The sequence below is a fragment of the Ctenocephalides felis genome, unplaced genomic scaffold (assembly GCF_003426905.1).
Source record: "Ctenocephalides felis isolate EL2017-DRISC unplaced genomic scaffold, ASM342690v1 CF-g0.4_SCAFFOLD_03571, whole genome shotgun sequence".
Taxonomy (NCBI): Eukaryota; Metazoa; Arthropoda; class Insecta; order Siphonaptera; family Pulicidae; genus Ctenocephalides; species Ctenocephalides felis.
The window spans coordinates 28710817-28854995 of NW_020539725.1; the positions used below are offsets into that span (position 1 = coordinate 28710817).

The window sequence follows — 144179 nt, forward strand, 5'->3', positions numbered from 1 at the left end:
TAAACAATACTACAATGGGTGTAAAATTACTACAATGTTTGTAAACAATACTACAATGGGTGTAAAATTACCACAATGTTTGTGAAAATACTACAATGGGTGTGAAATTAATACAATGTTTGTAAACAATACTACAATGGGTGTAAAATTACTACAAGCCTGGCACGCGTGCCGTAGGTTGCCGATGTCTGATCTACATCATTATACGGCATTTTGAAGATGACACAGCAGAATTGCATGGCCGCAAAATTTGTTCAAGAGGACTTAGAGTTGAGAATAAAATTACATCACTTATCTAATAATTGTGAAACAGGGCATTTTCTATTTAATTATAAATATATTTTCAAATTTTAAAGAACACGATTAGTTTTATAAAATGTCACAGTTTTTAAGAAACTTGTTAAATAAATGCCTTAAAAATGTATAAATCTTCATATACAGTCAACCCTCGGTTAACGCGGCAAGTCCATACCGTGCAGTATGGGGACCGTGCTATAAAAAACTTGTATTTAACATACAATTCAGGCTAATTCGTAGTGCGTTCTATGGAAACTTAAATAGTGCAGTATGGAAAACGCGCTATGAGAGACTGAGTTAGTACAAATCGCACCATTTTTATCGTGCTGTGTGGAGACCAAGAAATACAACTTGAAGTAGGAGTAATACGGACAAAATGACATGTATGACATTGACACCTTATTCAAAAATTAGCGCGACGCAGTAGTCAGCTTGAACGTATTCTTAGACAGTTATTATATAACCAGGCATGTCAAATATAAAAGTCGATAACAAAACTTTCATTAATACCGTTTTGATATCAAGTTCCTAGAATCACTCATAGGTTGCGCAAGGAACTTATGGTCTGTTGAACAAAAACCGTGTAATAGGAAGTCCGTGTAGTCGGAGGGATGTTAGATTTTTAAGTCCGCGTAGTATGGGAAAATTGCACTCAGAGTGCCGTGTTAACCGAGGGTTGATTGTATTCATATAACGTACTACTTTATAAAATGAACTCCAAATGACAATGGCTTGAATACAGTAATCAGCCAAATATTTAAATTTATTTCTTAAATTTCTATAGTATAAAATATTGACAATATAATAATAATGCGAAATTATTCGCGAGGCGCAATTCAATGAAAATAAAGATCTTTACCAAATACTAATCAATGCAATTTCTCAATCACTATCTATCTAAGAAATTTTGAAGTTACTTTTTTTATTAATTACAAAGAAATGGCTCGGGCGATCATCGGACAAACTAATCAATGCTAGTCTCTATCGAGACACGTAGAAGGTTTTCTAAATTTTTGAAATTGGTCCAGCCATTTTTGAGAAAAACTCACACACACTCATACATGATTTTTCCAAATTTGTTTCCAGTAGATTCAGAACGGCTTGAAACATCAAGAAAACATAATTAGCAAATCGGATATTTTGGCGAAGACAAACTTTTTTGGGTAGGCAGGTCTAGCGGTTATGGACTCTCAATAAAAATAAATTAAAAAAATGTTATTTGGCGGTCAAAAATGTTCATTGGACATATGTACATCAAATTATCATATATTTTATAGAGATTTTAATATTGTGAACACATTTCGTGTAATTTTTTTTGGGTTCCGTACCAAGATTTTTCATTTTGAAGTTTATTTATATGGTTCAAACAAATATGTCCTCGACATTTTTGACAGTATGTAATAACCGATTTATAAAATTTTTATGAGAACGGATCATCCGATTAGATTAATTAAAAATACATTTTCCTTGTATAATTATAAAAAAATTTCAAAATTTTGAAAAAAATTCTAAATAATCAAAAAATGTCTAAATTATCAAAAAAATCAAGTTTATAAAAAATGTACTCTTGTAAACGTACACATAAGTTGTTCATAAAAAACGCTCGTCCCCAATTTAAAAAGCGCTTTTAAATTTACAGTACGTATTTATAATAAATAATCTATTTGAAAATCTTCAAAACAAATATTGATTATTTTCATTCCTCGAATGTTTAATTACGGTACGGGAAGTTCCAGCAACTTGCCTTAAGGCGCGATGCTATGCGCCCCACTAGTTTAATAAATTTGTTGCATAAATCCTATGAAAAATGTATACATTATAACAAATGAACTGTAGGAACCGCCGATGCCCATGGGTGCATATCCACTACAGAATATATAATAACTTTCTAAAACTGCACCCCAAATGTCAAACGCCTAAAAAAAATAATCAGGTGAATGTCTAAATCAATTTCCTAAACTTTCATAGTATACAATATAATTACCATTATATCATAGTTTGTTAAAACAACTTTTAGGCGTAATTCAATTCAAATGGCGCCTTTAGACGCCATTAGAAATGGTGTCCTTAGACGCCTTTAGAACTGACGCGCCATGAGGATACCGCATGTGCAAAATTCATTGCACAATATCTGCACATTAAACAGCAGCATTTAGACTTCAATTTGGAATTTGGGATAATACATATGAAACCTACGTTATACATCAAGAGGTCGAATATATTAATTTTGTAGGGAATATATCTTATTTTGTATGGAGATTGAAAACATATCGCATTGCCGACCAAATGCCTTTGCATAATTATTCAGAATTATTGTAATAGTATCAAATGCCAAACAAATGTGCTTTGATCACTTACCTTTGCACGTGGTGGTATACATTCATTTGATATGAGCAATAATTGATACAAATGCATTTTCGTTGCTCAAAATCCTCAGATCCGAAATGAATATGCGGTACGTGCAGGTACGATTGCTTGGCGGGAGCATCCATCATTGTGTCCACAGATTTCACCTGTTATAGAATCACTTATAATATATAGTTACATATATAATAATTAAACGACACTATAGTCACTGTTTATAATATCACTTATTGTTAATCACAAAAACACTTAACTATTTGTTCGTGGACATGAACTATTGCTCTCAAACACGTGTAATATATACGCGTCCCGACCCGAACACAATCAAATAATACGCACACTAAAGCACTTGTTGCACGTTTGGCAAACGATGCACGACTGAGTACTTTAACAATTATTTTGCATAGTGTTAATAGTTCTTGCAGATGGCGTACCGTCCTGCAGATGGCGTAAAGTCTAACAATATTCGGCGCCAAATATGAATGATAAAACTTAGTAATACTCGTTGTCAGAACTGCAAAAAGCGGAAACAGGTATATGAATAAACAAATCAACAAAGTTTGGAGTTAAATGGTTTATTGTAGGCATTATATAAAATTATTATTACAGTAGAAATTTGATTAACCGAACTAATTGTTGTCAATATGCATTTGAATATTCAAGTGTATGAAAAATTTGTGTGTTTATTAAAAATAACAAATACATAGATATCAACAAAAATCAAACAAAAATATAACACTTACTTATGTATGTACATACAAATTTCATTATATTAAGCATAAAATATAATATTTAGAGACATATGTGCAGTTGGGCTCGCTTGTAGGTAAGTGGCTAGAACGACTTGACCTGGATCAGGGGTCCCGGGTTCGATGCCCACTTCGAGCAGCCTGTTGTCAGGCAGCAGTGACAACGATTTTCACTTGGAAATATAGATAGCAATATGTTTACAAGTGAAAACAGCCCTAATACGGCATTGCTGCATCAATTAAATGCATCACTATTACAATAATTGTAATAATGAAATTCAGTACACAGAGATGCGACAACTGTTTGGGTTGCCATCTATAATAAAACAAACGTAGTTTGTAAGATATCATCACAACAGCTCATAGAACCCATAAGTTCTGATCGCTGTTCAAATATTGAAAAAAAATATATGTGTATAATGTATGTAATAATATATATATATATATATATATATATGTGCTGTTATTTTGTTTACAAAATGCACTTGGTAATCATGAAATTAGTAGGTAACTAGCTGTAAGTGGAATTCTGTCTTAAGGCAATTGAGGCATCGTGCCTTAAGGCAAATTGCTGGAACTTCCCGTACCAAAAATTATTATTTTTAAAAAAAAAAAAATTTTTTAATTTTTTTTTTAATTTTTTTTTTAATTTTTTTTTTTTTTGAAAAAAAATGTTTTCTTTATTTTGACATATTTTGAAAGATCTAAACTTTTTTTCAAAGCAATCGTACTGCATAAAGACGAAATATCAAACCGCGTAAGCGCAGCGTCGACGTCTAACGCGTAAACATTGGTTACGGAACCCATAGGAATGTAAACCAAAATTATACTTATTGTTTAAAATCTCTATAAAATATCTGATAATTTGATGTGCATATGTCTAATGATCATTTTTGACCGGCAAATGGCTTATTTTTTTACTTTTTTCATTAGATCTCCGAAACCGCTAGACCTGTCTTTATGAAAATTTGATCGGTTTTTCACCTTGTCAATACAAGTAAAATGTTTTTTGAATTATTAAAATCGGACGCTCCGTTCTCTTAAAAACTGAGTTACGTTTTCGTTTCCGCCACTTTTTGCTCCGTATCTTCGGAACGGCTAGACCTGCCTCCGCCAAAAACTAATCAGCACGTCTCCTTATCAATACGAATCGAATGCTTTTCGAATTATTCAAATCGGTTGATCGGTGTTCCCGAAATCGTCGACGAAAATTCGTATCCGCACATACATACACACACATACATACACACACACACACACACACACACACACACACATACATCCATTTTTTCTAAGGTATGCCAAAATATTCAGAAACCTTTGAAACGTCGAGAAATGCAAAAATTTTCATTTTCGATTTTTTTGCGATTACTATACAGGGTCCGGCACTCGAAGTGTAACCAATTTCAAACAGCTCGCGTAGCTGATGCACGTGTACCAACTGTCAGTAAGTTAGCTAAATGATAGTTTAGTCTATTGTTTATAAGCGTACGAAAGAATTTAGTCGACAGTGAACGCGAAAAAAAGAAATCAGTAATGGATTTGAAACATAACAGTGTGATTGCATTATATTTAGCTGGAAAATCACAACCAGCGATTGTTCGAGGGCTCAAACACCTTAAAGTGAATAAAGTTTTTGCTTATCGCACTATAACTCGTTACAATGAAACTGGTAGCATCGCAAAACGTCATGGAGGTGGTCACCAAAAGACTGCAACGTCACATGAGATGGTCAAAAAAGTAAGAAAGCGACTCGAGCGAAATCCCCGACGAAGTGCCAATTAAATGGCAGAAGAACTTAACACATCTGACCGTAGCATCCGCCGCATACTGAAAAATGATCTCAAGGTCAAGCCTTATAAGATCCAAAAGGCACATTATCTTACGTCGAAGCAGCAGCAAGTGAGACTTCAGAGAGCTAAGGAGTTGCTTCGCCTGGCCGAGAGTGGTAAATTTCCGAACATTGTGTTTTCCGACGAGAAAATTTTCATAATTAAGCAATTCGCACACTCTCAAAACGATAGGGTTTACTTGACTGAACGTTCAGACAAGAATTTGAGCCATCGACTGGCCACCAGGAGGCAACACCAGCCACAGATAATGGTTTGGGCCCCTGTAACCGCAGATGGGCGATCTCCAATCGTTTTCATCGAGCCGGGCGTCAAGGTAAATCTGCGATATCATCGGGAAAGTATTCTGAAGGTTGCTTTGAAGCCATAAGCAGATCAACATTTCGGTAGCAGACCATGGACGTTTCAACAGGACTCGGCACCGTATCATAAAGCTCGAGTGAACCAAGAATGGCTGAAAAACACCGTTCCGAACTTCAAAACGTCCGCACAATGGCTCTCAAATTCACCACACGCGAATCCTATGGATTATTCTCTTTGGGCCATTTCGGAGAGCAAGGTCCGAACTAAGGGGTGCATCAGTCTCGAGGCGCTAAAAAAAGCCGTTGTCCGCCAGTGGGCCAAAATACCTGCAAATCACGTTCGGCCAAATGCGATTTGTTTTTGGACCGTCTAAAGGCCATAGTCAAAGCAAAAGGTGGTCATGTCTAGCAAAAGTGAATTGTTTTTAAATTTTGTATTATTTTTACACATTTTGTACTTTGAATCGAGTAAAATTGATTTTCCAAACTGAATTTATGGCTCTTTCAATTGGTTACACTTCGAGTGCCGGACCCTGTAACTTGCCCTACGGGAAGTTAACAAGTTTAATTTGGTTTAATTTGGTTTACATAAATACGATTTGTAGGTATGTACATACATATAAATTGGTCGCGGTTGGTAGTTCGGATAATAGCAATTTCATATAACACTTACTTATGTATGTACATACAAATTTCATTATATTAAGCATAAAATATAATATTTAGAGACATATGTGCAGTTGGGCTCGCTTGTAGGTAAGTGGCTAGAACGACTTGACCTGGATCAGGGGTCCCGGGTTCGATGCCCACTTCGAGCAGCCTGTTGTCAGGCAGCAGTGACAACGATTTTCACTTGGAAATATAGATAGCAATATGTTTACAAGTGAAAACAGCCCTAATACGGCATTGCTGCATCAATTAAATGCATCACTATTACAATAATTGTAATAATGAAATTCAGTACACAGAGATGCGACAACTGTTTGGGTTGCCATCTATAATAAAACAAACGTAGTTTGTAAGATATCATCACAACAGCTCATAGAACCCATAAGTTCTGATCGCTGTTCAAATATTGAAAAAAAATATATGTGTATAATGTATGTAATAATATATATATATATATATATATATATATATATATATATATATATATATATGTGCTGTTATTTTGTTTACAAAATGCACTTGGTAATCATGAAATTAGTAGGTAACTAGCTGTAAGTGGAATTCTGTCTTAAGGCAATTGAGGCATCGTGCCTTAAGGCAAATTGCTGGAACTTCCCGTACCAAAAATTATTATTTTTTTAAAAAAAAAAAAAATTTTTTTTTTAATTTTTTTTTTAATTTTTTTTTTTTTTGAAAAAAAATGTTTTCTTTATTTTGACATATTTTGAAAGATCTAAACTTTTTTTCAAAGCAATCGTACTGCATAAAGACGAAATATCAAACCGCGTAAGCGCAGCGTCGACGTCTAACGCGTAAACATTGGTACGGAACCCATAGGAATGTAAACCAAAATTATACTTATTGTTAAAATCTCTATAAAATATCTGATAATTTGATGTGCATATGTCTAATGATCATTTTTGACCGGCAAATGGCTTATTTTTTTACTTTTTTCATTAGATCTCCGAAACCGCTAGACCTGTCTTTATGAAAATTTGATCGGTTTTTCACCTTGTCAATACAAGTAAAATGTTTTTTGAATTATTAAAATCGGACGCTCCGTTCTCTTAAAAACTGAGTTACCGTTTTCGCCACTTTTTGCTTCGTATCTTCGGAACGGCTAGACCTGCCTCCGCCAAAAACTAATCAGCACGTCTCCTTATCAATACGAATCGAATGTTTTTCGAATTATTCAAATCGGTTGATCGGTGTTCCCGAAATCGTCGACGAAAATTCGTATCCGCACATACATACACACACATACATACACACACACACACACACACACACACACACACACATACATCCATTTTTTCTAAGGTATGCCAAAATATTCAGAAACCTTTGAAACGTCGAGAAATGCAAAAATTTTCATTTTCGATTTTTTTGCGATTACTATAACTTGCCCTACGGGAAGTTAACAAGTTTAATTTGGTTTAATTTGGTTTACATAAATACGATTTGTAGGTATGTACATACATATAAATTGGTCGCGGTTGGTAGTTCGGATAATAACAATTTCATATAACTGAGGTTCGGATAAACGAGTTTCTACTGTAATTTTATAAAGTGAGCCACAAACTGTCAAATAAGGTGAAAGTTTAGAATAATCTATAACTACTTGAGCTAATATGTTCATAGGACGTATACGTATTTTTAACATAAATGTGATGTTAGCGAAATTTTTCTTTAGGTTATAGATGATCTCAAATAAAAGGAAAAGAACAAGTAGCTTTTTAGGACATTTTTGCACTGAGGGCCAGATAAACGAGTTTGTACTGTAATTTTATAAAGTGAGCCACAAACTGTCAAATAAGGTAAAAGTTTGAAATAATTCCATAACTACTTCAGCTAATAGGTTCATAGGTGTATTTTTAACATAAAGGGTGATGTTAGCAAAAATTTTCTTTAGGTTACGGATCTCAAATAGAAGAAAAAGAACAAGTAGCATTTAAGGATATTTTTGCAAAAACAATTAAGTTTTAAATACTAATCAGGTATATTTAATATATATCACAACTACTAGTTCACAATCCTTCTAAAAGTTATTCAATGTCCTATATAACAACATACAGATTTTAAATCAAATAGAAATAAAAAATTTAACGTTAAACCAAATTGATAGAATGGTTTGAAAAGTTATTTTATTCGTATGTTCAATGATAAACAGTTATTACCAATGAGCATTTCAAAATCTTTTATCCTTAATACTGAGTTTAAAAAAAATGCAGTATGTAAGTATAAAGTTAAAGAATATCAGCTTTTTTATGACCTCTAGTTATATAATTCAGTGTTGCCTGATTTAATTTACTTACACTCTGTCAGTTATAACTATGCAATATCTTTCTGTTTTACTTAAAATCATACTAATTCACCCGATATAATATAGATTTTAGGTTTTTTATAATATTATAGTAATTGAATGGATTGATTGAATTAATTCAAATTTGATTAATCTACGAAACCGTCCATGGACATATCGTAGTGTTTCATTTGCTGTAAACTGCAAATGATCCTTATAAAAACATGTTAGATTTTAGTGTGGTATGTTTTATAGAGTAGGAAAATAACTAAAAATATAAATCTAGCTTCTTCAGGTGCAGATGTATCCTTCACACTTTAAGAGCCCAAGCTGTTAAGTTTCTGCAAAGCACGATTGATCAAAATATCAAAATTATTTTGCAACGAAAATATTTCTATCAATTATTATTAGTTATATAACTTGATCAAATGTAAATAATATTTATCACACTTAGTGGCAAAATCTCTGTTAAAAGAGATATGTTATGGTAATAGTATGTTATGGGCCTATATACGTATGGGTTGGTAGAAACAAATTTCTAAAAAGTTATGTATTCGCTGTGCGATCAGGTGCTTTTTTCATGAAACCTAACTTCCACAACTCACAAACGTCAGATAACAATTTTAACATTCACTAATCCACTTTTTGATATCTCTTTGATAACACATATGTGAAGTTAGGTTTTATATGTAAAACGCCTGATCGCACAACTAATACATAGCTTTTTGATAGTTTGTTATTACCAACTCTATAACATACCCGTTACTATAACATATCTAATTTATCGAAGAATTGGCTCTTAGCAATATTTTAACAAATTTCTGTTTGGTTTTGATAATTAAAAACTAATTATGTGTCAATAGAATTTTCCCAGAACGGCGCTCTCACTCTTTAAAAATAATTATTCACTAAACTTTCAATCGGTTATGTGACAAGTTCGAAGGCATCTGATATAGAAAACAATCACTGCAACTATATAATGCAAAGTTTTAGCTCCTGCCCGGCCTTATGTTATTATTTCTAACAAAACACATAAAAATAAACGCAAAAATGAAATGAAGTTCGAAAAGTACATATGTGCTTAATTATGCTCATCTGATCCCATCTGATATATCTACCACACAGGCATCCCACACATAATAACCGGTTTAATTATTTTTTCTATTTTGCGTATCCCACTGGGACTCCGTAGGTCGACGGTATTCGCAAGACCCCATTCCCGCTAATCAAACGTAATCCTAGCATTATTCCGTTCAGTCTAAATGAACAATACGTGTCACCGTTTGTAAGTTAGTTATTTTAGCGAAAGATTTAATTACGCTGCGGGGCGCTTATATATGAACTTGATGGGCCAGGATCACACATACTAACAGGAAAAAGCGCCAAAACTGAACGTTTTTTTGGTTAACTATTATAGTAAATATTTGTTATTACCTGTTTCTAATTTTCTGTAGGCAGTGACAACATCAGCATATGTTGTTGTTCAAATTTGCAAATTAAAACTGTGATTTTGGTTGCTATTGATTTTCGGCCTCGGACAGCTTCATCCCAAGCAGAAGTCATATCTGAAATATTAAAAATAAAAATATATTATCACTGTTCTGTTCTTGAATTTTTATACTTAGTGACAACTTTAGCATAAGTTGCCGTATGTTCAAATTTGCGGATTAAAACTGCGATGCTGGTTCCTATTGATTTCTGCAGCCTAATGCCAAGCTGTAAGTGCTATCTGAAGTAAGTTCACGATTAAAAAGAACCCTTTTCTCGTATTGCTGTACAAAATTAAAAATATAACATCACTATTAGAGAAATTATAATAATAAAGTATATCAAATATAAATAATAGGCTAATCATTAAGTTGTCTTTAAATAGCCGCGTAGTTAACAATAACACCAGTTGATAAAATTCTAAGTTCTGATTGCTTTCAAAAACTACTTCATTTATAAATTTCTTGGTTTTAATTGTCATGTTTCAACTTATTCAAAAAAAATTTTAAATAATTCTTTTGTAATATTTGTTTCCTAAATGATAATTTTCTATAATAATTTGTTTAGAACTGTTAAACTGACTACAATCACATAGAATATTTGTAGATCCTGATTGAGTTCTGAATGTTATATACTCACAATCATGCTATTATTTTTTGTAACCTTTGTTTCTTGGAGATTCCAGCTATACGACCCGGTACGTTGGCGCCCGGGTCTCCCACTGATGCTGTATCTTCAAAATACAGGTACTGAATGTCAAAGTAATTCAAAAATTGCGATATTTGCAACAATCATAGACTAACAATGCATTGTAAAGATGAGAATTTATAAACAAAGCAATTGAAGCAAAATTACAGTTAAATGTTATTATATATAAATATTATTTAAATATTATATAATTATCAATAACTAGTGGTTATTGGAACGTAGTTTAAGGCAAGTTGCTGAAACTTTTTGATAATATCGAATTTATTAAACAGGCTCGACTTTTTTGTAAGCAGGTAATTTTTGTCCGCCTATAGGATCACACAACAAATGCAGCATTTTACTATATATATATATATATATATATATATATATATATATATATATATATATATTTGAACATATTCAAGAGAAGTCTGCTTTTTGATGAATGTGTGGTTTAAATCCGCAATCAATCACAATTAATTTGCGGACGCCAACGCAAGGCGGCGCAGTTGGCACCTCGGCAATCATTTGTTTATACGAAGGGACGCTAATGGATAATAAATATATGAATATAAAAGTACAGCAAAAAAGGTATGTATATATATATATATATATATATATATATATATATATATATTATAACATATAATATAATATACCATTATTGTTATGTAAAAAAGACTGAATGAAAAAAATAGTTATATATTTTTATAACTTAGTTCGAATACTATACCATTTTATCAATTTAATTTGCATTACCTTGTTATGCAACTAATATAATATATAAAATAATATTTATAACCAATATTAATTGAAGTTATAATACGAAGCTTAGTTATAATAAACAATAATAGGATAAATTATATTTTATCATTATTGTAAGGTTTTAATAAGCAATAATATTCATATCCACATATCCATTTACTAGTAGTTAACCTGTTCTTGGTATACACACCTATATATATATATATATATATATATATATATATATATATATATTTGTGTGTATAAAAGATCATATATGATGCTTATTACATATCAGTTCACGCTAGAGCAATTCATGTAATTGGCAATAACTTCAAATATAGGATACGTGAAAGGTGCATGCTTATTTGTCAACGACGTGTGTTTAGGTTTGTGAAGATATAAATTGATATCGATATAACACAATCTATCATATTTATATACCTGTGGCAAAAATAGAAATTATAATTAATTTATCACACCCCTTGCATAAGTATTTAAATTAATCTTTATAGAATTAATTTGCCTATCGAAGTATATATAAGTTATCAAGTTATTAGTGAGCTATTCTCATTTGTACTTTAGAAAACACAGTTATTCTTGAAACATTAAAATTTTCATCGTGAGCTACATTTTATATAAATCGAATTAATTCTGTAAAAAAATATAACTTTTTGTGTTATAGCAAATATTATTGTAAATGATGTACGTCGTTTCTACATTAAAAACTTGATTTCTTGGTTAGAGTAACGATGTATGTATGTTAATTTCAACGCCATTTTCAGGTTAGGTTAAAAGTAAGAATTTGAAATGTATGTACTAATTTGAAAGTATTTGAGAATGTTAAATGTTTGTATATGCGTAATTTTTTCTTAATAATGATTTACAAGTCTTTTAATTATATGAATTTAAATATACCAAATAAAGAATTATATCGTATGAAAAATTGAAAAATTATTGCACAAATCAGATATTGTAATTTCAATGTTTCCTCAAACTATAACTTTATCTAATAAATTAAGAATTCAGAAAAAAGAAATCTAGTATTCGTGAATATTATTATATTTTGCATATACTTTATATGAGACAACATTTTATTTCATTTCAAAAAACTCGGTCAAATATGAAATAGACTGACTGAATGTGATAACATTTAATACGAACTTCTCAGGATATGCCAATGTTTTACAACTATGAACTATGTGCTGCAACTTTTAATCCATCTTGTCATTTACCGCCATAATACTAAAGTTGATAATTCTATTCTCAGGAGACGAATAAATAATTACATCAAACTTTGCGCTTGGCCTAATTTTATATATGAAAGTATCCACCAACTTAACCATTAGAAATACAGAGGAAACCCATTAGGAATAAAAAGTGCAACTGTAAAGAATTTGCATAGTTACACATAGTAAATTTAAAATTTATAAATAGTAAATGATTAAAGTTAGAAGTCTAAACTTAAGTAATGTGCAGTGTTTTATTTGATTTTGCGGTAATTTAAAGAGAATTCTCGATGGATTTGGTGTGAAATTTGATTCATATGTTGTCAAAATTCAATTACAATTATACTGCAATGCCACACTATAACCTTGTTCCAATAATAATAATATCAACCTACCCCATAAAGTTGGAAATCTTCCATGATATATAATGAAACACCGAACGCCATATTTGTGCAGTTCTCCAAGAATAGTATAATATTTATAACAAGCTTTAGATGAAATAAGGTGATAAAAATAATCATGTATAGATTCTGAGAACAAAAGCTTGCATTTTCCCTCATTTTCTATAATGAAGATCTTGTTATGAGAGCACATGTGTTATTGACAGAAAAGCGCACAACGTTGGCGTATGAGTGACAGTTATTATTTTATATCGGAACTTTACTGAAGACATAGATAAGACATCATTTTCAATACAAAATCACTTTTTGAGTATTCGCTTTTGTTGAACAAAACATTGTGGTAATATTTTACGAAAAAACATATTACAATATATGGATCTAGCAATAGCAGAATCCAAATAATGACTAGTTGTAAATGGCATTTTGCCTGAAGGTAAGTTGCATGAACTTCCCGAAACGTGTGAATAATCAACTTATTCAATAAGTATTTAGATAAAGGTTTCGACTGTTATATAAATTAACGTAAAATCGTTCACACTAGATGACGATTTTGCAAAGAATTGAGTCACTGATATTGGCGTTCCTGTTAAAATAATTTATGATCGAGATGAATTGATGATTTGCGAATGATGAATAATGAATGATTTTTCCATCAAACACGTTCGAAAAATATTTTTGATTTTGTTTTTATTTAATAACATACATGTGTTCAAAATTAAACTAAAAATATATAATACACTGCAAATCGTATAATTTGTTATTTTAATAACGCCTAACTTATTCAGTTTTACAAGAACAAACTTTTAATATATATTTACCTACTTGGCAGTATCTGATGCAAAAATAAGAACATTTGTATAAGAAATACTTAAGAGATGAGATCTGAATTAGTCAGATAATAGAAAAAATATAGGTTTTTATAATTATCTACATAAGATATAACAATAATATTTATTTACTTTTATACAAATGAACTTATTTTTATTTAATGTCTTGTATTAAAAGTTCTCTTGACGCAACTGTTTATTTCGCAATATATTAATAGATTATTTTTGCTAAAATATATTTTGAAATATAAATAATATTATTCTAAATATTTTCAAATATTTTGATATTTAAAATAAAGATGATTTGTATGAGTATTTCGATTTTGTCTATTAATACTATTTAATTTAGATTCACTATTATTTAATCATCTAGTTAAAGATGGATTTTTAAAGTCGTCTCACGATATCAATTATTCAAACAAGATCACACTCCATTAGAATGATAAATATAAAACTATGATCTCTTATAACATAACAGCTTATTAATAATATATAAGGCTACAGATTATGAGTACGTATTCTACATTAAATTCTTTAATCTTCGAAAATCGTTCAAAATAAGTGAATTTAATATGAGCTTCACGAATTTTAAGTAACTTTCAAAATAAAATGAGTATATTCGCGGTAAACATAAAACTACTTTGAATAATTTACGCACGCCGTGCTATCTATTCTAATATGAAGTAAAATTAGTTACTTGTAAATCCATCCTTTTATGGTAAAGGTGGTAAGTACATTGGACCCTGTGTTGCCGATCCTTTGAATGGATTTTCATGTTCCTGCGGCCTCAAGAAATTATCACTTGTTGCTTGTGGTTGAGGTGCTTCGAATTTTGGTAATTCGAAGTTCAATTGCGGTTTTGATGACACTTCAAATGGTGACTGTGGCCTTGATGTAACTCGAGAAGACTCGAATGGCGTTGGCGATTGTTGGAAAGTTGCCTGAGTTGGCTGATAAGGTTTTTGTGTTCCCTGAGTTGGCTGATATGGTCTTTGTGTTTCAAGGAACCTATCCTGAGTTGGCTGATAAGGCCTTGGTGTTTCTTGATATGTTGCTTGGGTTGGTTGGTAAGGTTTAGGAGTTTCTTGGTATGTAGCCTGAGTTGGTTGGTATGGTTTGGGAGTTTCTTGGTATGTAGCCTGAGTTGGTTTATATGGCTTTTGTGTATCTTGGAATGTTCCATGGGTGGGCTGGTATGGTTTATGTGTTTCTTGGAAGGTAGTCTGTGTCGGTTGATATGGTTTCTGTGTATCTTGGAATGTTGGTTGATAAGGTCTCTGCGTCTCCTGGAATGTGGCTTGAGTTGGCTGGTATTGCTTTTGGGGCTGGAATGTTTGTTGTGTTGGTTGATAAGGTTTCTGGGTTTGTTCGAAGGCGGGTTGAGTTGATTGGGATTGAGGTTTCTGTGGCTTTGGTGTGGGGTATCGCTTCTTTTCTTGTGGATTTTTTAAAGTTTTCCTCAACCAGGCAGAGTCGATCTTACTGAATGATGTTACTTGCTCGCTGGCTTGGCAACCTAAAATTATATTAACATTTAATCAACATGCATTCAAAACATAAATCATGTAGTTATAGTAGTTAAAAAAAGATGCTACATTTAAAATTTTAATCAACTATAAACGTCAGCTTCATAATATCATGTAAATGTAAAGCGGTTTAGGCGTTCAGTAATGAATAAATCAAGTAAGTTTGCTAAAATAGATCAGTTGTTTTGAATTATGACTCTTAATTAGTTTTTTTGTGATAAAAAACTTGCATATAATCCCAACCGATAGCTTCCGCATATTTGTTTTGACCAATGACAATCGAAAAGGTTTTCAAATAAAAAGAAGTTAATGCGTTTCAAATAATGAATTTAAATTATTCATTTTGGATAAAACAAAATTATTTTCATGTTTAATGTAACATATTGAATTGAATAACAATTTTTGATGTATATCTATATTTATGAGCAAATTCAAATTGATAAAAAATTATTTGTATTATGTGTTGTAAGTAATGTGAGATCATTTAACATAACATATATAAATCCAATAAAATACTAATAATATCAATACACTTTAGCTTTGTAATATTTAGTTTTAACACACATTAGAAAAGTTTAAAAAACCGCGATTTTTGTTATGATGATTTTGTGTTTCTCTGATCTCAATATAATGTAGTTTGACTAAAAATGTACAAGATAGTAATGATCATAGAACTTGGCAGATATTAAATTTTCACGTTAAATAATTCATAAAAACTAAAAAAGACGAATTTACTGAGAAACTCGAACCGTTTATACAACAAGCTACCGGATTGAATTCAATCACAAATTTTTAAAAACGTATTAGAAACGACTTAGAATTAGAAATTTCATGCGTGTGCAGAGAAACATCAGTTATTTTATTTTTTTATTTGTGCATTTTTGCATGGTAATTTGTTTATCTTGTGGCAATTGTTGTAAATAGATAAGAGAACCAACTTTTACAAATTCTGTAAAAATATTTACTGTAATCTCTTCCACCAAACGAAGTGACTGAGATATATTAAGGGGGTATTCTAGTGTAGAAATTAAAAAAAAAATCGATTTTTTTTATTTCATATTTTCAAGGTTTAACTATCTAAGAATATGGGTACGAGAAGGTTTTTGAAAATTTGAATTAATTTCGGAGATATAGGCATTTTACTGACTCGGTCTCCATACTGGTTCACGCTAAACTTTAAATGCGTTTTTATCAGAACAGACTTTTCAGTACTTTTGACACGATTTCTCGAGTTTTAATCGACCGATTTACTTGAAATGTTCAGAGCGTCTTGTTTATGGACCTATCTATAGCCCAAACTAGGATTATCCCTAAATTCCAATTTTTACTATTTTTAAAAAATTCGAGAAACTCAAAAAAAACAACAAAAAAAAAACTTTTTTTTTTCAAACAGTCGCAAATTTGTAAAAAAATTTTTTTGACTCATCGCTAGTTTGGGCGGTTGCGTCATCATTGTAGATTAATATTATATTTATTTTTTGCATTTCCGATCGCTAGGAGGGCTGAAATCATGTCAAGACTGAGGTGCCAATTTTTTGAGACCACCCACTTCATCAGCTGCCAGTTTTTACAATTTTCAACTTTTTCATTTTTTAATTTTTATTTTGTATTTTAATAATATTAATGAACAAGTGGCAAAAAATGGATAGTGAAAACATTCATTGCTTTCTTTTACGACACTTTAAAAATGACCTAAAATTCATCGCTCTACATTAGAATACCCCCTTAAGTATATATCAACGTAGGTATAATTTGATAAATGAAATAAGGTAGTTACTAAATAAATAAATAATTTCCTAAATTTCCTAATAACTACTTGAATGAATGTTAGGAAATTGACTGCTCTATTATGTAGATTAATCATATTCATTATACAAAATTGTAAGAAAAACGTAATACTACTATGTTTGTTAGATGTATACAAATTTTGAAAAAAGTTTTGAAGAAATATCAAAAATATTTAAAACAATACTTATATTACTTTATCTAAAATGTGAATATTTCGTTAAAACGAAAAATTAGTATGTCTATTAAATATTATAAAATTAATATTATTACTCACCGCTATCCCATGAGTAAACGGCTTGCAGATAGTATTTTCCGTCGTCTTTCTCGCAGGCCAAAGCGCTTCCGTAGTCGACTTCGCAGATGTTCTCCTCCCTGTCGGTGGGCCGAGCGCAGAAACCGGATTCGCGGTCGAAGCTCGCGCCAAAGTAGTACGATTTCCTATTTTCGCATTGATTGCTCGGCAACAGATCGATGTCCAGTTTGTGAATGATGCTGTCCTTCAGGTGAACTGCTCGATTGACACATTTGAAAGGTAAAATATCGGTTAGATAAGAAATCGATTCAATAACGGTCAGTGTAATATCAACAGTGCTCTTAACAATATGTGTTATCAGTGACTGCTAATTTTACGAGTGTGGACTATATATTTTTAATTGGTCTTTAACACCGCTAAATATTGCATTAGTAATATCTAACCACTACTAACAAAACTATTTATAAGTATGTACAATATTTTGTAAAATTTGCAAATGTTCTGAGTGTACTGATAGAAGTGTATAAATAAAAAAATTTACAAAAAAGTTATCTGCAATGAGACGGCGACTTATATTCTCTCATGTACTTTTTACCTCGGAACACAAATCTAAAGTCAAAATTGGGGGTCAAACTACAAAAACTGGAGAAAATTAAAAATACGACAATATTTCCGATCTAGTAATTCTTCTGCATGATAATGAAAATCATATAATTTCTATCGTTTTCCTGGCTCTTTTTACCCTAAATGGCTATGGAGTGTCACTTAAATGATCTATTAAATTTTTGATCAACAGTTTGCAAATACATTTTTAAATATTAAATTCAAATATGTTTGAAGATTACTCAGGAAAGCAAATAATAACTGCATTGTACAAAAAAACTCAAGAAATCATTTAAATGAAACTCAATAGTAATTTTAAGTAAAAATTGTCAGGAAATACAAACTATAAGATTTTAATTATCATGCAGAAGAATTACTAGATCAGAAATTTTGATGTTTTATTTATTTTTCTCATTTTTTTTTTGTAGTTTGATCCCCAATTTTGATTTTAGAGTCATGTTCAACGGTAAAAGCTATATTGGGAAACATATGTCGCTCAATAGACATTTTTTTTATTGGCCTGTGTTATTGTTTAGATTATTTTTATGAAAAAACTGAATTATTTAATTGAAAAATGATTACATATTTTTTTCGGCAAATTATTATATTATATAGTTTATTTTATAATATTGATATAATAATTAAATTCTTTTTACACTTCTATCAGTATTTCAGCAATAATTACAATAATCAAATATATAATTAATTGACATATTTTTTGCCGCATTTAATTTGATGAATACTACTTTGAAATCGATGGTTTTTTGATATTTGTAAAAAGGTCAAAAGAAATATTTATTCATTGTACAATAAATAATTAATTATAATACACATATTTAATTATGTAATACAATAATTATAGAATTCCATCGCATCTAATTACTGATAGTATTTTCATCAATTTGGAAAATTAATATTATTAGTATGGAATGTATTATAATGCAGAAAATATGCACTGCGTAATGAAGCTGTACACTATAAATAGGGAAACCACATGTATAACAAATATTTTGTATATAATAAATATTCTGTATGCTATTGAATTAATTTTAAACAAAATTTTAATAAAGAATATACGCCATTGTGTTTGATTTTTAATCTATATAAATTATGAAATTAGTTCATTATGCTAAATTTGAGATTTTTTCAATTTAGCTCTCAATTCAAGCAACAAAAAAATATAGCAAAATTATTCAATTCAAAAGCATTATTTGCTGTTTCAAAGATAAGTATTTTCTATCTACGTCCCTTTCTAATTATAATCTTTAACCAACTAAAACACTAACGCTACAAACAGTGTTAACTAAGTTTATAATAAATTAAATTTTATGCAAAAAACTATCTACTCCTTCAATTTTGCCTCCAGTTCCATAACTCTTACAAACCCACAATTTCTACGATCGTTATTAGTGAATTTTATGCCATTGTGTTACTTTTTGGTGAGCTCTATTTTTTTCTAATTGCAAGTTAAAAATCCGGTCAAAAGCAAATTAGTAAACTTAAAGTTTGAAATTTATTTACCTCAGAAGAAGAAATATTTCAAAATAAATATTTTGATGAAAGTCACTCTTTTCCAGTAAAACTACATTTCCACGTTCGAATAGTTTCTGTAGGTTGTTGAGAACAAACACACCGGTTGGATTGTTTTGTTTTGTATCACAGACTGTTAAAAAATATGTAAGCAATGTGCTCTGTGGAAAAACCTCGGAAAATCTATCGGGAAAAGCATTAGCTCTCCGCTAGAAGTCGAAAAACACATTCTGAGATGGCAGCACGATTTAAATGAAATCCAAAACAAATGCGATTCGCCCATTTGAAAGTGAATTCCAATTTTTTAAATGTGGGTGGTAAAGTATTGAGGCCACATTGAAGAGTGAATATAAAAAACGAGTTTCAATCTGTGATAAACTTGACATTTATTTCACGCTATTTTTTTCATATGATTCATTTATTTATACATAATAAAACCATCGGATCGCAGTGTGGGGATAATTTGTTATACATATTTTACATAGAAAAACAACATATTTAAATTAGCGTAATGCCGTAGGCTACGTACGGTGTGTATAAATATGTAACATCATAAAAAACTGGATTCCTATAGTTAATTATAGATGCATCTGAAGCACACATTAGAGATGAATCTCTTAATGGAATTTAGCAATTAATTACATGAATTTATTATAGATTTTTTTGCCAAGGTCACAAAAATATCTTGACCATGTTGTTATATTATTAAAAATTTCTAATTATTCATAAACATTTCCTACTAATTATCAAAAACTAATTCTAGTATTAAAGCTCTTTATAAATTTTCTTAGGCATAAAAATTCATGTTAAACTCTGTACGAGCTTATACAAGAATATTAATTGATGAATTTAGATCACAATAATTATTATACAATTTTGTTAGGTACAAATTATTTTGGCACACTAATTATAATTTTATTAAAATATTATCTTAGCTCGATATAAACTTTTTTCGAATTATTATTTTAAAGCTCATATCGAAATTATTAATTTTAAAGCTTTCAAATAGTAAATTTATTAGTCGAACATTGTACTGTTTTGTTCAAAATTGGAATGGCAAGATCAAACAGTCTCTTTGGGTTCTGAATTTACTCAACATTACTTTTAATAAATAGAAATTAAAGTATTAAACCAGATTCTGGATAATTCAAAAAACATTTTATGCATATAAGCAAGTCTATATGACAAACTTATCAAAAAATATTGTATAAAATATAATTTAAATTATCTAAATGTGATATCAATTCAAAAATGTTGAAGCAAATTTATTTGCTAACGATTAACTAATCATATTATAAAGAATAAAGTGTAATTTTTTTTTTTAATTTCAATTATCATCAGGCCTGATATCACATCAAAAGAATCTGGTTTCATCTATTCGTTACACCAAAATCGTTCGATTTTCTCGGATTAACAACATTAAATATTTTTTTATCTCAAATAAAAAATATTTAAGTTTAGAAGTCCTACTATAAAATAATTTGTCTCTTTAACACAATTATTATCAAATTAATTAACCTCTACTACCAACAGTCATTACCTTGTAGAGTTTCTTTACCCCATCCAGTAGCCACGCACTTTTTGCTTTCTTGAACGATTTGTTCGGGTTCTTGGTCAGTTTCTGGCACGCAAATGGAACCAATGTGGGTGTCGAATCTAATTGATTTGAAAAAAAAAACATATAAAAGTCATTAAATATAGCATGTTTTAAAATTCAAAACATCGATAATAATATCATGATTGACACATTAATGTAATATCGTTAATAATGATGTCGAATTATAAAATAATTGCTCCCAAAAAAATTATACGTGGGTTAAAGTTGAATGATCGATAGGAACTGATGGCCATAACGGAGATAAGTATTATTTATCGTTAGTTCTATATTAAATTATACATATAGTTTTAAAATTGTAACTGTCATTAAAAAAACGTTAATAACTTCCTTATCATTTCTCATGTTGAAATTATATAATTATCAATAAAATATTGTGAATTTTATACCGAATGGAAAAACAACTACTAAGTTGTTTTTTCCAACATGTCCTTTTAGTATACAATGTCCCTTTTCGGCCGACTATTGTAAATTCATCAAATTTATTGAATGTCCTTTACTGGACAGTTGTGAATAAAAGAGATAAAAAAAATCTCATGTATATATATTCTAATAAAATATTCGAGTTTTGCCAAAATTAAATAAAAATATATAAGGAAAGTGATACGCTTATTTATCAAAACTTTCAACTGTAGATATAAGTATTATTCAATTGAAAATTTATTTATAATTTTTAGTTAAAACTTTGCTGTATTATTGACGGAAACTAAATTATGAAACAGCTTAATTAAAAGTATTTTAATTAGATATAATTAAAAAAAAATTGCGTATACATGATAAGAAATCTGTAATCGTAATTAAAAATTGTAAATTTGAAAGTGTTTTTTCTAATCACATTTTTATGGCTGTATGATTAGTGTATGCATTAATAATGTTGATGTATTGCTATTTATTAATAATATATCAATAAACAGTTATTATTGTATAAAAAAACCTAAATGACCACAAAATTACGATTCCGAAAAAAATATTACTTTTTAGGATGTGCAGGAACTCAAATTGTATTAGTTTGTTTTGTTTATGAGTGTTATAGCTCAGACAAAAAAATCTATTTTAACACGTTTATCTCTGCAATAATATCAAGAAAGTTTTCGCATAGGCCATGGTAATTTTGTTAGATAATTTCGTTGAAAATGGCTCAATATTAAAATTTTAAAATCAATTTTATGATTTTACATACCTCAATTTTTCCTCAAGATGCAAAATAGCGACATCGTACAACAAATCAGTTGGTTGGTAGGCAGGATGGAAAGAAATTGATTTTACTTTCACAATTTGGAATGTTTTTGGTTCATCATCAACTCCCAATTTCCATTCACCTCCCTTGATCAGGACATCGTTGGGGTTCAATCTGGAGAATTATATTGATACATTTCTAATAGACTTGGCTTCTGAATGAACAATTTACGAAGTTTTACTCATAACACATTGAAATATTAATTAATATTTCAATTGCAAATTTTGAAAAAGTCGCTTTCGCTTTTAGGTCAAGAGCTTGCAAATAATATTTTCAAGATGTGCTACTCATCTTGAGAAGCAAACACTTGTTTATTCAATTATTCTCAAAAGCAAAATGTGTAAAATAGTAATGCATAGTAAAACATAGTAGAATCTACTACAGCCTTTTTAAATATGAATTTTTATTTGTAAATTATTTTGTTAGTTCAATTAAAATATCAATCTCATCACATATCAGGGAATTTATTATATATTTACAAAATATTGAAGGTTCTATTTATCCAACACGAGTGAATGATTTTAACTTAATTTTAGTTATTTTTATTACAAGAATTTATTATTTTATTATTATAAATCCAAATAAGTAAAAAAAGCAACTCTTTATTTATCTAATTTAAATAATCTTTTATAAAAATCGTGAAGTAGTTTTATAAAAACATTTGCTAGAATCGATAAATAGTTCATCATGATCAGTTAACGGTTTTTTATTATTCATTTCAATAATAGTGTAAATTAGTAATTTATATGAACAATATATTTTTCTCGTTGAAAATTAAACAGATTTAAACACTACTAATTAATTTGAGACTATATGCAAAATGCAAATAAGGAAAATGATAACTATGAAGACCTATGATAATTTATTTAATTTAATTTAATAAAAGTAGTGTAAATCAAAATTATGTATTTTCAATTCCAAATGTATTGGATATGAACATCACCAATTGCATTCATATGATATAAAAAGCAGACCTAAGAATAATTATGCGTCTGATCAGTAATGCACAAAATATATCGATACTAGTTTTTGTTTTGTTTTTCTTAGTCCTTTCAAAAATCTTAATGCCAGAAAAGCGAATTTTTTCGTTTTCACCTGTACAAATTCTATAAATCGAATGCCAGAAAAATTCTTATTAACAAATCCAATTATATCCCATATATACTATTTTTGTTTTGTTTTTCTTAGTCCTTTCAAAAATCTGAATGCAAAAATAGCGATTTTTTTCATTTTCACTTGAACAAATTCTTTAAATTCAATGCCAACAAATTCTCATTAATAAATCCAATTATATCCCATCGAAAGTATCATCGGCAAGTGAAATTATTCAATACCACAGAAACAACTTCAGCAAATCTTTTACAATTGAATTAAATAAAGCCATAACTTGAAACTAAAAAAACCTGCATGTATTATTAAACAAACAAATACTCATTATGATTGCAAATTTAAATATTTCATACCCATTGACACAATGAGCGGCAGTTACAACAGCATCTTGCTCAACGATAGCACCTCCGCAAAGAAGAGATTTGTTCGTCTGTAAGAGGACCATCGCCTGCCAAGGGAACTCACCGAAAGAACCATCTATTGGGCCCGGACCGATTGGAGAGGCGTTCTGGAAACAAATTACAAAATCGTAATTACTAACAATTCAGATTTGTTTCATTCTATTTATGCAATAGTATGATCGAAATATCTTGAATGGTAATAATAAAATATATTTTAATGAAGATTTGTTAACATTCTTGTTTATCCAATTTTGTTAATCTAGCCTGATTCCTCTAGTTGCTAAAAAATATGCTCAGATTAGATATTTTATTTACTCGCAAACTATATTTTCTATATCTTGATACACAAAAACAATTTTAAGTAATTTTATTTTATATATAATTTATTTGTATTCATTTAAAAATAACTTTATACCGCCTAGCACAATAAAATATATTTACTTTCTTCTATCAAAACCTAATTTACTATGTATTTCTTTGTATTTCTATGTTATTATTGTTGTTATTGTTGTGTTTCAAATTATATAGCAAATAGATATATTTGCAGCACTTTAACACAACACAAATAAAAAATCTATAATCAAAACTAAGCTAAGCTAACCTTTTTAATCTCACCTCATACTTGATAAAAAATATACCAAGTTTAAGAAATATTTTGCCTTATAAATATTTAGGAAAATATGATGAAATAATAATGTTTAGTATAAGCGAGAAGTATTTGTTTTCAGTATATTGCATGAACTAATAAGCTGGTTTATATAAAAAATTAACATCTGTTCAATGGTAATTAATGCATTTTCAGTCATTGTAAGTACGATTACTTATAAATATAAAACAATATTTTATTCACTGTAGAAAACTAGAGTATCAAGTAATATTCAAAAAATATTATTTCATATCTCTGCGCATCTTAAGAACTAAACACTTGTTTATTCAATTATTCTCAAAAGCAAAATGTGTAAAATAGTAATGCATAGTAAAACAAAGTAGAATCTATTACAGACTCTTCAATTTATGCTAAAAAAGTTGAATTGAAGATGTATTTTTATTTGTAAATTATTTTGTTAGTTCAATTGAAATATCAATCTCATCACATTATAGGGAAAATTATAAAATAAAATAAAAGTTATAAATATATTTACGAAAAATTGAAAGTGTAATTTACCCAAGACGAGTGAGTGATTTTAACTTATTTTTAGTTATTTTATTACAAACAGTTATTATTTTATTATTATAAATCCAAATAAGTAAAATAAGAAATTTAAATCTAATTGTTTAATTTAAATAAACTTAATGTAAATCATGAAGTAGTTTTATAAAAACATTTGCTAGAATCAATAAATAGTTCATCATGATCACAATATAAAAAGTTCGATTTATGGTTTTTTACTATTCAATTTAATTATATTTTCATGTTGAAAATTAATTACCAATTAATTTAAAATTATATGAAAAATGCAAATATAAAAAGATGACTGGTATGAAGACGTTTGGTTATTTATTCAATTTAATTTAATATATGTAGTATTGTAGTTCAAAATTATGTATTTTTAATTCCTAATTTAATGGAAAATTACCAGTTGAATTCAGATGATATGAAAAAAAGGCGTAAGAATAATTATGCGTATATCAAATAAATCATTAAACCTACACAAAACCGATCAAAGCGATTTTTAACCAATATTTGACGTCGAAAAATACAGCCTAATCTTTTTTGAATTGTCTAGGTTGGCAATAATTTATTTTTCTAATGTTTTTTTCTAATTAGTAGATTTTCAATTTAACAATACAGAATTTGATCCTATATCAGATAATTGTATATAAATAATTGTGTTTGATGAAGAGAAAGATAAAAATTAAATAATTATTACCGTGTTTCTGAAACCGCAGTTCCTGCTGCCGGTAGCCGAATATTCTGGTACGTCATAACTGCTCTTTGGTGGTTCATTTTGTCCAGAGTTTCCTACAAGTATTTAATCGTAAAATGAGTATAATTAGATAAATGATTAATACACTTCAATTTAATAAAATTCTTTGATCTCAAAAAGTACTTATTTTAAAATCACTTTATAAAACATTGAAAACAATTTTATTACTCAAAATAAAAACTAGTTGGTTTGGTATTTAGCCTTGAGGCAAATTACATGAACTTCCCGATATGTGTAAATAATCGACTTGATCAAAAAAATGTGTAAATAATATACTTCATCAATCCTACTTTAAAAAAAAAACGATAATAATTTTAGCAAAGTTTGACGAATTTTTAAAATTAAACTACTTGTTGTAATAATATAAGGCCGTAATATTACAGTAAGTTCTATAGGACCATGATGTATATCGCCAAAAAAAGTTCCATGAAAATCGGCTTACATTTTTTTTAACAGTTCATTACAAGAAAACGGCTCGGTAGATTTTCACCTAAAATTAATCAGCATCATTCCCAAATGATATCTTTCGAACAGTTTTTGATTTATCAAAATCGGTTCGGTAGGATGAGCTTAAATGTGGACGAAAATTTAACACTTTTTTCCAACATTTAATTACAAGAAAACGGCTCGGTAGATTTTCACCTAAAATTAATCAGTATCATTCCCAACTAATATCTTTCGAACAGTTTTTGATTTTTCAAAATCGGTTCGGTAGGATGAGCTTAAATGTGGACGAAAATTTAACACTTTTTTTCAACATTTAATTACAAGAAAACGGCTCGGTAGATTTTCACCTAAAATTAATCAGCATCATTCCCAAATGATATCTTTCGAACAGTTTTTGATTTTTCAAAATCGGTTCGGTAGGATGAGCTTAAATGTGGACGAAAATTTAACACTTTTTTTCAACAGTTAATTACAAGAAAACGGCTCGGTAGATTTTCACCTAAAACTAATCAGTATCATTCCCAACTAATATCTTTCGAACAGTTTTTGATTTTTCAAAATCGGTTCGGTAGGATGAGCTTAAATGTGGACGAAAAGTTCAACACTTTTTTTCAAATTACAAAGAAACGGCTTGGCAGATCGTTTCACAAAACTGACAAACGATAGTTCTCACCGAAATACATCAAATGGCTTTTAAATTTCTAAAATCGGTTCAGGCGTTTTTGAGAAAACGTCGATCAAAAGTCTAATTTTGACAAATGCCAAAAAGACCATACTGATTTTTGCAAACTTTGACGAATTTTTAAAGCTGAACCAGTTGTCGTAGGGCCGTAATATTTTAGTATGACCTAGAAAGCTATGGTATCTATCGTCAAAAAAATAATCATAAAAATCGTCAAAATTTTTTTTTTAAAAACTTTATTACAAGAAAACGGTCCGGCCGATCTTTACCAAAAACTAATCAGCACGATTCCCAACCAATATCTATCGAACGGTTTTTGAATTTTCAGAATCGATTCAGAATTGCGGGCTAAAACGTGGACGAAAAATTTTTCACTTTTCTGCAATTTACAAAGAAACGGCCCGGCCGATCGCCGCACAAAACTCAGAGACGATAGTCCTCATCGAGATACATCAAATGGTTTTTAAATTTTTGAAATCGGTCCAACCGTTTTGGAGAAAACGTCGATTTACGGCAAAAAATCTGTTCACACACACACACACACACACACACATACACACACACACACACACACACACACATACTTTTTCCAAATTTGGTCTCATTCGATTCAGAATGGCTCGAAACGTCGAGAAAACATAAAATTAGCGATTCGGATTTTTTGATGAAAACATAAACTTCTCCTACGGGAAGTTAATAATTTAAACATATACTTCTTATCACATTTGAATGAGTTTAAAAATTGACCTAGTTAATGTGAGATCTAAATTTTGTTTATTTTTCTTTATTATTAAGAGTATTTTTACCTGTGTATGAAACGTCTGGTTGGAAATGTGGTAATTGTGGCCTTGGCGTAGTTGGGAATTTAGATTCAAAAACATTTTGTTGGAAGTTTGTCTTTTGCGTAGACTGGTATTGGTTGAAATCTTGCCTTTGACTAGTTTGGAACTGGTTAAAGTCTTGTCTTTGGGTAGTCTGGAATTCTTGTTTGTATGTTGATTGATATTGGCCGGTGGTTGATTGTTGGAATTGCGTATACTGTGGTCTGGCAGTAGTCGGGAATTGTGGTCTAGGTGATGACTGATATGTATCTTGAGGGAATGACGGGGTCTGTGGTGTTTTAGATGATTGGTGGAATTGAGGACGTGATGTCGTCTGGAAAGTATTTTGTTGGAATTGTGGTGTTTGTGGTCTTTGAGATGGTTGGTTAAAATGAGGTCTAGGTGTGGTTTGGAATGTGTTCTGTTGGAATTGTGGTACCTGAGTAGATTGTTGGAAGTGAGTTTGTTGAGTGCTGTGGTAAGTGTTCTGTTGGAATTGTGGCACATGCGGTTTCAATGTTGTCTGGAAAGTGTTCTGTTGAAATTGTGGTACTGATGTAGTTGGGAAAGTATTTTGATGGAATTGTGGTACTTGGGGCCTAGGTGATGACTGGAAGTTATTTTGTTGGAACTGAGTTTGTTGAACATTTGTTTGATGATAGTTTGAGCTCAAAGAACCAGAACCGGTTTGATGAATTTGGCCCTGGGGCTTGAAAGATGGCTGTTGGAACTGTGGTTGCTGGGGTCTGGGTGATGATTGATAAGTGTTCTGTTGGAATTGCGTTGTGTGTTGGAACTGAGTATTTTGTTGTTGCTGTTGATGTTGATAGACAGTGCTCTGAGGTCTCTGACTAGATGGTTGAGGACTAAGTGGATGTTGATGTGGTTGTTGTGGTTGTTGTGGTTGCTGAGGCTGATGAGGCTGTTGAGGTTGCTGAGGTTGCAGTGGTCGCTGAGGCTGTTGGGGCTGCAGTGGTCGCTGAGGTTGTTGGGGTTGCTGTGGTTGCAGTGGTCGATGAGGTTGTTCAGTTCGTTGAGATTGCTGAACTTGAGAACTGCTGCCAGACAATGACTGACCCTGCTAAAGAAAAAAAATATAAATTTAAAACTTGGCTATGAATTAATAAATAATGCAAATAGAATTAGTCAAATGACTATGTTGAAATAAACCTAGTTATAAGCTATCACAAAGACAACTATAAATGAGGATCATCATAGAACAACAAGTTCCATTGATGGCCAAAAGCGATTAAGTTTACAAAATAATTTTAATATAATTATGAATTCAACATGACAGTTTTATTAAGTCATAAATCATTTTTAGTGTCGCCTAGGCTATTAAAAAATCAGGCCAAGGTTAAAGGGTTAGGGAATTCATTAACTATCATATAATGTAAACAAGTATCGCATAAAAAATGCATAATTTTCCCATAAATATGTCAAAAATTATGCAAATTTTTGTAATTATGTATAATCATCACTTGATACAATGACAGTTCCTGAAAAAATTACTTGGTATTGAAAATATATGAAATTGTTGAATAATAAATATGGTAATGAAGTTGATCATTTAACGTAATTTGTATATATAAATACATACAAATATACAAAGATAAAAAAAATATTCAAATTTTAATTGACAAATTTTGGTAAAAATTCTGAAAAAAATCTTTAATTTATGTACAGACAAATTATGATCTTGTTTTCAAGGAACTTGTTCAGTGATCATTATACACAATAATATAGTTATTTGCGACCATGACAAAATGGTATTACTCATGATCCTATGTATAAATATATGAATCCGAATATATGCAAACTTCAGGCAAAACACGTCATATTTTTATAAAAAGTAGTAGCTGCAATGTTTGACAATCTCTGTCTCTTACATATGAAATTGTATGTGATGCGATCCTTCATGATTAAGTTTGTATGATATGACACAAAAGTATGACCACATATACATTCATATATATAAAAGATTGTTCATATATATATTTACTTTATTATTTAAATATAACAGTTCATATTCATATGTGTAGATACTTATAGAGAGCTTAATTGTATGGGTTAAAAACATATCAATATGAGGTAAACATATTAATATGTTAATTATCAATTAACTAATATTAACTTTATCTTGTCATATAGGAAATAAAAAAATATATCACTTAGAGAATAAATGACTTATACATAAGCAGATCATGGTTTCTAAATCTACAGACTTATTTTAACAAATATCTATACAATAAAAGACAACAATATCGCAATTTTAACAATCTCAACACAAAATCGAAAATGCATTTCGAAAAATGTACTTTCGAGATATGTTGCCCATTTCACTAATTGTTTCAAAATTTACTAGAATCATAAAACCAGTATCATTTTTGAATAAAAAATTTATGGTTTATGATTTTAGAGTCAATGAAATAGATGATAAAATAGTCGATATTGTGATAAGTAATACATAACCAAAATAAAGCACCAAAAGCCATTTATTCTAAATAGAAAAAAGAAGCTGACTCCTGATCATAATAATAATAGTTACCGATAATATATACATATATTAAAGAATACTCTTAATTGTTATTAAATATATATACGGCGTTTATAATGAAAATATATTAAAAATCTAATAAATATTAAATATAATAAACTGAATTGACGAGAAATAAAATATCTATATATTGGGTTCACATTATTACAAAAATTTAAAGCCTTTGAAATAATTATTTGCCAATGAAATGAACTTTAAATGCTTTTTATATATAATTCATAGTAAGAAACTGATAATTTCATATCAACCTAATGATCAGATAATTAAGCTTAAAACAAGAGTCAACTTCTCCTTATATAGAAACTACTAAACAACAACAACAGAGAGGTATAAAAATTACTACATCTACCTTATCTTAACTTAATCTTTATCGACTATACCTGTTGATTATTGTTGACTTGAGGTTGTTGCCTGTGCTTGCTTTGGTATCTTTCACCTTTGTATTGTCCATTGTCAAATCCTCCAAGATCTGGGTTGTATTGACCAAGTTGACTTGCTGGCCATGGGTCAACGTAGTCGGGGTCACGGCAACATTTTCCAATTTGAGGAGATTCCTTTGTGGATTCTGGGAGAAGACAATCCTGAAAGATAAAATATAATGTTATCGAATTTCATGCATAAATCAAATATAAAGCTCTGGTTAGAAAGTTACAGTTTCTGAAGTTGCAAAGGTTTAGGTTAAAAATCAATCTTGGGAGTTTGGGATCAGTTTAGGCAAAATAACAAATATTTTCACTAATTTTTCAGTGAGTTTTTTTTATTTTAGTAATACTAAATATTTATTAATAATAAAATAATACATTTTATGCTTACCGTTAGTGGTACTCTATATTCATTTTGCCTGGGAGTAAGAGTGACAGTAGATTTTGAAATTACACCTTCGAATGTGCAGAAATCGATGTTGACGCATTTCAAAGCTGCTGCACAACCGTGTTGAGGAAGAGGAACTGGCGCCACTTCTGGTGAAAAATAATATGAAAAACTTTTTGAAAATGTTAATTAAATGTTAGTTTAGATCACTTATATAAATTTCCTTTTAGTTATAAAACTATTTGTGATAGGTTACACAATTTTGTAAAAAAGTAAGTAACAATATATGATTTCTTGATTTATATTTTGCGATACAGAACTATTGGTTCAGAATTTACATCTCTATTCATCAGTTATGAATAAAAATAAATAATTTGACAAATAGTGACTGATATGTTTTTTTCTTTTTTATGAGCTATTTTTCCTATTTCTACTCCAATTTTTCAATTTTTGATAAGTGGAAATTCTTATTTACCATTTTGTTGTTGTGGCCTGATTACAGTTGGTGAGTTGTTGGTTCCGCCTGCTTGTTTGTCTTCTTCTGGTACTGGACGCTTGGGTGGTAGGATGGAGCCAGCGGAGATTTTGGAGCCTAAAATATTTAAGAATCATTAATAAATATTTCTATCAAGTATATATACAATATTGTGATAAAAATTTTAAGTCATTTCTAAAATATATAATAGAAAGAGATGAAAAAATTTAATATTTATGTCAGTACCCAGAAATATTTGTACAAGATTTTATTATTACTTTACAATCATATGAATTTTTCAGTATTAATTGAAATTGACATCCTGAAAAGTGCTGCTCATCAAGATGAATAACAAAGAGTTTATAATTTTTTTTTCAAATTATTGTATTAAGATTTTATAAACAGATTTGTATTATTTAACATATTATGCATACAATTAAAGGAAAAATACTTTTGAAAATTTGTGAATAGTTTTTATTTATTTGATTAAAAAACTGTTTTACTTATTAGTCACATTTATTACGATTTTCTATCAAAGTTAATAAATTTTTGAATATATATGATTAAAAATTTTATGCAGTTCCTCATAATATTATCATTATTTTCTGTTGTTTTATATTATATATATATATATATATAAATGGGTATTAAAAATCAAATTTACTTAATGCTTTACTGAATATGATTTTCCGTGCAATTTTCTTCAATATTTCAGTAGATTAGGTAGTTACCTGAGAAATGTCTTTCATCATCGACAGGTGGGATGTAGGCATCAGCTTTGAATGGTTTCTTCGTAGCCTCGTCAACGCTGGAAGCGGCTGGCAAATAACCTTGTGTGGGTTTGGTATATTGATAGCCATCAGCATCATCTGCAACCACAAGGTACAATTAACTACTCACATAAATGTAATACATCTTATTAAATCAAGTATGAACTAAGAAATAATTTTTATTTTAAATCTATCTCTGGTCTATCAAAAATCTATGGATAAATCCACTCCTTTGTTTTCTCTTATTGCATTTCATTGGCGTAATATAAATTTTTGGTACTAATTTTGGTGTAATGGAATATAAAATAATTTGTAGCACATATTTCAATTGCATTGTTACAAAACTGTCTTAAAAATTATTTAAAACCATGTTCTTTTTTTATCAAATTATTAAAATGTACTACGTTTGAGGCTACCTCAAGTCAATTTTGAATATTATGTTGGATGTGAAATGTATTTCTTTAATTAATTTATAATATCTTTAATATCGATGATGTCCAAAAATGTTTTGTTCATAAGTACATTGATAATTCTATATAAATGATATGGGGGATCTGAAATTGATCTTGGGTAGTAACAACCTTACAATCTTTAACTATTATTAAAATGCATATAATAATTTTATTTCTTGAATAAAAACTATTATTATCAGCTGTCACTACTGCGAAATTTTTGTATTACAATGTACATAGAGTTGAAATTAAGTTTTAATATACCGCCACGAATTGATAAAATACCACGATGTTTTTTAAAAGCTGACAATAATTATATGATCATTTACCTTGAGAGGTGTAAGAAGGTGCTTGACGAGGAGGCTTGGCTCCGAATTTATTTTTGGAAGAACCTTGTTCAAACTTAGCATGTGATTCAACGTTTTGGGTTCCAGCAGCAGTATATTGATCTTCAGCTCCAAATCTGATGTCTGTATTTGGAAAAAATATAAATTATACAAATAAAGAATAATATATGGCAAAGATCATTATCAGCAAAATAAATTAATTGCGAGGCGTTGAAATGGTTTTGGCACCACTTTGATATAACATAGAAAACAAAAAAGGTAAATAACCAGAAGGGTATCCAGAGAAATATTATCAAGTTGAGCACTGAAATTAGATGTCGAATATAATAACGTAATATGGTTTAAACAATATCAAAATATAATCGAACTAATGCAAATGTCAGAGTATAAGTATTAAGAAAATTATATTTACAATACTGAAGAGTTAAAGGCGCTTCTACAGTCGCTAAAATTTGAATTTTTATTCCAAAAATATTAATTATCGTAACTTATTCCTCAATTTAATATTTAAATTTTATTATAACTTGAAACTTATATTTAACAAAATCCCTCCAATTAACAAAAATGTGAAGTTAGAAATGGACGGCTCATAATTAACATTAATTATGAACCAGATTTACTACATCATTGAAGGAAAAGCTGTCCTTAAAGCTTTTTAAAATCCTCTTTTATTCAAATATAATTTTGCTACATGCAAAAGATGAATTTTTGAATGAATATGAAGTCATAGTATAATCAAATTTGCGGCACGAGCTAGGCTTAATAAACTAGAAACTGATTCAATAAACTTGTACGTGAAAGTATCTTCGGGTAAATTTCCTGATCTTATTTTAATTTTGTTATGAATGTATATTTTGCTGATACAAGCTTGTGATATGTTGTGAAATAGATATTGATGCATAATTGTAGAGAATAATGTGTATGTAAACGCTATATTTAGGTAAGCAATGTTGAAATAGATATGACTATAAATTTTCTTACAAGTTAAAGAAACGAGACATGTTGAGAAGCTACCTAAAGATTGTCAGAATAAATTTTCCATCAACTAACTATAGAGAGAATACAAATAAAAAACTTAAAATTTACAGGAAAATATGTACGAAAAACATATATTTTTATAGACTAATTTTTTTTAATTGGAACTTAATGAAGAATTAATCTTAACAAATATTTTTCCATTTTTTTGTAATAAATTAATCATACTGCTGTTACAACTATTAGAAATTAAAATAAATTACTAAAATTCATTTGATATGAAGATAGAAATATTACCTATGGCAGGATATTGAGTAGTGAAAGCAGAGTTTAGTGGCACTGAAAAGTAAATTGCATGATATAAAAATGTTAACCACAACCAACTTATAATATTGTTAATGTAGTTAAATCAATATTCAATAAATTACCGTCATAGTTTTCTGGGATCATACAACACACTTCATGGCCTAAGCAGTATCTAAACTGAAATAGAAAAAAAAATTTAAATACAATAAATAATTAATAAATATTTGTGTCCAATATTACACTATAATGCTCAAAAGAAATATTTTCAAGCTAAAATAGATATAACTAATTATTATTAATATTATGTTGCTGATTCAAATCTGCAAATGTATATAAAATGTGGAAATACCAAATAAACATGGTCACACTTCTTTGCAAATATTTCAATTCTCGATTTCATTCATAAAATTGCAAATTTTTAAAAATTCAATTAACACATTTTCGTCCGCCAAATATTCTCTAACCTAGAAAACTACACGAAACTAGAAATTTCTAAAAATGTCACAAGTTATCACATATAGATAGTAATAATGAATACACGACAAAAATTCTCGAAGGTCAAACAATCAATCAAACAGCAAGTTTGATATTTACTCTAACATAAATTTGTCAAGACGATGATAAATGATGCGATGCTAAATGGTCAATAGGCTTTTAATAAAAAATACATATAATTATTTAAACATACATATGCAGATCGTTTACAAACACATTGAAGATGCAGTCAGAATTGAGTAAAATTTTAATTTAATTACAGGTGTTCGAATAAATTGTGCTGAGTTTTTCAATCAAGTCGCCCACTTAATTATATAGATTTTGATTTATTGCGAATACATGAAATGCACGACCTTTCTTTTTTAAATAATCATTACTTAAAAAAACGGCAAAACAGATATTGTAATTTCACATGTATTTAATATATATATATATATATATATATATATACCTACTTTTTGAAAAGTTTCAAGTAACATTCGATGAATTAAAGTAAATTTAATAAAAAGTATATATATAGCAGGGCGAGGCACAAAGGTCCAATTTGACTTTGGGCAAATATAATATAAACTATATTGTGAAAACCATAATAATTATATCACAACAAATAACACATCAAACGAACAATTATCTGACTACGTTCAGTAAACTGCCTTCTACTTCATCATTGTAGAAATGTGTTTTTTTGATGTCCTTCAAAAATTTGTTATCTAGACCTTTTTACCCTATAGGCGTGGTAACTTGAAACGGGCAGGTGGCAAAAAGGTTTAAAGCCTTATTATAATTTTAAAGGTATTTTACAAAATAATTACATTTTTAACTAATGCTAAAAAACTACCAACGGAAGAAAATACTTTTATTATGGATTTTCAAAAATTACCATTCACCTCCCCCATTTCAAAAATTACCGTTTTCAACTCAATGTATCTTTTCAATCATCTTTTTTCCTCAACTTTTAAATATTGCTGTTAAACAATGCTTAATTTTACTGATTTTTCACACATCTGTGGTGGACCTTTTTAATCCCGGACCTTCATATATTACTACCTATTTTTCGATAAATTCTGGGAAATTATAACTGGGAAAATGTTATTCGACAAAATGTCCATTTGATCGATACCAAATTAAGTTCTGAATTTAAATAACATAAATAAAAAATAATATAACCTAGAAAATGTTTTATAAATACCAATGAGTATGTAATTATACAAATGAGATCTTTCAGAGCACCGTGTTTGAGAAAAATATGCCAAAAAGTGCGTTTTCATATTAACATTTCAAAAAAGTTGATATTTTGAGTCTCTAGTAACACTTGCGGCCCGTTTACTAACGTTTTTGTATATAAATAAAACTAAAAACAAAACTACTTACTACAATTTAATCATAATTAAATAATATTCATGTAAAACATCCTATTAAACGTAATTGAACATCATCTGTCAAAAACCTTTGGCATTTCACGTATTAGCCACCGTCCATTGTTTTATTTAAATTACGCAAAGTTTCTAGGTTGTCATTGTTTTATTTAAATTACGTAAAGTTTCTAGGCGATTTTATAATAATATCTCACCTTTCCGACCATCTCTGGATTGAAACGAATTTTTCAAGACTAAGACTGGCCAAATCGGTTTAGCCGTTTTCGAGTTTTACCGAATCATTTGATCGAGCGCTCCATTTTTATATATAAGATATAGCAAACAAGAAAATAATGAAGTCCTACCAAAAGACAGTTATTCTGATAAAAAACGTAATATTCAATAAAAAAAAATGGATTTTAAATCATATTCAAGATATTGAACTCATTGTACCTCTTCCTGGATTAGCAAAACTTAAAGTTGCGGCCCTGTTTTTGACTTTAAAAAATATGGATACCCTAATATTAGGCCACTAAACTTATGATAAAAATTCAACATAATAATAGGACTAAAGCAAATTGAACATATTCGCTATTGAACACATATAACATACGTATTTCTCCCGTACAATGGGTCGTACGTATAGTTTCAAGTGATTTTACAATCAATCGTCGCATTCAATTTAATTCATTGATAATTCTCGTTAATGTCGCACGTGTATGTCGCAGCATTTATTACCTATTGACGGCAAATTGATCGATGCGAACTGTCGCAGGTAATTTGATTTGGCATTTCGCGGGACGAATCAAGTTTCATTTCGGTAGGTCATTAATTTAAAAATCGCGCTCTTAAAGGTCGACGGAATACGGGTCCGTTGAGAAACCCGAATTCTGCCAAAAATAGTTGTAACCAGCGAATAAGTAAACAACAATATGTGAGAATATGTGCACACGGCAAATAAACCACTAAGGCCAAGTTTAATTTAAAATTCATATTAAGTATTGTAAGTGAGGTGCAGTTGAACAACATTACGTAATATGGTGTAAGAGATATATTTAAATGAATTTGTATAATAATAGGATTCAGAGTTATTTTCGGTTTATCCCAAATGCATAATTAATTCAATGATATAATTAACGTGTGATGATAACTTATTTGAAAATTAAAATAACTAGCTAACAATACTAATGTCTCGCTATACAAGTGATGATGGATTATCAAGAAATTGGCAGAACAGCCATAAAGATGAATGCAGTATGGCTTCAGCATTATGTAAAAAACATCTTAAATTTTTTCAATAAAAATAGCATGTTTGAATTTTTTCATACTTTTAGCATTTTATCTATCTTTATGAAAATTATTCGATTACTAAAATGACTATTTCAAAATAAGGTGTTTGTGGTGCAGGAATTGGGAGGGTAAAAAAATTAGAGCTGAATGTACTTTTTAATTACAAATTATAAAAAAATTAAAATAATAAAAATTTTGTTAAAAACTGAAAAAAATTCTTAAGGATGGCCAACCCCTACCAATTAAAAATAGATGTTGACCGAATCTGTCATACTGTCAATCAGAACTGTAATATTCTGAAGGAATTTAGCATGTAAAAAGTTATGAATAATTGTTAAGCTTTTTCGAAAAATAACTACAAGTTGACATGAAAGCGTTTCTAATAATTTCTCGTTTTTTTCTTCACATAATTTTGATTAAAGTTATCGTGATTTTTTCATTTAATATTATATAAGAGTATAAGTAATCTTTTAAAAAAATTGTAATAAGGCATAAGTTGTAATATAATACATGAGAATTTTTTTAAAAATAAAAACATGTTAACAATTTTAAATTAGTTTAAATAAAATATTTAACAAAATATCTATTTGAAATGTATTAGAGAAATATGTAACTTTTCTATTAATTTTTTATATTTATCAAAGAATATCATTATTTTCCAAAATTAAAATGCTCAATATGATTCTAGTTGTTTCTTTGACTCATGCTTGATATTTCCCGTACAACTTTGCCAAATTCCTTGAAAAATTTATGAATTAATGGGTTCAAAGTCTTCTAAATCAGCAATTGTTGCTCAAAATATTTGCATCACTGTATTTTGCAACAATCGTAGTTCTGCAAATTGTTCCAAGGTGCCAATAACAATTTGTCAAATGGCGCTAATTTTTACTAATTTATGATCAATTTAAATACCGATTCAATCGAGAAATGTGCCAAAAATTGCATAATAACAGATTATTTCAAACATTCATGATAATGATCAGAGATTCCACAGATTCGCAATTTATTATTATGTTATAATAAATATGAATTTATTGAAGTTATGAAACGGTAAATGTCTAAAAAAATAGACTAGAATATGACATTAACAAATTCGCGTTCATAAATTATAAAAATACGCCTACAAACTATTTATTATATGGAATACAATAGACAGATAATATAGTTGTAAATAATAAAACAGTCAGATGTATCAATAACAGTGATTTAAAATATTCATATTTTGAATTGGTCGCATTGCAAAATGTTATGAGTAAATTGATATATGTTTTCATTATCTTAGCAACTTTTCAAAAAGCATCATTTTCTACATTCTATTAAAAACTGTATATAGACAATCGTTCGACATTTTGTTATTTAACTGAAATCTTTTATTTTCTATACTGATGTCATCTATTTAACTACTTAAAAACATAATAAAAAATCTTGGATAATGAATATTTTATTAGAAGATTTAGTTTTATTATTCTGATTTTATACAATGATTATTTTCGATTATATTAACAAGGTGACAATCAAATAATGACCTAGAGAAAAAAGAAACATAGAGAAAATAGTAGACATTTGCAACAATTTGAGGACACTATCTAATAAGAGTGACCTGAATTAAGCTCAATTACTAAATATTCAATTTACTCAAGTTGATACACGATAATCATCTGAACAACACCTATAATTGTATTTAATGCTTAATAAATTTGAATGTATAATGAAAATGTAGCCTTTAATTTATTTTATTGGTTTTCAAGTTATAAGTGTAGTAACTTCAAAAGGTTCATTTATTTTACTCAAAAAAATAATGATAATATTTCCTAAAGAACCATAAAAAATCATTCCATTTGTATTTTCTGAATCAATAAAATTCCACGCCTCGTAACACAAATAGATACCCTTGACAACTGCCAAATCACAAATTTTGCAAGACAGTGAAATTAGCAAGAAAATTAATACGCTGTCATTTAAAACGCATTTATTATATTCCAATAATTTATTCGGTGTTGATGTTTAACATTTTCTTTCATAACACTTTTATACGCAAATTTCTTCACGTGAGTAGATGGGCATGTGGTCGTTAAACAAAAAAGCCTTGTTAATGCGAATTCATTAAATATTTCATGTACATGTTTGATATATTGCCAAATAATTTGACAGAATCCGTAAATATTAATATAAACAAAAAATTGCCAAAACAAACGTAGCTATTAATCATGGTTAATAATATGCTTGTATGTTGGCGTGCAAACATGATTTATGAGAAGACATGTTCGACACATATAATTGATATTTAATTTATATATTCATGTGGACACAGTCTTGGGCAAGAGAAAAGGCTCAATTATGAATACCTACACAATGAATGACAAATAATATTTAAAATTGCCTATTAGTATTACTATAAAAATATATCACTCAATTGATTTGCAAATGACGATAAAAAAATTCTGTTAATTAATGTTGATAGTTTTTTACCTGATATTTATGGAAGTATAATATAATTTAAATAGTACAAAAAACACATTGCAGAAGCTTATTGTTTGAGAGAAGCATAAAATGTGCTACAATCGTTCGTTTTTATATAAGAGCATAAAATTGAGCCACATAAAATGTCTTATTAAATGATAAGGTCAGGATAATGAAAAGATAGCAAAAGATCTTTATAATTTTCTTATATACCGCATATATATATATATATATATATATATATATATATATTTCAATTTCAGCTAAGGATTTTAGATAATCATTCATTATGAGATTCAATACTGTACACTTCTTAAAAAATCACGATCATAAATCTAAATTATAAATTTACCTGACATGTACTAACTAGAATTTTCAAGAAATGATGTTAAACTTTAATTTTTAAGTATAATCTCTTTTTAGAAAACTGGCTATAAAATTTGAATAAAAACGCAGTTCTGTTTCTGATAAAAGAAAATGAGCTGCATTAGAAACATCAGCGAGTGAAATGTCCCAATGAGCATCGTTTTCTAATGCCACTGTCTTTAAATTTTGAAACAGAATATATATATATATATACAGTAGAACTCCAATTATCCGAACTCCGACTATCCGAACTCCAATTATCCGAACTCCGACCATCCGAATCGCCGATTATCCGAATCACTTTCAGAAAAAAATTGTCCAAAAAAAGTCTAAGTGCGCTATTATTCTTCCACTAGCAAAGCCAGTGTAGGCACATTGTTTGTTTTGATTTGACGGAGATGTTTACAAAACAATGATTTTTATTTCTAAACTTGTACATTTTTAACTCGTTTAAGTACATTTTATTTATATTTAAATCATGTGAAAATGTCATGTTTCTTTCATTTAATTCAATAAAAAAATAGTGCAATATCAAAACGTTTTTTGATATGCAATATCGAAACTTTTTTTCTCTCCAATGGCAATTTTTTAAAAAAACTCCGATTATCCGAATATTTGATTATCCGAATGGGTCCCGGTCCCCATTAATTCGGATAATTGGAGTTCTACTGTATATATATATATATATATATATATATATATATATACTAGCAAACCCGACAAAATCCGTTTCGCCACCAGATGGTTTCGTGAGAAAGATGAAGATTTTTTTTTTGTTTTATGTTTAAAAAGGAAAAATTTGATTTTATTACACAACAGTAATAAATTTATTTCGATTACAAAAATGAAGTGTTTTTTAGTTGAAATTCTCTAAGTAAATGAAAGTGAATCCGCAAATTATCCTTTTCATTGAAGTGCTCTTTGGTAAACCACATTTTTTGTTTTTTGGTCTGACGTTAACACAAACAAAGCGGATGGTTTTCCAACTCGTGAACAGGCAACGTATAACTGCCCATGTGAAAAATAATGATTTTCTAAATCCATTTGAAATTTATCCCGCAAACACTAAGCGATTGGCCTTGCGACTTGTTATTGCGAACGCAAGGCAAATTAGAAATTCGTTTGAAGTCAAACGGAAGACCAGTCGGAATCATTGGTATGTCACCAAATCGCCAGCAATTTTTGATTGAATGGTGAAATTCAGTGCGTGTACAACATTATTCTTTGCGGCAAGAATTGCTCGTTGACTTAACCAAGCATAATTCTGAATCGCCAGCAATTTTTGATTGAATGGTGAAATTCAGTGCGTGTACAACATTATTCTTTGCGGCAAGAATTGCTCGTTGACTTAACCAAGCATAATTCTGATAATTTTCACTAATGTCATTACTCGAATTTTTAATTACGGTGCATGAAGTTCCAGCAATTTGCATTAAGGCACGATTGTCGAAATCGGTTCGTGCGTTTTGGGGTTATATCGTCAGGAAGAAAAACCCGACATATATATATATTTATATATATATATATATATATATATATATATATCAATTATTTGAATAAGTTTGAGTTGTCCAATAAGTTATATTTTCAATAGTTCAGGTGTGATATCAATAAAAGATAAATTGTAAAAAATTATCAATAAAATCACATATAATATGCTATATTCATTTATATACGATAATTGTATATTCTGCCGACCTAAATAAGTATTTCTTTTTTTTAAACAGTATTTAAATTACACTTTAATTATCTGGAGGGCACCATGTCCAATTGTGCTCTACATACGAAAACGGGCGCGGCGGGAGTTCAGAGTTGAACAGGTTTTGGTAATATTCAATTTTTATTTATTTTATTTTTCAAACGAAAAGTTCAAACCACTTCGTTCAGATAACCTAAATATCGGAACTCGTACGAAAGCGCAAGTGAACTTGCGAGAATATGAGAATAAAAATACCAACGCGACGTGTGTTGTATAAGACGCTTATGAGCAATTTGTTTATGAATTATTTTACGATAATGTCAAATACACTTTGGATTTAATTTAATGCGTAATTTACATAACGAAATACTAAAACACTAAAGTTATAAAGTCTCTAATGATTCATATTGCCTGTAGACAAAATGCAACTTTGTAAAAGCTTAGGTGAGGTAATATATATATATATATATATATATATATATATATATATTGCAAACAATCCAAAAATATCAAAATATAATTTTCCTAAGTATAAAGAACATTGTATATTTTTTTGTCTTGGGTATTCTTTTAATTTTTTTAATACTACTTCAGATGAAATGGGCAATTCATATAAATACTGTTTGATTTCATAATGAATAAATTATAATGATATCCCAAATATAAGTTTTGCCATTATTTCCCACAAATTTTCCAAGCTTTTCATAAAAAAGATCAATCAGTATTTGACAAGGAAAATACATAGTTAAAAACGTGTACCGGCTCGCGAATAGAATTTTTATATATTCATAATTCAATTGTACCACAAGTAGGATATAAACAAAAAAGTGATTAATTGTATCTGTAACATTTGAATGACAGTGTTCTTTGTGTCAAAACAATTCAAACCATATATTTATTATTTTCAGAAAATATGTTCGATTTAATAAATGAAACTAGCTTTCTTGAATATTTTATCTCTCAAGAATCAATTCGAAGATAGAACTGGGTTCGGATAGTCACCTTCGTGTAAAAGAGCCTTCCAATATAAATAGAATGTACCTACTACAAATTTATAAAATCTATGAAACAATACCTTTTAAATAAAAAAGTTCAAAGTATTTATCAAATGTATAACTACAGTATATTATTTAATCAGATTACTGCTATTATTACTACGTGAAAGGCTCACTTACAGCTTGAGCTAATGTAAACGTAATGTCAACAATTAAACTAATTAAATGTAGAGTTACATTTACTGTTAGCATAGTTATTAAATCATTCGTGCCAATAAATAATATAGTAATTAGCAAAGAAATAAAGATACGCCAAAGATTACTTACAAGAATAAATGTTTCGCACATTATTACTATTTTTAGTAATACGATAATAATAATAATAAAAGTAGAAGTAGCAAAGATTAAAATAATAGATTTGTAAAAATAAGTCATTTATACATATATAGTAAATCGACAAAAATAATATTGAAACATTTACCAAAACTTTACAAAATATTTCAGTTTTTCCTATAAAAAAATATGTAATAATTCTTTACGATATGTTGCTAGCACCTATAGTATTTTTCACGAGAAAAAACTGTAAACTTTTCTTAGTCAGAATAAAAAATGTCTCAACCTTATAACATGTTATAGTTGGGAGTACTTTTTCCACAATATTTGGGTAATTCAAACGCTATATATTTTAATTCCAAAAATTTTGTTTATACTCTTTCTTGAAATAATTTGATTGTGAAAGCACTATTTTCATCGTATTTTCAAAATTCGACTCGTATTTTTATTGCTTAGACTCCATTAGTTTTTTTTATTTTTGTTAAAGACATATTGAGACGATATGCAACTACAAAGAAACAAGCACCAAACTTGTCCAATTTATGGTCAAAGATGAATATTTGGCATTGTTATATTAGACATATGTGTAACTATCAGATTTTATCTAAAATTTTAATGTAAAACAACACATATTATCAAAACAAAATATCAAAATTGTTAAAAGAATAAGATTTACTTATAACTGAAGTGAATCGAATTAGTTATAATATGGTATCTACCGTCAAAAAAATTATAAAATTCGTCTAAAAAAATACACTTTATTACAAGAAAACGGCCCGGCCGATTTTTACTAAAAACTAATCAGCTCGATTTCCAACCAATATCTTTTGAACGGTTTTTGAATTTTCTCATCGAGATACATCGAATGGCTTTTCAATTTTTGAAACCGGTCCAGCCGTTTTTGAGAAAACGTCGATTTACGACAAAAAATCTGTTTACGCACACACACACACACATGCTTTTTACAAATTTGGTCTCATTCGATTCAGAATGACTTGAAACGTCGAGAAAACATAAAATTTGCGAATCGGATTTCTTGATGAAAACATAAACTTCTCCTTCGGGAAGTTAATAAATAAAGATTTATAAAAACCATTAATATATCTCAATGAATTTCGAATTGAAACATTGGTATAAGGTGAATCTTGAAGTCTTCAATGTGAATCAAATGGCTTTACAATTCTTGAAATCGGTCCAGCCGTTTCTGAGAAAACGTCGATTTACGGCAAAAAATCTGTTCACGCACACACACACATACTTTTTCCAAATTTGGTCTCATTCGATTCAGAATGAATTGAAACGTCGAGAAAACATAAAATTAGCGAATCGGATTTCTTGATGAAAACAAACTTCTCCTTCGGGAAGTTAATAATTTTGATAATTGAAAGTTCTCAAATCTTCTTATATATCGACTTTTTTTTACAACTACTGTTCCGAAATAAGTATCATTTTCATGTGAATTTCATATTTGAATCTAAATACTAAACTTACTAAGGTTACGTTAGTTTCTATAACAACAAGTTACAGATTTTTCCATTTTCAAACAAATCTTAGCAAGACAAAGTCCTTTATCAACAAAAATGAATTGATAGTTGTTAGCAATAAGAATAAATTTCTTAAACGCTTACCTCTTTTCTGTTTGGAATTCCAGCGCTAGGATCAACGAGACCTTTTGAGTTGCAAACGGGGAAGGGCACACACATAGTATTCGGTGGTCCACATTGGCTGGCTTGGTCGTATGTGACTGTAACCGCAGCCCCATTAACAATTGGAGCGGATTCGCGTTCAACAGCGCAACACACTTGAGAAGGTGAATCACAGAACGGAACCTAAAATAGATAATTTATAATTAATTAAAATATATAAGCTATGATTGATAACTGGATAAAATGAATTTTGAAACTATTGAACGTTTTTGCAGTGATGGTGTTTTTTGCTGAAGTGACATAGCTATACTAGTCCAGTCATTATAGTAAGTTCACCTCGGAACTTGAGATACCCAGCTGCAAGCTTGTAAATACACTCTAAAAATTGTCTCAAAACCTACATATGGTAGGGTGTACGTACCATATGTAGGTTTTGAGACAACTTTTAGGGTGTCAATATACAAGTATTTACAGACTTACAGCTGGGTATATCGAATTCCGAGGTATTCTTACTGTAATGACTGGACTAATTTATGCTAACTAAATGACTAATCTACGACCAATGTCACTCCAATTTGTCCAATTTGTTATAAAAATTATTTTAAGATTTTCCAATCATTACAAATAAAAATGGTTATGAATTAAAAATTACATTTTACTAAAAATTAAAAGTAAATTTCTCAATTTAAGTCAGAGTTATAAATATTGAACTAAACCGTACACATAGGTCACTAAGTAGATGTCGCCTATGGGCAAAAGGGTTAAATAAATATGTATTATCTAATGTAAATGAAGAAATTAAAATGTCAGTTCATTTTGGGAAAAAGTGATAATGTCAATATATGTTCTAATATAACATCTAATAATCTAAATATTAATTTTCCTGAATACATTGCCATAGTGACATTAATCCATTTGCTAATATGTCACTGTGCATCGCTTTTACAAATGACCTCAAAAATATATTCTATTCAAACTAATTTACAAATAATCACAAAAACATTCTGTTTAAGAAATATTTTTATAATAACTTATTATTAGTAGATTTGGATTCGCTCATTTATTGAATATTTAAGTAATATACACATGTTTGAATATTATTTTAAGATTCTTTCCGATGTGTGTATATAATCAATTAAATTCAAATATATGTAGCTATTTAGTTAGAAATTTCAACGTATTTTTTTTATAAACTTATTATTGCAATATCCAATCAATATCTTCCAAACGAACTTATAATATTGGCAATTGTATTAATTTAAGCTCACAATTATTCGTGCATAGAATTATAGAGGCGCATTATTGAATTTTTGTTCCGATATGAGTATTATGGTGTATTAGATCATATACTTTATCTATTTGTTTGCAGTATTTTGCTAATTTTAAAAGACTCAATAAATCGTTTTACAAAACTAATCAACTCCTAGTCGAGTTTTATCGAATAGCTTTGTTAAATTCAAAATCGGTTCAGCCGTTCTTAGAAAAGCTTCAGAAATCAACTCACATACACATATACATATGAACACGGGGTTTTCTAATATTGCCTAGGCACATATACTTTTACCAATTTTAGTCTCAAAATGATTCAATATGACTTAAAACTTCGAGAAAACAAGAATTTAGTGGATTTTTCTTGACCAAACAAGGTTTTCCTTCGTAAAGTTAGAGAAAACATAAAATTAATATAATTTTCTGGCAAAAATAAACAATTTCTCTGGGAAGCTATTAAAACAAATGATTGCCAGTTGGAAGGTCTATTTAAAAATCATTTGTTATTTACATTGGAATGCTTTTTATAGCCAAAACTATAATTGTGTTTTATGTAAAAACATTTTACGAGTATCTAAACTTTTAAATGACTTTTTTGTCCAACAAGAACTTCTACAATTAATATGCAATTTAAAAATTAAATCTACTTTGGCAAGCCATCAGTTGTTAATACTAAATATATTAAAATGAAGTATAATTTGAATATGAGTGAGTATGTAAAAGCATACATGCACTCGATATATATATATATATATATATATGTATATATATATATATACGAGGTCTGTTCAAAAAGTTCCCGGAATTTTCGTTTTTTCAAAAAAATATTTATTTATTCGTCTACATTAATGTGGTCCCCTTCAAAGTAGTCCCCCCCAGATATAATACACTTATGCCAGCGTTTTTTCCAATTTTCGAAGCACCCTTGATATTCACTTTTTGATATGTCCTTGAGCACTCTCAGCGATTTTCTTCAATCGAGGAAAACCGCCGTCCTTTCATGGGTCTCTTCAACTTTGGGAATAGGAACAAGTCACACGGAGCCATATCTGGTGAATTTTTGCACTTTGCAACACTTTATTTCATTTTTTACGCAAAATTTAATACAAATTCTTTGACTTTTCAATTCTTCCATTGTAAAAATCGCCGAGCTCAGAAAAACACGTCGAACCTTAGCGACTACCACAGACAAAGTAAACAGTGAATATAGCTGAAAATTTCACTTTAGGGGCATGTATACCAACACAATAAAAAAAAAATTTTGACAATCAGACACTCCAGACCCGCGAAATTTAATTATTAGTAATTCCGGGTACTTTTTGAACACACCTCGTATATATATATATATATATATATATATATATATATATATATGCTATAACATGTATATCTTATGTGAGTATAATATCATAACAAAATCAAAATTTACGCCAAGACAATAATTTTTTGGTTTCAAGCATTATATTAATCAACCAAATATCAATCTTCAGGTGATAATAAAATTTATATCAAAAACTGATCTCTTCGACTCCGTATCGATATATAATTATAATTTTATACTCAACAGGTTGTTCTTGAGTTTATATATATAGCTTGACACAGGAAATAAGGTTGAAGGACTCCGGTTTCGTGTGTGCTACTGAAGATGACCTTTTTTCTCATCAAACGTAATCGTTATAAATCTTCACTAATCTCGCACGGACGCCTAACGACATCCGTTACGGTGCGAAAAATTTATGGACTTGTTCTTTTGTTAATGCTGATTCTAATGACTTTAATTTGCTTGAAATCAATACTACTTTGCGTGTTCTATTCGTTTCGAGGTAGTTTTCTTAAATTTAAACCGAATGTTCGATGTCACAGGAAATAATTATACTAAATGTTATTGAGTGTTGATGAGGTCATAAATTATAGGTTGAAGATGATTAGGTATTGGGCAACTATAGACCTATATCATTATTATGCCAATGTTTAATTTTATTCTGCATTACTCAATAATACTTAGTTATTAAGTGTAATAAAATTTTAGTTTAGTGTAATAAAATTGTAATTAAAGTTTAGTTTTAGTTTATTTCTACTCAGTTTGCTAATAATTTTATAATTGCAAATAAAACATTTTAAACAAAACAAAATGATAAACAATAATTATTTCTAAGCTAATTTTAAGTTAAGCGACAATCAGCTGATTTAATTTAAGCTATATGTGGCTAAAATTTATTGTTTTTAAATGTTATTATCCTTCTTTAATGATTATATGTTCTATTATTGTAGCTATGACTAGATGACACTAATCTATTATATGATTATTGGTATGAATGAAAGTATGGATCTAGAACAGATTACTATGGATAGATGATAATGATAAAGGTAGCTAATGTACAATGCTATATATGGAGACCATACGTGCATAGAAAAAATTAATGTAAATATAGTTATTAATCGAATAAAAAGATCAGTGTGTTTCGATAAAAACGTCAAGACTTAATAATTGAATATATTTTAAATGCACGTGTAGGAGCATGATTTTCGTTGGTAATTGCCACAAAATAAATCAAGATCGTTTGAAAAATGTTTATTTAATTAAAGTTTAAAATTATTAAAGTTTTTTTAATTATTATTGTATGATTATTGCGATAAAATGAAGTATAATATGGATACAATAATATTCTTTAAAATTGCGTTATAATATGATTTTTGACATTACTATAGCATTTAGCCACTAACTTTTATCGTAGTTTACTTTGACTAAAATCTATTAAATGATTTTTGTTACTTATTGATTTTTATAGATTTAGAACTATAGTCGTAGTCATGAAAAATAGTCCAAATTTGGCATATAAATCTTTGACCCATTTAGTTTGCAATATTTGAAAAAAAAAACATATTCTCAAATCTTAATATATTTAGAATATATTAATGCAGCATATGCCGGAATAAAAGTAAATAGTTGTAAATGTCATTTGACCAAAGCTATAATTCACATTGATTGTGACGATGTTAATTTGTTAATATATTATTTTTTGATGCTTCAAGTATAATTAAATCGTTAGCATAATATACGGTTAGAGAATATCTCAGAAAAAAATGCGACGCTGCAAAAGATGTAAAGTATAACTATTTTTAACTAAAATCCTCAATACAAATAATAAAATATGTTTGATTCCATTATCTGACTAAAAGCTTCCATAATTGTTTAAGCACATGACCACGAATCAATAATCACATGTATTCGACAAAGATGAATCTGACATCACTTGCGAAAGAACCTTGAAATATTCATATTTCATTTCCTATAAATATTTTATTTATGCAAATTTTAGCTTAATTATTTGTTAATGATATATTTATGTCTGTCAAAATTACTAAATATGTGTTTTAATACTTTAATTCATAATTTTAACTAGCATATTAATCATTTAACTACTTGCTGCTAGTGAAATTACAACTTGAAGTTTGTATTTGTATAATATATAGATAACAATTTATGGATATCAATAATATCCAATATATAATTCCATCAATTATTTACAACATTGTAAATTCATATCGAAATAAACAACCTAATAAATTTCACCACAACCTTAAAATTAGCATAATCTATCTTCGAATACAAAGAATCAATATTGTGCAATTAAAAAGACGAAATAAATAATTTGACATTGTGTAACACGGAAAACTTATCGTAAATTGCCGCTCATCGCACCGCTATCAAATAATTCTCAAAACCATAACCTACGTAAGTATGAATAATTCAATCGCCGAATATGATTTTTATATAACGCCAGTAAATAACTTCCAATCAAGTAGAGTTTATATGGAGGCGATGGGTTATATAATAAAAATGCCGCGAGATCGACCCGAATGTGCGGTAAATCCGAGAGCTGGAATAAGCTTTATGAAATCGAGATAATATTCGCAGTAGAAGTACAAGAATGAGGTAAAAAACATTTCTAGGGCCACAAACATTAACAATGACTCAAATGTTTCAAGTTTCATAGAATTAGTTAAAATATGAATTTAACATTTTCAAAATTGATCAACTTTGAATAACATGAATGATTTGAATGCTTTAAAAAAATTACTGAAATCTTGCAAAGCTCTACTAAAAGTTTGCGCATTTATCAGGATCACAAAACGATACCATACTTTTGTTACTTTGATTATTAAAAAGAATGAGTAAACAACTAACTCAAAGTTTACTAACATAATTCATTCACAATAAGTTCTTTTTTTTATTTGCATAAGGTAAAAGAGCGAGACAGAATGGTTCGTTTAAAATGACTATTATATTAAAGTGACTAATAGTAATTATAACATTACTAGTTATTAAAAATGTATACAAATCTAAAAATTAAATTATTTAAATTGACAAATTAAAATAAATTAAATGTTAGGACTAGCAGTCTCTATTAACACACACTAATCTTATTCATTTATTATCTGTTTTATTATCTATACAAAATAATAATATAAAGATCGAAACTATCATTTATAGTATAAAATATATAAATTATATACCAACATTGAAACAATAGAAGAGCGCCATCTATTCACAACTAACATAAATTTAAAATAATTTTTTAAAATCTATAAAGCTTTCTAATAATTAGTATATATTAAGTTTAATTCTCTCTCCTCCAGTATATTAAGAAAGACAAATGACAGATTGAAAAATTTAATAACAGTTCATAATATTTGTATTTAAAAGATATATTTCTAAATTTTTAAAATTGGCATTTTTCTATATTTAACTATGTTCGTATTTCATACATCTATCATCTTTTACCTGACATCAATAAAATTATTCTTCTACCTAGTATAGACACTTACAGCTAGTTATAAAAAAAAATTCATTCTGTGCCCATCACTTGGACCATTTACATCATGTAACAAAATAAATACTATTATATACCAAACTTGCTCACATTTTCAATTAACTTATTTTATATCAGGTCTGATATAGCTATTTTAATTATAAATTATATCTGGTCCTTCGAAGTAATAGATTGTTCGTGTTTAGAGTTATTAATTACTTTTAATAAATAATGCGCCGAGCGTCTACAAACTATAATATTTAATTGCAATATTTTTAGTGAAATATATAAACTTTAGTTTCAAATATAGTTAATGAAATTTATGAATTTATTTTCAAAATTTTCGACCAGCACCTCGTTTAAGACAGATGAGTTTTATATGTCACTGTGCTAAGGAACGCATCATTAATCCGTTGATGATGTTACGTGAGCGCGAAATTTTTCGGACCCGCCGGTAAAAAGAATACAAAGGTGCGTCACAGGTTTAAAAATATGTTAATATTAATTTAATATTTAATAATATGTTAAAATAAATAATTTTATCAGTTTATATAATTCTTATAAAAATTCGACGATGCCCTTTATTTTAAATCCGATTGATTAGGTTTCGTTTATTTACTTTAATAGCAATACATATTAAAAGTCGTCGTCCAGTTTATAGGCTTTTATTATCTGTCTATAAAATGAGAATAATGAAAGTTACAGTATTTATAACAATCTATTTGAAAACATTTAATATTCTTCGAATATTTCAGTAAGGTACGGGAAGATCTAGCAATTTGCCTCAAGGCCCGATGCCATACACTACTAGTTTTTTACTTGATACTGAATTACCTTTTATTTATTAATAACTATAGCAAAAATTTAATCGATTAATGTCACATATTAATAAATCATAAGCTATCTTTTGTTCGTTGTAATATCAAACGTGAAATAATATCAATTTTTCATTTCTTATGAAATGCTGTAAGTGTATTTATTATAATAATTTTTAATATATATATATATATATATATATATAATTTTATTATTGAGTGCAAATTTCATAAATCTTCTATACTCATTTAAAAAAAATTATTGTGATTTATATGCTAATAATTAATCATATGTAATCACAGTCATATAACTTCGATAAATTTTCTTAGTCGTGAGTTTATAGTAAATTGTTTATTTACTTAATCATTCACATGTGCATAATAATCATCTTATTACTTCTTGTCTATTCATTGTCATAATTCTCATAGTTATGGTCATTATGCATAGAGTAGGCATATTAATGTGCATAAAATACAACATGGAAATATATGAAATATGTATATGTCTAATTATCGATAACGTGAATTTCAAAACATTATTAATTATAGAAATAGTTTGAGCAATGTTGTTAAGCTTTCTCGATCATTTTATTCGCAACGTGATTTTACGTAAATATAATACCTATAAGTTGCTTTAATTTTTTTTTAATATTACTGATATTTTCATCCCAATTAGGCATTGCTCTAATATAATTGCAGAGCACTAAATTTAGCTGATGATTCATATTATACTTTATATTTAATTTATTTTTTACATAGATAGCACATTTTTCTATAGACAGAAGAAAAATAAATCGGTATTGTATTTGTTCACAATCTTAATAGTAATTATTTCCTGTAATTCAATGAAAAATTTGCTAATGACTAATTAACTTATATTATGCAATATATTATCAGCTATATGAAAAATATAAATAGTAAGCAATCACTATTCCTATTAATTATCTCTTCCTATTATTAAAAATATAAATAGTAAGCATTCACTATTGCTTATTAATTATCATAATGCATAAATGTCATTTAATGTAATAATGGTCTGGTTATTGATAACATATAATAATTATACCATTAGGTTATGTTGAAATGATATAAAATCGAATAAAAAAATTTGTAATTATGTAAAATATAAAACACAGTATGTTCTAGAAATCATTCTCTATATTTTGCTAAAAAATGTTGAACTAGTGTAGTAAGAAATTAACTCTAGTTGACTTCCCGAAGGAGAAGTTTATGTTTTCATCAAAAATTCCGACTCGCTAATTCACTTATATTTTCTCGACGTTTCAAGCCATTCTGAATCGAATGAGACCAAATTTAGAAAAAATATGTGTGTGTGTGTGTGTGTGAACAGATTTTTTATGAATAAAATCCTATACCCAAGATTTAAAAAATTACTCATTAGCAACGGACTTTTATTCATATTTAAAAAATATTTTATAGGTGTTTTCTGATACAAAATATATGCTTTAAAACTTAAAACAATACCGTTGTTTTCTGGAATTAAATGTAAAGTGTATTAAGTTTAAGATAAGTTTGTTCTCTTTTTGTGCACATAATTTAGAGTTGTTCCATATTATAAAAAATATATAGAGTAATATATTAAAGATTTCTTTTGCGGATTGATACATTTCTAGAGTTACTTTAAAATAAAATAGTAAAATGATACATTCGAATTAAGAGTAATATATCTGAACATTGCATATTAAAATGCTTGAAAATGTTTGTCCGATTAGTAAATTATCATTAAGTTTTTTAATAAACAAGTGAAAATATGTAAATATGATTAAAGTAACAATTTACGACCACTGATATTCGCGAAGGATAAACAGCAATAATTTTAATGTTCATTTTATTTTAAATTTTAATATTATTCACTCAAATCATAAAGTTCATCCTTTACGAGTTCTATAACATTTACCTATGCCAGTTTTGTTCTAAAAGAAACAACCATAAATCCGCGGATGGGCAATAATAATGGTTATTCAAGTTTTTATCAATGATTAGAAGAAGACGATCGTCAGTAGCCCGCGGCAAGGACTCCGAGAAGAACTGGCGTTAACCAAAACGCACGCGTATTCAATATTCGACGTGCGGCAAAAAATATTCAAATTTTTTGTAAGTTACGAGAACTGAGAACTGAGAATTCTTTGGCACTTGCGTCACACGTGTTCTATTCGGTGACATAAATCACAATGATATTAATGTAGGAAATAACGAATATAATTGCACTTGAGAAGATTGATAAATTGCAAAATCAGTTATAAGTTTTTCGATTACTAAACGTGAAGCAATCATGAATACAAAATATCATTTGGTCTAATAATAATGCAAAAAAAAATTATAATACCTATAGGAGTTAAACTAAATGCATATTTTTATTTGGGCATAAGATGTTCCACTTATAACTAAATTAATAATAAAAGTTATTATTAAGATGTTCTAATTTCAATACAAGTCAAATTAATGTATCAAAGCGTTGTTGTCAAATTGTTTGAATTATTGCTTGCATTTGCTGAGATAACAAATCTCAAAATTTATTAAAATTTCATTTTAATAAATTAGTAATACGGTTTTATAAAGCTATAAAAATTATGTCATTGAATATCTTAATCACAATATTTGTTAATGTTACTTTATTACAAAATATATATAGGGATATACTGAAAGAGATAATACTACTGATCAGAGACATATAAAATAAAGCCAGTTTGACAATAGAACATTATTAGTAATTGTAATAATAATTAATAGAACATTTAAAACTCTAAAAATTACCAGATTATATTTATATTTATTGTAAATTAATTGTTACGGCATACACTAATTTAATGAATATTTCATAGAAATAATGCATATTGGTAGACGTAACTTTCATAAATAAATAATGATAATTAAGGAGTACTATTTTCATATTTCAATTAATGAAATGAATATAATAAAAAAAATCGATGGAAGTTCGAGATATTTATAGCTTTTCTTTTATATAATTATATTAATACCGATATTTAACTAAAAAAGAGCGATATTTTCAGTATTAAAACGTAAGCTCTAGCTGATACATTTTGCACTTGAATGTAAGTTTTTCGGAATCACTTCAACTGAAAATTTCAAAATCGCAAATATCTCCTTTAGTTCGTTCTATTTTATTAACAAGTGTCAAAAATAATATATAATTAAATAATTATTAAATATTACCGGTTTTAAAAGCGCAAAAACCAAAATACCGGTATCGAAATTTTTTATCGGTATTGCATTCCCCATGTCAAATAAAAGGCCAAATCGCAAAATATAATTTGTATTACTATGCTTGAAAGTTATATTAATTCCATATCAACCCCATATTATAAATATGTATTGTTACTAATTATCTTACAAATACAAAAGTTTTTGGCTAAACTGAGTTAAAATTTTCTTAGCTGTAAAATATTTTTCTTCGTCTCTGATACTGCTCTTTTTTTTCAGAAAAGCTTTTAAACTTTTTAAAAATTTCTGCGAATCAATGGATATACAGGACCTCAACTTTTGAAGATGCTCTAATAAACGAAGACTTAATATCAAGTTTCAGAAAATCAAGACACAAAACTATTTTAGCATTCCTTCATTTGTATTTTATATATTGGTTGTTTTGTTATTTTTGAAAATTGTGAATTGTATATCTAATACATCTAATTCATAAAAAATATAGGTCTTTTAAACAAACTTATATCTATTGATATATCATTAATTTAAAAACATTGCATACAAATGAAAAAATGATACAAATAAATTACCAAAACAATACCTATAATACTTGAATTTAATAACAGTTTCAATTTACCTATTATCATATGTTATTTAGTGAAAAATTGTAATTGAATAAGGAAAAAATTCGATGATATTTAAATCATGAACACGAGATATTGTACTATCATTGCGTTCAACACATTTTTGTTGTTGTCAATACTGTTAAGTTTAAACAAATATGAAAATCATTCATACATTTAAAATGGGAATAATGTTTTTGCAATATCTATTTTTGTTGATGATTATATTACTTATATATATATATATATATATATATATATATATATATATATATATATGTATAATCGATGTGGATGTATTTAATCCATTGTATTATTGAAGAGTTTAAGGCTGAGTTTTACGATTTGTGTGGGTATAACCCACTTATGACCGTGTCATGATTAAGGTTCACACCATATAAATAAATCTATTGCACTTTATATTACCTAGATAAAAAAACGTTATAGTTTAAATAAACTTTTGCAAGGTAATCCACCGTAGTATTTTGCAACTTTACAATCGCTCACAGTTCGAAGATCAATAGAGAATCAATCGGAATGTTTTTTATTAAAATTACTTTCGCTACTGTTAATGGCTTTAATTGTCTATTTAAAGATCACAGTTAATTAAATCTTTAATATATTCACAAAACAAACTTTGAGTTTTTGCACAGCATCTGTTTAATCTCGTAATAAATTAGAATGCAAATAGCACAATCAAATAATTCTTCTAGTTTTTTACGATGTGTTATGGGAATTTTTGTAAAAAAAAAGTTCTCGCAATGCTGTTATACCTGTAACAACGTATTTATTATATCTAACACACAATCAGTATAAAATTAACATTCTTCTTATTATATATTATCGCGTCCTTCAACTTCATAGATTTTTATCGACTCCAAATAAAATATTATGTCACGATAACCATAATTTGTGTTTGTTAGTTTTTTATGTATCGTTATTTTGTTCGGAGCTTTTTGTTTCTAAGAGGACCGGTATCATCATATCCGTAAACATATGTCTTAATATGAGAATAGTGATAATGCATTAGGTGTATATTTAAAAATACATGCTGATGTATTTAAATTGAAGTAGTCGAATGTGTAATATTTATCATATAGTTTTGTTATTTCACACCTTAATGATAGAGTATTTTTTAAATTGTTTCTTTTCTTCAACTATATGTTTAATATAAATTGTGTAAGCAATTAGTCAATATCATTTGGATAAAATATATTCAAACTCGCATAAAATGCAATAGCAAAAAATAAAATAATTATAAAAAAATTAAACAAACATTACTCCGAAACTATAATTAGTAATAATTTAATTAATTCAGTAAATACACAAAACGATTCCAATAAATATTTTAAATTTAGATTTAGAAAGTATTTAATTTAAAATTCTTTTTATATAAACTAGTTGGTGGGTATTGTTAATTTTTCCAGTACATTGTATTTAAATTGTTTTGAACTTGAAAATTAAGTAAAATTATGCATTTAAAAAGCCACATATTAAAACAATTAGGAAACTATTTACGTTTGATAAAAATAATCACAATATAGAAAACAATTCCAGGTTTCTAAAGCAGATTTCAAAATAAAATTTAATTGCTCACTATCTTATTTTTACAAAATTATATATTATTACTAGAACCAACTTCAATATAAACAAAATAATTTCAAAAGTTTACCAATTTCTTATGATATTACTATCAATATAAAGTTTCGGTATTTAAATCGGTTTTTTCGGTTTTTAATTATTTGTTTCAGCATTTTATTTAAAATTTCGTTTAAAATTAGCAGTACCGCAATGCCACAGACTCATATAATAAACATAGTTAATATTAATAGTTTATTGAGCTACCAACGACATTAATACTTCAATAACAATGTATCCATAAGTATTGTTGTAATCCAAAAAAATAATACACATTAGCTTACTATGTGGTTAATTGCCAACAGACTTTGAGATTATATTGAGGTTGACTGAAAAAAACAATACTCCCTATAAATAAATATGACATTTCTTATAAATATTATGTAGTTTATTTAATTATTACTTTGAATAACTTTTTGGACAAAGTTTGTGGTAAAATAAAATTCAATTCCAACTCATACATCAAATTTAACATTTATCGTCTATTATTATTTATTTATTTAAGTTAAATTTAAATTAAATTAAGTACTTTTTGGGTCATCTATGGTATTATAGCCACTTTTGTTCTAGTAACGTTTGATCAACAACAATCTAGGCAAAAAATATGAGTGTTTGTATTTTAGTCTACAGTGTTAATTTGTAATTTTAATAGTTCATAGGATGTATGTGCACTATACATCCCATTTTGTAGGTATTTCTAGTTGTTCTGATGAGTAACGAGAAAAGCTCGTGCAAAAGCCTCGAGCAGCGTAATACGAAACATAGCTTATTATCTAATATTTATATGTATTTAAAACTTCCCAAACCGGATCTATTCTGAAATGAAATATTTCAATCGTAGGCGTTGTATTTATAAGGTCATGTTCATAATAGTTTCGCACTGAACGATGTTCTATACTAAATTTATGACAATTGTATGAAGACGTATCTACTAAGTTATGCAATTTTATACACGCCATGGTGGATATATATATATATATATATATATATATATATATATATATATATATATACACACATATACGAGTATATATATATATATATATATATATATATATAATGATATAAGATATATATCTTAATGGGCGGCAGAACCTGAAGTTCGCACGCATATTGAACTTCTAAATACTAATTGTAAGCCGTTCGAAGAACTATGTAGATGTGTTTGAACCAGGTTGACTGAACATCTAATGCCTTAATTAGAAAATTATTGGATCAACTTGGAAACAAAGAAACAAAACTCCTAACGATTCATTTTAGGCCTACTATTAACTTATTTGTTTTTCTTTTTCAACAACATTAATGAGAACAGCAGCAACACTAAATGTGCTCTTATGCAAATATAGATGATCAAGTAAGATTAAAAAGTCTTGTCTATTAAATATCATGAGAGTAATGAACAAAATAACTAAAGCTAATCTAATAAATAACGCACTTTTATCCAAAATAACCGAAAAATTTTATCTGGTTACTAGAATCTTCAAGATGAAATGCTATTAAATGGAATATTATAGATTATAAAAATCAATTATGCTTATACTACTCAAAAGTGAAAAGCATTTTCAAAAAATATATAGTTATGTAGATATTATAATATAGTATACAAACTATGAACATGTAACCAACTTGTGGTTAAATGAAAAATTTACAATTGTTTATATATCGTGATTTAAAAAAGTAAATATCATAACTGAAGTTTTAAAAATGTATTTATTTTTCAACTATTTACCCATGTTTTCAAACTTATTAATGTTATTTAAAACCAAAAAAACTAAATAAAATTCGCTAAATTATTATCATTATTATAGATTTATGTTAAAATATTTTAAACTGAACATTTCTGATTTTTACATTTGATTTTACAGTTTGTTTGTTTGTGATTTTGATATGTTTTGTGGACTTTAGTTAGACATAACAGAAAAGCTCTTTTAAATTTTGAATAAAATTTGAGAAAGGATTTGTAAAAAATATTATTACAAAAACATATAATTTATAAATGTAAGTAAATATATTTTTATATATATGTGTATCCATATAAGTGTGCACAAGCCTCCAGATTTATGACACTTCAAATAGTTTTTCATGACGCAAATCATATCGCGGGGTATCTCATACAATATTTATTACATACTTATTCAGAGAACAGATCTATTATTTTCCACGATTTATTGCAATGTTATTATTGATTTTAATATACTTTTATTAGTGCCTTGTATTATTAGAATATTTATTACTGTATTGTTTGTTTCGTATATTGAAAAGTGTAATGTTTATTCAAGTGAGCTTTCTCGTATAACGTTTGACAATAATTTACTCGGATAAGTGATAAATTAACAAATTATTTGTTCAGTACGCATGCAGTAGCACATTTCTCCAGTATAATAAAAGCAATTCTTTTCATGACGAAAATGTTTTTTTCGTCAAACATATCATCATACCCCAATGTTCAATTGGCATTCGATCTGACATTTCAAGTACTACCAAAAATGTGCTGATTTTTTGGAGCATTTCAAGTAATACTAAAAAATCCATAATGGAATATGATATTAATAATAGAAGAAAGATATTGATAAAAGAAAGGTGCATCGTCAGGAAATGAAATAACAAATTATTTGTCTACAGAAGCTCAAATAAAGTAAAAGCACTTTTATCAAATTGGAATATTTATGTAAAGACGGTATAACAAAATTAGTTTGTATCATGAAATGTTCATTTATAACATAAAAGTCTCTTAAAATGCACTTTACAATCATTAAAGATTTTACTGATGTAAAATATAATAGATATTCAGAATATATTTGTGTATTCAGAATCAGAATAGTAATTGTAAATGTTTACTTATATGATGTCTTTATGCAGTATCTACATATAATAATAAAAATGATATTGAAATTTTGTGTTGATAGGAAGTTTTCCCGTACAAAAAATTACTCTTTTTAAAAAGTAACATTTTTAAAAAAAAATCACTCTGAAAAAATTAGATTTTTGAGAAACTATAAATTTTGGACAAAAAATTACTTTTTTTTGTTAAAAAAAAGTCTTTTTGAAAGAAAATTTATCTTGAAATTTTTTGGAAATTCTGAACTTTTTTCAAAGCAATCGTACTGCTTTAATTGCATAGAGACAGCATATCGAAGCGCGTAAGCGCCGCATCGCAACGGATAAATATTGGTACAAAACCCATAGGAATGTGAACAAAATTTATACTTATTGTTAAAATCTCTATAAAATACCTGATAATTTGATGTGCATATTTCTAATGATCATTTTTGACCGCCAAATGGCATTTTTTTTTTACTTATTTTTACTAGATCTCCGAAACCGCTAGACCTGCCTTCATAAAAAATTGATCAGCTCTTCATCTTGTTAATACAAGTAAAATGTTTTTTTGAATCATTCAAATCGGACGCTCTGTTCTCGTAAAAACTGAGTTACCGTTTTTGGCCATATTTTCGGAACGGCTAGACTTGCTTTCGCCAAAAACTAATCAGCACGTTTCCTTATCAATACAAATCAAATGTTTTTTGAATTATTCGAATCGCTTCATCCGTGTTCCCAAAATCGTCGACGAAAATTTTTATCCGCACACACACACACACGTACACACACATACACACACATACACGCACACTCACACATACATCCATTCTTTCTGAGGTATGCCAAAATGTTCAGAGGGTTTTGAAACGTTAAGATATATAAAAATTTTCATTTTCGATTTTTTTGCTGTTACTATAACTTGCCCTACGGGAAGTTAAAAATATTAAATAAGAAAAGACACTCACCTGATTTCTAGGGTTAGTCAATCCTTGTACATTAGCCCGAACAAATCCATTCTGGCACAAATGTTTACTGACGCAAACTTCGCATTGTTGGTTAAATCCAGTATTCTGGCTGCTAACTACTTGAACAGGTTTAGCACCACCTTCATATTTCGATTTTCCATTCAAGAACGGATTATTTGACAGATCCAACTGAGGTTTTTGCTTCGTTACGAACGTTGGCGCATTACCATTGCTGGCACTGGCTCTTCTGAAAGGTGAATTTTCACCCATCCACCAGAAAGGGGCATTTGCAGTTTCTAAGCTGTTTGGTTTGAAGTTGCTTTGTTGATTTTGGGAATATGCGAGTGAGTTGGCCGCTGAGTAGCCTACGTTTACTGTTTCCGCGGTTTTGAGGAATTCTTCGTTTTCGTTTTGTGCGGGAAGACTGTGGGCAGCGCAGGCTGCAAAGATGCACAGCGCTAAAGCCGCCGTCGTTAGCGGAGCCATCTCTGGAAAGAAGTTATGTAAATTATACAATACGATTGAGATAAAAAGATTAGTAAGTTAACCATTAATCGTTTGTTAGCGAAAGGGCAAACGGAATACCTAAGGCTTAATATTAGATTCAACAGCAGAATATTTATGATGTGCTATAAAAATCATGGTTATTGCTCATCAAAATTGATTCAACAAACATAATAACTCATTCATATATTAATTATTTGTATTTATATCGAAAATATTTAATAATTTTAAAAATTATATATGTAGAGTAAGGCTATTACAAACCCACCACCATTAGTTCAAAAACCAGTAAGGAGTGAATTTTTTTAACAACACTATTTTAAAATAGAGGAAAAATAGTGTGTAATTAGATATAGCCTTAAATCGGGCGACGACGATATCAATAAACAGCCAAGTTGTCAAATTTTTAACAAAAGTATTTTTTCGTTGTTAGTCTTTCTGGTTTTCAGCACGTTAGTTTAGTTGCGTATAATTTTTAAGTTTACATTACTTAATTGCTTTATAAGATATATGTATTATTATGTTTAAGTTAAATTTAACAGTTTTTTGTATAACATCCAGAATAAGTTATTTGCCTCACACTGGCGAGATGTAACCAACGAAAAAATAGTAAATAAAAAAGTAAAGTAGTTTAAAAAACAATTTTACAAGAAAATTAAATTAGTTATAGTTATTCTAACTCTGATGATGAATTTTTTTGGCCATAGTTGTATCCATCGGGCGTATAAAAAAATGTATGCATAAGATATGTATTTCAAACGGAAGGTATTTATCTTATTTGTAATGATTGCATTTTAAGGAACAATGAGTCTATAATAAATGAAACAGAAATAATTGCCAAAGCAAGATTTATGAAGTAGTGAGAGTTGGTTTTTTGTTTATTATGTTTGAAATACATATTTTGAAGAAAAAAATATTCAGATCCATTAGATTTTTTTTGAGAATATAAATCTTCAAAATCCTTAGTGTCTTGAATTATTTGACAAAAATACTTTCAAACTATTTAATAAAAAAATTGTCACTATAAGGAGCGTTATTTTTTATAAAATATAAAAGTAGTTTAAAGTATTCAATAATTTTTAATCACTTATACAAGGACATAATTATAATTTAAGAAAAATATGATATTTAAATACGTTGCTTTTAATCAACTTTTTAAGTTTTCGAATTTGGCAATTTATCTAGCATTAAAAACAGTACTTTTTACAGTATTCATTATATATGTGATTTGAAAAAAAAAATGCATTAAACGTCAACCAATCGATATAGAAGAATGACAAATAATTTAATTTTCAAGAATAAAATTTCGTTAAGTCGAGTATTAAAATTATTATGACTAACTCGTGTTATTAGGGTTCATTAAAATTATATAAATGCTGATCACAGCTGAGAAAATATAATTACAATAAGGTTTCTCATCAAATGCCAACTAACAGAAACTAATATCTATTAAAAATTAATTAAGCAAAAAATTGCTTTGTTTTAATGTTCTTTTGATATGCTTTAAAATGGTAATCGAATCGATTTTATAATATACTTTCAATTTAATCATTGAATCGTTATGCGATGCTTTTGATAATAGTGTGGTGTTAAGAGTTTCTGTAATAAATTAAAGAAAAATGAAGTCACTATACAGATACAATTTTCTATATTTCATATGCTTTATTTTTATTTATTTTCATATATTTCGTTAAATGTTTAAGTTTGAAACGAGTTGAATATCAATATTAATACGATTTACTTTATAACAATCTAAGTTCGCTGAACAAATCATAAAACTATAATTTTTGTCATAAAAAATAACTTATCGTGTACTAGTTTATCCTATACTTTATATTGTTGAAATCGTCTGTTTTTTTCAAGTGGGATATTTATTCAATTTGTATAGAATAAAATTGTCTATTTAACCAACTTAGTGTTTATATCACAATGCTTTTCTATATCTCCGAATATTTCAGAACCGAAATTGAACATAGAAAAAATAGAAACCATGAAAATACATTTAATGTTTATTGTTGCAATTAATTCAATATTAAATACTTTAAATTTAAATCGAGAAGCTAAATTGGAATGCTAACGCTACTTTATGCTCTAAATTGTAAAGCTTTTAGTTATCTGGTATACAAACTTTATGGAAAATGAATTTAATTACAAATATATTTGTAATGAAAATTTGGTCCAATACGAGTTAATCCATCAACATTAATCTCATCAACCTCCAAGTTTAATCACCAATTTTTCCTAATTCATATCAAATACAAAAGATACATATAATATATAAGACTAACATATCATTTAAAGAACTAAATACATAATTCATATGTGCTACATATGAATATATTAAGTAATTCAGAAAATACGTAACATAGTAATTACAAAGTTTTTTAATCATGTCATCAGTTCGTGCACGGAATATATATCAAAGAAAATCGTAAGTCAAAGCTCACGTTTCTTCTGTTGAAAAGACTTTCTCATTTCACTATTTAATCATCTTTTATTCATTTCTGCGCAACTAATCTTATCTGAACGTCTGTCAATGAAAGAACTATATATATTACCTCGACGTCATATGACATTTGAATATTGAGAGATCTGAAATCTAATGTAGATTATATCATGGACCATTTCTTAAACTTTGATCTTAGCGCTTATATAGTCATGTAAGGGAATTAGATATTATTGCTGAAAGTGTTATAAAATGAAGTTGTAAAAGTCAAGAATGGATTTTGTTGGGAATTCAGATTTAGCAACACTATTGCTCTCGAATATTAGTTCTGAAATGTATTTTCAAAAATGTGTTATCTAAATAAAATAAAGTATTTTATACTGCTTACAAAAACTTACATATATTTATGAGCCAAGCAAATGGGATGAAATTACTTATATTTATATTTGACACATAAAGCAAAATGAAATGAAATTGCCTTCTAGCTGTATTTGTTATCGTAGTATCATTTATTATATTGAAAACTAGTTTTTTTCGTGATAAGATATAATTCGTATGAAATATAAACTCAAATAGGTAATTTTTTGTCTATGTTAAAATATTAAATAAAATAATAAAGCCATTCAAAAATTTACTGAAAAGAATGCAACATATGATAAATTACACAACCATTACTGATTAGTAAAATGCTGTGACGGTTCACATAATTTCTAATAAATTTGAATGAATCACATTATCAAATTGTTGTAAACATTTTAAGAGAACATTTACAAATTATTAAGTTTTTTAGAGCTTGCTGCAAAGCAAATTAATGTCTATGTGATGATTTCTAATTTTTCAAAAACTGTCCAGCTGTTTTTGAGAACTTAACATAATAAACGTCCAGCTGTTTTTGAGAACTTAACAGAAATTGTGTGTTTTCAATAATATTGGTAACTGAACAACTTGAGAATCTTTAAACAAAATTAATCAAGGAGAGCTCTAATTATGAATTTGGATATTTGGATTCATAATATAGCTTTTTCTGATGTCAGATATATTTGAATGTCAGATTGACATTTTCCAATATAATACAAAAGTGTTCAAAATATGGTAAAAATTAAAAAATGACTTCAAATTCATTGAAACAAATAAAATCTCAGCAAGACATAAAATGAGCATTATCTGTATCATATAATTAAAATCAGTGTCTAATAAAAAACAATCTAAGGTCTATGTAATGAATTTTAGATTCTTAAAACCCGTCCAGTGGTTTTTGAGAACATATTTTTTGTCAATAATATTGAGAACAAAACAACTTCAGAAATCTCTACTCAAAGCTAATAAAGGAAAGCTCTAATTATGAGTTTAGATATTTGGATTCATATGAATTCCAAGATTTCAAATTTATTGTACCAAATAAAATCTCAGCAAGACATATTATGAACGTTATCTGTATCAGATAGATAAAATTTATATGTAATAAAAAAGACAGAACAACTTGAGAAATATTCACATAAAACTAAGTAGGGAAAGCTCTAATATTAAAGCTCTAAACTCTAAACTAACGTTTTTTTGAGATTGACATTTTCGCACAATACAAAAGTGTTCATAATATTGCAAGAATTAAAAATTAGTGAAGTAAAATCTCAGAAAGACATAAAAGGAACATTATCTGTATCAGATAATACGGTAATTTTTGACATATATTACTTACTCTATAAATATTATGAAAGTGTAAATTGTTAATTTATTTTAAGCGCATTTTGATCATTTTTATGATTATGATAATTTAAGATTTTGAGATAGGAGCCAGTATAATCATCAAATTTGAAAATTAACAAAAACGTACTAAACATATATTATTCGAAATATTGTTCCATTCATAATGATGTAACTGCAATTGAATTGCTTTATTGAGTTCCATTCTTAAATTCGTAAGTAAATTCTCAATTACCATTATAATAAAAAAAGTTAAATATGATTATAACCTTTAGTATCTATTTATAAATCTTGAACTCTCCATTTGTAAACACATTTTTTATTATCTCAAAACGTTTTTTGCGAGGCCAGATCTAATTAATTGTTTGCTTTTCTATCAATCAGATAAATTAGAATGCGGTGATTAATGAATGCCGATGTTCATCTAGAAATTTGGAACAAAGTGCTTTATTATGTATGTTAATATAGGAAAAAATCGAAGGTAACACTATCAAAATTAAATTATAAATCGTGAAAAGTAATTTAAATAATTGTTATCGATATCAAAGAGAACCGATTTAAAAATGCAGTTAGCTTTGAAAACTGGACACCATTATCAAATCACAATGACATTTCATAAGCGATCTTGAATAATTTCAGTAGTCAATCTTGAATAACTAATTATTGATGAAAAAATGCGGTGTATAAGAAGTAATAATAAAAACATTGGATAAAATAAATAGATTTAGCAACAGGACTCTTAATCTTTTGAAATTCAAGTACACTACTGCATATATTTTGGATAATTTAAAATAATACTCTCGAATTCATCGAGAATAAACACTTACAACATCAGAGCACGCGAGAATTCATAAAAATATTTTTATATTTTTTTGATGACTTAGTATTATTTAAATGTTTAGTCAAATAATATATATATTTATATATATATATATATATATATATATATATATATATATATAATAAATAATATAATAATTAATGAAGAATCATTGAAGACTCAACCGAATGGTGTTTTAATATCTTTAACTATAGTTTAATTTAATATAATTAATTTATTAAAAATCATTTTTAAATAATATATTATGAATTTTCAGACATTCAAAATTAAATTGACTCACTATATGTATTTTTATAAAATTCCGAATATTTACAGAAATATGAAAAAATATATTGAATTCTTAGAAGCTACTCAGTTACGTATTTTTAAACATTTCAATTCATTCAACATTAACTTATAAAATTGCGTTTTGTTCTGTTTAAATATATTTATCATTAAAATATAATTATTATAATAGTTAGTACATGGTTATTAAGGCTTTAAGTCGGTAATTTATATCGAAGCTAAATAGTTAAATTTTATATATTATAATAACAAGGTAATAGTTTTGCCCTAAATTTATACAAGAGAATTTCAAAATTAGTCAACTGTGACTAATTTAATAAATGAAATAATATTATTTTATTAATGTATATTAATAATATTATAGTTTATCTTCTAATGTTCTTTATATAAAAAATTGTATTCAAATTGTTTTTACTCTCAGGTAATTAATCAATTGATATTTGTAAAAACGACAAATTTTAGTATACAAAATATTAGGCAATTTCCTGAATTTGTTATATATTTTAAAAATGTATATATTTTATGAGTTATTTTTATATTTTTTTCGAATAGAGTTTAGGTTGGCCTTCATATATTTTTTAAAAATTTATTAATACAACAATACCAAACATAAATTAGTCTCTTAATCGAAATCATGCAAATCAAGATCGCAAAGTTTTTAGTTAATTACTTTTTGCACATTGTACGATTCTTAGTTATTAGATTCTTATATAAGTACGATTTTTAAAATTGAAAGTGTTTGTTTACATGCATTAATGTTAGTATAAACAATATGTAATAGTTATGAATGCCACATAAAATTTTAATGTATGTTAATTGATATTTAAATAAACACACATCATTTTAGCAAATAATGCAAACGTGAGTAGCTTTGAGTTCAAGGGTTTATTTAATAAGAAACTATCAGACATTTATATTTTTAAATATTTAAAAAATCTAGTAATATCCATTATGCTGTAATATTATAATTATTGTTTATCTGTATGCTTATACCCATATATATTCATTCCAATATTTTGAATTATATAAATTAGTAATAATATTATAATAATATTTGATATTGTTTAACAATTTTAAACTATTTGAATTTATAATGTAAAAATGTTGTTAAAAATTTAATAAATCTTGGAAGGATCTTCTCTCTCATTTTTCATGTATTCATTATAATAATATTTAAAAACTTATAAAGTTGATTAAAAAACATGTAAACATTTTCAGATATTTTATATATATTTTTAAATTGGTTATTGACTTTTCAATTATAAAAGCGTTTGTTAAAACTTTGTTAAAAATTATATAAGTATTGAAATAAATATATTCTGCATATTATGAATTATAACAATAATATCCCATATATTCATTGCAAAATTATGAATTACATAAAAATTTCAAGAAATAAATAATAAAATCAATATCAAATAATTATCAACTATTTTATATCTTTTTCAAAATATTTATTGATTTTTCGACATTAAAAGCGTTTGTTGAAACTTTGTTAAAAATTTAATAAATCTTGCAAAAAATATATTTATCATAAAACAAATCTTTTACTCATTTCCCGTATATTTAGTTCCAATTTTGAGTTACATAAAAAACAATAAAAAATCAATAATAATAGTAATATAAACTAATTATAAATTATTTTTATGTCTATTTTTAAATAGTTAAAAGTATCAAAAAGCTAATTATTTTTTTAAAGAATTAAGTGGATAAATGGGCGTATTCTTTATTAAGTTTTTTTCTTATCTATGATTCAACCTTAAAATTAGTTAAAATCAAATTATAATATAATATTTTTTACAAAACTTTAGACGAACTATCAAATATGATACATCTCACGATTGATTTTGTGTTAATTTATTCAGGTAGTTTTGAATGTTACTGTTTTATTTTTAATTTATTTTTTGAAATTGATAATTAATAATATAATCTTAATAGCAAATCAATTTTTATATTGATTGAGATGAAACTATCAAACATGATACTACTAACGATTGATTTTTTGTTAATTTTTTCGGGTAGTTTTGAATGTTACTGTTTTATTTTTAATTTAATTTTTTAAAGCAGATATCTTAACAAATAATAATATAGTATTAAAAGCAAATAGAATTTAATATTGAATGTTTAAATTAATAAAATTAAATTCATTAAATATATGTTTTCATACATTCTTTTACAAAAATAGAGTTATAAAATTGAAATTTTACGATTTTTTCTGATTTTCACATTAAAAGTTCTTAATATAAATTCAAAATATATAATAACATATAATAATTGTTACGTTCTTCGCATGTATATTAATATAATTTAAATATATAATAATTTAAATACAAAATAAACTTATAATTTTGGTAATAAAATAGCACTTAATGTACATATTAAGTTATAGTTTTTAAATTTATAAAAATCTATAATAATTTAATAAAACAGTAAATTCGTTTGCCACTATTTTCACTCATCACATCCACCAAAAATAACTAAATAAGTGCACTTACTTGTAATATCGTTATCCCTCTATTAAATCAATACAAATCAATTTTCGTTACAAAAAGAACTGAATCAATTAATTTTACAAACACCACTATTTTATTACAGTTGGATTTACTTAATTATTATTTGCACTCATACAAAACAACTGTGTTTGTTAAATGTTCTCTTTGAAACTCTTCGTTTGCAAATGAACTGAAGGTTGAGTATTCAGTGGTATATATACGTGTTACATCTTTGACACGAAAGAGAAGGGGCCACAACTCTTCTTGATATCTTTCAGATTTCGACCGTAGAAAGACTGTCTCGGACGAAATATTATATTGTAATAGTGTTAGTTCACGACCGATGAGAGTTTCAAAAATTTTGATTTCGCAAAAAAATTCTTGTGGTATACCGATATTCGGAAACGACGCTTTGATGGCACGTTCTAGTGAGTAAAATGTCATTGTTGGGATTTTTTGGTAATTATAAAATATGGAAAAATTATTTTGAATTTGAAATTTAATGTTTATCTCCAAATTAAGCCCAAAATTATAGTTTTCAGCGTTTTTATCATACACTTACATCAGAAAACAAAATTATTCCTTATTTCAAACTGAAATTGCGATCTTTTGGCCTAATTTAAGGGGGTAATCCGGTCAAGAGGCATGCATTTTATGCAGTTTTTAAAGACCATGAGAAAGGCAAACAAGATTTTACTATAATTTTTACAAGCTATTAATTTATGTTTTGAGCATATCCGTGATTTCAGCCCTCATATAATCTGAAGAAAAAATAGATTTATATTATTAATCAAAAATATTGTCGCAGTTGTATAAACTGCAGACAAGTTAAGAAAAATAGTTTTTTCACAAAATAGCGACTGCCAGAAAAAAACATTTTTATCTAACTTTTTTGATATTTTTGAATTTTTTTATAAATAGAAAGTACATCCGCCTATAAAGAAAACTATAAAAATTTCGAGTAAGTGAATCGCTTTTAATGTTTCGCAGAAGAGGAAAAAAAAGAGAATATATTTGAGAGAGAATTGTTTTTGAATAATTAAACGTTTCATAATAATTCTGAACCAGAATACGTCCTTAAACTTTACAAAAATCAATTCGCTATTCTGTAGGTATTAATCCTTTTTTTACCAAATCAAAAAATCTCGACCCATTATAACGATCGCGGCAAAATAATAAAATTACATAATATTTCAATTCCCCAAACTCACCTAATCTTACCAAATTTAGCAACATTTTGGTAAATAAAATAAATCAATTTTTCAATGCCTTTCAGAACTCAAAGTGTTCGGCAACTTTATTTTGTCATCTTTATTCAATTTCAATAGAGCTTTAAAAGCTCCTCTCTATAAAGAGGAATTCCTCTCATTAAGAGAGGCTAACGAAAGAGTTCAATGTTTCACTCAAAAGATTAGTATTTATTGAGAAATTACATTTGTACATTTCAATAACATGAATTTTATTATTTAATTTTTAATATACAGTGGAAACTTAAATGATCTTGTGCGTTTAGGAAAAAATAAGAAAAAATTGATTAAAGCAAAGTCCGCTCTAATGAGAAAATTGATAAAGTAGTGCTTTACCAAAAATTAACTAATATGAACCGATATGTCAAGCTAATTTAAGTGCCATTAGAAAAAATTATACAGTAATATTAAATGCTATGTGAAAACCCGATCTCCCGATTTTTTTAATTAATTAATAAATTTGTGCATTAGGTCATAAATAATTTTGTCGTTTCCCGACGTATAATTAGATATTCCTATTAGACCTTATTAATTATTAATATCTTTTACACCAAAAATAAAATTACTATTAATACTTTTAAATATCTAAAATAATATATTTTTAAAAAACTCAATTTCAAACAAATAAAAATGAATCATTTTCCATGTTCATAGTTTTGATTTTCTATTTAGGAATCATTGATTGATTGCAATCACCTTGATTACAAATTTTAAAAATAAAATATTGCTGGAAAAAGAATGTATTACCATAAATATGTTCTATCATTTCTTATAATTTTTTATAATTATAGTATAATATAATGACGTTATAACAAATTCATCGTAATAAAATAACCAAACTAAAATGACTAAATTTATATAAGTTTATTGTGTTCCGCAGATTTATTTAACAAGCAAACCCTGCTGTCAAGTTGTAAAAAATTATATTTGGTGTGTACACTTTTTCCTCTACCTAGAGATTTTAAGTGTTGCTAAAAATAAAATACGAGTTATTGGAAATACTAGTGACTAATGTTGTAAAGATTATTAAACCGATCTTGATCATATAATTCACACGGTATAACTTCTATGTTTGCTCGAAATGCTCATGGAATTCAATTAGGTTTTTTATATTGGTCTCAAAATTTATTATTATAATTGCATGTAATAATTACGTAATATAACACTAATTAATTTAAGCTTTTAATCAAGTTCTTGAATATTCATACCATGATCATAAATTACAGCGTACGAGTTTGATAAGAATCCTGTCGGTTTTGATCAAATGGTATAACTAAATTTTTGGAAAAATATTTTAATTACATTGATCTTTTTGTGAGTTTTTTGCATTTTATTCAAAGAAAGAGTAGATAATTTGATGATTTTCCGAATTACGTGAAAAACTTTGCAATAATTTAAGATGTGAGAAGTTGGACAACTTATACATACTAAAATATTAACTTTATGATAAATGCCAACAATAATATATCTTTTTCAAAAACTTTATTTCATTTCAAATCATGTATGAAAGTAATAATAATAAAATAACAGCATTGGAGGAATTCTAACAATATAACTATCAAATTTATATATAGGCAATATATCAAATATGATCAGAAACAGCTCATACGATTCTTAGGTTTTGATTGCTATTTAAAAAATATTTCAAAATTTGTGATAAATGGTCATATCATAGAAAATTTCTGTACAAAGGATAATAATACCTAATTTTATTTTATACCTTACAATTATTAACAAAATAATTAAACATGTTGAGCTTAGAACAAAACTGAATTCATTAATAAAATAGTAATCACGAGTAAGATATGGTAATTTAAAAATAACAAAAAATCATAATATATGTTAGAATGCTTTTAGATTGATATCCTTGCATTGGTATATATTTATATATACCAATATTTATATAGTAGATTGGAATGTGATATATCCAAAACATAATTATTAAACAAAGAAAACATCTTATTTAAATGTTGAATAAATGAATTAGTATAATAAATACATACAAGTAGTGATATTTTTTAACAAAAAGCGTCCTTGACATTATGACATTAACAATTGTTAAACAAAAATATATCATCATGATATTAATCATTTTTAACATATTTATATTTAATTATTGTCAACTTGAAAACGCATTTTTCTTTGTATCTCAAAATCTGTATAATAGATATCTATTTGACCAGCAATTGAAAACGTTAATTTTAAGTAATTTCAATATTTTAAAATAATGATTTTTGAGTAATCTATATATTTTAAAATATGATAATAAATTTTTAGAGAAATATTTTCTCACAAATGCGCTTGAACTGACTTCAAATACATTTTTACCTGTATGTTTTTTCAAAGATTCTCGCAAAAATGATTAATTACATTGATCATTTTCAAGAAAAATTTGGAATGTATCTTTGATACAAAATGGTTACAATTCAATTAACTTGCAAAACTTTCTGATTTTTTTGCAAAAAAGTGAATAACACGTTTATAATATTGTTAATAGATTATCATAACATCATTAGTTAAGTGAATCAATTTATATTGAACTATTAGAAAATTATGTTCTACAAATAATAAAAAAACATAGAAATACTTGTGCACATGTTTTTTATAGATGACCAAGAATATAAATAAAAAAATAGCTTATTCGTTTTTCATAATATGCTCTGAAGGAAATATATAAAGCAATATGTTATCTCTTCGTGAAAATTTATATTTTAAAAATAATACTTGTGCATTTTTTTATTTCAGAAAATACGAAAATATATTCATACCATACGATTTTTCTGAACTTTTAATAGCTTACATTAATTAGCAAAATTCCTAAAATTACCAAAATAAAATAGTAAGTTTTAAGCAAGATTTTATTTAGTTCAAGCAATAACTTTACAAACTTTAAATGTAATCGATAACATTTTACTCTTTAAGTGATACACTATCTTATTGAATTACATATTTATTCCAAATTTATAAACAATTTAAATCACAAATAAACTGGTATATGATAGAATTGAAATAAAAAAATTCAAGACTTTTGGATTAGTATTAGTAGGTAATTATGAATTTACCACATTTTGGAAGGAACGAATGAATCGATTTGTATAGTTCAAAAATCATTTGTGAAGATGTGGCATTTAAAATTTTTAGCACATATTATGAATTATCAGGTAAATCCATGGACAGCATATGTATATATATATATATATATATATATATATATACATCGGTTTAAATTTCGGCAAACATTATAAATAACATATCATATATAATTATCAAGCTGGGCCATATAGAATCAATTACCGCCTCGACTCGAGCCAAGGATAAGCCGTGCACATATATTGAATATGCACAATGAGCTCTCGTTAAATATAATATTTTACTTGTATATCTTTCATACAATCTTTATAAAAAACAAACTTGCGAAATCTATATTTATGCATGTCATAAATCCCAAAGAATTATTATATAACCCTCGTGATGATTAATTCCAACTAAATGAAAATCGCCAAACACATGCTAACGTTTTCATGAAGTAAAACTCAAAGTGCAAGTAGGCAGAAATGTATAGTATACAGTTTACTTTTATTTTTTTTTTATTATATATACATTTTTCTTAGTTATATATTTTTTCTTTTTTAAGGTCGCGTTTTGTTTTCAAAATATATCGTGTTAATTATTTTTACAAAATAAAAAAAAAAAAAATTTTGCGTGCATATATTTTTTTTTTCATTTTTTGCATCTATTTACTGTATATTTGTTCTGCATATCTATAAATATCAAATGCACATAAACCATGAAATTAGTATGCTATTGAAATGCTAGTATTAGAAAATTCACTTATCACATTTTTATTCTTGAAAAAACATTATTTCAAATGTAGATATACATTTTGTTTATAGGTATTTTTAGAAGTTTTAATGATTGTTTTAAGCTAACAATGTATGAATAATTAAAGTATATATGAAAAAGTTTGAAAGAAAATACAAATTTTTGATAAATGATTTGTGTTTATAATTTTGAGTGAATTTATAATGGAACTCTACAAATTGGAACGCAGTCTAACATGAAATCTAGCATAAATTTGTTAGAACATAACCGGATCTCTAGTATTATTTAATTATCAAAATTTTAGCCTTGTATTTAATATTATTAACTTCCTGTAGGGTAAGTTATTGTAATGGGCCGAAGATCGAAATTGAAAATGTTTACATTTCTAGACGTTTTGAAGGTTTCTGAACATTTTGGCATACTTCAGAAAAAATGGATGTGTGTGTGTATGTATGTATGAATACAAATTTCGAGCGCACGGATCAACCGATTTGAATGGTTCAAAAAACATTCGATTCCTATTGATAAGGAGATGAGCTGATTAGTTTTTGGAAAAGGCAAGTCCAGCAATTACGGAGATAAAGAGCAAAGAGTGCAGAAAATGGAAATCGAGTTTTTGAGAGAACGGAGCATCTGATTTGAATGATCTAAAAAACATTCAATTATTGATTGGGAGAAGTGTTTATTAGTTTTTGATAAAGGCAAGCCCAGCCATTTCAAAGATACGGAGCTAAATGTGTAAAAAATGGCAGTTTTTGAGAGAACTAAGCGTCCGATTTAAATGATTCGAAAAACTTTCTGCTTGTCTTAACAAAATAATTGATTTTGGAAAAAAACATTTGTTTGTATATCGAAAATAATTCAGACTTTATTTTTAATTTTGACTATAGTTCTAATATACTTTAAACAAATAATTTCAACTTTGCAATTCAGTTTATATAATTCTTATAAATATTAGACAATGTTACAATATTAATAATCTATTTGAAAACATTCAGTATTCCTCGAACATTCCGTTACGGTACGGAAAGTTCCAGCAATTTGCTTTAAGGCACGATGCCATAAACCCCACTAGTTTAATTACTATAATTAATAACTTTCAGAATAATGAGACAATTTTTAGCCTTATTCTTGAAAATATTGTTTTAGATTTGATTTTATTTTGAACTTTAATTAATACTGGTACTAAAATTTTGCTCAGCACCTTGCACATTTTAAATTTTTTTATGTTTTAATATTACAAAATCGTCATATTAAAACATAAGCATAAAATATAATGGCCTTAGTTTTGAGCATTAATTGATTAACTGTTTATGGATCATTAAATTTTATATAGTGAATCAAATCTTTAAACCATTATATTTTACCAAGAATAAAAATTATATGGGCATGTTCAAATTACCAGATTTTAACCGCAAGATGACAAAAAAACCACAAAAGCTCGAATATAAAATAATATCTTAAATATATATATATATATATATATATATATATATATATATATTTCGTTTGTGTATATGTGATTGCGGTTGATCTCATATACACTCTCCTTTCTCCAATAAAAATATTCCGTCTATATAACTGTGCGAATAGAGAATAATGCATAGACATTAGCAAAATGATAAGGTCGTGTCCGAATTCTTAGGCATTTGACCCCAAAAATTTGCAAAAAATAATGTAGATTTAGCTTAATGCAAATTTTATTAGCTTAACACATAATTGCATTAGTGAATACAATTTCTGATTTTGTATTGGTTTAAAAGTCTAATTACAACAATAGTCACTTTACAAATACTGCCAGTAAATTATAGTATACATAAAATAATAAAAAATAATAAAGGATGGTATTGCCCTAGAGCAGTTCCGCGAACTAAGTTAAACTCCAACTTGATTGAGAGATTTTCCTTTGCCATTTCACTGCAGTCCCGAAATCAGATATTTTCAATTAGAAACATATTTTCTATCTATCTTAATATTTTTCATCATATACATATTTTATTCAATTCACATATTCATATACATATATAAAATATTTTATTATTTATATATTACTTCTATTGAAAACGACTTTACATAATTATTTTTTGCGTCTACAGTTTACATTTCACTGAAAGCTTATGTCTGATAATAAATTGAATATGCCTAGAAAAATTATTTGTATGCAAATTGAAAGTTTGTAGTACTATATATTGATGTTTTAATATTCAAAAATAAGGGTTAATTTCTTTATGTGAGACAAAAATTACCATGTTTTACTATTTAGTAAATGTTATAGAATATGAAAATGAGCTGTTACTATTAGACTCATCGAAATTTCGTTAGTAGAGAAGGTCAGTACCTAATTCTCTATAATTTTATGTGTCCATTGCAACACAGAAAGTATAATGATGCATAGTTATATGTAAAATATGTGACGTTAATAACAAATAACTCGTCACATAGATTTCCAATAAATAATCAAAATTCATGGAAACGATAATGGATTAATTATGTTGATAACTCGTAAATTTTATATAGTGAAATTTATGGAGGTACTAATAATATTAAAGGTATTGCTTCAATATATCAACTTGGAAGTGATTTCTTGAGATAGTAGAAGGTAAAATAAAAGAAGCCGGGCAATACATTCATGTATACATGAATCCAAGAGTACATCAAGCTAAACTCATTAATGTATAATTAATTAATTGAGAAGAAAAATAGGTCTCTATCAACATAATAAGCTTTTTTTAAAGTAAAAATAAATTTAGTCGTTATGATTAAATATAATATATTGGAAAAATTGCAAAAATAGGCAAAAAGCGCTGCAGTAAGCTCTTGTAATCCCATTTCAAAGATCATGATATCAAGCAATAGTGATGTCAGTTTTTACTTGAAAATATAGTTCCAAATATGTTTGCAAGAGAAAATATCTATTCTAGACAATGCTACAATGTCACAGTGCAGAAGTGAATAGAAATAAAAATGTCAATTTGTAAGAACTAGCAGCGGATTGCTCTAAAAAGGTTTGTGAAAATAATAAACCCTTAAATATGAATTTTTACCAAAAAAATAGTTTCAAAGTCTGGTTTCCGCGCAATGATTTCTAGTTCAAATGTTTCTCGCAATTTATATTTTATCCAATATTATATCTGTCTACGAAAAAAAAGAAAAATTTTAAAGTGATAGGCAACATCATGATTGAAGCAAACAAATACGAGCAAAAAGTATTTGCTATAGAAACTTGAAATTATAAGGTATTTATTTTCTATTTGCCAATTTTGTCTTGAACTCTTGTTTTTGGAACCCTATGAAATATTTTTGACAAATCGCGATTCACGATTTTCAAAAAGTAGTCTCTTTAAAAAGATTTATTCTTTATTTCTTCATTATTTAACATAATTTATATTTTATTATGGCTCTGGTACTGAACATGCGGAAATTTGAACCATATATTTTCATATATATGTTGATTAAATATATAAGATGTTGATGAATTTGCATTCACACTGAATATAATAAATTTCATAAGCATTATAAAGTTTTATAATTTATTGCTTGTATATGCATTATTCAGTACTATTTACTTTAGTGATGTTAGAGACAATAACTTTATATGGCAATAAATACTGCACATCAATCACACAACGCTTTCATAACTGACAAAAGCCATCTAAAAGCCTTTTGCTTACCTTAACAATTATTTCAAAATATTTTGTAAATGCAATAAAATCAAAGAATTTTACAGAAATATAATGTGTGTGATTTAATTAAGTGTCGAAGTATAACTAGAACATAGAAATTCGTTTCGAAAATATAATTGCCTCAAATGTAGCATAAATATTTTGATGTTTATCTCAGCCCTATGATTTGTCTTTATTATTTATATCCACATTAACGGAATATTTTATATTCAAATTATTGCATAATAAGCATAATATGAAGTCCAGACACATATTTCTCTTGCAGACTCACACGAATAGCGAGATGTCCGTATAATTACATGTATTATGAATACGACGAAATAGAGGGACATCTGTTAGGAGTTTTACTCAAAATATTCGCCAAAATTTCCTTGTGACTAATTTGGGTATAATCTATTGTAACTAATTTGGGTATAATTTTTTGTCAAATGTCAAATGTAATCATACCTGTATAAAGGTCTCATTTTTATTTTCTATTTCGAATTTCCACTGGAGGTATTAGGTCTCAAATATGATCTCAAGTGAAAAACACCTCTCGTGGGTACAGCATATAAATCATAAAATATCAACAAATACTTCGAGTAAAATTAATTAGTCACAACTGGATTAGATAACCACTGGGTTATCATCAATTCAAAAAGACATATAATAACGCCAACATAATTTCTGAATGTCCTAGTATGACGAATTGTAATGGGAAGTAATAAGTAAAATCTTGAATTTTAATATTTGCAAATAGATTTTATTTTGGAATCAATATTATTGAGAATTATTAGTGAAGAATACATCATTTTAGAACATTGGTTATTGTTTTAGGTAAACTTATATGATGGCAATATTTAATACCAAATTCAAAATAAGAATTATTTTTTATACTTTAGGACATACGTTTTAATATACAGAAAATAATTATTTTTATTTTAAATTTGATATCATATAAGTTAATATAATATATTATATTGCATTAGTAAAGTGATATATTTATCATATAAGCATTCGTAAAGTGGTTATAATCAGAACACAATAAAAATGTTCTGTTTTTGCTAATATTCATAGTGTGTGATTCAATAATTGAGTTTTTTAATTTTTTTTTAATTTTAATTATTTATTTAAAAAAAATATAACAATTTCTAAGTATGAAAAGTTATTGACGATTTTACAAAGCATAGTAGCTGTAGCAAAAGCAATAAAAAAATCTTTATAAAAATTACTCAAATATATTATACTTCACGGAGGACTCAATAATATGCTATATTACAATGCGTTTAGTTTTAATTTCACAAAACTTTTAATCACAACATTAAATATGTATTTTATTTCCATTAATCAACACTAGCTCTGTTATTAAATCAAGCATATAAGAAGTAAATAAATTTCCAGCTCATTTCGTTAATAAATGATTCTTCAATGATGTTTACAACATTTTGTTGTGTTCTTTATTATGAAGTGCTAACATATGTCCTTAATATGTTTCGTCATGCGATGAAATTTGTGAAATCCCTTTTTATCAAAAGTTATAAAAACTTGAATATGATTAGTTAATTAAAATATATTCAAATGATTTCATTAACTACATATGGTTGAAATAAAAATCTTAAAAAAAAATATTTTTAGAGAACAGTAATTATTTTTAATGTACCTTTATAAATTTACCGGCGTGGGTTTTTTCAAAGAACTCTCAAATACCTAATTTTTTTTATTAACTTATTATATGAGTAAGTGCGAAAATATTGTGAGATTTTTTACACTATAAGTATATAGTGCAATTCGAATTGAACAAAAGGAAGATGACATACTTCATACGTAGTTAACATAAAGTAATGACACTAATAATATTAATATTATTTTAAATTTAATTTATAAATTTAAAATAATAATTAAACTTTTATTTCTAGTTTGATGTAGATTTTATTAATGTAATGTAAATTACTTACATGCTTAGTTTTTTTAAATAGAATGTAATTTTTTATATTAAATACACCATTAAATATTTTTATGCATGAGTACATCTTCAATTGAAAATAACAAAAACAACTATTTGAGTTCTCATAAAATTTGTCATAATTACATAACAAAATTTATCATATTAATATTGTAATTCTTCGCCAAGATATATAGAAAAATCGCGTGCAAAAAATTTAAAGACCATTGCCTATATTGGAAAGAAGTCAAAATTAAAAATTGGTTCCATAATTTTATTTTAGAACCGGCATTTCCAACTAATAAAATACTATATATTCTAAAAGGCGACACTACAGATTATAACTTGTTTCGACCACAGCAAAAATTTTAAGCTGTGAATTCTTTACTTCGAATGGGTAGGTCAAAAACCACATAGATCAGATCGCCAGTGAGAAAATTTTGGGATCATAAAGTTATTTTATTATTGCAAAGATAGGAAAAATACAAAACACGGATTAACATAAAATGAAACAAAATTTGATGCTGGAAAACTCAAAATAAAAACCATTGTTTGACACAGGATGAAATACTATTATAAATACATATCTAATATATGCTCTCTAAAATACTACAAACCTTCAGAAATTGTGCAGCATCTAGGTGTTAATTGCTAATCTCTTTGTTTCTAATCTTTAACAAGAATTAAGTTTATCAGCAAAGGTAGAAATTCTGATGATATGCTACCTGAAGTACTACAAACCTTCAGGAACTGTGCAGAATCTTTTTGTTTCTAATCTCTAACAACAATTAAATTTATCAGCAAAGTTAGAAACTCTGATGCTTCAGAAGTTTTATTTAGATAATAGTAAATACAAAATAAAATAACATCAAGCCAATATGCAACAACAAAATCTTCTTTTAAATAAACTTACTGCCTCTTTATGGTAAGAGCATCGTCGAGCAGTAGATAATGGTCAACCATTGAGTTGACTTCTAAAAACACGGATTAAAGAATGTACATTACAACAATTGTTTTCATTGTTTTTTAAATAATGGACAAAAAAATAAAATAAAATAAAATGAAAAAATAATTTACTTACATGCATGTATGTAACTGATCATTAAAAAACAAAATAACGAAACTGTATTTCTCAAGCATGTTATTGCCTTCTATATATAAAATACATGGAATTCTTTCAAATCTAAATATTCTTGTAACTGTATCTATTCTTTTCCATCAATTCCATCTTATCAATTTTTCTAAAATATGTATTCCATCTGCTATCGAAAATCATACGAAGCCCATGTCGTTTCAAAACACATTAGTCATAAATCACACTTGACAATATATAATTCAGAACGAATTCACATAGTCATTAATTCGATTCAGGAGACAATATATTTCACACAATAATCTTGACATATTAGTTCATTGTCAAATCTGAGTTGGACAAACGTTCGTGGAATGCCGACGCTTTTTATTTATAACGCGGATTCGAATAATATTTCGAATTTTGTATTAGGTGGAAACGATAGTCCATTTTTAAACAACTCAAGATATTAATAAAATATTCTTTTGAGTAAAGATGTCAAAAAATTTAAGTATATTGTCTTATTGATATAAGACAAGATTCATATAACTGGTTATTTTTGGTCATATAACTGCAGAACATGGTCACATTTTCCAGCACTATACTTAGGAATGAAAATGTAATTGTTCGTCTAAATAAATTAATGTTAAATGAAAATTATTATTAGTGATCTTATCAACTATACTATGCGATGCCTAAATCATTGTCAGAACTAATGTTGTTATTATTTTTATATTATAATTATAAATATTATTTTAATCATTATATTTGATTTTTTTATGATTTTTTGATATTTTCTAATATGTCTTTGGGGCGGTAAAGAATCCGCGTTTAGTTACAAACTTTAAAAAATCACTTTTATTTCATTACGAATTTCAATTACACTTTTTAGAATTTAAAATGAACTAGAATTTAGAATGAAAATTAACTTTCAACCAATCAAAACTAGCTTATTTTATTTCTTCCAAAATTAATCCATTTCTTTTTGTCATAACAAATACAAAGCATGTTAATTTCAAGTGAAATATAAAAAAAAACAAATTAAATTCAAAAGTAAGAAGAGAAAAGTGCTTTGAGAAAATTTAGGGAAAAAAATCAAATTATCAATTTATCTTGAAAAATTATTAACAACATTATTTTAGTAAATATTAATAAAAACTTAAAAAAAATGTTTGTTTAAATTTTTTTTTCAAGTTCCTAGGTCCAAAAATCAGCAAAAAACTGATAAGGAATAATGTTTGTAATATTAATAATTGAATAAGTTTTGTAAAATTGTAATATAGAGCAGTTGAAAATAATAATAGTGATGGGATAGAAATGATTCCCACATTTAAATATTTTAAAATACATCATAATTAATTTAAAAAAAATAAAAAATTTAAATAAGAAGCACATTTTTAATAAAAATTACTGATTCCTAATATAGTGTAAAAACCCCTATAAATAAGCATACGCTGTTTTAAAATATTAATTTCAGTAATCAGTTGTTGAGACATCAATTACAAAAATTAATGTGAAATGAATTTTACATGCATTTTATCAGTAATGGTTTTTAATAATAAAATATAAAGATATTTATCAAAATATATAAAAAAATGATGACTTTACTTGACGGAAATAGAAAAAATGACAACGAAATATTAAATTAAAGGTCAAGATATAGCAAATAAAATACTTTATAAAAAAACAATACAACTTCTGAAAACAAAAAACTAATCTCGTAATCTTAAAGATGGGAAAAGAAGCGCATATATACATGTGTATATGTATATGTATATTATATGTATATGTATATTATGTTTATATACTCGTTTAATGTTCATATTAATAAAAAAGAGTTATTAATTATTAGCATCTTCCATTAATTTTAAGTTCCATTAAATAGTTATACCATTTGTATTTAAATGTATTTTTTGCATTTTAGTAATTAAAAGTTGGTTTCCACAGTTGAAGCTTCCGTGCTTGTCATCTAGTTTCTGATTAATTATGCAACATTTGAAAAATTAAGTTGTCTTTAAAATCAGTGCAAAGGAATTGATTGAAATTCAAGATTTTTGAAAACGTAAACATGATAACTAGATAAATAATATGGTATAGAATTTTAGAAGGTGTTCTCTGAATTTGGACATTTTCGAAAATACATTGTTTGTTGATTTGACATTTGGACAAAATGTTTTTTACTTTGAATGATTTGAATCTAAATAGCAAGTTAAATTTCCTTTAATGCATTTCATTTCGATTTCACGAAAAAAAAATTAGCTCACCAGTTATGAAATGTTTTTGCTTTTTACATATTAGTGACGATTCAGAGTTAGTGTAGAATCGTCAAAACTGAACTAAATCAAAACTACTAAAAATATTTAGTATTTTGAGTATTGTTCAAAAACTGCTAAAATATTTAAGAATATGTTACGAGGTCGAGGACTTGCTGTGACCACGTGGGAAGATTTTTGGTCTTACAATTGCTAGATTCCAAATTCGATACCCAATTTGAACAACTTAATTTCAAGTAGTAACGACACCTGAATTCTTAAATCTGAAATATGCTTTCGTGTAAAAACAGATTTTTCGGCATTGCTGCAACTAATTATGATTTTATCTAGTACCAAAGTACTCGAAATTGATAATGATACCTTAACCAAATATTAAACGTTTTTCTCAATAATTGATGATTTAACATAAACTACCCATGACTCTTATGACTAATTTTGAAATTGGTATCTAAACTAAATATAAACTATCTTTCTTGATATATGATATATAAATTGCCTTACAAATAAATAAATATCGTCGAGTCAAAATAATAAATTAATTAGTAACGAGAGTTAAATTCTAATTGATAAATTCGTAAGTTGTATTACGTTCAACTACTTTTCGCTAGATATGAACTTTCTGTGTGAATTAAAAATAATACTAAGTATATAGAAGTTAATATAATAAAATATGAAGTACAAATGATATATCTGAATCATATACAATTAAATAATTGTACTTTATGGTATGATTAAGTAATTAACATTGGCTAAGATTTTCCATTAACCAAACCAAAAACAATCTACATCAATTACCGACAAGTACATTCTCCGAATTTACGCGTAGCCGGACGCAAAATTCACATCCTTTACAGAACAAAAGCGCTTTAATTACATGTTAATATTAAAGAGACATTAAGATAATTGAAACAAAACATGTTTGTTATTTATTAAATAGAATGATGTAATATCAGCCATTAAATCAAATTCTCCGAAATAATGATTAACAAGGACGTAACAAATATCGTAAGTCATTATTACTAATTGTAGGTCCAAGTGTTAAGAAGAAATAATTTTGAGAATGAAGTAATTATTTACATATTCGAGCACCACATATGTACAAAAAAAATATATTTGTAAACCATTAACATTTTATAATAAACTAATAATATCGATTAACTCCAAAAATTTACGATATCTGTTTTATTATCTCATCCATGTTTTTTTTGCAAGTGAATTATGTATCTCGATTTGTTAATTAGTTCCTATTTCCTTTACAAACCCATTATTCATATAACAAATTATCAGCGCTCACCTTGAACTTACGTGTGGCTTCTTAAAAGCAAAACGCATCATTAAAGATGAATAAATATAAAAGGAGTTATTGATGGAGAAATATTTTGATGAATTTCTGCTTATTGATGTATTTATACTTAATTGTATAAAATTGTGTAATGCTTCATGATGCATAAAAATGATGTAGTCACTAAGAAGTGCCGGGCTATTCCAATTTCATTGATCGCCTCTAGGAAGAATGATATGCTTTTAAATATTTTTTTTGGTTATCTGTCTAAGAATTAAATCAATAGTTCATAAAGCACAGAAAAATAAAAAAAAACTACGTAAAAATGTAGTTATTAAGAAATCGAAGAGAAAATGGTTATAACCATTTTCTCTCTCTTTATTTTGTGCAATTAAATATATTCACTTAGTAATCTTATTTTGAATTATTATTTACATAGGAAGCTGTAAATTGCTTTCAAGGCTATCATGATGTTCACTCAGCCTGCTTCTAGTCTGAATATGCCTAAGCACTTCTTTATGGGATTTCAAATTCTATATCAAAATATTACAGTATTAAGCGTTAAATTATCATGAACAATTTATTAAAGTAACATATCTATGATGAATTTGAAAAAAAAAGTTCAAAACCGGGTATAATAAGGTATTCCAGAAATTCACAGGGTAACAGGATTGATCGTGCTCATCATGAAAAAAATACACTAATATAGTAAAGCTTTCAAGTAAAATCTAGAGCTTTGGTCTTGCTTTGGTAGAAAACTGTGAAAAGTGCAATCTCGACATAAGTACTTAAATAAAAAATTATGAGCTTTCAAGTGCAACCAAAAGGTTTGGTGTATTTATGATCATTTTTTCAGTTATTGTGGTTAGGTTTTATTAGACTTTAGAACCTTAATTAAGAATAACATTGCCAGGACCACAGTAAAAAATATTATAGCATTTGCGTCAAATTTAAAATTTCTAAAATCGGTCGACTTTGAAAGACCCTGCATTAAAAACCAAAGTGTGTTGGCAAGTTTTATAAGAAGTTGGCATTTATTTGGAATTGCGAAATGGAAAACTAATTGATAATATTATTATTAAAAAAACTAATAAAGACTTGATTTTACAAAGTGCATTTTACTCACAATCAGTTCAAATGTTTTCTATACTTGTAATTTTATTTTTTATTTATGTTAAGGTCTGGGATACCCCCCCCCATATATATATATATATATATATATATATATATATATATATATATATAGTCCTAATTTTAATTCTATTGATTATTATAAAGATAATTATCGTAACATATGTACTTTACTTAATTTCAAAATTAAATTCCGGTAGGAAACACAGTAGATCTAACACAAAGATAATTGTGTTGATAAAAGATCTACAGAATGTTTTGTTCGATTTATAACACAAATTTAAAAAATAAGCATCTTGAAAGATTCGTTGGTGAGATAATATTTTTGACCTCACTAGTATTGACCAAAAAGTTAAAGGTGAAATATAAACATGCGTACACAGCAGATAATTTGATATCAATTTTTTTTTTCTAAAAAATTTTTGTCTATAGTTTGCTACTATTTTTAATAAGATTTTGTTTCATCGACTCAACAATGGACATCAAAATATAAAGTTCCGATAATATAAATATTATTAAAATAACTAGATTAAAACCTAAAAAATAGATGCGACATTATAATAAATTAAAATCTACTATATTAGTATGGTATAAAAAATATGTTTAACCGTTTTCCGTTGTTTAATCAAAAAGATGACGTTTTTTTTAATTTTATTTATAACTTATCAAATTAAATTTAAGTCATTTTCAATGCAGTCATTATAAAATTAATTTTATTATTTTATTTACTCAAAAGTCAATGTAATATTAATTGCATTTCAAAAATTTTTGATTTAACTAAATACAACAGCAATAAAATTTAACATATCACGCAGACAACATCTTGAGACATAATCTATCAATATCTATTTAATAAACAATTTTGATTTCCAAATTTGCTATAAAATTATCGTTAAATTTTATAATTAATTGTTTTCGTATGCAAATGGCAGACATGCTATAAAGCACAAGTAATCTATAGAGGAATTTTAAAGACGTACAACGATTATCTGTTATCGAAATCATTTTAAAAAAAGTATAAAACCAGAAGTATTTGTTGTTTTGCAAAATGTATTTTGCAAAAATACTTGCATGTCTGGAACAAGAATTCAACAGGTTTATTAAAGATGTCTCATGGTGTTGCCGATATAAAAACTTGACTCATCTTAACGAGCCTAAATAATCGTCGGTATTATATTGATAATATTTTTGCTTTAGTCGTAGAAAATAACTAATTTATTTACTTCATTGTCTCTACTAAAATACCCATAAACATCAACGTTAGAGAAATAGCTTCTAGCTACCAATGGATTCGATTCCGACTTCTGCCAGTTTAATATCAAGCAGTAGTGATATAAAATTACCTAGACTTTCATTTCTTCAATACTACAAAATCTTACCTACCATATATTATTGCTAAACAACCAATATTCACATTTTATTTTTAATAGCTCATCAAATAATTGAATTAGTTATTACTTTTGAATTTTTGTTAATTTATATGCTTTTCATTTTCTCATGCCGCATACAAAGTTTAAACAAAAATATAACAAGTATTGACCATTTTTAAGAGAATTTTGTCAGGTAAAACCCAAGCAGGACCTATGAGCAGATCCAAGGATTATAATAAAGAATATTCATACATAAGCACCACCAAGTTCTTAATATTATACTATTAACTATAAAGCAGAAAAGTTAGTATTATTATCGTTGGCGTCTTTTAGTTTACTACAATATTTTCTTTATTGTTGTGTAATTTGCCATCATAAAATCGCCCCGTGGGAACTGTCCGAGTCTCGATAAATTGTTTACAATTTGCGTGGGTTGATGATCATTTATAAAAAAAAAACGCATATAATTTTCTTGGGTATAATGTTCTCATAAAAATACGGCATCATTTAAATCTATGTTGCGGCTTGAATAAACGTCCTGCAAGTTTAAGGTTAGGCTATTGACTGCATAAAAGACTACTGGTTTTATAGTGTACCATAATTAGACTTATTTTAATGTCAATTAATTGGCATTTTTGAAAATATCATAGAAGTAGTACTGTATTTCAATAAAAGAAAAGAAATGCTTCTTGAAAATTATTGTTCAATGTGAAAATGTCAAATTGTAATTATTTAATTTATAACGATTGTTTTAGTACGTACTCTTCTACCTATAACGCCTAAGCAAATTTTCTTTGACAAAGAATATTGGATTTCCGATTTTTAATACATATCAATATTGTTGTTTTTAATATTCTGATCGGCTAATATTACGCTTTTTTATTTATTTATTGAACAGAACTTAATAGTGTTATATCCTCTTAAAGTTAATTACAAAAATATATTTTATTGAATTTTCTCTGCTACTAATGAATTTTATAATGATTCAGCAATTCTATGAAAAATGGTACTTTTATTTGAAAACATATTTTCATCTATATTTTCATGTAAAAACATTGTCACTACTGCTTGACATCAAGCTAAACCAGAAATCTTTTAGTTGGAAAGGCAAATCTCTAGCAACTAAGCAATGAAAAAAAAACAATATTAAAAATATTTGGCCAAACTTTTAATCATAGAAAATTTTGAAGTAGTGTTTTAGAAAAAAGAGAATAAAATCAAATGGCAATAAAAAAGTTATCTTTCTTGAATACGATTTCGAACAAAAATGGAAATGCATTAAATAATGTGAGAAGTGCCTCAGTTATTGCTGGAGTAAAAATAAATGCCCTGTGTTTGTTAACTATAGTCAGTTTTCTATGAGCTATTGAAATGTATTATTCTTTATTAAAAGACAACCTAGTAGCCTAATTGTAATCTTACATACTTGAAAATGAAATACACTGTATTAGTTAACTATAGTCAGTCATTCTATGAGCTGTTGAGATGTATTATTCTTCATTAAAATACAACCCAATAGCTAAATTGTATATATTGCAGTAATGCCAAAATAAGCTTTTATCACTTGGAAATAGATTTTAAGATTTGACTTCAGGTTGTATGCACTTTGCAGGTTGCAAAGGCGGGCTTTTATTACTGCACTACGAGCCGCCCAAAATAATGTGCAATATAATATTTACTACACAAAAACTCGTTTGTTGATAAAATCCAAAAGTCGATAAAAGCATAGCAATGCATTATTCTGAAATGAGCATTAGTCCAACATTCTGCCAATACTCTCTCAGCGACACTGACCTTCGCTATTTGCTGTCCAATTATCAGGTAAATACTACAACTCTGAAGGTTTCAACAAAATTAAATTGCACGATTGCAATTTTGATCTCAAGAAAAAGTATTCGATCGATAGAAGCATTTGTTCAGTTGTAATTGCAATTATTATAAGCACGTTTAACGATTTGTTTCGTGAAATCGTTCCATTATTATCAGAACAATGTATCCGAGTGTATCAAACAGTTCAGAGTAAATAACAACAATTTATTGCAAAAATGCAATAAATTAAAGCCATATAATCATCACGTTCATGGTGGTCCGTACATTATAAGATCGTAAAATCGCTCAAGTGTTTAACATTAAACGTGTGATTATTGAAAACAACTCTGAATCTAAAGTTGCCTTATAAAGTTTCTTGTCTACTCAACTTGTTTAAAAGCATTGTCTACAAATGTAGATTTTTTTCTTTCTCTATGTATAAGACTCATACGTTTAAAATTTTGACGACTAATGTAATGGATTACAATAACATTATTGAAATCTACGTCAATATTTTATGATTTTATACAGTGGCGTACCTAGGGGGGGGCGGTGGGGGCGGTCCGCCCCGGGCGGCACTTATTTTGGGGCGGCATTATTTAGTTTATTTATACATAGTTGTAAAAAGCAACTTATTCATTTTATATTTATTAACTTCCGTAGGGTAAGTTATAGTAATGGACCGACAATCGAAAATGAAATTTTTTACATTTCTTCACGTTTTGAAGGTTTCTGAACATTTTGGCATACCTCAGAAAAAATGGAAGTGTGTGTGTTTTGTGTGTCCGCATTTTTTCGTTCACGTTTTCGGGCGCCCCGATCAACCGATTTGATGGTACAGAAATTAGAAATCGAGTTTTTGAGAGAATGAAACATCCGATTTGATTGATGCAAAAAACTTCAATTTGTAATGATGAGGAGAAGTGGTGATTAGTTTTTCGCAAAGGCAAAGATACCAAGCAAAATATGCAAAAAATATCTGTTTCTGAGAGAACTAAGCATCCGATTTGAATGATTCAAAAAACTTTCTACGTGGATTTTATTTTGAATTCTACCTAAAGTTCAAATGCTCACTTATATACTTGAAATAAATAATTATAACTTTGTAATTCAGTTTATATATTTCTTATAAATATTAGACAATGCCCTTTATTTCAAATTTGATTGATTGAGTTTTGTTTATTTACTTTTCTGTAAACATATATAAGTTACAGTATTTATAATTATATATTCGAAAATATTTAATTTTCCTCGAATATATCATTACAGTACGGGAATTTCCAGCAATTTGCCTTAACTTACAATGCCATACACCACTAGTTAACTTCCCCAAGGAGAAGTTTATGTTTTCATCAAAAAATCCGAATCGCTAATTTTATGTTTTCTCAACGTTTCAAGCCATTCTGAATCGAATGAGCCCAAATTTGTAAAAAGTATGTGTGTGTATGTGAACAGATTTTTTGTCGTAAATTGTCGTTTTTTTCAAAAACGGCTAGACCGATTTCAAAAATTTAAAAGCCACTCGATGTATCTCGATGAAGACTATTATTTGTCAGTTTGAGTTTGAGTTTGACCGTCAGTGCGACGATCGGCCAAGCTGTTTCTTTATAAATCGCAGAAAAGTGAAAAATTTTTCGTCTACGTTTTAGCCTGCAATTCTGAATTGATTTTGAAAATTCGAAAGACATTAGTTGGGAATCGTGCCGATTAGTTTTTAGTAGAGATCGGCCGGGCCGTTTTCTTAATAAAGTTTAAAAAAAAAATTCGACGATTCTTATGATTATTTTTTTGACGGTAGATACCATAGTCTTCTAGATCATACTAAAATATTACGGTCTACGACAACTGGTTTAGCTTTAAAAATTCGTCAAAGATTGCAAAAATTAGTATGGTCTTTTTGGCCTTTGTCAAAATTAGACTTTTGTTTCTCAAAAACGCCTGAACCGATTTCAGAAATTTAAAAACCATTTGATGTATCTCGATGAGGCATATCGTTTCTTTGTGCGACGATCGTCCGAGCCGTTTCTTTGTAATTTGGAAAGAAGTGTTAAACCTTTCGTCCACATTTAAGCTCATACTACCGAACCGATTTTAAAAAATTAAAAACTGTTCGAAAGATATTAGTTGGGATTGATACTGATCAGTTTTAGGTAAAAATCTACCGAGCCGTTTTCTTGTAATTAACTGTTGAAAAAAAAATTAAGCCGATTTTTATGAAACTTTCTTTGGCGATGTACATCATTGCGCCTTATAGAACTCACTGAATTATTACGGCCTTACGACAAGTAGTTTAATTTTAAAAATTTATCAAAGTTAGAGAAAATGTTTTTTTGACGTTTGTTAAAAATAAAATTAGATGATTTAGTTGGTATAACGATAGTGTACTTGGTCTTGAACATAGTAAACCATTAAAGTCCTACGGAAACTGGTTCAATTATAATTATTGATTAATTAAAATTATTGATTTTTGAAAATTTGCTTTTAGTAAATACTCCGAGTTAACGTGTTTGTTCGTTCGTTTGCAATGATGTGTAATAAATCCACTCGGAATACTTTTAATCACTCATGAATTAATTTATTTTTTATTGATTAAGTCGATTATTTACACATTTCGGGAAGTTCATGTAACTTGCCTCAAGGCAAAATACCAGTACCAACTAGTTTTTTTCTTGAATTATAAATGATCATTATGATTTTTTATTATTGTTAATATTTGATTTATATAAATTATGATTAACCATATGATTTAGAATTTTATTCCTCGGTGTATATAAATGTATATTTGTGTAAATTTTGAATTCTAATTTAAGAACAGGTTAATAATTTTATTTTATTGTATTCATTAAAATTCGTTGAATTCGTATAAGCATCTTTACGATTTTGTTCAGCGATTTTTCCTATTTTTTTATATCAGCTTATAAATGTCATTTCTTTTGAAAAGTTTATATGATTACTTTGAAGTGATTTATCAATATTTTTTTAAATCATCAATTTTTCTTTTGAAAATCAGGGCTGGCGGAAGGCGGGGTCTGCTAGGTCTGCAAAGCCTTAGGGCATTATATAAATATGTTGACGAGTGCATATAAATATGTCTGAAAAAAATTACTCTGTGTATTGATTAATATTGATTAAATAACTTGATAATTTTTTAACTTCCGTATGGTAAGTTATATATAGTAATCGCAAAAATGTCGAAAGTGAAAATTTTTATATATCTTTTCGTTTCAGAGGTTACTGAATTTTGGCATATCTTAGAAACAATGGATGTGTGTGTGTGTTTAGATACAAACTTTTGTCGATGATTGTAGGAACACGCATCAATTCGTACTGATGAAACGTGCTAACTAGTTTTTGGCAAATCGGGTCCAGCCGTTCCAAAGATACGGGGCAAAAAAGCCAAAAATTGTAATTTAGTTCTTGAGAGAACGAAGCGTCCGTTTTAAGTAATTCAAAAAACATTTTATTTGTATTGACTAAACAAAGAACTGTTTCTGGGATGACAGGTCTAGCAGTTACAGAGATACAATAAGATAAAGTAAAAAAATGACATTTGGCGCTCCAAAATGATCATTAGATATATCCACGTCAAATTGTCTGATATTTTCTAGTGATTTTAATAATAAGAACAAATTTAATTTACATTTCTATGGGTTCCGTATCAATGTCTAGCCGTTTTGCTTCGATATTTCGTCTCCAAAACAGCTGCGCAGCGCGATTGTTTTGAAAAAAAGTTACAAATTTTCAAAAAATTTCAAAATATAAAAAAAAAAAATTCAAAAAAGCCATTTTTTTTCAAAATTTTCGAAATTCTCAAAAATATATTTTTTTCAGATTTCAAAAAATTTTTAATCTTTTTTAAAAATTTTATGTTTCGGTACGAGAAGTGCCAGCAATTTGCCTTAAGGCACGATGCCATGCACCACTAGTTTATTTGTATTAATTTATGAAAACTACTATTTGACTGACTTATAATTGAAAGGGCGGCAATCTGGAGACCGCCCCGGGCGGCAAAAGTTCTAGGTACGCCACTGATTTTATATATCGATAATTTTATTGGGAATATCCGCATTTTTGTGTATGGAATTCGATGAAACATTAAATTGCTATGCGAAGAGCATATGTAGATATCAATATATTTTTTTGACTTATTATGGAAATTTAAGTATTTATTTGTCAACAGCATATCATAATATATTGTTTATGAAATAATTTAGATAAAATATACAAATTGGGTCAAATGATAAAATAGCCTTAATTAATTTGAATATTCCAATTTTGCATTTCTTGGTAATCTTATCTGCAATTACATATATTCTTATTAAACTGGGAACTGAAAAATTCAAAAAATTGATGGATCTGGACATTTCGCAGATATCACTAGGTTGACCTAATTATATTTGATACAATTTATATTAGAAAGAAATTTTGAAATTTTAATGGCAATTTATCATCTTATCTGTTATCAATCTAATAAAGTTATAACTAAACAAATATTGTTCAAAATGTTTTTAGTTTTTTAATATTGCAAGGGCTTATACTGTTAACAATACAAGATCTTTTTCGACTGGTTTTCAGATGAAACTGACCAGTGTTTAGAAAAATAGAAATATCTAACTTTGTATTTGCATACGTATACATTTTCGGAGAGAAAATTGTGCTTTTTCTTTACCCAAATAATTAGCATCAATCAAATTCTAAAAATTAAAATTGTATGTAACACAATAATATCCTCAATGTATGTATATGGCAATATAAACATTTAAAATACTAAATTTAATTTTATGCCAGTCAGAATGATCCTATCCAAATGCTTAGTCATATCGGTCTTTTTGCATAGACACGAAAAGTTAAATTTATTGGTACAATAGATTATTTTGACTTGTGTATCCAAAATTTAAAACAAGCGCAGACATTCCATTGCACAATTACATAAATATGCAAAACAAACTATTATACAATATGCATAAAAATCATAACTCTGAGAAAAAACAAAGCGTTCCATGTCACCTTGCAATCAAATAAATTACATTTAACAAAATTCTTGTCTGCCTGCGTGGTCGCCCGGTGCGAATGCCCATATGAAACACAGAGAATTTTATGTTAATCGAGGATCGAAAATTTATTTATAGTCTGACAGCTAAACAAAAGATTTGCCGATATTGGATTTTTGCATATATTTATTGGGGGATCGATTTGGGAAAAGAAGTCTGGGAACCGAAGTATGTCGAACTTTAAGTTGGTGCCATAATATGTTGGATAATACTAAAAATTATTTATTGTTTTATTTTTCAACAGGTAGTATTTTTTCGAGAGTATAATGCAGAGTTACTACCCTTTGTTTTATGTTTGGACTGTATACTGTATGTATATCTAATAGCGAAGAGAATATATTCATAGATTATATTTGGTCTATAACCTCAAGTTATATTTCAAGGTAAATTTGATATCATACTACTTGGTGCCGATCTAGAAATCTAAACCGATCTAAACCCATACTAGAAATTGCTAGACAATGTTCTTCACCAATTCGCCTATTTACTTGAGTTTGCACACGATTTTATATACATATTGATAACATTTCTTGAAGCTAATAGGGCAAACCCAATGATATACCCTTAAGAAATGAAAAGCACTTAACATCGATAATACCACAATTCTAATTGTTAGATGGAATATAATCTAGGGGTAATAAAAAGAAATTGTTATTTTTAAACATAGGAAAATATATTTCTAAACTGGTTACTGAATTACATATTGTATCTTCACAAGCACCCTATAAAAATTAATGCAGAAGACAAAGTTTCATCTACTGTAGTGATGAAACAAGAAGCAATAATTCGTTATTCAAATATTAGAAATACAAGCAAAATAATCAAAAATTAAATCTCCGTTCATTAAGGGAAAAGCAGTTTGAGTGGGTTTTGAATCATTCAAACGAGTTCAAAATAATTAAAAATTTATATTTTATGTTTTCCTAGTTTGTACCTTTACGTTTGAATAATGTTGAACATATATATTTAATATCGAATCAACTTGTATCAAATATATTTAAATATTTTGTTTTTTATTTACCATGAATTAGAATTAGTACCATTCTGTTAAGAGTGTGTATGAGATATACATTGGGACAAGATTTGCATATGATTACACAAAAAACTTCAATGAGAAATTATATTTCTTGAAATAACTCAAAAATTGAATATTAATTGATTTATGTACGCTGGAGAAAACAGGCAACATCTGCTATCGATCCATCACTTTTAAGACACTTATTTCAATTAAAAAGTTTTGCTTCAATAAACAACTAAAATCATATTATGGTAAAACATCAATTCAAATATAAAATTGGAAATGAGTTTAGTTACTTCATTCAATTGCTGCTTGTAGATGCAATTTATAGTTGTATATTTATATATACATTATATATATATATATATATATATATATATATATATATGTATATATATATATATATATATATATATATATGTATATATATGTATATATATACATATATATATATGCATATATATATATATATATATATATATCAATATATATATATATATATATATATATATACAGGGTGGCTGATATGTATTGCAACCAATTTCAGACCGCTATCATTTCTAAACCGCTCATCAGACAGATGACAGATTTATTCCAGTAATTGTTCACTTAATTGTTTACAAGCGTACAAATGGATTTTGATCTATTGTATTCAGGAAAAAAGTTATTCGTGATGGTAGTCAAGCGTGATAGTGCGATTGCTTCATACTTGGCTGGAAAACCTTAAGTGGCTATCTTTAGAGCCCTCCAGCATTTAAATGCGAACAAATATTTTGTTTCTCGTACCATATCTCGTAACCGTGATACACTCAGTGTTGCACCGCGTCCAAAAAGTGGACGAAAAAAAACACTAACAATCCGAGAAATGATCCAAAAAGTATAGGCAAAAATCGATCGAAATTCGTGTCGCAGTGGTAAAAAAATGGCCCGTGAGCTGAACATATCGCAAAAACGGATGCAACAGATATTGAAAAATGAGCTTGGACTAAAGCCATTGAAGTTCCAAAAAGTGCAAGAACTCATCGATGCACAAAAAAAAGTTAGACGGGATAGAGCCAAGGGGTTGCTTCGCTTGCACGAAAGTGGCTAGTTACCGAATTTGGTTTTCTCAGATGGGAAGTCATTCCAAATCGAGCAGTTTATGAACAAACAAAATGATAGGGTTTACTTGCCAAAAAGGTCAGTTAAAAATTAACATCTTCGATTGGCCACCTGAATTCAAGCGCCGCCGACGGTAATGGGGTGAACCACCGTAACGGCCGATGGTGACATTCCGCTTTTATTTATCGACCGTGGGATCAAACTAATTGCCGAAATTATCGGGAGAATGTCTTAAAGGCAGTATTGAAGTCCTGGGTAGACAAAAATTTCGGACGCAGGCCATGGACATTCCAACAGGACTCAGCATCATCAAACTCAGCACGCGTCAACCAAAAATGGCTTAAAAAAGAGGTTTTTTGCTTCATTTCCATCGCACAATCGCCACCAAAATCTCTGGATCTAAATTTGCTGGACTTTTGTGTCTTGGACATTTTGAAGAGTAAGGTTCGCACTAAAAAATACCAGAGTGTCGATCATCCCAAGTAGCTGCCTCGCTGGGAATGGGCCAAAATACACCAGGGCCACTTTCGTGCAGCGTGTTATGGTTTTTCTGCCGTTTGAAGGCCATAATTTGTACCAAAGGTGGCCAATTAGAACAAACTTAAACTGATTCTAAAATTTGATGTTTTTCCGACATTTTTGCTTTTGAGCAATGAAATTTAAAATGAAAATGACAAAGTTATAGCGCTTGACTTTGTTGCATTACATATCAGCCACCCTGTATATATATGTATATATATATATATATATATATATCAATATATATATATATATATATATATATATCAATATATGCTTATATATATATCATGATGTGCTGCTCAATGATAAAATATTTACTATTTACCAAAGCCAGTTGAGCAGTTTTATTATACTCAAATAGGAATATACACACAAAGGCTTTACAATATTAGATTTTTTTTTAAAAATAGATCTAGATTTCTAAAAAATATTTTTAGAATTTCTGGACTTTACCGAGTTTTTAATTCTCAAACTGGGTTCCGGATTTTTATCGAAAACATTTGGCAAAAGTTTGGCACTTATGTGCGAAGTATCAAACGACTCGAGTAAACCTATTCACTTTCGAAATGGATAGAGGCAAAATGTCCCATGTTGGTGTCAACCGATTCAGAATGATTAAAAAGCAGAGAACTTCTCCTTCGGAAAGTTCTATTTTGTGAAATTCACTATGAAAAACCTTAGACGATAATTGTTTAAATTGCTGCTGATTTACAATAATTGGTTAATATGTCGAAATCTTTCGGCTAATTCCAATTAAGAATATTCATTATACTCAAATAAGATAAGGTTCAGAGTCACGCATACATTTTACGCAATCGGGTTTAATTTTAATTGTGGTCACCGATAAAATTGCGTCACGAATAAAATTATTTTGTGTTTTTTCATTCTCAAGAAAATATGACGTGTACCCAAAAGACCTCGAACCGAGCTCGTATGAATCATTGCACTTCAAAATGCCTACTTCGACATGAACAACAAATGACATTGCATACGGATGAAAAAATATTTTAAACCTACTCGCATCATTAATAACCGTCATTGTAGTTGCTGTCAACGCATAAATAATTGTTAGACAAAAATTTAAGTTAAACAGACATCAATTACAGATGAAAATCTAATCAACAAAAAATATCGTTTGGGTAATATATTCATTTCAATTAAAATTTCAAGTACATCTCCATGATCGCAATCGCTAAATTGTGTCATGCAAACGCAATGAAGATTTGTGCGGATTTGAATAAACTTTAGCTAGCTTGAAGGCGTGCTTGGGAAAGTCTATGTAGCTTAAAAAGGAAGATCACATAATATTAATTTGTTTTAGATTTTTTATAAGCATGAGTAATAACAATTCTATGAAGTATATTTGACATTTCTAACTTTGCTGCAAGAAATATCATATTTTTTTCTAAAAGCCTAACGTATTATCATGTTTGACACATATTAAATCAAAAAAACATAACTAGTGGGGCGCATGGCATCGTGCCTTAAAGCAAATTGCTGGAACTACCCGTACCGTAACGAAATGTTCGAGGAATATTAAATGTTTTCAAATAGGTTATTATAAATACTGTACCATTTTCCGAATATTTATTTATGAGAATTATATAAACTGAATTACAAAGTTAAAGTTATTTATTTAAAGTATATAAGTTAGCTTTAAAACTTTAGCCAGAATTAAAATTGAAATCTGAATTATTTTCAATATACAAAAAAACTTGACATTATTTTTCCAAAAGCAATTGCCTTGTCAACATAAGCAGAAAGATTTCTGAATCATTCAATTCGGATGCTTCGCAAAAACTGCAATTTTTTTATATTTAGCTCTGTATCTTCGAAATGACTGGGCCTGCCTTTGCAAAAAACTAATAATCATGTCTCCTAATCATTGATAATTGAATGTTTTTAGAGCATTCAAATCGGATGCTCTGGTTTCTCAAAAACTCGATTTCTATTTTCTGCACTCTTTGCTCTATCTCCGTAACGACTGGACCTGCCTTCACCAAAAACTAGTCAGCGCATCTCCCTATCAATAGGAATCGAATGTTTTTTAAACCATTTAAATCGGTTGATCCGTGCGGACACACAAAACACACACACATCCATTTTTTCTGAGGTATGCCAAAATGTTCAGAAACCTTCAAAACGTCGAGAAATGAAAAATTTTAAATTTCGATTCCTGGACGATTACAACAACTTAATCTACGGAAGGTTAAAAAAATCAATAGTTTGATGTTAGTATTTAATTTTCGAAAAATCCAATTTTATTCCGAACAAATGTTGCCATTTGGTTTAAGGCTCTAAAGTTCTCTAAGACTCTAAGTTATAAAAAGATCAGGAAAAAATATATCATAAGCTTATATACTTGTTAAACTTCATAATTAGCTAAGAAAAATTCTGAGAAAATAATTAAAGTATTATTAAAGAAAAGTATTATATGTATTACACTTTTTCCATAAAAAGTTTATAAAAGTTGATATAATGAATTTGATCAAATAGTATGCTAATGCGAAGAATATATTTATTTCTCCCAATTTTATTAAATGCAAGACAAGACATTGCAATAAAACTTGTACATAATTATATAATATGTTTAGTTATCATCATTAACAAATTTTAATACAATATTCCTAGATGACTAAACACTCTTCTCGCACTCGTCATTTTTGGCATGCTAAGTGTTTGCCGTGAACTTTATAAAATATTCTATAAATCTATGTAGCATAACTTCCTCAATACCATACATCACATGTGATTTACTTAACAAGTATAATATCACCTACTCTGTAAAAGTTTGCAAAAAACTTATCTAGAATCAGATCTGAGACTTCTTAAATTTCAAGGGTAAAGTTGTTTTGAAAACAGCACGCAAATGTCTAAGAGAACTGATCTAAATAAAATAACAGTAATTATTATTGACAAGCATAATAAATCCATCATTAGAAATTTCTAATGTACTTTTTCATAGGCTTGGTACTATTAAGTAAATAAATCTGTAAAAAAATCACTAGTCCATGCTGTGATGAATTAAAATATAACATTGTAATTTATGGGCCAATTTTCTGGAAAATTTGCTGTTTTATATTAACGGTCTCGTATGTTGAGATGATCGTGAGTTGGTAGTCATATGGCTGATATAATTTTGTTAGTTCGTTACATTAAATGACTAAGAAATTAAGAAGATAGATTTACAACGAACATTTTTCCTACTGACATAAAAAAACGAAAATTTATGTAAATCTGTATTTTTTATCACGGGCCCTTACACCTTAGGTCAAAACATAAATAAAATAAATCAAATCAAATCACCAGAATTGCATAACTATTTGAATCCCTGCATTTGTAATAGGCCGTCACTCTCTTGGACCAAGGTCGTTCCTTGCCGAACATCGTCTTACTAATAAAATCAACTTTTTTATGTGTCCAATGTCGCATAATATTACGAGGTGACTCATTTTTTTAAACGATATTCGACACTTATATAGGTGTCGGTCTGGGATTGAGATGGAGTTAGATAAATCTCATAATTGGTTAAATGTGGGACTACGGCAATAAAACGGAAAATGAACGTTTAGGAGATTAATCCGAACCATATAAGGTTTATAAACTGTAATTCATCTATATGATATATATGCAGATTATAAATATACACTTGTCAAACCGCAGAATATATAAGATATTCCAGAAACTTCTTTATACACTCAATTATGATATTTATTTCATACTAATGTATTAATTCTATTTATTCAAATTGAATAGAACACTCATACATAGGATACTAAATTGTAAGTCTGATCTTTAGTTTGCTTAACATGAACACCATAAACCTTTGATGTATTATTATTAAGAGTTTTGTAAAAAAAATAACTTCATTACAGGAAAACGTTAAAAAAAATCAAGATGAAATTTAGTTTCAAATCCACGCAAGGTAAAACTAATCGGTATAACTACCAACCAAGATCAAGTTTTTCATGCATAGTAATTATAAGTTATGAAAAAAGCAATTTGACTTGAATAAAATTAAGAAAAGTAACTTACCTATAAGAGATTTCGTTGGCAAGGAACAACAGTATTAATATCATTTTGCTTGAGATCTGCTTGCCTCAATCATTTCTCAGATAATTGTAAAATAATCAAACGGTATTGTAAAGCTCCTACATACAAATAGTTTGATTCGTCACCTGTAATTGAATTTAATTGGGAATTAAAATAAATAATTTTTATAGTAATATAATATTACTATACTATGATTGTATCATTTTATACATATTTAATACATTAACACGTTAAATCATATTGAATTCTTTTTAAATTGAATATAGTAATAGTAATAGAATATAGTCTATTTGAAAAAAAAATTATACAAAATACGGTTTGCCGAAGGATGTTTCATTCAAGTACATAAAGAAAAAGCTAAATATAGAGGAAAAACCTTACTGGAATTTTCACTAGCTTGAATATTATCATATACCAAATATATCAAAAGCAAATCAAGCCTATAAGTTAATTATATTATTGATGCAATCATTAATTTTAATGCGCTCAATAATTAAACACGTAATATTTTCCACTATTTTTACCATGGTGCCTGTATTAGTAATTTTGATATGAGCCAGCAATATTTAATTAATCGACAGACTAATTATATTAACTCTCAGAAGAATGAAATTAACACATTATGAAATTTTTAATGCATGATGTCATATAATTTTGGCATAGACCAATTACCATTGATTTTTTATGACTAGAAGATAATGCTAATAATAATAAGCAAAGATTAAGGTTGCTACAATCTGCCGAAAAGAAATTTTTTGATCATATAATTGTATAGAGTAAGCTTTTGTATTCGTAGGTATTGCAAAATCTTTGTCTGTACATTTTCAAGTATTTATTGTGCAAAATGCTTTTAGACACCGCACCAAAGAAATTTAAATAAAAATTATTTTTATTTAAATTGAATGTTTTATACGTTTGGATTAGATCATTCTAAAATATTTTCAATTAAATAGAAAATTTCATCACAAGACGAGTCTAGACATCAATAATTATGTTGAGGGTCACCATAATAAGTTGACCCCCAACATAGTTATTACGTTTTCAATGAAAAAATAAATGATTATGTACAAAGGCTCTACTTAAGTAGGTATTTTAATTTGTACCTATTTTCAGATTTACTGTGTGTATAGGTACTTATTTTTTAATCATTGATCATACTGCTGACAATATTAGCAAAAAATATATAAAGACCGTTATTTAGGCCAAGTTTCTTATATAGACTTGGTTATGAAGTACATATAATCCTCTTGAGTTGTCATTCTGGTTTGATATCTTAAATAAAACTGTCTCAAGTATCTTCAGATTTAGCATAATATTAAGGACCAACAACTCTTAATGCATGTTGTCATATTTTGATTATTAGAAAAAATTATCTATTTATCTAAATAGATTGAATGTAATACAGATACCAAGCCATTTTTTTTGTTTTATATCAATCATAACTATTACTTGTTCTATAAGCAGAAATAAGCACTGGTTACATTGAGCTACAAATGATATTGTCAGAAGGCAATCCATTGATTGCCTTTATTCTCAGATATATTTTTTTAGTTTAATATTGAACGCTATTAGAAAGCACCTTCACCGCTTTTCTAATTGGAATATTGCAGCAAAGCTTCGAAAAACTATTTTCACCAAGCATCTTTATTATTAAAATAGTATTATAAAAATCATAAACTCATTTTTGCAATGATTTAAATAAAAATGCAGTTTTTATCGAAAATAATTATAATATTATGATTAAATTAAAATAGTTTTAAAACATGCATGGTCACATATCTCAAATATTCATAATGATTTCAAATAACAGTATAAATATTATACGGTGACGTCAAGATGTTTATATTGGAAAGATATTTTTTCGATGCCACAAAATGACGTAAAACGCAATACATTGGAATCTCGCTAAGTTTTTGTGATTTGAGGTCATTTCTAATTAAGATTTCGGTTTATCGACAAAATGAATTTATGCAATGATAAAGCAATAAATATGAACCAAAAAAATAAAATACTAATTTATTATACTACTAAAAACTCATAACAAGCTTTTGGCATGCAATATAAATGAAATTAAACACATTATTTTACCTTCATTATAATGCAAGTTATACGCCAAATTATAATAAAATTATATACATAAGGCTATAAGCGATATTAATAAGTCATATATTAAATTTTAAAAATAGACATGATGGTGACAAAAATTACCCTACGATATGCCATTTTTAAGGCTACATTTTTATTACTTTTTTGTAAGACTTTTCACTCTAGTCAGCTTTGGTTTAGTTTTAAATAAAATTTAATTTGTAGAGTAGAGAAAAGCTCAATCTGAACATCATCCATTAGTTAACGTCATCTATTAGTTAGTCCATTTTAAGACGATAAATAGTCATCGGCATGTTTATTAAAGTGTAATGAAGTAGTCTTAATAAATTTGAAGATCGTTGTCAATGTCTCCATTGTGAAGAAAAAATTTGTAAAGAATTCCAATAATTTGTAGATCAATGTCGTATGGTAATATTCGCAACTTTTCAAACAATATATTTATTATTTTCCGTCAATAAGTCGTCAGTAATATCGTGAAATAGTAAAATAAATAAATTTAAAAAAATTAATAAAACAAATAATAAAATACTAGTCAAGTTTCAATCCAATAAATCAAAAAAAAAGTTTCAATAATACTCCTGTACATACAGTATAGAGAAAAAGTGAATTAACCATATCAAATGCATTTTATAGAGTCTGGTATCTGTATTATCACTGACAAATAATAAACTAATATCTAATCACAATTTCCAAATTAGATACCAGTATTTGATACCAAGCAGTAGTGAAATTCTTCCGTGTCAGATAACCATTTGTTAAAGTTAACGTGTTATATTACTTTTAGCACATTTTTCCTGTTAAAGTGCAATTCAGGCAATATGGTTGTTTGAAAGCACAACTTTTAATCAGGAATAAATCATCCTGTGTCATAAAATGTCACAATGCCAAATTTATTAACATCAAATAAAAGTTACTATGTATAACTGATTGTTGCTTCATCTTAATAAGAAAGAGTACAAATTATATATATTAAATTGTGATTTTTTTATTAAATGAAAAACTGATTTACATGCCTACAAAAATTTATCGTTGAAAATAATGTTAGAGCATTATCATATGTTAAGGTTGATGCATATTCAAATGAATTAATAATACTGGTATGCTTAAAATTGCATGATATGTGAAAAAACATTCAAGATGTCATTATTTTGGTGTCATTGTTTCGGAAATTTTAGGATAAGATGCATGTCTACATACTTTTTGCCCGAAGCATTCATTAGAATACTTACATGCCATGTACGCATATTTAACACGAATATCTTATGAAATATTATTTCATACATCGATTAAATTATTGCTGTTATTACTTTGGCGCCTGGCCCTATCGAATACCTAAATAAGACTGACCTTTCTATCTATTGTAATGAAAGAATGAAATACTGTTTTTTCTCACCTGACATGTTTAGTCTTTACATATATGTAAATGAGCATAGGGTCTACCTAGATAAAGTAATGACTCTACACATTTGTGAATGACGAGAAGACAATTTATAAAAAAATAATAACATTATTAGCATAATGAGCGATAATAGGCATTAATTATTAATAAGGTATATGACACAATTGAACAACCAATCATTAAACTTGACATTTTTTGTGTGCCCTTACTATAATGGAGGAATTTTTTTGTTGATATAAACTTGTTAAGAATTCCTTAATCATATTTGGAGCCACTTTTTTGTTTTATGTTCCTAATAAAAATACAAGTATTTTTAAAACAACTCTATTTTAATATTCGAGCCTATTAATTAAAGTTAAAAAAAATCGTTTCGAAATTATAACTAACACAATATACTTTATGAAAATGTCTCAAAAAAAGTTTTTTTATAGATAATTGTGAAGTTCCTATATTTTATCTATATTAGAAAATATTTGAACTAGTGGTGTATAGCATTGTGCCTTAAAGCAAATTGATAGAATTTCCCGTGCCATAACGAAATGTTCGAGGAATATTAAATGTTTTCAAATAGATTATTATAAATACTGTAACATTGTTAATATTTTTTTTATTATTTAAGAATTTTATAAACTGAATTACAAAGTCAAAGATATTTATTTAAAGTATGAACTAATTATATAAACTGGGCTTTAAAACTTTAGCCAGAATTAAAATTGAAATCTGAATTATTTTCAATATACAAAAAAAATCCAAAAGCAATTGTTTTGTCAACACAAACAGAAAGTTTTTTGTATCATTCAATTCGGATGCATATTTCTCTCAAACACTGCCATTTTTTCTATATTTAGCACTGTATCTTCGAAATGGCTGGGCCTGCCTTTGCCAAAAACTAATAACCATTTCTCCCAATCATTACTAATTCAGTGTTTTTTTAGATCATTCAAATCCGATGCTCCGCTCTCTCAAAAACTCGATTTCTATTTTCTGCACTCTTTGCTATTTATCTCCGTAACGGCTGGATCTACCTTTGCCAAAAACTAATCAGCACATCTCCCTATCAATAGGAATCGAATGTTTTTTGAACCATTGAAATCGGTTGATCTGTGCGCCCGAAAACGGGAACGAAAAAATTTGGACACAAAAAAACACACACATACATCCATTTTTTTAGGTATGCCAAAATGTTCAAAAATCTTCAAAACGCCGAGTAATGCCAAAGTTTTCATTTTCGATTTTTGGCCTACGGGAAGTTAAAAAAGTTTTTTTTTTCTAAATTAATAATATTATATTAACCAATTGAACAAAACCAGTAATAAATAAAATAACTTATAACTTTTTGTACAACTTTCATAGATTGGAATAATATTTTACATCAAGCGTCAGAATCTTATATTAAGGCAGATAAAAATTGAATACAAAGATATGCAAAAGTTAGTGTCATTTTGCTTCTCCTATAAAAACAAATACTATTTCTAATTTTAGTGTCAAACTATTCCTTATTGAAAAGTTAACTCGAGATATCTGAACATAAAGTTTATGATTACATAAAATTAGCTAATTGGATTTTTTCATAAAATTAGAAAATCGGAAAGCAAAAAATTCCCCTTCCGGAAATTAAAAATAGCTCGAATGACCATTTGTACTACAATGTACATTTTGCGTTGACGATAATAACTATATCAAAATTTTCCAGTTCTTGCTTTACAAAGTATGATTAAATTCAATAATTTAGGTTCACAAATCAACACAGAAAGCTCTACTATGAAATTCTCTAGTTATCTAATCCTATATCTATTTAATTTCGCAACTACCATTCAAATTTCGGCACAAGACCAATATGTCATTAATATGAAATAAAAATTCTTTTTAACGTCGCACACAATTATATAATGCAAGAAACATATTGGTGTTAGTCGTATATGTATTCACTTTCTGAATGTGAGATTTGTTGTATATCTGTTCAGTGTAAAACTGTGCAATATGAATGATATATTATCAATAAAACGGAAATAAAATTTTATAAAAAAAACTATGTGTAATAATGTTTCCACATATTAGCGATGTGTTCGTCGCGTCGGCACGATTTAAGAATTTTTTTCCTAATTCTTCTTGGTGACAAAAATGAAATCCGACATGTGTTTGACATAAATTTAACAGCAATTAATATACATGTTGTATTTTTGTCGAAACGTTATAATTATCAATAGCGGCTTCTTTGATGGCATTTTGTCTCAATTTTTGTGAAATTAAGTAATTCATTCATATCAGTTTTGTGAAAGATTATCTTATTCAATTACTTGGTAGTTACTATCAATTTTATATCACACTTTGGGGAATGTTCTTTAAATTTTTAGAAATTAAATTAAGAACTTTCATTGAATTGTTTAATTTAAAAACTAATATAATTAGTTTTCCTTGCTATTAGTTTTGTTATATGATTTTGTTAATTAACAAAAGTCACTTATGTGAGAATATTGAAGTTTTTTTTGTTTTAGAATTCGGATATTAGAGGTAACTATAATAAAGAAATATGTAGACAAATTTGGCAATTATGTGGGTCGCATCGCGATAATATATTTTTTTATACCCCAAATAATTTTTAAATGCCATCAACCACTATAGATTATTTCAAAATTTTATTATTATATAATCAAGTAATAAAAATATAGAGCAAATGTTTATTAGATGCATTCATATGCTTTATGGTTTTAAGGCATTGCTCAATCGCATATATGAACTATATCAACAAATTATCAAGTATTATGCTATTTTAATTGGACATAATAATAATTATTGTATTAAATATCTTATAATAGATAGAATTACAAATAATTAGAAATTTACGAAAAGTTAGACAAATAATTAGAAAAACTAATAATAGAAAGGTTTGCTTGATAATTAGGTTAAAAAATACTAATGTAACGACAGCTAAAAATCGCCTTTTCAGCCATCAAATTTGAAATAAATAATGTATATGTATATAATTATACAATATATATGCACTCTGATTTTTAAGTGTCTATACTCGTATTAATTATGATAAAAAATTCTATAATTATTTAACTTATGCTCGACACTAAATTAAAAAGAAAAACAGTTTTGTAAGTGAATTTTTTACATGAATTAAAATAATTAAAATAGTTCCAGTAGTCGAGATTAAACTCAACTACTTTTCACGCATTTTTCAAGCTATTTTTTGTTTTGACTTATTTGTGCTTCATACAATAATGTATTTTTTATACAAATATTAGTAATTCGAATTATAATTTGTCATAATAAATATTTAAATTTTTATCATAAAAGTCATATTTCAAATTTGTCATATTTTACGGTGTTAGAGAAATAAGAAACTATGTCGTCCATAATTATGATATAACTATAAAAGTCTCAAAAGTAATAAAATCAAAAACGATATAACAATATATAATTGAGGCTTTTTGTGTAAGAGTTAACACCTTGAGCGTATCATAAAACTATTTCCCAATTTTTATAATAGGAACACAATAGCTCGTATTGTTGTCTGAATCTTTATTATAACACCTGTAGGTATATATGCCTACTTTGAAAATATACGAACATATACATTCATAAATACTTTATTTCTTTGATTTCAGTTTGTATAGTCATATCATTTTATTTATATATTTTAATTCTTTGTTGCTTTAAAAAAAAACTATTTAGTTTTCATTCTATTAAAGTAGGTATGCGAAAATTAACAAAAACCAGTAAAAAAATATACACTAATTACAAGTGTATTTATCCCTCCACATCCATAGAAACAATTCTTTTATTTTTGTTAGGGATTTCATATATGTGTTTAATAATTAGTAAATTATGTGGCATTTTGCTTTGAGGCCTACATATGCAATTAATCAACTGTATCATTAAAAAGTCTATATTTTAATTTATGAGTGATTCATAAGAATATAACTATTGCAAATTATTCAATCTTGTGCAAATTTTCCAAAAAAAGTTAGATATATTCAACGAATAGTTTAAATATTATACACTATTGAATTAAAAATTATTTTTTGCCCAAGACATACATGGTGTATTATCTAAAAGCGTGGTCCATTATTCTAAATTTCAATAATTATTCATAACTCAATCGACTTTGAATTGTCATATTTCAAGATGTTTGTCTATCAAGCTCTCTATCAATATGCAAATGTTTCATTAAATTGGTCAAAATAAATCTCAATAATAAATTACGAATAACTGGCTCGGCTGATCTTTACCAGAAACTAACTGGGTCGGCCGATTCTTTTTTGACTTTTTAAATTTGGTGTCAAGCGATTCAGAGTGACTTAAAGCGTCGGAAAAACCAAATATTAGTAGATTAGATTGAAATCGAATCGATTGAAATTTTCATCACAAACTTCGGGATAATAAATATATTGATAGAAACAAATGGACATATTGGTAAAGAATAAATTTTAATACCGATATATAAAAAATAAAAACCTAAAAATGTTGTATTTTTCAATTTTCTATCATTATAATTAATATGTGAATAAATGATTAAAATTATATTTCAAGATTGCAAAAAACAGCAGCCTGCTTACACTTTCTTTGACCCTGTAACCTATCTGAAATTATGCAATCAATAACGTAATAACAATAAAAATACAATATAAACAATAATGTCCACTACCATTGGTATCGTTCGTTAAACAAACAAATCCGCGGTTGTTTGCGTGCTCACAACCAAATTAATACGCCATAAATTCCAAGACATTGTCAAATAACTTCTGTAAAGTTTTCGTCATACAAGAAATTATCGAAAATGATACCGTTGAACCGATGAAGAAGAGTTATGTCATGAATTCCAGTGTTGTAAAAATTATATAGGATTCACAAAAAATACTTGATGGGTATACATAATTTGTAATAAACATATATATTGTAAATGTGTTATCAAAACCGCAACAAAGAGATTGAAGAACTGTTAAACTCAGCCCGGAGCGAAACTTTCATAACGATTTGCAAAAATTATAAAGTTCTGAAGTACCTACATAATATAATTTTTATACAACTATTTTTTTTTCGTTTAAATGCACCGAAACGTCTGGAACCGAATCCGGATAGTATCATTCTACCATCGCTTTAAATTATTTTGTAGTTATTATAACTATTTGAATATAATTTTTCGCAATAAAAGATGCTGCAGTTATTATTAGATCGTTATTGAATAAGATAATTATTTTTACATTACAAACTTATAGTTTATTACACGTTCATAACGAAGATGAATCAGCATAATCCCAAAAATCGTCAATGTATAAATGATGAATATATAGATTTGATCTAGATAGAATATGTAATTAACAATTAAAATTCTATATATATTTGTTTAGAATAAGTTTTTAACCGATATGATATATTTTGTGATACATCAAATTTCTTAATTCAAAATAAGATAAATTGTCGATTTCAGTAGGAGGAAAGGTATAGAGCTTTGAAAGCCAACACACGAAATTTTGGAACCTAAAATTAAAAAAAAAACATATCAAAAAGGCCTATAAAGTAAGGACAAAAACAAGTAAAATACGTGGACCAAAAGAAGCCATCAGCTTGAAAACCAATAAGGTCCTGCGAAAATATTTAGACTCTTATTGATCTTATTTTTCGTTTAACCAGTATTTATTATATTATATTATTTTTGCTTACAACTTTTTAGCTTCACTTTAAGTCAATTAAAGTTCTTAATATTTTGGGGCAAAATATCTGATAAAAGCAAGCAAGATAATAGCAACGCTTCATATAAATTTGTAGTAAAAACTGTCAAAATGCTAAGTATTTGCTGTGCGATCAGGCTTTTCAAACATAAAACCTAAATTCATGTGTGTGCTATGAATGCAAATCAGAAAGATGCAGTTATGATAAAATTATTTTTTGACGTTGGTGCGTTTTCTAGGTTTTATTTCGTAATTATAGTTTCTTCAGAGCAAATTCATAGCATTTTGACAGTTTTTACTACCAATTTATATAAGAAAAAGACCGTAATATTGCGTTGCCATAACAACGCTATGTTACTGCCTATTTTATCGGAGAAATGTTAACATTATTTGGAAAATCCACAAGAAAACGTCGATAAAGACGACTAAGATTATAGCTCAAATTAAAATAAAATTACATAATAGTACAAACTTGTACCTCAGATGGTATCTTCACCTACACCAGACGTAATATATACAACTTTACGATGAATAATATGTCGATTTATTTTTTTTTATCCTCAAATTTTTACGTATCCTAAATTTGAAACTTTATCTCAACATTCGTGTTTACAACAATAATTCAAAAGTGTAGTTATAGGAAGTAAAAAAAAAACCAATTAGACATACTAAAAATCTAAATTACCGCTTTTGGACGAACGATTACAATTCGTTCGAATTCCCTTACATTATATATTATTTTGTGAATATATTTTAGTAAATGTAATCAAAAGCTAATTTAGCGTAGTTGGCAAAAATACAAAACCGATATATTACAATGATTTAATAAATAATATGTTATTGTGTATTTAACAGTACCAATGCCCTTTAGATCAATATCACATAAAAAAGCATGTTTGTTTTACAATCGACAGCATAATAAATTGTTTAAGATCAAGATAAACATTTATGTATTTATAATTGTGAATATGTGTGTTTATAACGTATGGCAATATATAATCATTTGATCGAAGAGAAATTATGACATTGGCAGATATGGTATTTTGGCGGCGCCAAAATTATCTTCATGCATAATTTACAAATGAATGTAAATGCTTAATTCAATATTATTATATAATTAATTGTACAATCGAATTTAATAACCATTTATAGTAATAATGTTAATTTTATGCGTGTTATTTCAAAACGTGTTCTTTAATTTGTAATACTTTTAATGTCTCTATTCAATGAAAACATTATTTGTATATAATGAATAATAGGCGTGAGTTAAATAAACCAATTTAATTTTTTATTGTAGATAACTAAGATTTATTTTAACTCATATATATATATATATATATATATATATATATATATATATATATATATATATATATATATATATATATAATACTAGATGAAACTAATAAGAGAACCATTTTTAAATTGGTTGTGTATAAAAATCATGTTTGAAAAAATGTAAAATTCAATTAAACAATAAATATGAAATTATTATTAGATTATTATTCGCAAAGAAGTGTAGTCTTAACATGAGGTTTGAGATCATATTCTTAATGTTTGTTTTACTAGAAACTTTCAGATACATCACTTGTCAACAACTTGAGTATTTACATCATTAATGTCCGAATTACAAAAATACATGAGAAAATATAAAATATTATGTGTTGACATTTACTTACAGTTTATGAATGTCAAATTGTTCAACGCCAAAACCTTTCATTTAAATTTGTTTTAGATTAATTTGAAATGCCAAGAAAACATTGTCTTGCACCATCATCCAGAACGAAATTTCATTCACACTTTGAATTTAAAATTAAAAACAAAACTTTGTTTTGCAAAATCTGGCCGGATCAGGTCAAGATCTGTATAATTCTGCATAAACGCCGCGTAAATGCATACATTACTTGGTGTATAATAAGCCTAGCGACTAACGAGCGCAAATTAATTGTGTGTAACCGTAAATTTCGTAATTGAAGAGCTGGTGTTCAACCAGGAATGGATGATAGTAGATACATAGAACGCATAAAACATATTCTACAATATTTTTAAATCACATAAAGAATCGTGCCTTAGGGCAAATTGCTGGAACTTCCCATACCTTTATTTAAGAATTTTAAAAATCTCATTCGCATTTTTTAAAAAATATGCTCAAAAATGTAATCAATTCTTCATTTCGTCATTACAAGTTGAAATGATTTTTGAATCATTCAAATCAGACGCTCCTTTCTTTCAAAAACTGAATTCCCATACTGGAACATTTTTCCCCGAATTTTCGAAATGGCTGGGCCTGATTTCGCCAAAAACTGATTAGCACGTGTGTCTATCAATAAGAATTGAATGTTTTTTGTATTCGAACAAACATTGGGTAGGAAGGGGTTTGAAAGTCCGCTGGTAAAAAAGGAATATTACCAATATCTCAAATAAAAGTAAAGTTAGAAACTTGCAAAATAGAAGAAAGAATAACCTTGATTTTTATGACGTCGCTATTAGGAGATAAATGACGATATTTGAAAATTCAAAACAGAAGTATTTTCTGACGTTGTTAGCTTCTCTGTTTGTAAGCGCTGGTGTTTAGTTTATGAAATATTTAAGTATATGATATTTAATTGTGGTATGAAATGTATTGCTATTCCTAAGGTAAATTCAACCTTTCAAAAGCTTAAGTATGTTTTATATAATACTACTTAAAAGCTTTACCCTGGCGAAAGTGTGAACAATACAAAAATAGTAAATGAAAATGTAAATTTAGTTAATAAGGCTAATTTTTAAAGATATATATTGAATTCATAGTTATTCCAACTCTGCTGATGGATATTACTGACGAAATACTAGATCAAGGTTGTATAGAGTGTTATCTCTGTAAAAAATGTACCCATGAAATTTATATTGTGCATTGATCGAATAATTAAGTAAAATCTCGTAAAATTTTTTAAAATTTCTAATCAAGACATTAGATCTGTTTTGCCCGCTAACTGTTCCTTTTCGCCCAGTCTGTGGGGTAAAAAGGGACATATGAATTTTTTTTTAGAAAAACACTAAAAATATTAGGGATTAACTGGGTATTCTATTGAACATGTGTTGGGATGTAGTTTTTTTGATTAAGTAAAAGTTTAAAGTAAAATTGAATTTTTGCACCGCCTACCCTATATATACATACTACATACCGTTACTTATATAATTATTAGTTACACCCATTTACAATGAACTTATTACAATTTTGACATGAATTCGAAGCTTATTTATATTGAAAAAATTGACACTTCATTACAGAATGTTTCTTCAATTTGTTTTGAAAAAATAAGTATATTGAAAAAGAATGTATATTTAGTTTACCGGAATTATTAATGTGTATTATACTCGCAGCATTGTAAATCCTTTTTCTCAAACCTTAATCAGAAAAATTTCAAAACTGATGATCAATCGTTTATGATAATGTAAGTCAAGTGAAGTTGATAAATATATTCGAATCTCAAAGTATCCTTCCCGTTGTGTACTTGTGCAATTTAGGCGTTCAATGAATTTCAATGGGCAACCGAGTAAACTTGAATGCGCACTTTTCAATGTATAAGACATTAATGCTTTGTATGAGCCTGTATCTTAATTCATTAACATTTTTGGTCACCTCCCGTTGTGTTTTATTCGTTTTTGATGAAATATTTTCGTGTACGGCGCACGAGAAACGACCTTGCGATGTCGCAAGCGACCTAGCGCGAAAGAATCAACACGCCGATAAATAGTGAGAGTGCTTTGTGGAAATTTCGTTCGAGAACAAGATGTCTCTTCTCATCTTTTGTATGTAATATGCAAAAATCTAATTTACAATTTAACATTAATTAAAAATATTGACATATATACAGTTATTTGCAAAATAACTATAGATAATATCAAACAAATTTGTGATCTTACTACAATATATAGACAACTCTTATATGATAGAGTTTTTTAGAGATTTACCTTTAGAGGTCCGCGGGTAAGAAGATTCCCACCACAGACATCTCAAAAATAAGTAAAGTTAAGATTTTATTTAATTCTTCTTTAATTACTAAAGTTTACGAAACTTGAATATAATATTTAAGAATATGTTATTCAACTGTTTTACCAGACCCAGATATAAAAAATATAAAAGATAAATAAGTGTTAAAATCTTATATCATTTTGGTTGATACTAAAGATTTGATTTGGCGAATATAAGACATTTGCTGATTAGAGTGGAATTTTACCAGATTTGAACTTTTACCTTTATGGTGATCTCTTTTTAGCGTCTATAATTTAACCATAAAATCCTAGTCTTTCCTTTTAAAATAGGAATATTTAGAACATTTTAGTAAAAATTGTTATAAATCTTTGTACCTATTTGAAATTAGGCCATATACCAATTTAAAGCTTAAATATCTATTCCGCCAATAAATTTCAGTATTGTAAATTACATAAAATCAGATAAGCAATGTCTCATCCAGTCATAACGCATCATAAATATAGGCTTTTAACAATTGAGACATATAGAAGTACTTTCTACACCATTGTTAATTTAATTAGCTATTCATGCTAAATGCCAAACCACTTTAATATGTATTATTTACGTTCGCAGTAACCATAAAAATTTTAAAAAAATCTTTAACCATATACAGTACAGGTGCATGTTTGCAATTTTTTTGCACTGTAGTGATTGTCGAAATAGAGATATTCGTGACTGGTTAAAAGTTGATACTAGTGTAAATAAAACTGGTTGTGCTATTATAAAATTAACTACTTTTTATGAGTATTTATGTATTCTTTACACGTCATGGTAATGTAGACTTCCTAAGTTTTGTAATACTCAGATACCGCAACAATACATAAATAAATTGAATATATAAGGTTAATAATTTTATAACAAAAAAAATTAAGTAATGCGCAATACAAACCTATATGCTAAGGTTTAAGAACAAAAATACCAGTTTAATAAATTAAATTCATATTTTACTGCAGATACGCATCTATCTTAAATAAATCCATTGTTGTGCACAGTTATTTTATATATTTTTCTCAGGTACTGATCAATGTCTATACGTAGATACATTTTGTAATTAATTTATTATATTAGCTTCCAACTTGCATGTATACTAAATTGCAAGAAGCAGTTGATTCTTGACCATGAGTAAACACATATAAATTTTGTTAATAGAATGAATGTCTTTTATGCCCTATAGATTAGAGTACAATATATTTTACTCAGGCATTTTGCATCACTACATTATATGATCTGTCATAATCCTGTACTCTCCAGGGTCTTTTTATATATAAATTGCATTGTTATTTTAACAGATCTCTGTTTAGAGAACCCCCAAGTGGTTTCCCTTTTCTAGCTTAGGCATATTTTTAACAACATACTTGAATATATTTTTTTATAGTGAAATATATAATAATAAGTGAAAATCTGATATCTACCTGTGCCAGGTGGTTATCGAGCCTGCAGCCACTGGTTGCTAATTCTGATTATGTGAATGGAGTTTACAAGAAACTGTTGCATTTCATCAAATCTTGATCTGTTCAGGGGTGTGATGTTATTTTCTTCCGTTTGCCCTTATCTGTATAAGAAAAGAAATTTATTGAATTATAATCAATATTTTTTTATCAAATAAGAATGAAGATTCAGTTTCAACATATTCAACCAATATATTTTTTAAAAATTTGTTATAATCAGGAACAAAACCGGCTTCTTGGAAAACCCGGGGATGCAAGGGTTAAATCCGGAACTTTTGACCAAAATTCTATTTGATTAATAAAATTTTGTAGATATGATCTATTGCATAAGCATAGTTTTTAATTTGAGATTCGGTGATATATACAAGTTAAATTATTTAAACGACTTTATTATTATAATAAGGGCAGTATTATAATCGGAGCGTGATTAATTTTCGATGTTCGAGACTTCAGGAATGCTGTTCGAGTTTCGGGATCATTAGAGTAGGTCAAGGTCGATTGTAAAAAAGCACTGCTTGATTGTGAGGTGTTCATGTTTTGTTTCACAGCTTGAACTGAACATGGAGTTTCGGGTAATGGAGAGTTGTGTTTCTTTTCTCTTTTAATAAAAATTTTAATTTAATTTTAATTTCTCTTAATAAAGTAATGTTATTCGAAGTTAAAATTATAATACTTGAATACCAGTATTATTTTTTGAAAAAACAAAAACAAATTAGTATATATATTCTCACAATGAAACTGATAGTAGTAATTTTCACTTAGCAATATCCAAGTGATGAATAAAATGTATGGGATTGATTATATTTTCTTATTTAATGTATTGATTATAATTTCATATTTAGACACTCATTTTTGATGATAAATTAAAATTTGTATTCAAAGATTCAATTATAACTTGTATAGCCAAGAATCACACAAAACGAAGCCTCTTATTATGAATTTAGAGAGTGTATTGTTGGCTTTTCTACCCAGATTTTTTTATAACTGCTAGAAAAACATACAAAATTTTATTAATTCACAGCTAAAACAGATATGAAAAAATTTTACATATTAAGACCTGACATCTCCTGAATTTACATTTCATGGTTCATGAATCTTCATAAAAGCAGCGATTCAGAACTTAAGAAACAATTTCGGCGCCAGAAGATTTGTACGAATAAACGAATGAAAAATAAGCGCAGACGTACAAAATAATAGTTGTGCAATATAAACTTTAACAAACTGCTGGCGACAAATTGATAATTAACAATCGCCAAGTCGGGTGATATATGGAGAAGGTTAATCGATTGATATCTTATTATTGAATTTAGTGATTCAATAAAACGATCCCATACATATACGACGAACTATATATGAATATATACATACACACATATATATCACTTCTGCACGATGCCATTAAAGTAAAGCATAAGGACTGAAAGGGTTGAGAAAAAAATTCATTCATTGAAAGTTATATTTGGATAATTCAATGATTCATATCTCTATTTCAGTATCAATGATAAATATAATCTTTCTACAGAAAATTTCAATATTATTTTGGAAAGCATTTTTACGAATTTATCGTATAATTTAATATGCATAACATGTTTTATTTTCAAATTGAACGAATGATGTATTAAAAAATCAAAAAGAAATCTGAATAAAGAAAATGAACTAACCAGAGTTTTATTATATTACAAATAGCGTTTGCAAGCTTTCATAATAAATACTTTTTTTTTTATTTTATGACCATAACATTATGGGTTCTTTTAATATTATGGGTGATTTAATATGGGGTGGAAGAACCAACCATTTTCATTAAACTTACTATTACATTAAATATTAGTATCCTAATTATTTAGATTTTATAGCATACTCAATTCAATAGCCTATGTGAAATTGGATTTTACGTTCTTTCTCATAAATAGGGAATAAAAGCAGAAAAAATGAAAAAAATGATAGAAAACAGCTTTTCTTAAAAATCATTGACCTTCATCAGATTTATCTAAGTTAGCGATAGAATTTAAAATATGTGAGAAGAAATATAAAAAACTTGATGTCGCAAGACTAACTGTAACATTATCATAATTTTATGATATTTTGGAAATTTTCATCTTTGCTTACATAGCATATGGACACAGTTAATTATACTGTATATTTAAAATTTGTGTTAGTGGGCTCACTTTCGCTTTCATTTGACTTTGTGGCCGACACGAAGATTCTCGAAAATTATTCACAACTACATACCTTTTATAAGTTGAAATACGCGCGTTTTAAAATGTTTGACTTAAAAATTATATTAGTCATGATTTTAAATATGAATGAACCGATATTTGTTTGATCGTAAATTAGAAAAAGGGTTTGAGTATAAGTCGATTCGTTTGAGCTTAAATATGACTCAGAATCATTATGCAGATATACATATATTTATCCATGTACACATACATACATTTTTTCCAAATTATGTGAAAATGATCAAAAATCTCAAATCCTAAAAAAATAATTTTAAATTTTAAATCGATGTGAATCATTTTACCTTTACTCTACGTCAAGTTAATATACGATTGCAAGTAAAACGTCAGTTTTAAATGATTCTTCTTGTGTTACAAGAAAAGGAAATCGAAATGTTTATAACTATTTTTAAAATTGGTAGTTTAATAAGATTTTGATTGCTATCAAATTTGAAATAAAAAAATGGTAGTTACATAATATAATTACTTTAGTAAAGTCATTATGGAGACAAATTTATTGAGATCTTTAAATCAATAGTAGTAAAAAAATATATTCACATATCTTTCTATGTACTTTTATTAATAATAATTGGATTCCCATATATTATAGTTTCTACTACTGAAAAGCATCTCTATATATACTTTTTATGGTACCAATTATCAAGTACAACCGTGCATATAATTATATTATATATATTATATTCACTCATGTGAATAGGTACTTGTAAATAAATCAATCAATAATGAAAGTACTTTTATCACAAAATTATGAGGCAGAAAATTGGGTTAAAATGTAAGGAGAAAAAAATAAATTTTCCGCTAACATTTTAAGATAAAAGACATGTAACCAATGTGATTCACCTTAAAACAATTCATGTTATAATTTATTAATATTTCATAACAAGGGCGTATGTCTTCCACGGCATCCAGTCATCGAAGAATTCCCTGAAATTCGTCTTAGACCTTGGCTTTATTAATTATTATGAAAGTCGATATATGACGCGGCCCAACATATCCGTGTAAAAGTCTTCCAACTTATAATATGTAGCAGATTTGATGGGTTCCGTACTATAATTTACGTTTCTTTCACACAACAATTGTCTTCTTGAGGGATTTATCCCATGTCAAGATAGGATTTAGAATAAAAAACTAGAGTTGTAGACATCGGAAAACAGCCTTCTCAATTCTCATCAAGATTACAAAGAATCCTAACTGAAATATGTAACATTTAAAGTTGAAGAGATTCAACAATTTCATTATTTTTATAAGGCATTAGAACAAAATGACAAAAACTAATATAGCAACTGCAGTTATAAGTTATGAAATGGATATTAAAATTATTTTATCATAAATATTGTTAAAAGGAAACCCTTGATGCTTTGTTGATAGTATTGCAAGCTTATTCTTCTAAAAATATACATATGAAAAGAAAGTAGGAAATGAATTATATCAGAATATTTAGTTCAGCTTGTCCTTATTTTTCACTTAAATCCTTACATATATATATAATTAGTAAATAAAACAAATATTTCAAGATTATTTTCCACTAAGTTCAATGATGTTTATGTAATACGTACATAAAGAGTCTTATAATTTAAGAGCATTTAATGATTTTTTGCTCCAAAAACATTTAATATATTTATGTAGAGTTAAATATACAAGTAACTATCAATTTAATTAGTTTTTGTATTGATATAATCAACATTATACATTTTTTTCATGTATGATTAACGAACTTTGACTACTACTTTTAAAATACTTTGAAGTATAGAATTATTTTTGGAACACTGCTAAACACGCTTCCATAGAATTTCTATGAAAGGAATTATATTATTTTGCATATTATATTCTATATATGTTATTAGACCTATAATATTGGATATATCCAGAATGAAATCTATATCATGAATGAAATATCCACAAAAATAGAGTGTCTTTATAAGAACATATATTGTAAAATTTAGGCAAATGATTTTCTATATGGAAATACATAAAATTACACAATTTTTATTTAAGACGAAATACGTTCTCATTACTTATTCAGGTTCGAGCATAATTGTGACTAAACCTCCTAGCCATTTTTTTTTTTTTGAGTTCTTAGTTGATATATAACTTGAAGTGGAATTTTGATATAAGTTTATAGACACATACGCTAAAATTATTGTTTCCTCATAAATTTCACAATATATGTTTGCAAAGTATATATTTGCTGATCAAAAAATACATAAACAAATGCTGCCACAGAGGTGCGTTTTATTTCCTATTCATATTTCATTAGTCATTAAAACTAATATGTGAGTCTGTGCAAAAACTCAAGTTTTACGATGCTCCTTAGCGATGTACAGGTCAGAAATTTATTGTGGTCATTACAAAATCAATATAATGCTTATATTATTTCTGACACTACCTTCGTTTTTTATGATTAAGATTAATTTCCGTGCTCCACCTGCCTTTGCGCAAAACGCACTTTGCACCCAGAACATTTTACAATAAAAAATATCGCGGACTAAATACCGATGCAATAATCAGTCGTATTACGAAACCGTTGCGCATCTCGTGTTTACTTTTTATGTCGTTACAAAAGGGCTTCTGTAATTTCACTCTCGTTCGCTCTCACATCTGACATTATAAAATCAATAAATGGGATTCCGAAAGTTAATCGATCGACCAGGAAATGAAATAATACAATAATCTACATATAACGAAGAAGGGCCTGGTGATAAGTGAAGACGCTGCACGCTCGTATAAATTACAGATAATGGTATATTTACCAAACGAGTTTTTTATACATTGTAAAAAAGTTATGTGATATACCATCGCATATTTCATTAAGGTAGAGTTGATTAATTCTATATTACTGCATCGTTTTGTTTGCGTAACTCATATCGTCCAACTTAGATTTTTTTTATTTTATTAACACAGCAAACCCAATCATTGACGCATTGTGACTTAGGGCGGTTCAGAAAAAATCAATCAAAAAATATATGGCAATATTATAATGATACAAACATTTTGAATAATTGAATGTAAAGGTTTTTTCTGTAAACTTAAAAAAAGTTGAATCGCTACGAGTTTACCATTGATTACGGTTGTATACAGAAACAAAAATTGTATAAAATTATCAGATTTATAATATGACACTAAATTTTATTTATTATAAATTTTATTCTTACAACAAAATGTTTCGTGAAATTGTTTGCTTTTAGAAAAAAATATATTATATTGCATTTTTAAATGCTCAATTTTACTACTACACCTGTAAATGCATTTTACCAAAAATATTGATCTTATTTTTCCCAAAAATAATACACATATATCCAGATTTTCTAACGTTACCAAATCAGAATAAAATTTTTGAAAAGTGAGAAATTTAATTGAATACAAAATTCCTATTTCAATAACATGCTTTACATACAATTATTAAAAGAGTTGATTATTAATTTCTATATAATGTTTATTTTTTCACGTTAATTGATGTATACATAGATAATTCGATTTGTTATTATAAACATTATTATAAAAATATTTTAAACAATTCAGAAAATTAAGAAATTACGAAAAGATTTGTTCCTGATTATTTAGGCTTCATAAATGGCAGTAAAACTTTAATATGTGACCAGAGAATCAAAATGCAGAGCAATATTTATTTGATTGCTAAGATATAAACTCTATTTAACACTACTTCTAATATTTTTATACTAATATCAAAAAGTGTATTGGTTCGACATAAAAATAAAATAAATTTTAAAAATATGTAAATATCTTATAGACTTGGAGAGTACAGTTTGCATTTATCACAATGTTTCATATAGTATGCATCAATTTACAATCAAAATGAATTTGAAATAAATGAATGAAAAAACGCGCACTATTATTGATACGACATAAGTAATACATATTTTTATAATAAGATCATGAAAACAGTTGATGCTGCATAAACATCTTACTGTTAGATGATTCAAATCTCGATAAATATTTCAAATATATATTACTAAATATATCTATACTAGATATAGATAGAATTATATGACACCAAAAGTTAAAGAAGAAAACTATAAAAAAAATTAAATTTACAATGATATGTTGCATTTCACCCCTAGCATAAACTTTGTTGGCAGAAAACTAAAATTTTAATTTATTTTTTTTCATCTAATTTTTTAATTACAATTGATATGTTGCATTTTACAACGGGCATAAACTTAGTTTAATTTATTTCATTTCAACGTTTTTAATAATTGTATGTAAAGCATTATATCGTAATCGGATGTACCAAAAAAAATCTCCACAATATTCAATTTTCAAAATGTATGTACTAATGTCTAAGTCATAATTCCAATGTGCCATTGATCTGATTTCCTAATTTTTTAGTCTATTAAGATTTGTTGGGCATACTAGTTAAACAATAACATTTGAATTTAATATGATAGAGTGCTAAAATGTAATTTGACTTTTTATTAAATTTCAAATTCTGAGTGGAGATTACTCATGCATCATGTTGGTTCTCATAATAAATCAGTTCTAAAAGTATGATTCAATAATCAGTTCTGTAAAATATCAACAACCAAAAAAATATGCTTTAATTACAATAATCAACAGGAAAAGTAAAGAACCGTAAGTGCAACGTTCATCGCACAAAAAATAAATGAAATTCATCTCTTACTTAGCGTGTTTCTGTTAAGTTGCATGTATGAGCCAGCGCGGAGAAGCATTTCAACTTTTTGCAACTTTGACATTTCTGTTGACAATTATAATTGACATCACAAATCATTTCTCAACTAGTTTATTTATTCAGATTGCGAATAATTAGCGAACATGATAGCAATAAATAAGATGCGAGTGAGTCAACAGGCGCTATAATTAACATGTCCGCTCGAATATCCGTTACGGTGAATTAAGCCTCAAGCTAATAATTGTATGAGTATTATAACATGTTACATCTTCATAATCATAATATATGTTGCAACAAAATATTGATTCTTTTAACCAAATGAAAAATCTTTGTCTAGTGCAGGTTCACGAAAAATATTTTCACGACAGTGATAAATGCTGAGCAAAATAAATTATGTGAATAAACTGCGATGATGAAGCACTAATATGACCTAATTTTTTATTAATAAGTAGATGACCCGACAGACGTTGTCCTGTACCCATGTCTACAATTTTTTAATATAATATACTAATATTCAGCGTTTACCAAAAAATAATAATTATTGTTTTTTAAATTACTCTTCACGCCAAAATGCATATACATTTATAATATGAGCGATGTTAAATGTAGAATTGCTTTAAATAATGACATGTCATTTTTTGCAATTTTTTTCATTTATTTCTACAATATAGCACATACATCCCAGTACTTTATAATCACGTACATCCTAGAAAATTTCCTTAAACTTCAGAAAGATTTATCAAAATCCGAATAATCGTTTAGGAGTATACAGTGAGTGCTTGTAATTTAATATGAACTTCTTATAATAGCAATAAAGCTCAAATTGATTCTACGTTAGAAAACGTTTGTATGTGAAAAAGAAAAGGGCTGTTTTAGGGTTTTCCCGGCAATTATTCGATTTTAGCTCGCAGTAAGAACCATCCTTGGACTTCAACGAACATTTTAAAAAAAGAATTGGCCAAATTTGTCTAGACGTTATTGAGTTATGCGCTTACCAACACTTTTTGCGATTTATTTTTATATATAAGATTTGATTTTTGCTATCGGTGTATCAAAAATTTTTAACTCCCCGTATGATAACATATAGTAGTCGTAAAAAAATCTAAAATGTATTTTTTGATATCTTTACGTTTCAACCGTTTCTGAAGATTTTGGCATATCATAGAAAAAATCAAGTGTGTGTGTATTTATTTATGCTTGGATACAATTTTTAGTCTTCAATTTCGGGGACACAGATCAACCGATTTGAATGATTCAAAAAAGAACATTCGATTCCTTTGATGAAAAAACGAGCAGAGGTTAGTTTTTGAGCAGCTTGGCCTTCAAATTTATTTCAAAAATAATAAAATAAAATACAAAATAATTTACTTTAAATGCTAAGGGCTACAGTTCCTAAATAAAAAATTTAGAACATGCCCAAAAATTGCTCCATTAGTTTTCCAATATTTTTGATTATTCACAGGTCACTATTTTAAAAATCTGCAATTTGTTTTAGAATCTTAGATGTTGTTTGCAAGAAAGCTCTGCGAACGTAGGTGATAATCGGCCGAACCATAAAGCTTGGTCGATTATCACCTGTGTCTAGTCAATACCAACCAGAACAGTTTTGATTCCCAAAAAATGCTTATTGACTGATCAGATATCATGCACTCAATTTATTTCTTAATTTTTAATATATACAATTATTTAGATAACACTTCATTACGTTAAAACAGTTGGCATTATGTTACAACCGATATCTATCACCACTGAAAGATTAGTGAAGTGTATAAAATACTCTAAAATCCAACAAGAACTATATAAAGGTTCAATATGTGTTTTTATTAATATTAAATGATTTTTGAACTAATAAAACTAGCAAATTAAACTTTGATATAATGTTGTAGTCAGATAGAAACAAATCTTCTGAAAAAAAATTATAAAGTGGATAACAATGACAAACGCAACAAAGTATTATTATTGCGCTAGAAGTTTTATATATCACTATCGCAATTAATATAATAATCGTGATCTCGTAGATGCGTAACATAATATTAAAATTGCAATATATACGCAAGATCTACAAGATGTCTGAAGTTATTAACTGACAAGCCTCTAAAAATTCAATTAGATACAATTCAAATCAAATATCAATACATCTGTCCAATCTGACTGAAACTATAATATCTGTCAACCCTTAACAAAGCATTTCATAGAAAAAATGCCGTTTATCGAGAATATATTGCGTTAATCCACGTAACTGTGTCTTTTGTATAAATCAACAATAAAGATCAAATTACGGGGAACACAGGCGCCTCTAACTTAATATGAAGATAATTTTTTAACAAATATATTTTTATCATCTGCCGGAACCAAATGATTGAGATCGGCTGACGCCTACGTTTTTTGCATCTCCGAAAGAAAAAGAAATGATCTTACATAAGATGTTATAAGAACAAAAAATAACTACCGACAAAAACATTTGCGATTGTGTGCGTTTGTGTAAGTGACAAAAGAAATTCTTGAACGCTTTCGATTAGTAAAGCCGTATCGAATGATCAAAGTTCATGACTATTTGAATCGGATTCAATATATCAGCATAATCTTAAGTGCCTTCTTACACGTATGCAGATAATAATAATAAATGGTATTCGGGTAGACTTTCCGAAGGCAGGTCCATGGTGGGAGACCACCACAAATCAATGACGTACAATCCCTTTTTTGTTTATTTTTCGCATTACCATGTTATTGCCATCAATCACTTCTTTAGTCAGTTTTATGAATTTTTCTTTAAAAATCGATTCTGCTTCCATTCCTAATCCTTGGATTTTCAGTTCCCTGTACTCTCTCTTCTCGCGTAAATCATCAATCATCTACATTCTTCTTCTACCCAGTCCTATCAGTCGTTCTATTTTGCCTTTGATGACATCGTGTAAGTGGCAGTCTCTTCGCACGATGGGTCCGATCCAGTTTCCTTTCCTTTTAATGATTCTACTCAGTAGAGTTCTTCCTTTGCTGATCTTCTCAGCCTTTGTTAGATATTGGTTAATTAATTATCATATTGGTTAATTATCATTTTTTTTATTATTATGCCATCATAATAAATGTAATGTTTCATTCAATTTTTCATTATCCTGTATCTTATATTATTAACATCCCATTGAAAAAGTTTGTTTTTGCTAAAAAATCCGATTTGATAATGTTTTCTTGGCGAAGTCTTTTTAATCATTTGGCATCAAAATAGAATAAAGTTGTTGTACGTATACGTGTACAGAAAATATCTTGGAAATTGGATTATAAGTAGAAATTAATATGCATCAATTTGGAAAATAATCTTACTGAGAGAACGTATGATTATGAATAAGACAAAAGCCCACAAGAATGTCCTCTGTTCAATCCTGCATTTAAAACAGCCTGATATCATACAAAAAATTGATCAAAAACATGTTTTCAATTAGAAAAAGATCTTTCGGACATTGCGTTAATATCAGTATATTTGAACTCACAAGAAATAAATTACATTTACATATAATAAACTCTAATTTATCTACTAAATTATAAAGAAAGTAAAACATTTTTGCACATATACAACACTAATCATATTTCATATTAACAAATTACCAGTTTGCATAATAAGACTTTTGATCTTTAGTTCGTAACAAAACGCATTCGATCACAGACAATATAAATATTAGCACCTAAATATAAAAAAGACAATAAGTATATCCACAATGCCCAATAAATAATATCATATCATACAATGCAATAATAGTTTTGACTATTTTTCACAATGGGGCCACTCTCTACATCCACTTAACAAAAAAGTATAATAGAACAATGGTTCTAAATGATGAATGTAGAATATTTTATTAATCATAAAAATTGCGAGCATTCAATTATTAAAATGCAGGTTAAAATGATATCGTAAAAACACATACATATAGTGCTTCAAAATGCAATTAACAAAAAGTAACACTTTTTTTCAATATTGATGATTATAAACTCTGCTCGTAAATATAACTATATTTTCAAGGAATGATAACAGCACTGCAATTTTTAATTTAATTCAATAATAATTCAATTATTTTCAATAACATATATATTTTTCATTGTAAGAAAATTTCTATTTATATCATATTTATTTATAGAAAATAAAAAAAACTGTTTTTCAATTGATTCGAACATTACTTTGTAACAGTGAATGATATTCACTTATAAATATAAAATTGAATATAAATTGCTATCTTATAATTTCGAAGCATAAATCACAACATGACGTATGAAATATTTGAAAAAACTCTGAAGCCAAAATTAAATTACTCAAGTTCAATTTATTTTTTCAAACATTTTTAGAATAATAGTTCTGAAAAATTCCGCGGAATGCTGAACGATATTATTATTCACTTAGTATTATCATAATTTACTTTATCTCATTTGAATTTTTAATTTCATCTTATTGTTGCCATTAATTTTGTTAGATTCGCTCTATTTCTTATTTAATGTATTTTTGTACTATATATTTATCTTCAACTTTATCCCATAAAAATGCTTTTAAGCTAGATTATCTTTACATTCCAAAAACGTAGTAAATATGGTAAGTGTTCGCACAACTTTATAGTATTCGACAAAGAAATTAAAACTTTTATAGAAGTTTGAGAACAATTGCTTTCAAGTGTTATTCGCGAAACAAATAATAGAATTGTATTGTTGGAACAAATAAAATAGAATGTCGAAATTCTGAAGAATTTGACAAAAAAAATGGTATTGATGTTATAACACACTTCAGATCATTCGTCTTAAATGTCCAGAAAGTGGGATCATTATTGGGATTAGTGACGATGTGTATATAAAAAAGTACTTGAAATTTTTGTAAGATTAATTTTTATGTTTAGATAGAATTATGCATTGTTTATTCACTGCGAGTATGCAAATATTAATTGTGTTTGTTCAAGGAATAAAATGTATTAGTCAGGATAATTTATACCATTTATAGTACTTCTAAATACCACGCCTAATAAAACAAAATTTGAATTCGTAGCGCAAGTGGTGAGGACTCGGCAGTATATGGTCGAAAATTACTTCACGTGCCCATTTTATTTAAGTATATATTATGAGTGCGTACATCATTAAAGTAATATTTCAATTTTTTTTATTATTATTATATTTTAACAGCAAAAGAACCTTACGCCCTCTAAGCTGTTGGGCTGAAACTTTTCCTTACGTCGTACTTTCAGATGGCATCCCAACGGTTGATCCAGTCATATTTGATCAAATTATTATCAGATTTTTAGATAATAGGGCTGTTTATTATTCAATTTAGTGCAGTTATGTTTGGTCAAGGTTGTTTTCACTTGGAACATATTTGAGTTCTAATATTCCCAAGTAAAAATTGATATCGCTACTGCTCGATATCAGGGTTGTTAGTGGCGGAGATTTAACCAGCGACCCGCCTGAATTGTACAATGTTTATAACATTATAACAAGCTACCTACTATAGTCCAAACTTTGACTTTATTTGATTATGTCCTCATTTTGCTTCCTCAAATTTTTATCCCAAATCTCTATAAACTACTTTTTTAGATTCCTGCCTTTATATTCAAACAAGTCCAGATTTCTCACATGATTCGCAATGACGCACATCTCATGAAAACACCAAGCGGAAATATGGAACAAGAAAAAAATTCTTAATGAATTCAGATGATACAATTAATTACAACATTAAAATCATAATTAATCACAAAACACACCTACATTTGCCGGTTTGATATTTTGCGAAAGAAACATGGCATATTTGAATAAATGTTGAACGATGGCTATAAAAATGAATATGGGCTTATGTTTGCAAATCCTGGTTTACTGAACTTGTTAATTAGTAATAATTAACTTTTCGAAGGTGGAAATTCAAACTTGCTAATTTTATGGGAGCCTAATTTTTGGTCTTTTGTCCTCATTGTCTCAAAATGAGCTAAACCCATTCCAAAAATTTTGAAGGTATTTGATCTACCTTGCTAAGAATACTACTCTTTCTTTGCAAACAGCAGAATGTTTGGCTACAATTTAGCTAAAAATCCTGAACTGATGGTCACAATTATGAATCTGAATTATCTTTGATTAAGTCGACTATTTACAATATCGTAAAGCTTGTGCAACTTGCTTTAAGTTCCATACTGTAAAAGGTTTCAGAAGTTGAACTGTTCAAATTTTATACATGTAGCTCTAATTGTAAGAAACATGTATTCGTCCATCCTTTTATAAAAATAAATTTAAAGTGATTTCACAAGTTGCGCTGTTTCCTACATAAAAAGTTGTTTAGAATATAATTTTTTTTTATTGTGTAAAACGAAAACCTCGAGAAATTAGTCTAAAAAAGTATGACTTAATTTTATTTCATTTTCTAAAATGTCCTATTTATATTTACTTCCTTCATAAATACAAAATATATTTTTATTTTAACAAAATTGTAATAACATAACGACCTGAAAAAACACATGACCATACAAACACATTGAAAAGCTACGACATTCTGTGTAGTTTTTTTTAATCAAAATCAATTCTATAATTAATATATCATTTAGACTAATAAGACTGGATGTGTCTCCTTTCATTTTAATTTAAAATGTTCGTGCAATTTTTGTGGGTTTATAGGTCAGCTCGAACATTTCGAAAACATTTTAGTTTGATTTATATGTTTCGTGAAATTAAATCTTGATTTATTATAATTAAATGATTCAAGTTAATTAGTTTGTTCCAGCAACATGTTTATATATTTTTTATGATGAAGATATCTTCCGCGTTGATACTGATAAATATAACTGTATATATTTATGTTTATAGAATAATGTTGGTATAGTTTATAATTGAATAATATAAATATAATGAACTTATCGAAATGAGTTTAGTCTACATTTGGGATGCTAATATATTCAGCTCATATCAGAGGTAAAAGAAATATTATCGAGATGTTTTTGTTTTTGTGTTTGAAAAACACAAGTTAGGTGATTATAATTTTATTTTTTTATTAGAAATAGCTAAAGATCAATTTAAACAGATTTTTGAAAACTCGGGACAATCAGGGACAAAAAAAATTTAGACCCGGGACAAATATTAGAACAAATCTTAGAAAGACCAATCTTAGAAAGAAAGACCAGTCTTAGAAAGACCAGTCTTAGAAAGACCAGTCTTAGAAAGACCAGTCTTAGAAAGACCAGTCTTAGAAAGACCAGTCTTAGAAAGACCAGTCTTAGAAAGACCAGTCTTAGAAAGACCAATCTTAGAAAGACAAATCTTAAAAAAAACCCTTAAAAATATCAGAAATGAATTTATCAGTAGTAAATGCAATGTTTTTATTATTTAGCGTTTTTTCTAAGTTTTCCAATTTTCAAAAAATATATATGTAATAAAATAGGTGTAAATGGCAATTTGCGATAATTCAAGTTGCATAGGATTTGGTATTTAGCAACTTTGAAAATTGTACCGACAAAATGTTAAACTGTTTACTTCAAAATGTTTGTTATTCAAATCTTTCCTGATTGTATATAATTAAGCCACTTATTGCAGGTCTAAAATATTTTAGGACGTTTGGTTAGACTTCAAATCTTATTACAGGTCAAAATTCCATCAAAATTGCTAAAAAACATAATTTCCTAATTATTTCAAATGAAGGAATAAATAGCGCGGCACTCGGTGAGTTAATAATGTTCAAAATATTGATGTAAATTGAGTTGATTTTTATATGATTTTCAAATTTTACGACTTTACAGTATGCGAACTATGCAAAATTTAAACAATAAATGTTTGCCGGTGTTAATAAGGGTTAGACATGATTAAATTCAAACATTAGCAACAAAAACTAGCTTTTTCATTAACAAATTAATTAACAAATTCGTAACTATAAATTGTGGAACATCGCCGCGTTTTGCTTTGTAGAGATGACAAAATACCTACTAATTTGATACGTGAAGACATTTCATCAGAGCGTCTGCGGCGCTTGGTAACAAAAAAAATTTTTTCGAACATCATATTTCATAAATCTATAATTCTTCCTGATATTATTTCAAAACTCATACTGGGAATCAGGAAATTTTTGTTCGAAAAATAAAACTTTCATAATTTCATGTGAATCCAATCGTTTCCTAGACGACATACGATTTAATTTGTAATTAATCATATTAGTGTAGACATCGACAACTGGATATGCATATGATTATTGATATAGGTTTGTTTATGTTACATACCTATACAAATACACACATTTTATATATATATATATATATATATATATATATATATATATGTATTTATGTTAACTTATTAACTTCCCGTAGGGTAAGTTATAGTAATCGTCCAAAAATCGAAATCAAAAATTTTTACATTTCTCGACGTTTTGAAGGTTTTTGAACATTTTGGCATACTTCAGAAAAAATGGATGTGTGTGTGTGTGTGTGTGTGTGTGTGTGTGTGTGTGTGTTTTGTATGTCCGCTTTTTTTCGTCCACGTTTTCGGGCGCACGGATCAACCGATTTGAATGGTTTAAAAAACATTCGATTCCTATTGATAGGGAGATGTGCTGATTAGTTTTTGGCAAAGGTAGGCCCAGAGGTTTCGGAGTTACAGAGCTAAATTTAAAAAAAATGGCTGTTTTTGAGAGAACTAAGCGTCCGATTTAAATGATTCAAAGAACTTTCTGCTTTTTTCAACAAAACAATTGATTTTGGAAAAAAAAAATTTTGATTCTAATTTTTTTTCAAAAAAATTTTTTTGTAATTTTGGACTAAAAATTCAAAAAATCACCCAAGCTAAGCACAGTCTAAGCGCCACTCTGGTACAAATGTTTACCCAAGTGCGTTTAGACTGTTTGTGTACTGGAGCACTTTTCCAATTTTGTGAAAATTATTGAAAAATGTGAAAATGCCGCCAAGCTGAGCACAGTATAAGTGAAAATATCGCACAGAATTATTTGCAAATGCGTTTAGACTGTGACTATGCTGGAGCACTTTTTCAATTTTGTGGAAATTTGGCAACTATTTTTTTTTTTTGAAATTTGATTCGAAATGAAATGACGATTGTTAATGTTCTGGAGGTGATAAATTGATTTATTTATAATTAACTTTCCGTAGGGTAAGTTATAGTAATCGCACAAAAATCGAAAATGAAAATTTTTATATAACTTTACGTTTCAAAGGTTTCTGAATATATTGGCATACCTTAGAGAAAATTGATAATTGTGTGTATGTGTGTGTGTGCGTGCATTTGTGTGTGTTCAGATACAAATTTTCGTCGACGATTTCGGGAACACGGATGAAGCAATTTGAATAATTCAAAAACATTTTACTTGCATTATCAAGATGAAGATTTGATGAAATTTTTATGAAATTAGGTCTAGCGGTTTCAGAGATCTAGTAAAAAAAGTAAAAAAAAATAACATTTGGCGGTCAACAATAATCATTAGACATTAGACATATGCACATCAAATTATCAGATATTTTATAGAGATTTTAACAATGAGTATACATTTTGTTAACATTCCTATGGGTTCCGTACCAATGCTTATGCGTTAGACAGCGACGCGGCGCTTACGCGCTTCGATATTTAGTCTCTATGCATTAAAGCAGTACGATTGCTTTGAAAAAAAGTTCAGAATTTCCAAAATATTTCAAAATAAATTTTTCAACAAAAAGTAAGTTTTTGTCAAAAATTTATATAGTTCCTCAAAAATCTATTTTTTTAGAGTAAATTTTTTTAAAAAATGTTAATCTTTTCAAAAAAAAAATAATTTTTGGTACGGGAAGTTCCAGCAATTTGCCTTAAGGCACGATGCCATGCGCCCCACTAGTTTGTGTTAAAATTGTGAAGATATTACACTTCCAATTATTAATCTGTCAATAGAAACCAACACTTGTGTAAAAAAACCATTTATAGTTTGACGGTGCTTTCAGGGTAACAAGATTTTTATTTTTTAATAGTTTTTTTTTTTAAATTAATATAGGTAAATTAGAAATTTAATTAAAAGTTTTAAAGTTTCATTTTTTAGATATTTTACAACACATGGTGGCCAGTATGGGGTACGTTTTTGGTAGTTTTGATGGATTCAGCTTGACGCTGCCATAATTGCATTTTATTCAGTAACATTATATCGAAATTGTAACAGTAAAGATTAATGTTGAAAGATCTTTCAAAAATTCAGAAATGGAATAAACGTTCACAATCTTCACTATATACCTTGTAGTTGTAACATCAAAAATCTCAATCAAAATATTTTATAATTGGTGCCAATTTTTTCAAAAAATCAACCAAACCATATGCTGTTATAATAAATATTTTATTATTTTAGATTGTAAAATCCCAAAGCTGTACATAAATTTGATTGAATTCGATGGAATTAAATTGGACGGAAAATACTAATATAAGAGCGAAGTTTTAGTAAAATTTTATAAACTTCCAGAATTTGACACTAATTAGGTTAATCAATCTAGACTAGAAATGTGTTCGAAATTTTACAATAATATTTTTTTTTCTAACTGTCAACTTAGTTGATTATAATCGTCACAAAAAAACAAACACAATTGACTCTGCCAAATATCACATGAAATCAGTGTCATAGCAATAATTGAAAACTATGTTCCAAAGTTTTCCCGGATTTTTCATTAAACCATTGTGCATCTTTGGTCATAATATAGAAAGAAAATAGAGAGTAGTTTTTTTTTTGTATAGCGAAGGAAATGCCTTTATGCATCCTAGTGTTTTGTCTGGGTATGTCGGACTCAATACCGCCCTGGTAATAATACCGACTAAAACCATCGCTTTGCCTTTGCCTCTGGTCCCCACGGAAACCGCCGTTAGGCATTTCTTCGTGGGGGGAGGATCTAGAATGTTAAAAATCTTAACTTGCTACAATGAATGTTAGAATTCTCAAACTTACACTCATCTTTTAAATGGGCGAAGTCTCATTCGCCTTTCCTCTTAAAATAGAGAGTAGTGAAATTATTTCTTTGTTAACCATTATTCATTATCTTATTCACGAAGATTTCTTCTCAATAAGTTCTGAAACTAATTTAGAATTTAGTATGATCTAACTTAGAATTAGATAATACTTTGTTTATATAACTACATTTTTTATGAAAGTTGCCTAAAAATTCAAAAGTAATTTAGTCTACATAATCTAACAATATCAAAAATAATGTTTTAATTTGAATTTATCATGTTTTTATTTTCATTATACTCAATGCGATTAATTTTATGATAGCAATCGATTAATTTATTGTTTATCAATTGTACATACAATTTCTAATAGAGCTTATATATACAAATGTAGATAAATATAATATGTATTGAGAGTTCATATTTTTTATTGTATCGATTCTATCGCGCAAATTCTTCTATTTTTTTTAATACGATAATCGTTCGCCAATATACAATTTCGATAGTAACCCAATTTCGACATTTCATCTCATGAGATTCAAGAGTACCGTGGGACGGAAAGATATGCTTGAAGCAGTTGTTGGATTGAAACAGTTGGTATAGTTTGTCATTGTTTATTCGCCGTGAAATATAGGTACAATATTTATATCGTGCTGTATATCTCTCCTTGCTGCCGAATGGTAGAATAGGCCTTCTGCTTCGATGGCAGGTTCTTTTATTCAGGCCTGAGACGGCCATCTTGATGCGTGCGCATTCCCAAATGCTGCAGGCCCGTACTAAATGCAGGGCTGTACTTGGGTGTCGCCGCACAGCCCCCTACGGTGAAAAAGAAAGAAAATTATTATTCTTTGTAATTCTGAAATCGTACCTGCCGTCCTCGTCTTGTTGTATATTTTTCAGATGTGACGTGCTCTGCTGTTGTGCATTCTTCGGCAGTCGTGTATGCAGGCTTCAGTCTGTCTTTAGAAAAGGATTTAGGCTGGCCCGAAACGTTCAGTTTAAAAATCTTTTCTCCTCTTTCCAAAACTTTGTAAGGTCCTTTATAAGGTTGTGTCAGAGTCGGCTTTATCATATCTTGCCTGATGAAAACATGACTAGACTTGTCCAGGTCTTTATGGATAAAACTCTTTTTCGGGCTATGAGATGACGTAGGCTGTGGTTTTAAATTTCTAAAGATCCTATGTAAATTATCCATGACGGTTGTAGTTGATATGTCCGTGTGATCTTTAAAAAATTGACCAGGAAGTCTCAAAGGTTCCCCCAAGGTGAGTTCTGCGCTAGAATTCTTTAAGTCTTCCTTCGCCACTGCTCGCAATCCTAATAAAACCCATGGTAATGCCTCTAACCACGACTCATTTTCGTGGCACATAAGGGCAGACTTTAGTGTTCGGTGTATGTTTTCGATGATGCCATTAGACTGCGGGTGATACGACGAAGTATGTATTAGTTTTGCTCCACAAAACTGTGCCATATTGCGGAATGTTGCTCCGTCGAATTGTCTTCCTCTGTCGGTTGTTACTGTTGCCGGTATTCCGAATCTGGATATCCAACAAAAAATAAAAGCCCAAGTCACTGTTTCTGCAGTTATGTCTGATAGTGGATAAACTTCTATCCATCTAGTGTATCTATCTATACAGGTTAGTAAATATCGCGCACTTTTGCAAATTGGTAGAGGACCTACGATGTCAATATGTACGTGCAGAAATCTTGCAGATGGAACGTTAAATTTTTGTAAAGGTGTGATTGTATGTCTACCTATTTTGCTGCGTTGACATTGTATGCAATTCTTTGACCAGGTCCGGCAGTCACGCCGTATATTTGGCCAAACAAAGCGTTTCGTCAGCATTTTGATTGTTGCTCTAACACCTGGATGACTTAGGTTGTGCACGTTGTCAAAGATCTTCTTTCTTAAAGCTGCTGGAACAAATGGTCTTGGTAAATGTTGCGATATGTCACAAAATATCTTGTTTGTTGTTCCTGGGATGGCTTGGCTTTCGAGCTGCAATGAACTTTTTTTTGAAAGAAAATTTTTTAGTTCCTGGTCCTCTTTTTGCGCTTCAGCAATTTCAATTATGTTTGTGAAGCTGCTAACTGCTTCGACTCTCGAAAATGTATCAGCGGTTATGTTTTTTGCTCCGCTAATGTGCCTAACATCGGTTGTGAATTGAGAAATGAAAGTGACTTGATTCAATTGTATTGGAGGTAGGCGTTCCTGTTTTTGCTGAAAAATATAAGTTAATGGCTTATGATCTGTAAACCAGATGAAATTGCGACCTTCCAACATGTGTCTAAAATATTTCAAAGATGTATAACCGGCTAATAATTCTCTATAAAATGCGGGCCATTCTTGTTGCTTTTCAGTCAGTCTTTTGGAAAAATATGCGAGTGGTTCCCAGATATTATTAATCCGTTGTTGTAAGACGGCGCCAATGCATATGTTCGAAGCATCTGTGAACATTGCGAGTTGCGCCTCTGGCTTTGGATGTGCTAATAGAGTAGCTTCTTCTAGATTCACTTTACACTTTTCAAATGCCTCTGAGAGTTTTTCGTTCCACTCTATTTCAGTTGCTCCTTTAGTACTAGGTCCAGATAACAAAGATTGTAATTCTGCTTGGTATTGTGCAGCGTTTGGACAAAATCTGCGATAAAAATTAATCATACCCAGAAATCTACGAAGCGATTTGATGGTACGTGGTTTCGGGAATGCTCGTAGTGCACTTATTCTTTCGGTTGGTGGTTTAGTGCCATGTTCTGTGATATGATAACCAAGGAATTTTACTTCTGGCGCTCGTAGAATACATTTGGAAGCGTTGACTACTACACCATAATCTGTAAGTCGTTGGAACAGACAACGAAGATGTTGCTCGTGTTCCTCCGGGTTTTGAGATGAAACCAAAATATCATCCACGTATGGAAAACAGTAGTCCAATCCTTGAGTCACTTCATCGATAAAACGCTGGAAGGTTTGAGCTGCATTCCTCAGGCCGAAGGTCATGAAAGGAAACTCAAATAATCCAAATGGTGTTGTTATGGCGGTTTTTGGTATGTCTTCTTTGTACACTGGTATTTGTTGGTACGCTTTCTTTAAATCAATTATGGAAAAAATTTTGCAGCCCGCTAAATTCTGCGAGTAATCAGATATGAGTCGCACTGGATATCTGTCAGGAATGGTTCTATTGTTCAGCATTCTAAAATCTCCACAGGGTCTCCATGCATCATCTTTCTTCTTAACGAGATGCAATGGTGAAGACCAAGGGCTATTTGACGGTCGCGCTATTCCTAGCTGCATCATGTCCTGGAATTCCTGCTTAGCTATTTTTAACATTTCTGTGCTCAATGGACGAGGTCGCGATCTGACAGGCGGTCCAGGAGTTGTTTTGATGTAATGTACCGTCGTGTGCTTAACTTCTTGTGGTAGGCCAGGTAATTTAGTCAAATTTGGAAATTCTGAAAGAATTTTGCTAAATCGGCATGTTACGTTGACCGTTTTGATGCTTCCCTGTTGTATTGTTCCTTTGTTTATTGTTTTTGCCTGTAGGTTTGTAGTACCGTCTACTAGTCTTGAATTCTTTGTGTCGACGATTATGTTGTAATACGACAGAAAATCTGCGCCTATTATGGGTGTTGACACATCAGCAATAACAAAATTCCAGATGAATTTGCGCCTTAGACCTAAGTCGAGATTCAACTGTATATCTCCATATGTACGAATCTCGGTATTGTTTGCTGCAGACAGTTTGTAATTGGACTCTAAAACTTTGTGTTGTATAAACATGCGTGGGTATATACACAGATCACTACCTGTGTCTATCAAAAATTGTACTTTGGTTGGTTTATCTGAGATGAACATGCGGCGTGAAAGTGTTCGACAAACACTTGCCGCATCTAGTGCCTCGATCATCGCGAACCATAATTGAGGTTTTTCATACCAAAATGTTGGTATAGGCCTCGCGATTCCATGTGATACGCCTGCATTTGCGTCGTTTGGATTTTCTGATTTCACTGTCTTATCTTCTTCACTCATTTCACAAATAATTGAGAAAAACAAATTAAATATTCACTAAAAAAAAATGTCACTGAATGTTCAAAAAAAGAAAAATTGCACTTCTTATAAAAAAAAAATAAAAAATGTTTTTGAATCTTGAATAATAAACTTAAGTTAATTCACTATTGTACTAAAATGTTCTGTTTTACTCACGTCACCAACTATTATATCACGTCGGGTGTCACCAATGAAGCAGTTGTTGGATTGAAACAGTTGGTATAGTTTGTCATTGTTTATTCGCCGTGAAATATAGGTACAATATTTATATCGTGCTGTATATCTCTCCTTGCTGCCGAATGGTAGAATAGGCCTTCTGCTTCGATGGCAGGTTCTTTTATTCAGGCCTGAGACGGCCATCTTGATGCGTGCGCATTCCCAAATGCTGCAGGCCCGTACTAAATGCAGGGCTGTACTTGGGTGTCGCCGCATGCTTATGATTTATGATTTGTTTTCGTGTTTTCAGATCGCCGAGATAGCATTCTTTTTTTTTTTCGTTAATCCAACATGCGGTTTATTATGCAAATAATGAATATAGTAATAATATTACATATACCGACAAGTTAGCAAATATGTTGTGAAGACAACCGATCATAGAGAATTCGCTATCATGCGGAATTAAAAAGTTAACAGAGGTTCGTAGTACTGAGATTTCAAGCTACGATTGAAAATTTATCACAATTTTCAGTATATTATACATTGTAATATTTATTTAGAAATATTGTATTCAATTCAGAAAATCACATGCTTCAATAAAAATTGAAAGCGTAAGTAACATTTTGAAATTTTAATGCGACCCATTAATCCAAATTTTTATTTATTAACTAAACCAATTTTCTTGGACATGTAATATTTTGGACGAAGAAACATGCACTCCCACAATAAAAAAAATCAAAAAAAATTTCAAAGCTACAAAAATAAAATTCACGGACACCCTAACAAACTCACAGCTAAACTATACACAATACCACACATCAACAGAGATTGAAGTCTATCAGAATTAACTTATGTTTTTTCTTCAATTTAACATTAAGCGAATTATAAATATATGTTTATACAGTATTAGTTGATTAAGTATTTGTGTAATATTGTAAGAGATTTGTCACAAATAGTAATAGATTTTATCCCCATTAGAAAGGACTAGCATTGGGTAACTCTATACTTATATATTTATTTATATATACTGGTTCATCTATGGGGTAACCTTTCTAATTCATACAAAATTTAACAAAGTTGTCAAAAAAATACAACAATTAAGTATGAAGGGCATTAATAGTCTAATTTCTACCAAAAACTAATCTGCACGATTTCCAACTGATATCTTTCGAACGGTTTTTAAATTTTCTTATAGAAATTCATCAAATTGTATTAAAAATAGATCAATCATGTATAAAAAATTTGAGAATAAAAATTAAATTGAATAGAAGTAATGAAGGAAGTAAGAATAGTGATGAAGACATAAGAAGATAGAAGATACAATGATAGATGATAAAGAAGAAAAAAGAAGAATGAAGTTACGTTGAAGAATACATAGAATAGGATAGAATATAAAATAGAAAGAAGAATAGGATTTATATAAGGAAAATAGTATGAGCATAAAGATTGTATTGAAATTGAAATATTGTATTGAAATTGAAATAAGTTGTAAGTAGCTAAATGCTCGAGTAAGCAAGGCCAATAAAAAAAAATATAATCAAAAATTCCTAAAATGTTCTTACAATTATTTTCTGAATGAAATACACGCATAGCAATAAAAAAACAAAGATGTAAAAGTAATGCTATAGTTTTTTTTTTTTCGAAAAAAAACGAAGATGTAAAAGTAAAATTACGTAGATAGATATTAGTACAAATTGCATGAGCTTTGTTATTTTGTACGGTATCCTTCCGCGTGCATTAATCAAATTCATCCCATGTAATGTTATGAAAAACTTTATAATTCAATAGATGAAAGAAAGCTAATTGAATATTTTGTTAGCTCAATTAATGTAATATTTTTCTGGGATCATTTCAGAATTATATTGTTATGTTTTGTGAATAATATAAATTAATTTATTATTTACACTTAGACAGTAAATAGTATTCACGTGTATTAAATATACGATATATAATTTTTTTTATGTCTGATCGGTGATACGCAGCCAATTTCACCAAACTGTTTTCGGCAATTTCTGTTTCACGTGACAAATGTCGAGGTCGCCAAATATGAATTCGCGACGCTTGAGAAAGATACGGCCATATGCATAAATCATAATTAACTTGCATTATTTTTTTCTTATATGTATCATAAATATGGGCTGTTTAAAATCTTTGATTTATTCACCTTATCATGATATTATACGCATTTAATCATATTCTTAAACACAGCGTAGGAGTGTATTTTGTAATGTTGAGATTTATGTCACTACGGATTAAAACATATCTGTCAGTTTTGGAATAGGTGAAATTTTGCTAACAATAAGTTTTGTTTTTAGCAATTCTTTAAAATTTTAGTTTTGTTTTATTTTAAACTCTTACATGATTAAGTGTTATAACTTCATTCATTGTGCTGTAGCATATAATTAATGGTAATGTAACATTGTGATAAAAATTTGTAAAACGGTTCATAATGCAAATGCATCATATTTTAGTAAGATCATGTAATAGATTCGAAATATACCAAGGATTTTTTATATGCAATTTCGTTTGCCATAGAAATATGCGACCCAATATTATGACATAGAAGATAAGGATTCTCATATGTCTACTAGAACTCTTTTTTGACGGAATCAAAATCACTCTCTAATGTCATAATAATCCGAAGAAAAATAACAAATCTAGGAACTAATATCAAAATTCCATATTAAATCTTAAAGCGTAGTTATCATTAGAAAAATATTATTTTTGATAAAAAACATCATTGAAGTTTTCATTGAACAATTGAAATTTTCGAACATTTTAAGTCTTATTTTGAAATTTGCAATTAAATGGTATTGACTCAATTCATTTTATATCACTTTTATACATATTTTGAATAAGGCACAAAAAAAATTTCAAATTCAATTTTGAATGATTATTAATCGTGCAAAAAATAATTTGATTTACAGAAGTATAATAAAAGTAATATTGAATTAAATGGGATAGAAATGTTTTAAAAAATATATTTTATAAATAATGTACTAAAACAAAATTATCTATAAATTATTTAATTCACATTTAAATTCTTTATTGTTGTTCAGGCTTTAATTACACCATCAGCCATAAATGTCACAGTACAAATTTTCACAACTTAACACATTCTTTAAAACAACACTCGATATCTTTGAGGGCATATAAAAAGAAGGATAAATATTTAAAAACATGCGAAGCAAAAAAACTTTAACACCTTGCTACATAAAAAACTCTAGATTTTCACCAACACATTTGCATATGATAATAGCCATTAATTAACTACATAAAATATCACACGTGAAGAACATCTATCACTTACGAATTTGTCAACTATTGCAAAACAAACACGCATTTTAACACATGAACCTATTGACAGTAAAAAAAACTAGTCGGCCCTTTGCACTATGAGAAAAGAATTTTAGAAAACGCCGAACAGCATTATTAACGAGATCGTAATATTGCGTACAAATACCTTAAAAGATTAGATGAACTAGTGAGATATTGTGAAAAAATTCTAAAAGTCTAACTTCCAATAGAATGTGCCATCACTTTCTTTAAGTGGTAGATATTCGTTATATAAATCGAAAATACCTGATGACTGAAAAAAGAATATATGATGCCCTAATATGCCTATATTAAATCCAACAAGATAAAGGTAGAAGTAGAATAATTATGGTTAGACTTAAGTATTTTGTAAATGACTAATGTACTCGTATATAGAATCAATAAAACAATAAATAAAAAAAATATCTATAGAAAATTTACCGAATAAAAAAAAAATATCTGGGCGTAACGATACCAACAAATACAACCTAACATACTTAAATTCTAATTGTAAGTGCAATACAAAACTAATCGAATATTTTTTATCTCGTATCCTCAATCTTATTGTTAGCACGAAAAGTATGCTTTTTAGTGAAAAGTATAAAATTTCCTCTTTTTTTATTGAATTGGAATTTGGCTGTTACCTCTAATCTCGAATCGTATGATCTATTGCCCTCTCTAGTTTATTCCTTAAGTAAAAGTAACATTAGTAAAGGAAAAAGCAATTTAGTTCTGCATCTTTCAAGAGTCGTAGAATATATCAAAAAAGCTAAATTTTCAATATGACCTGGTACTTCACATAACAGTATGAGGTAGATGCATCAAGTTTACCTTGTCAAAAAAATTGTATGTAAGAATTTAATTTTTAAGTATACGTTATTTAATTGTATTGTTAAATCTAACTTAGATTCAACAGTTTTTCATATAGCCTCTATAAAAACTTACACGTGAGTGGGGTAAAGAGGACCAACTAAACCTCTGCCCTGGGCTCATTGAAAAAAATAGTAAATAAAAAAGTGAACTAGCTCAAAATGCTCAGAAAAGGCAATTTTATAATAGATAACTTAGATTATTAGTTACTCCAATTCTGCTGATAAAAATTTCTTACAAAATACCAAATCAAGTGTTATCTCTGTAAAAAATATACCATTGAAATTTATATTTTGCATTGGTTGAATAATGTAGCTATTATTTTGAAAAATCCCTTTAAAATTATTAGTAAGACATTGGATCCGTTGGGTAAAGGACCAGGTAACATTTTTTTCAGAAAACAGGAAATAACATATTTTGCAATGATGAATTAGCTGTAAATTTTACTGAACATAGCCCAATAGCTGTTTTTTTATATGTCTTATTTGTTGTAATATAATTGGTTTGGTTTTCCTAAAATATTTTTTACAAGTCAAATTAGACCTTTGTGACCCGACCTACCTTATATGTAAAATAGGCACCGTGGATGTATTAGTAATGGTGAAATCTGTCGTTAATAAAAAAAATATATATTTTCAATAAATATTTTGCATGTTTTACTGAAGTTCTTATAGAACATAGAACGTTACAAAACTAAATCCTTAGAAATAAGTATTGCAATTTTATATGATAATTTTATTATATCAAGATATTTTAGAATACAATATGAAATTTCATTTCTCTTTGTGGTACAACATGTTGGCACAGATGCTAATATCATTCCATTGTTTTTATTTTCATTATCAAATAGTGAACCATTGTCTGTTCCAATTTCTAGTTTGAAATTAATCTATCAATACCCAGTTGTAGTAACGTGTGTAAATGCATTGACTCAGAAATACAATATACAGTTCGTCTGTCAAAGATTTTTTATGTCCCAAATTGTTATGAATAAAATTGCTCAACTTCGTTAATACTAACAATTGTGCAAGGACGCATAACGGATTTGCTGCGGTTCAATTACAACAATGTGATTTAAATTAGAATTACAAAAAATGTATGAGTACAAGACTTCACAATAGTTCGATTACAAGAGCTCTAGAAGAAGCTAATTAAATTTTGTATTATGCAGATTTAAAATTTTCAAACACATGAACTATTTATATACAAACGTGACCCAAAAATGCAAATAGTGATAACATCTAGAATATTTTACAGAGATTTTACATAGTACAGAAAATGTACCTTAAATGAATATTGAGTTCTGGATTTTGTTCTAAATTATGAGTTTTTAAGGTTCTGTAGAATAATTTTAATGTATAATGCAACATATTTTTGAAAATGATTTCATTTCACTTAAAAATTCAAGTACTTAGCACAATTAACTGACTCTGTATGTGCGTATTAAGTTTCTCCTTCGATTAACTCAGGGTGTCCCTTGTAGCTGTGGACTGTATTAAACACTGATTTGTTGATTTAATTTATATATTCGTTGCAGTTCTTGTTACAATCACTGATTTTTACATGTGTTGTTACACGGACTTTTGTTTTAGAAGTGAGAAAAATAAGTCCGATCCAAATCCCGCTACCCCTTCTAGAGGGTATAAACCATCCGGTTTAAAAGCTCAATGCCATTAAGATTGCCGCCTTCATGGACAATATAATAAAATAAAAATACGTCCGAACAGACCCTCACCTGAAATAATAACACCAAGTTACCAAACTTTGAAGAATAGCTAAAAAAATATGTAGTAAATGTATTTCATTTTTGACTTTTTGAAGAAAATCCGATTTGATTATTTTCTTGAAGTTTCAAGTCGTTCTGAATCGTTTGACACCAAAATTAAAAAATGTATGTTTGTGTATGAGTGTGACTATTTATAGAAGCGAATATTTCATTTTTGTCGACATTTTCTGAAAAACAATTTCACCGATTTCAAAGACTTAAAATAACAAAAGATGAAACTCGATAAATACTCGAGTTGGTTAGAATTATGCAAAAATTGGCTGGAGCACTTTTCTTAAAAACAGCAGAAAAGTGCAAAAAAAATTTAAAAATATTGACTTATTTCGAAAATCAGAAACAGTTTGAACAATATAGTTTTGAAGACAATTGAGATCCGTGTTTTTTAATTTCTGATGAAAATTGGCCCGCCGAATTATTTTAGTAAAACTTTTTGACTTAATGTAATGTTTTTTAATGTAATGTTAAGTTCACAAATATTCCTACCCTAAAATTGTATAAAATTAAATTATATTAACCCCTTCCCGTACGATCGAATATCCAAAAGCGACACCAAGGGACGGTCGCGCGCAGAGAAATAAACAACAACTTTGCTCATCGTTCGAAACTGTGCAAATCACAAACTTTCCTTCTTCACAAACAATTTTGTATATATAT

General features: G+C 27.9%; 2 protein-coding genes across 2 annotated transcripts; one reads left to right on the top strand and one right to left on the bottom strand.

Moving 5' to 3' along the window:
- The first annotated feature begins 5195 nt into the window (after positions 1 to 5195).
- On the top strand, positions 5196 to 5630 carry LOC113385894. The gene has a single exon (XM_026623717.1). The coding sequence runs from the start codon at positions 5196 to 5198 to the stop codon at positions 5628 to 5630; it is 435 nt and encodes a 144-aa protein (XP_026479502.1).
- An 8689-nt stretch (positions 5631 to 14319) lies between these two features.
- On the bottom strand, positions 14320 to 100992 carry LOC113385228. Its single transcript, XM_026623060.1, has 17 exons — positions 100915 to 100992; positions 61309 to 61796; positions 45167 to 45367; positions 34668 to 34722; positions 34537 to 34578; positions 33247 to 33387; positions 32427 to 32564; positions 31696 to 31812; positions 31224 to 31369; positions 30791 to 30991; positions 27839 to 28934; positions 25847 to 25938; positions 23928 to 24082; positions 22408 to 22578; positions 21153 to 21268; positions 17501 to 17734; positions 14320 to 15428 (listed from the first exon to the last, which is right to left on the bottom strand). Exons 2-17 carry the CDS (start codon positions 61792 to 61794, stop codon positions 14626 to 14628), a joined length of 4194 nt encoding a protein of 1397 aa, XP_026478845.1. The 5' UTR covers positions 61795 to 61796; positions 100915 to 100992; the 3' UTR covers positions 14320 to 14625.
- Positions 100993 to 144179: the final 43187 nt, after the last annotated feature.

Bases quoted from the DNA above. Each gene is read 5' to 3' on its own strand.
- LOC113385228 (XM_026623060.1), bottom strand. From the start codon at position 61,794: ATGGCTCCGCTAACGACGGCGGCTTTAGCGCTGTGCATCTTTGCAGCC. The intron at 34,723-45,166 runs GTAAGCGTTTAA...TTTCTATTTCAG, and splicing joins GAATTCCAAACAGAAAAGAG to TTTAGATACTGCTTAGGCCA. The intron at 31,370-31,695 runs GTAAATAAGAAT...ATTTTTCACCAG, and splicing joins CAGGCCACAACAACAAAATG to AAGTGGCGCCAGTTCCTCTT.
- LOC113385894 (XM_026623717.1), top strand. From the start codon at position 5,196: ATGGCAGAAGAACTTAACACATCTGACCGTAGCATCCGCCGCATACTG.